Below are 143,203 nucleotides of genomic sequence, written 5' to 3'. Positions count from 1 at the left end.
ACGATTTATGATTCAACCGATTCGACAGGTCAGTTCGAACCAGTTTTCAGAACATTGGTTTATAATGTTATTTTTATAAAAATATTTACTTTTATTTATTTTTAAGGTTTTGAAATCGGTTCGAATTGATCTGTCAAATCGTTTATCAATAAAAAAACGGTTTGAACAGAAATTATAACCATCTATTTTAAAAATCGTAAATGAATCTTCGAACTGTTTAAAAATTGTCCAATAAGTAGGTAACTCAGTAACTCTAATCCCCTCCTTCCCTTACTCACTCACTCACTCACTACTAGAGTACCAGGTAGTGGCATCTTTTCCTTCGAGCTCCTCCCTCACTCTCTCCTTTGTTCTGTCCAACCACCGTCGTGTCACCGCTGCCGTTCATACTTCTCTAGCGTCATTGCAACGTTTCTGTTCAACTGCTGTTAGTTGCGCTTCCACGTCTGTTTTGTCAAACTTTTTCTTTGTTTTGCCGTGCTTCTGCCGCGCTCCAGCCATCATCTTCCAGTCTTTGCTTAGCCTCTTTTTCGCCGCAGCTCAACTCTTTGTTCAGCCATTTCCGTTGAGTTATAAAGCTCCAACTCTCTTTTTATCCTCTGTTGATTTTGAGTTATTGTTTTTGTTGTTTTAATTGTTAGGTCGATGTTCCAAACTTACAATTTTGGTTTTGTTATTAGTTTGCTGTTTTGTTAACTTATTTTGATTATTAACTTGTTTTGTTATGTTTTTGATTTGATTATTAACTGATTTTAATATGTTTTTGATGTTATTAATTTGTTAACTTGTGGTGTTGTTTTTGACCTTGTAATTGTTAGATTGTTGTATTATTCTTTGACATTTTAATTTATTAATTTGATAAATTATTTTTATTGTGGTTTGTTGTTTTTGATAGGATCAATCAATTTGATTAAATAGTAATTAATTTGATAGTCCTTATTTTTCATGAAGATGATTATGATAAATATTTATAGTTTCGTAATTATGTTAAGTTTATTGACGAATTTCGTACTTTGAATTGAAGATTTTTGTCTAGCTAAAATTTTCAAACCAATGAATTTATGCTTTGATAGTTGCCTTGAAATTATATGTTAGGAGTTGATGCTTCTGATCTCAAGTGTTATTGCATGTAATGAAAACACTTACTTCAACAACACCATTCTTCAGCTGAATTAAATAACCGTAGGATAGTCATATGATGGGTTGGCTTGATGAAATTAGTGGATACATTCAATAATCAATACTGAATAATATAAGTTTTTTTATATTTTGATAATTGATGACAAATTTTGACGTTTTAATATTTCATATTTAGTTGTTTTTTTGTTATTTGATTTTTGATTTGTAATTGAATGAAATTCTAATAGTAGTTGATATAGTCATTTTAATTTAGATGATATTTTTAAATTTATATTAGACTATAATTATATTTTAGTGTATTTATTTATATTTATTTTATTATTTTATTATAAAATAATTATTTCAATTGAATTACTATTGAATCGATTAAACTAATAAATTAATGAACTAATAATTAGAACGATTCGATCATCAATTCAATTTTTAGAATATTGTTTATTTTTAATTTGTCTTTCTTTCGGCCAAGAACATTGGATTTTTTTTATTTTGATATTATAGAGGAATATCTGAAACACACACTTCAAATAGAATAATAAAAAAAAGACTAAAAATCAGTATTTTTATTAAAATTTGATCAATACTTAATTATTAAAAAAAATAAATAATCTTTTATCATTAAAAATACTAAATAATTAATTAATGACTACAACTTATAAAATTTACTGACCTAGCATTCCTCATAAAATAATGCTTAATAAAAAGCTGATAATTGATAATACTTCACTTGCGAATTAATAATACACCTTTTGTGAATTATATTTTTATAAATAAAAGAATAATTTTTTTTATAATACGCACTCATAGATTGACAATATATTTTTTGTGGACTGTATTTTTATAAATTAAAAATATTTTCTCTTATAATAGGTTCTTTGTGAATTGTTTGTGACACAAACGCCTTCGTAAGTTTATTAAATACCAAATCACTTAATGTCTATGTGATTCACGGATACAATATATAAAAAAATTAACCGTAAATGCTAAGTAGTTAATATTTTTATAGTAAAAAACATAAATTAGGTAATATTTATTTAAATGTAAAGTTAATAGAACAAAAATGTTGGCCAATTCATACTCTATATAATAATAAAAAATATTATCAAAATTTATTATTTTTTATTATTAATTAGTTATTTATGTTTAAAAATGTGAACTAAAATATGTTATTAGATAACTGAATTAAAAAAATTGGGTTAATGGCTAAAAATAATAGTAAAAAATAATAAATTTTAATGATTTTTTAATATTTTTTAATAAAAATATCTGATTTGATTTTTTTATAAATTAATATCTATTTTTAAATGTTTATTTTGATTAAAAAATTATTAAAATATATTGAAGTTTTAAAAAAGAAATGATTAAAAATTCGATGTAAATAATTATTAAAGTTAACAATTAATTTCAAAAAAAGGGAAAATGAGGTAAAAAATTGTGTACAACTAAATTATTGATTTTCAGTTATGAATTTACAGCCCCATGTGTTAGCAAGCAGTGTGCATTTAACATTGGTTTCAATCTTCAATCTGCCAACTGTTGATTACTTAGGGGGAATGGGAGGAGGTGGTTATTTTAGAGCGGAGTGCATGAACAGAAATAAATGAGTAATAATCTAAGCAGGGTTTCATTTGAGAGTTTCAGCACATTACTAACGGCTCCTTTGAAAATTTTAGAAATAACTTTTTTTTTTAAATTTTTGACTTATAAAAAGTAATAGTATTAATGTCTAATAAAATTTTTAAAATTAAATTGTAACTTTTTAAAAAGCTATATAGGAGCTTATAGAGAAGTTAAAAAAATGATTTTTCTTATAATACTTCTACTTTTCATCATATTTCTATAAAATAAATACTTTTAGAGTTAAAAATCTAAACACAAAATAACTTATTTATAAGTTACTTTTACCAGAGTCATTTATTATTTAAGTTATTTTATCAAAAGGAGCTTAATTAAGTTGGTTACCTAAACTGGGCCTTAACAAATTAACACAATGCTTTTAGAAAAATGTTCAAACACTAGTATAATTTATTATTTTTTATTAATATTTTTAATTATTAATTTAAATTTTTTAATTTAGTAATTTAATATTATTTTTTTAATTTATATTTTTAAATATTAATAACAAATTACTGACAAAGATTAATAAAGGAGAATACTAGGTAAACAATGACTATCTTAAACAACATGAACAACCATCAATTAAATAAAAATATACTACATCTTAATTTAATATTATTAATTAAATTTACTCTTTTAATCCTATTAATTCATATTGTTTACACGTTATTCAAAAAAATTATTAATTATCTATACTTTTTCATTAATAAATTCTACTAATTTTCTAATATTTTGAGTGTTTTGAATATGCTAAAATAATGGGAAGCAGATAGTGACCTCACATGGCACCTCCTACGAAGGAAATTTTCGTGTATATGATTGGACAAGGTGTGCCAGTGGACAACTTGTTTCAATAAATTATCACATTCTCCTTCATTCTAGCCTGTTCGTGATCTTTTTCTTCAATTTCAGGCCCTGACTCTTTTGTAGATTTTCTTATTCCCAAATTCGTTTCAGCAAACATTAAATTCAAGTTATGGGAGTGAGGCACTAACTATTATTAATTAATTCATTGATTCCCTAATATTTCCTTCCATTTTTAAAGTTAGTATCTAATCACTGTCATTTAGAACTGCTTACGAATAAGATTTTCTGTGTTAATGATCTTAACTTGCTTGCAAAGACGGTACCTAACGACACAAAAAGAAAAAAAAGAGAAAAACACACATTAATAAAATTTTAAATTTTGTCCTTGCTTTAGATGTTTATATTTGATAGTAGTCATGATTTATGACTTATTGTAAAAAGGGATGAGAGATAATATTAGACGAAAATGAAAAAGCTTAAAGAATTAGTATCCTTTAACTAAGCTGTCTAACTTTTATTTGCATCAAATAATATATAGATGATACTCTATTTTGATATATCTTAGCGTTTAGTTCACAACCTTTTGAGCTCTACGTCACTTGCAGGTAAATACTAAGATCTTGTTCTTCTCCTACAGATGCACAAACAAGATGTAAGTTCACACATCAAAGTATTCCAATCAAACAGTGCTCGAGCATTGCCATCTCTTAAGTCTTAACCAACGATAATAATGCTTTATTTGTTTTGTCTATTTACTTAAAAGTGAAAACTCAAGTATACTCGATTTCATGTGAAGTTGATAATTGACAGTCGTTAGATGATTTGATTAATTTGATTAAATTTTCATCTAACAGCTTTCATCTATCAACTTCACGTGAAATTAATTGCACATGAATTTCCACCCTACTTAAAACTTTGGTAGGGTCTAAACTGAATCCATCAAAACGGTGGCATGTGATAAAAGCACTAGCTAGGATCTATCTTTATTATTATATAATGTAAAAAATCATCGAGTTTCATGCCTTTATCTGCAAGGATTGGATGCTCAATCCTTGAGAAATTGATAAACTGTTAGTATTTAGTCAATGTCATTTTCGAAATAAAAACTGACGTTACCTCCCTCTGATTTAGGTGGAATAGATTGATAGGCATATAAAGGGATGGCTTTAGTGTCCAGAAAACAAAGAAAAATCTTTTGAAGGCAATTATGAGGTGCCAATTCCTTATTGGGTAACAAAATTGTGTTGGAAACAATTCATTGGTTCCGGGCATGGGGCCGGACTTGATTGTTTTATTCCCGGTAATGATTAGGGGGGAATGCATACAAATGAAAGCCAAGACAGAAAAAAAGGAACGCATGTGGTTGTTTTCATCGCACTTTCCATCACCTGGGCCTCCGTCTTTGTCATTTTAATAAATAAACAAATAAAAGGAGGAAGCTTTGAACTCACCTCTCATACGGTGTGGCCACTGGCCAGGCTTCATCCACATTGCCCAAACCTCTCTCTGGAATGTAGTTCGGAGAATATTTTTCTGTACAGAATCCTGCATTATTCGTTCACCCTCCATTCCCACGCCTTTATTCAATCAATTGCTTCTATGTTGTGTGGTTTTGAGAAGATTGTGCTATATTAAACATTGAGCATATCAGAGATGAACAAAAATAAAAAAAAAGAAAAAGATAAATTGATTATTGACTTTTTGGTGCACGGACATTTAAATTTCTAAGAATTTAAAAGTACATTTAAGTTTTTGATCTTTTGCAAATCTGCACATATCGATCTTTGAGTTTAATTTCCAATTTTAAAAATCTCTCACATGCGTATTCATATCAACCAGGTTAGTACAATAAGAGTTACATTTGATTTTTTGTTGAATCTGAAAGACACAAGTGAATATGAGAGACCTATATATTTAAATTTAAAAAAAATCAGAATTTTTCAAATTTTGAAAATTTAAATATCTCCGGATTAAAAGATTAACGCTTTTTAATTTGAATATGGAAGGAAAGGAGGTGTTGGACTCGCATATGAGGAGGAGAAGTGCTTCACCTCGTTGTGAAATCAGAGGAACCAGAACTCGGACCCTGTGAGTTATGTTCCTGAAATCGGACGGTCTGAGCTGCGTTTTGCTCAACAAATTTAGCCAGAACAAGTAAAACAGAGGGTCCGAGTTGCGTGTTTCAGATTTCAAATTCAATCAGCTACAAATCGGACCATGCGATTTGTGAAGCAAAATTTCATTTCCAAAGAACTCGCATGGTCCGAGTTGTTCTACTTTTGGCTCTATCCCACATTTTCCATAATTCCACATTTGAAAATAGCACACCAAAATCTTCCATATCCATCAAATTGAGCCAAAGATTAAGAATTTATTTGTCATTTAAAAAAAAAAAAGAAAAAAGAGCGCCGAGACATAAATGAATAGTCGAAAATAAATCTGTTACAATAGATCAGTTTCGCATCCAACCAACCAAATGACATGGCACAGAACTTTGCCCCCTAGAAAGAGACATGCTTTACTGTTTAAGCTTTCCAAAATCCATGGGAAAACAAATACTGTTAAACTAGAATGAACTTGGTCCGGTACAATGGTTTTCGCTTTCAGTAAGGAAATAATCAAAGTCGTACGCTTTAATCATGCTAATGAGGAATAACTATGTGAATTAGACTGACATCCCTTCCTCTTTCTCGGAAACTTCACTGGCTGACAAAATACAAGTGTGAAGTGTCCCAATAGGGTGCACATGGTCACCAAATGAAACTCTTTTTGTTTATTGTTCTCTATATTGATTGCTGTCCTTGTGCACTTTTTACATTTGAATTTTCAAAGTTTTCTGGGTCGTAAATTGATCTTTACTACAAAAGGAAACAATCAGGTTTTACTTTCTTAGATTCACTCTTAACCTTAGATCCTCCTGTTGGGTTCGAAGGTTTCCAAGGCCTACAACTTGAAAATCTTTGTTAATACCAAATGGAGAAATCTGGCTCATCAATACTTTATATGTGATATTTGATGATATGTACTACTCCCTGGTTAATAACGAATTTGAATCATCAATAAAACAGTTTTGCACATCCTTTACTTCAATCCATTCTACAAAGTTAATTTGCATTCCACTTTCTTTTTATCGAATGAATTATTTTGTTATGCAATATATTGGTTAAGTATTTTTTTTCTTTTTTTTTTCATTGTTTAGTGAGATAATTTAAAGGCAACTAGTATTTAATAACGTGTGATACAAACTTCCAATTATATATATTATTCATAAAAGGAAAAGTCTAAGAAAACTAGTATAATGATGATATGAAATTGTGAATAAGCAGATTATTACTATTCAACAAGTGTGCTATCATCATGGGATTTCTCGTTAGTATAGATTATGATCAAGCTTTCACTACAAAAAATTTGGGTAAAAACGGCGGTTTTTTTGGGTAATTACGGCGGTTTGAACCGCCATTATTACCAAGTACGGCGGTTTCAAAAAACGCCGTAATTCAGAGCACCATTTTGGTTATTACGGCGGTTTTTTAAAAACCGCCACAATTTTCCGGAGTTAAAACGGCGGTTCAAACCGCCGTTATTTCCAGGTTAAAACGGCATTTTTTTACTGGGTTAAAACGGCAGTTCCAACCGCCGTTATTTCCAGGTTAAAACGGCGGTTTAAGGGTTGGTTAAAATGGCAGTTTAAACCGCCATTATTACCCTCACAGAATGACATTTTAGTCGGTTAAAATGGCATTTTTGAACCGCCGTTTTAACTCTAATAGTGACATTTCAGTCGGTTAAAACAACATTTTTGAACCGCCGTTTTTATCCTTACAGAGTGGCTTTTGGTTGGTTAAAATGTCATTTTTGAACCGCCATTTTAACCCTAACTGTGACACTTTTTTATCGTTTAAAAATGCAATTTTTACCCTCGTTTTTATCGTGTTAAACAAATAATATTTATTATTAGAAATCATAATCTATAAACAAAATATTATATAACTCATAAACAAAATATTAAACATAATATATGATTTTTTAGTATTGAAAATCAAAAGTAATAACTCTTATACAAAATATCAAACATAACATATTTTTTCAACTATAAATGTCATAACATGTAACTCTTAATACATAAAATCTCCATCATATTTCATGCTGCTCTATTGCTTGCGCCGGAAGACCTACTTCTTAACTCTTTTGGCGATGAAATCTCACTCTCTTGATTCAATTCCTACAACAAAAATATAATTTGAAAACATCATAAAAAAGAATAAAGTGCAGCACGAATAGGTGATATAGAAATTTTCATCTTTGGAGCAACAGCAGCAATGTCTAGTCCTTCAAATACATGAAGTGCAGCTTCAAAATTACCCTACTGATATTCAAAGCTTCCTAGTAAAGCCCTAGCTTCCTATGAGAAAAAGGCCATTTACTCATTTAGTTTCATCTTATAATGAAGAGACATCTCATTACCATACATTTAAAAAGCACAAATTCATTATAATAAGATAAAGCATAAATAAAATAATAAAGGTTGTGTTTTTACCTGTGAAGCTTGTTGATTAGGAACATATTATAGTCAATTGTTCCGAAATCTTATCTCCTTCTTTAGAAGCAATGTAGAAAAGTAGTGCTTGCAACTTGGACAGCACAAAATAAAAACAGCTGAATAAAGTCAGAATATTAAAATAGAAACAGCACAAATTTGGAAATTGGATTTATTTACAAGTAGACTAACCTTTGGATGAGCTCTTAAAACCAGATATAAAACTGAAGTGTATTGGCAGCATAGTTGGTACTTAGGTCTTAGGTCCCTCTTTTAAAAAAACTTGGTTGCATCCATAGAAGTTAGAACCTACTAACAAAATTGCCATCACCCCAAGTGTGACAAGTTTTGGAAGATAAGAAAATTTTGATGTTAGCGTAGGGGAGGTAAAGGAAGAATAGAATACTTCTACATCTTATGTTCTTGATGCATAACTTTTACTCGATACATTAAAGAATGAGCCCCAAAACAAATAACTTTATGAACTGCACATATAAATACAAAGAAACATACCTCCCTTAGATCTACACATGTGCATCACTTCCGCATCATGTTTCTCCACTTATCCTTCAAATTAACCATTTTCTTTTCTTCCTTCTTAGCTGCATTCCATTGGGCATGTTTTCTATTGAATCATTTCACTGCAAAGAAAAATAAATAATTAAGATGCCAATGCAAAGATATCAACAAGTACAAACTGAATGCCTAAACCAAGAAACCAAAAGAGATTGTAAACAAACTGAATGCAATATGACAAGAAATTGTAAGGCAAAATTAATTAAAAAATATGCTTTTAATTTATTTGTTTTTGCTTTTGTGAGGATCACTTGTCCCGCAAACCTCATGTCATTCTTCTGAACCTTATTATATTCTTTTTATCAAAGTTAAACAGCAAAACTTTGTCAAAAACTTTTAAAGAACAGAGAGCAAGCTAGAAGGTAGCATTAGACACAGGGTTTGAACAATCTTTTTTGTTTCACCTATAAAAGAATAAATTTATTTAGGAAGTCACCTATAAAAATAAATGTCTTGTTTTTGAAAGAATACATTCAGTGCATGAAACTTCCAAGTTAGAAGCATACTGCCAATAAAAATAAATGCAGAACTTTAATTTTTTTAATCATTAATATAGAACTGGATACGAGTGCATTGAATTATAACGAAAAATCAGAATGAGAGGAATGAAATGAAGCAACCTAGAGGGCTAAATGCTCACCAGTTATTCTAACGGAAAATGCGAAAACAAATTTTAAGAATTGTTTAGTTTTTAAGAATAAAATTTATTATATAGGATAAACAATTCTAAGAATAAATTTTATTATATAGGATAATTTAGTCTCTATTTTCAAAGAATAGCAGAGTAATTGCCTTTCTACTATTATTTGTTACTTAACTTCCACTAAGGTCATTATCTAAGGATGATAAGTGTTTCACTTCTTATCTTACAACTATATATATCCTTTGTTTTTGAATCTCCAAACTTAAAAAAGCCTATTTGAATTTCTTGGTTATATATGACAAACAGCCCATTATTTGAGACTTTATTATATTAAGACTAGATATATACTTAATACAACAATTTTATAAAGGATAGATGTAAAACGATTAATGAATGAGAGGCAGGATTAGAAGAGCAATGCGATAATTAATTATTATTATTATTTTGCATTAACCTGATTTTTGACATACCAAGGATACCATGGTATTTTAGTTGCCACCTTAAGCTGTGCAAGTGCATATCTAGTTGCTGTGACCGGCACCACTGAATCTACGTCTCCACTATCAAACATAACATATATATATATTTATGATTAATTTTTTCCTTTTTAATTAATTCATGAAATTAAAGTATATGCAAAGCAAAATTCAACTAATTAACTAACAAACCTGAACACCCAAACTCTTATTCTATTGGCCATCAATTGTCTATAAATTGGTAGCACTGATACATCTGTATCATTCCAGTTTCGATTCAAAACCTCACTGCACAAAACAATCCAGAAAACAATTCAATTAACTTGATAATTATCAATTCCTTAATTAACATTTTAAATTAAGAGGTGACATGCAAGCAGTCCACTTATAAGGAATTCCAGTAGTGTTAGCATGAAGTGCTTTCTGAACATCTGATCTATTGTAGTATATCTCTGCATACTTTTCCGTACATGGATCATACCTGGACAATTGTCTAACTTCCTGATAACAAAATAAATCATTTTCATCAATTTTCCAACAAAATTATGCCATGTGTTAAATATATAATTATTAGTGTATCTTCTGCTATCAGATTAAGTTTGAAAGAAATGAAAGTTTCAGCTGATAAGACTAGGATAATATTAGGTGTTCACTAAAATTTTTAAGAATTGTTTATCCTATATAATATTACTAAATGTTTTTAAGAATTGAATATGGTTTACTAACTCTGATTGCTTAGTTTGCATCTTATAGACAACAGCAATATATATTTATTGTTGCCTCTGTACTACTTGTGGCATTTAAATTTTAGAAAAGAGAAAGATAGTTAAAAGAAGAAGCAATTATGGCCCACATTACCTCACAGAGAAGGATAAAATAAAACCCAAAATTTAGTTATAACAGAACATTATCATTCAAGTTTAAATACCAAATTTTCAGATAGATTAAAGTTATCAAGATCCCTGCAAAAAGTAACATAAGATGATCAATTTTATGGAACTAGTGGTTAAGATTTCAGCGCAGAGGCAGATAATAAATAATCTTAGAAATAATATCCTTACTAAGACTACTAGTTAATCTTCTCATTATTTTTGTAGATAACTAGTGAAGTGAATGCCTACTAACCTCAAGTTCCTCAAATTAAGGTGACTCTATTAAATTGAAATTGACTTCAAATTGTGCTGCATTTTGGAGGTATTGCATCGTTCAGGAGAGCCAGAATGAGCAGTGACACACTCCACAGTCCTAAACCCTCTTCCTCTCTGAGTGAATGAGAACAGCAGCAGAAATAGCAAACATGCATCATGTTTAGAATAGCAAACATGCATCATGTGTTAGCAAAATGCACAAACAATACAATGAACATACACATAGGAATTCTGAACCAATAATAAAATAATAATATAAAAATTCAAGATGAACTCAACAACTTATAAGAGGAAAAACAACCACTACCAATATCTGTACTGCACCAATCTCAAGACATGTACCAACTATTGGGAAACCATAACTGAAAAATGAACGTCCAACAGCAGCAATAGTGGGGGATACAACTACAGGATTGATCAATCGGAAAGGAGATCATAAATTGAGGTTCATTATCAGCTACACAGAACAGAAAATCTAAGACACAAAAAGATTAGGAAGAGGGATTGAAGTTCTTAGGAAAGTAACAGGTCATAGCTCCATATTTTTTAGTTAAAAAATATAAAAATTAGGAAGAGTGATGCATGTAGACGGGAAGGAATCATGTGAAAAAATTAATCAGATAAGCTAAATTAATCACAGCTTGTTGATTTTGGATTAGAATATATTGTTAACCTAAGAAATCAATTATAAACCTTAATTAATGACAACCAACTATATATATGACATCAGTAAATCTAAATGTTTTTGCTTATTCTTACAGCATTCTTCTTCCCAGATTATCCTTTATGACATCACTAAATCAAATATAAGTGCAGAAAAGGAAAATCAAAAGGAAGAAGAGATGTTATGCTAACCTGTGCTGCGAAGATTCGTGAACATGCAGCATAAAACAATAATAATAAAACATTAGAAATTTCACATAATATAGAAAATCGAGCAACTATATAGAAAATCAAGTAACTTATTCTTATAGCAACGGTGAGAAGGAGCCGTCGGCGGCGACAACGAGCTCGGCGGCGTGAAGGAGCAGTTGGCAAAGCAGTGTAGCAGACCAGTGAGATTTGAGATCTGAGATCTGAGAAGAAGATCTGAGACCAGTTGGCGACAACGAGGCTGTGGCGTTCTGAGATCTGAGATGCGAAAGAATATCTGAGATCTGAGAAGATCTAACACCAGTTGGCGACAACGAGGCTGTGGCGTTCAGAGATCTGAGATGCGAAAGAAGATCTGAGATCTGAGAAGAAGACTATGGAATGAGAGCAAGCCGTCTGTTTCAATAAGCCAGGGTTATTGTAATTTTTCCTTTTATATAGGTGTGATACCGGCGGTTTAAAACCGCCCTAATCACCAAAACCGCCACCAAATATAAAGTCAATTATGGCAACAACAAAAAATGCCATAATATCCGGACATTATGGCGGTTCTTTAAAACCGCCGTAATATCAATGCCATTTTAAACCTTTTTTTTGTAGTGTTTGAATAAACCCACGATAATTGTGCTTTATACCAAACAACTAAACACATGTTAACTTAGTCAGATCCAACAGAGATGGAGAACCTTGAGAACTCTCCTAGGATTTCAACGGAGGAAGAAGAAGATCTAGTACTACGCAGTACAAAAAAAATCAAAACTCGTGGAGAGGTTGACCTTAACCAACCAAGCGATGACATGGAGAAGATCCTTCGAGAGAGTAACGAGGCCTCTAATTTGAAGCCAAAAGCATCTTTCAAAGAATCCCTTTGACACCAACTAGTCCCTCAATAAAAGACGATACAATACAAGAAAAACGTTGAATATCATCGAATTTACCATCGAAATTAGCATCGGATATTAGCGGTTAATTTACCGGCAGATTTTGAGTAGGATACAAGGTAGCTTATATTTTCTGAACTTGTTTATTGTCATATTTTGCAATCTAACGCTAATTCTGACTGTGATTAATGGCGCAAAATATTATTTTGTTGGCGCCACACTTATCGGTGGCTTTATCGGTGGTTTTCGTCGACGATAAGTGGATTTAATGAAACGCTGTGTTGCATCAATTTATCGTCGGATGCAGTAAAGTGGTATAAGATTTAAACGTGAACCATTCCTCCCTCACTTGTTCGAATTCACTCTCTCTCTTCTCTCTCCTCTGGTTCTCTCTCTCGCCGCCCATGTTCCGCTGTCAGAGAAGGGCCTGTCGGTGTCGCCGTCACCTGCCGAAACTTCTGGTGCCACTGCCGCATCACGTGGTCGCTCATGGAGCTGTTGATCCCGACTGGGGAGGTTGGAAACGCTGCTGTTGTTCTTGGTGGCCACTATCGTTGGTGTCGCCGTCACTACTGGTACTACCACCACTCTAGCATCCTGCAGCCATGATCAAAGGTAAGTTTGGCATAATTTTTAAATTTTATTAAGATTTTTACGGGAGTTTAGAAATTTTTAGTAGATAGTTTACAAAATTATTGTTTAAATTAGTGTAATAAAATTTGTGATTAGGATTTAGTATAATTTTATTTTGCTATTTTTCATATTTTTGTAACTTTAGGATTTTGTTAGGTATGTTACCAAGTTGTTGACTAAATTATGGTAATAGAGTTTGTGGTTAAGGTATGGTTTAGAATTTTTATTAGTTTTCTTAGATTTTGTTGTAAGTATAGGATTTTGTTATATATTTTATTATCAAATTATTGATTAAATAGGGTAATGCAGTTTGTGGTTAGGATTTTTTATGTTAATTTAATGTAAATAAAAATTATAATTAAGTTAATGTGTTAAGTAGGGTGAGATTAACATTGTTTGACTTTGTTTGGTTTGTTGAATTAATTAGTTTCACATAGTGAGTTTAATAAGTTTTTTTTTTCATTAGGACGGTGCTATTTCTCTGAGAATAATTGGATTTTGCTTCTTCCATATTTTGTGCATCCGTATTTCAGGTAGATTTTCTATCTCTAACTATAATCAATTATTTAAGTTTTATGCTTTACTTACTTTTCCTGGGATAATGTTTTAGGACGGAAGTGGGAGAAGGTCGCGTAGAGGCGCCTTTTCGAAACCCTTATTTGCTGGAAAATTGTGAAGTTATATAAGAGGTTGCGCACTAGAACAGCTATGATTTGATATGTTATTGAATTTGTGTTTATTCTAATACATGCATGTAGTTGTTTCCATTGTGAAAATTGTTATATTTATTTGATGGATGTCTCTGAGTTAAGAAAAAGTTCTACCAAAGTTTCGTGCGATTTGATTTAAAAATTGTTTGGTTTACAGAAGATCTAATTATAGGATATGCTATGCTGGATTATGTAAAAACTTTAATAATTTTGTCTTGTTCATCAAATTCTAGGGTGTGTGATTCAAAATGATTCCAAGTAATCATCTATAGATGTATGATAGAGATAACAGTGGATGCATGGGGGAATTGAAACATTAATTCTTTAAGGGGGTTGAAGCTTTTGTTGGGCATGTATATAGCACAAAACCGTTTAGGTCTGAAAGGGTATTTAGTTGTCCATGTGAAACGTGTCGGCTGACTAAGTGGTTAGGGCCTGCGGATACATCACTTCACCTTTATCGTAACAGGTTCAAGGATGGGTATTGAATGTGGATGGAATACGGAGAAGTAGACGAATAGAAAATTAACCGGCCTGGCTTGAATTTCAATAAGTTTGATTGTCGATCAATGAGGATTCGGGTTAAAAGAGAACTAAACATAAAAAACATGACTTGGAAGGATAACCAACAGAGATACAACGAGATGATATTTGATGCAATAGGTGTTACGGAGTAGAAAGAGGCTGAACAATAGCCTAACCCAGAGACAAAGATATTTTATCATCTGTTAGAATATGCTACGAAATTTTTGTTTGAGGGAAGCATTCATTCGGAGTTGTCTGCATGTACTAGAATAATGACTATTAAGTCGGAGTAAAATCATACTCAAGAGTCTTTTGATAAGTAAGTCATTTTTTGCAACAAACTGGTACCTGTTAGGATCTCTGGCATCCCATGAAACCACTACGAAACAAAGAAGCTAGTTTTGAAATTGGGTTTAAAGTCGTTGAAAATTGATTGTTTTTTGAATGGGTGCATGTTGTATTACAAGGGGATGCAGACCTAACTGAATACAGATTCTGTAAATCAACAAGGTTCCAAGTCGAGAGAGAATATATTGGTAAACGCAGGTTAAAGAGAGTTCTAATGAAATGGATGCACTACTTGCCATTGATCCCTAGGCTAAAACGATTGTTTGCATCGATAAGTTCGGCCCCTCATATGGTCTAACATAGTAACAACAAGAGAAATGATGAAACTATAACGCATCTGTCACACGGCGAAGCTTAGAAGCATTTTGGTCGGATCCATCCTACATTTGTGAGCGAGCCTAGAAACATTAGACTAACTTTGTGCTCTGACGGGTTCACATCAAACTCCAACTTCGGTAACGCGTACTTGTGTTGGCCTGTAGTCGTGACATCTTATAACCTGAGTTCCGAAATGTGCATGAAGAACCCATACATGTTCCTAACTTGTATCATACCTGGTCCTAGCAATCCAAAGGCTAAAATAAATGTCTTCTTGCAACTCTCGGTGGATGAGTTAAAGGAGATGTGGATTGATGATATAGAAACGTATAATATTTCGACGAAAACAAACTTTCAATTGCAGGCTGCCTTGATGTGGACCATTATCCATTAACGACTTTTCTGCATATGGCATGTTGTCAAGTTGGTCCACTCAGGGCAGAATGACATGCCCTATTTGTATGAAGGATACGAAAGCATTTTGGTTGTCGAATGATGGTAAGAATTTGTGGTTTGATTGCCATCAAAGATTTCTCGACTATAATCATCCTTTTTGGTGCAATAGGGACTCGTTAAAAAAGAATACAACTGAACACAAAGAGTCACCCGTAAAGTTGAATGATAGGCAAGTTTGGCATCATGTTAGTAGAATCCCAAGGATCGTCGCAAACGGGACATATTTGAGACCTCCGGGATATGGCAGGAACTATAATTGGACTCAACAGAGTATATTTTGGGAGTTGCCTTATTGGAGAGACAACTTGGTTCGAGATTATTTTGATGTGATAGACATTAAGAAAAATGTGTTCGATAATATCATGCACACAATAATGGACGATGAACGAACAAATGATAACGATAAGGCACGGTTAGACTTGATGGACATTTACAGATAGCCAGATCTGAACTTAATAAGGAGACTTGATAAAGGGCGGTGGGCTAAACCAAATACGGTGTTCGCTCTAACGAAAAAGCAGAGACAAAATGTTTGTAGGTGAATTAGAGAATTGAGGTTTTCTGATGGTTATGCCTCTAACTTGAGCAGGTGTGTAAATGTGTCACAAGACAGACTTGCTGGGTTGAAGAGCCATGATTGTCACGTTTTTATAGAATCTTTGCTTCCTGTCACATTTAGAGAACTTTCAACCAACATCAGAAAAACCCCTCACAGAAATAAGTGAGTTCTTTAGGGAGTTATGTGCTACCAAACTTAGCATTAATGATCCCACAGTCATGAACAGGAATATTCGCATCCTACTTTGTAAGCTAGAGAGGATATTCCTTCTATTATTTTTTGACGTTATGGAGCACTTAGCAGTACACCTACCATACGAAACAATACTGTGTGGGCCGGTACAATTTTAGTGGATGTACCCATTTGAGAGGATGATTGGTTCATTCAAGCACACCGAGAAGAACAGAGCTCGGATTGAGGGTAGCATCTGCGAAGCATTCCTAGCTAAGGGAACAGTCGCATTTTGCTCATTCTATTTTCATCCTCAGGTTGAGTCATGTGGAACAAGGATTGCAAGGAACAATGAGAGGGGACAATCATCGTCAAGTGGAACAACATACCCAATCTTTGTCCCGGAAGGAGTTGTAATCGGTACGGGCAGTCATTACTGGTTAGAGCAGAAGAAAATTGATGCTGCACATCTGCATGTGTTGTTTAACTATGACCAGATTTTACTGTACTTCATATGAGTTTATTAAGTCGTCGTAAATATTGCAATCAGTAACATTCTAACTTTTTAATGTAATCAAAACTTCTTTATGCTATTCTATCATACATGTTATTCCAAGAGGCAAATCTTGATACCTTATTGAACAACTTTTCACATTAGTTTAGAGAATACGTCAGCGTGCAGCTACGTGACATAATAGATTCGGAACTAGTTGCATTTGGTTTGGGCCCTATGAATAAGGGAACTAGCTACCCGATGCACACTGTTAATGGATATCGATTCCATACCTTACAGTGGTCGATAGGGAAGAAAACTGATAACATGAGAGTTTGGATTCGTGGGGATTCAAACGGTTTAGTGTGTTGCACAGCATAATTGAGTTACAGTATTTCTGTCGTACTACTTACAAGGTGTGTATGTTTCAATGTGAATGATATGATCTAAGTTCGTGACAAAGAATATAAAATCACAAGGACTACGATATCACTAAAGTTAATGTAACTAGAAAGTATAGGCACTACGATCCTTTTATTCTACCTCAAAATGCACGACATGTGTACTTTTTGCCTTATTCGGGTTCATGCAAGTATATTTGGGTTGTTGTGGTTAAGACTAAGCCAAGAGGCTGCATCGAGTCTGATGATAGGATAGAGGGTCAGGAACCTGACAAGATTGATTACCCAACCCCTTCGAAAATAATGGTTGATACCGGTGAGCCGATTATCCTTAGCTCTGCTGTTAGGGATGATGATATCATTGACCTTGGATTACAAGATGACACACTACCATAATAAGACGAAGATCTTAACGAAGAATACGGGGTCGATGTGGACGAAGAAGAGGAAGACGAGTTCGATGATAAAAAAAAAACTACCTCGGAAGAGGAGGATGGTGAACCAGAGAAAGAAGATGATAAAACTGAATAAGGTTAATGTAAATATAGTTCTAGGATATGTAAAATTCTTTACCAAACATTGAGAATAATGAATTGTAATTAACATTGTTTCTGATATATCAATTACCATGTATTTTTCCATACTTTTACGTTGTTCAAAGCACTGTTTTAATTTGTGTATGTCATCAGGTTACGCTTTAAATGGACGGAAAATAATTATTTTTTTAATAAAAACTTATTTTCATCGGCATTATCGTATGAATTTACCGACGGTAATAACCAATAATTTTTTAAAAAAAACCTCCAAAAAAAGTTCTGACGGAAAAATGGCGAGAATGTGTGCAAACATGGCGCCAACGTTAATCCGACAGCAACTTTCTATATATTTCGTCATTGTATCCTATATTCCGCTACTAATTTTGATGAACGTTAGTGTCAAACTACAAAATTCCAACAGTAAAAAGTTTTCGGCGAAGTTTATACCGTCAGATTTATCTAAAAAATCTGCCGGTAAATCCGACGATTTCTAGCAACTTTCTTGTAGTAATATGACATCACTTGATGATATAAATAAGGATTCACCCGATCCGGAGGATTGATGGTATAAGGATAACGAGGATTCCCCCACTGAAGAGAAACTTTTTTATCCATGTCCAACTATTAAAGTAACTCAGGAGGAGTTTGAAGAATGGTGTAAACCATGACATGCATCGCTCATCGTTAAAGTGTTAGGAAAACGAGTCAATCTTGGCTTCATGGAACAACGTCTCAAGAGAGACTAGTTAAAGAAAGATAACATTAATAATATTGGTATGGATTGTGACTATTTATTGATTCACTTTTCAGAAGAAGAAGACTATTCGCACGCGTTGATGGGAGGACCTTGGATGGTGGTGGGCCATTATCTGATTTTTCAAAGGTGCCGCCCCTTCTTTCTTGAGTATGAAAAAGCAGTAAGGAAAATAGTGGCTTGGATTCGTATTCCCAACCTTCCTATCGAGTTGTATAATCTCCGCTTTCTTTGGAGAGTGGGAGGGATGATCGGCACCATATTGAAAATTGATAGAGCCACTTCTATTCATTCTAGAGGGAGGTTTGTCAGGATCTGTGTAGAGATAGATCTAACTAAGAAACTTGTTCCCAGAATCTTGGTGCTAGGAAGTATTTTCAATATCGAGTACGAAGGTCTTCATCTTATTTGCTTCATTTGCGGTTTGTATGGACATCGCTTGGAAGACTATAGTGAACAATGGTTCATGAATAGGCTGCCGGAATGTTTCCAGCGGTAGTAGAAAAGACTAATTTTGATGAGCAAAGGATTGGTGTAATCATTGAAGACGAAAATGGGAATAGAACGAAATTCGGAGGACAAAATCAAAAGAAATTTGATCAGAATCCACCCAGGTTTGGTCTTTGGATGATGGTATTGGTGCACGGAATTGTGATCACACTTTTCACAACTCCGGTACAACTAACCAGCAAGTGCACTGGGTCATCCAAGTAATAAAATCTTACGCGAGTAAGGGTCGATCCCACGAAGATTGCCGGCTTGAAGCAAGCTATGGTCATCTTGTAAATCTTAGTCAGGCAGATTCAATTCGTTATGAGTTTTGATAATTGAAAGATAAATAAAACGCAAATTAAAATAAAGATACTTATGTAATTCATTGGTGGGAATTTTAGATAAGCGTTTGGAGATGCTTTGTTGCTTCTGAACCTCTGCTTTCCTATTGTCTTCATCCAATCATGCGTGCTCTCTTCCATGGCAAGCTGTTTGTTGGTGGATCACCGTTGTCAATGGCTACCATCCATCCTCTCAGTGAAAATGGTCCAGCTATGGTTTCTGTACGGCTAATCAACTATCGAATTTCTCGTCACGGATAAAAAATACCAGGCACAGCTACCGCACGGCTAATCATCTGTTGGTTCTCACTTGTGTCGGAATAGGATCTCTCTATCCTTTTGCACACTGTCACTGCGCCCAACATTCATGAGTTTGAAGCTCGTCACAGTCATCCCTTCCCAGATCCTTCTCGAAATACCACAGACAAGGTTTAGACTTTTCGGATCTCAGAAATGCTGCCAATTGGTTCTAGCCTATACCACGAAGGTTCTAACCTCACGGACTCAGTCCGTGGATCAGAGACCCAAGAGACTATACTCCGGTTGTCGTCCAATGACTACGTTGAACATCATGTAGATCACTTGTGGTTTTCAGGCACGCGGATCTTGGCTAAGCGAGTAACGAAGATAGTGGGTGATTCTTACGCCAGAAAAGGGTCTCTAGCTGGCGTTTAACGCCAGTTTGGGCCATCAAGTCTCGGGCAAAGTATGGACTATTATATATTACTGGAAGCCCAAGATGTTAGCTTTCCAGCCCAATTGAGATCGCGCCAATTGGACTTCTGTTGCTCCAGAAAAACACGTTTGAGTACATAGAGGTCAAAATCCAACAGCATCTGCAGTCCTTTTTCAGCCTCTGAATCAGATTTTTGCTCAAGTTCCTCAATTTCAGCCAGAAAATACCTGAAATTACAGAAAAACTCACAAACTCATAGAAAAGTCCAGAAATGTGTTTTTTGCATTAAAACTAATAAAAATATAATAAAAAGTAACTAAAACACACTAGAAACTATGTAAAAATAATGCCAAAAAGCATATAAATTATCCGCTCATCAGGTATGAAAACAATTTAGAAGAAAATCAGAGAAATATTTGGAGAGTCAGAGAAGCAATCCATATGGAAAAGAATCTTTGCCTATTAAGGAAGGAGCTCATTTTAGCATTGGTCAAGACACAAAATCCGGATCCAGATACAATGTTTTATTTGAGGAAGATTCAGAGGATATGCATGGATTGCATGAGAACTGGGGTAATGACATAAATGACCAACCCATCGTGCTACACAATGGGCTGTAACTGATCTCTAAACAAAAGAACCATCGGCTTACTACTAAAGCCCATCAAAAAGTCCTGAGGCAAGGAGCTGGGAAAAATCCACAGTGGAGCAAAAAAGTTTACATAATAAAGCTGGGGTAGTTAGGCCTTCGAATATTGAAAAAAGTCCCAAAAACGCAACAAAGAAAATTGAAAACAAAGTGCTCTCCTCGGAGCCACAATCCTCCAATATGCAACCTGGAATGTTTTCTTCCAAGTATGCCAACATAGCTTCTATGGGGCTTGAGATGGTAGAAGACATGAGGAGGATTCAAAAAGAATAGTGGAAGGCTTATGATGAATCGAAATCGAATAATAATTTCATGGATTCACATGTTGTGATTAATAGCTTCCTCACACAAGTCCCAAGGGAAACCGTCGTGGGCAGTGTTCTGGTGTAGTGACAACAGAATTGGTTGATGGAAAAACACTGGAGAAACAACCAGACGAAACTATGAAAGTCGATTCTAGCCAATCTTTTGACAGTTTTGAGGAAGCCTAGAATGAGTTTGCCAATCCTGCTTCGGGTATGAGGGATCCTGCTTGGGTTTAATTTGGAGGTCATTTTTTACCCTTTCTTCTTTTATCATGGTTATCCATGAATCTTATATCTTGGAACTATAGATGTGTGAGTGGGAAGTTGTTTTCCACCCTCATCAAGGATATAAAAAAAATAATACACTGCTAGTTTTTGCATTTTATTAGAAACCTACACTAGTGGGTCGTGTGGGAAATCAGTCTGGAGCATGATGGATTTTGATGTTTACTTTATAGAGGAGGCTAGAGATCAATCGTGTGGTATATGGTGCTTGTGGGATTCTGGTATTTGGAAAGTAGAAATCCTTTCTCACAATTCGCAAATGGAGCTATGAAAGTTAAAACTGGCGCTTCTCCCACTGGTTCCTAACAGCTATCTGTGGAAGTCCATAGAGAGCTAATAGTAGTTACTTGTGGGACAACATCCAAGCCTTGAGTAATGATGTTGATCAACGTGGTGTTTGATCGGAGACTTTAATGCCCTCTTTCATGAATTCGAACACCACGGAGGATCTACTAACATTAAGAGGGGTGCTTGCTCTGCATTTCAAGAATGCATTGCGGATTGCGGATTGTTCAACTTGGGCTATTCTGGCTGGCCGTTTACATGGAGAAGAGGTGATTTGGTAGAAAGGCTTGACCGCAGGCTCTGTAATTTGGAATGGCAGATTCAATTTTCTACTGCTTGCATTACTCATCTTCCGAATTTCAAATAAGATCACTTCCCCCTTTTGTTTGAATATGTGTAGTGAATCCCAACCTAACATGGGCAGAAGACCCTTCCAGTTCCAAGCTGCCTGGCTATCACACCCGGACTTTCCGTATATGGTTAATATGAACTAGAAGATGCGGGGCTCATTGAATTATGATATGAATGCTTTCAAAACTTCCCTCAAAAGCTGGAATCATAGGGTGTTCGATAACATTCACCAAAGAAAGAGCAAAATTATAAGCAGGTTATAAAAAATCTCAAATTCTATGAACCTTAACAGCAATTCGTTCCTACAAGAGCTCCAAACCTTGTTATGGGAAGAATATGAACATATTCTTGCTCAAGAAGAGATATTTTGGTTTCAAAAATTGAGGGATAAATGGATCCAATGCAGTGATCGAAACACAAAGTACTTCATGGTACCACTATGCAAGAAAAAGGAAGTATAGAGTTAATTCCCTCCAAGGCGATAATGGTAATTGGATATCTGATAAGCTTGCTTTAGAAAAATATGGCTACTTCTTTCCACTAATTTGTACAATGATGATATGACTGATGTGCCTTACATTTTAAATAACTCTTTCCCCACCCTCAGTCAGTATGATATTTGAAGGTTGTAGAAGGCTTAGAGAATGTGGGGAGGGGGGTTGAATCTATGGCCTTCTTTTACTTTAATGAATTAAGCCTTTACTTACAAACTTTTACTTAGAATCTGTTTGAACTGTGCAACGGAAACATTATGAGACAATTCCGTTTTGTCTCATAAATATAAAAAATCAGAACTCAGAGAAAGAGAAGAAGAATAACACAGGCATGTATCTTGGTTCAATTGCCTTGTGCAATGCAACCTACATCCAGTCTCCACCACAACAATGGTAGAATTTTCACTATAGTTAAAGTATTCCATACACCAATTTCTTAGGATTTACACAATCCTTTCTCTCTCAAGTTCTAATCTAACTTGACTTGGTTATGCTAATACCTAACTCTTTACTCTAAGTGCTAACTCAACTTAGAAAGGGGACACCTCACAGGTACAAGACACAAGACATAAGAAACAACCTAAAAAAATCTGAAATAACTCTTGGCTTTTCTCTCAAGTGTTTCATTAAGCCTTTTATCACTCATAGGCTTTTTCTTGATTCCTCTCTTTCAGCCTTTTACCTCTCAAGAAATTATAGAAAGATATACATTGAAAATAAAATACACACTGTAAAACATGAAGGAGATTGATGTAATAACAGCTTCTGTTGCTATAAGTTGAATCGGATTCAGCTGACTCTGATTGAGTTCTTCATCTTGTCGGAATGCATTTTTAATTAGAAAATACTGTTCAAAATTGATGAACTCTATAGAGAAGCTCTTCAAAACAAAACACTCATAATATGGTTCTCTCTCCTTACTCTTCAGAAAACAAAAATTTTCCTTTGGTACCTCTTCACAAGTTGCTGTTTTGGATCTTTCCTCAGTCAACTCCTTGAGTTGTGTGCTTTCCAAGCTTGTCATTTTACTTTTTTCTATTAACCCCCAAATTAGGGATTTCAAAGCTGGTCTTCTTGCTTGATCGAAGACCTCAGATCAGCAAAGAGCTTATTTCAATGGTAAACCTAAATCTGAACTCTTGAGCAAGTGCTTTGTCCCCAAGAAACAATTTTAGCCTTTGATTCACAACAGTGATTATCAGAGAACACTTTCTCCATTTATCTCAAATTGGAGTTGCAGAAATTTGGAGAAGAAGTAAAGAAAGTAAATTGCATGCAAATGGAAATAAATCACCTTTATCTTCTGACTTAGCTTAGCTTACTTTGATTTGGATGATTAGACATTAACTTTTTGTGATTTACCTTTCTCTCGCTTTCTTTTTTTATGAATGAACAAGAAGAAGAACGAAGCTCTCTCTCTTTCTTTCTGATTATGACCGAAGCAAGCATGTGAGGTGCTTTGGAAGGCTTCAGCTTGATGAAATCTCCTTGGATTTTGGTTGAATAATTTCCATTCAGCCCAGCTAACTTCTTTGCATTATTTTCTTTGGCTTTGAATGTTAGGAAGCCCACCGAAGATCTTGTTTTTGTTTTTATTCCTTTGGGCTGCTGCAACTTTGATTTTGACTTGCATCATTTAATCAAATATAATCAAAGCTAATTGGGTGTTTAACCAAATTCATCAATATTTGTCATCATCAATTAAATTAGTTAATTTTTTAACTCAACAAAATTAATATGATATAGTACAGAATGACTAATGTTGAAATTAAGGATGCTGTTTTTAAGATAGGGGGTTTGAAGGCCCCTGATTTTGATGGTATTCATGCCATTTTCTATCAAAGCCAATAGGATAAGGTTGGTATCGATTTGTGTAATTTGGTTAAAAGTATTTTCTCTAATCTGGAGCAGGTTAAAAATGTAAATGAGGCTCTCATCACACTCATCCCCAAAGTGGAGCCAGTTTTAAATCCGAAGCAAATACACCCCATCAGTTTATGTAATGTCTCCTATAAAGTGGTAACCAAGGTCATAGTTATCCGTTTGAGAAAAATTATGGAGAAGCTAATTAGACCGACCCAGTGCAGTTTTGTTTCAAGGAGACAGAGTTCGGATAATATCATTGTTGCTCAGAAAGTCATTCACTCTATGAGAAATAAAAAAAGGGGCAAAAGGGTGAATGCCTATCAAGGTTGACTTGGAAAAAGCGTATGACAGATTGAAATGAAGTTTCATTAGAGATATGTTGGTTAATATTGGTCTCCCTTCTCATGTGATTGACTTGGTCTGTTCTTGCGTCTCGACCACTAGAATGAGATTGCTTTGGAATGGGGAGGTCCTACAGGAATTCCTTCCTTTGAGAAGTATTCGTCAAGGAGACTTACTCTCGCCCTACATCTTGATTCTCTATCTAGAACATTTGTCCCATCTTATTCAAGCCGCGGTTGATAACAAGTTTTGGAAACCCATTCGCATTAATAATTAAGAAGAGTCTTGAGCTTTCACACCTCTGCTTTTCAGATGACTTGGTCCTGTTTGCCGAAGCTAACTTGGAGCAGGAAGATATTATCCACAAGGTTCTTGAATCCTTTTGTAATAGTTTCGGTCAGAGAGTTAGCAAGGAGAAAATCAGAGTATTTTTCTCACAAAATGTTGGTTACGATGCTAGAGTGGAGATCAATGAGAAACTGCAATGTGCAAGAACCGAAGATCTTGGGAAATACTTAGGGGCTCCCATTATTCATTCCAGACTCTAGAGTTACTAAAGAAACTTACAAAGAGATTGAAGGCAAGCTTAATCCAAGGCTCAACAACTGAAAAATTTCGTCGCTCTTTCTAGCCAGAAGAATCACCCTGGTGAAAATCAATTCTATCTTCTATTCCTACTTATATTAAGCAAACTACTATTTTACCTGTATCTACTTATAATTCCATTGATCGTAAATACAGGAACTTCATTTGGGGAGAATCGGAGCAATCTAAGAAGGTGCACTGGTGAATTGGAAGACCATCATTAAGCCGAAATCTGCTGGTGGCTTAGGTGTCAGACACTTAAAAGGATCTTATTCATGCGTATATGACGAAAGCTGGTTGGGGCTGATTGAGAGAAAAGATTTCTTATAGACAAGAGTCCTAAGAGCTAAATACAAGTGTGAAAGTGATATTATTCCCCAAGTGGAGAGAAGAACTGATTCAAACATGTGGAAGGGCATATGTTCAGCTTGGGAAGATGTGGAAAAGAACACCATTTGGCGAATTGGTGACGGTTCTAAGTTTAAGTTTTGGCTCATAATTAGATCCCGAATTTGGGAGCACTATGTCACCAAACATAGTAGGTAATTCAAGATGACTAATTGAATACTTCATTAATGAATTTCTTGTGTGTTTCAGCTGATTGGGACATAACTAGACTAAAAGAACAGCTGTCGGATGAAGTGGTGAACAAGATTTCTAGCCTAGCACCACCTTTTCCTTGGAAGAATGCTGGCTATAATGCGTGGACTCCCTTATTGGATGGTTCGTTCAGTTTAAAAACAGCTTATCAATCTATCCAATTAATCAAGGCTCCCATGATCGAACTTTCAAGTTAACATGGAGCTGGCGAGAACGGAAAGGATTAGATCGTTTTTATGGTGGTGGGACACAATGCTTTACTGACCAATGTGGAGCGTAGAAGGAGACACTTAACACAAGCTGCTCCATGTTCAAGATGTGATACTAATGAGGAGACTTGCCTTCAGGTGTCAAAGGGACTGTCCATTTGCTCTTTTCGTTTGGCAATATCTCAAACCACAAGACCACGTCAAGGATTTCTTCATTGTAAACATTTTGTGATTTCTGATGGTATTGGTAGAATCAAAATTCCAGATGACATCTTGATAAAAGATTGGATTAATCCAGTTGAAGCTGTTGTAACATCTACATTCAAGAACTACATTGAGGATCCAGATGACGAGAAGAATTTACAAGATAGAGCCGTCTTGGCACCAACACTTCAGACTGTAGATGAGATTAATGAATATATGATGAAGATTAATCAAAGACAGCATGTTTCTTACTTCAGTGCTGATATGGCTTGCAAGTCCGAGACACAAACAGATGTTGCTGCCGCTGTCCACACCTCTGAATTTCTCAATGGTCTCAAGTCTTCCGGTCTTCCAAACCACGAAATCAAATTGAAGGTTGGTATACCGATTTGCTTCTTAGAAACATTGATCATTCTTCGGGTTTATGCAATGGGACACGTTTGATTGTTACTCAGCTTGGGAAACGAATTATTGAAGCCAAAGTAATTACCGGTAATAATGCAGGACAAAAAGTGTTCATACCACGTATGAACCTGTCCCCTTCTGATCATAGGATCCCTTTTAAATTTAATCGAAGACAGTTTCCTATAATGGTTTCCTATGCTATGACCATAAATAAGAGTCAAGGTCAATCGTTATCTAATGTGAGCTTACTTTTAAGGAAGCCTGTTTTTAGCCACGGTCAACTGTACGTGGCTCTTTCTCGAGTAACAACTAGACAAGGTCTCAAGATACTAATTTCTAATGAAGCAGGAAAAGAGTCAACTGTGACCGATAATGTTGTCTATAATAAAGTTTTTAGAAATCTGGATTGAAGGTAATATTTCGAATGTATTTTATTCCCTTTCAAAAGTTTTATTGTGATATGAATATTTATTATGACTATTTTTTAATTTTATCACAGGAAACCTATCATGCCGGAGAAGGAAGACTTTTGTTTATAGAAAGGTGCTAATATAATCTTAGATTTGTCATTTTTTTTGTTTTAAGCATATGTTTTATTGCTTTATTGTTATTAGCAAAAGCTTCTTTTAATGACTTCTCAAGGTTGTTTCTTCTAAGATTTTTAAGGTCGAATTTATCCTATCTTTTAACTTATGATAGTTACATGTATTTTATAATCTTAGTATGATTCACAATATATGATATCTATTGATATACTTAATTCTATGAAGTTTATATCTATTTCAAAATACAAAATAACATACTCATGCAAGATTATCCACCAGAAACAAACATATTATAATTGAGATAAAGCCAAGAAATTATTTGATGTCTAAATAAATCAAGCATATCTTGACTCACTAACCTTATATGTAGATATGTATCATATCAGCATCTTGACATGCAATGCTTCCTGTTGCTCACTGTTTATTAGGAATTATCTAGCATAGACAAAATCATAGTGTTAAAACCATGTTAGTCTGAAGAAGAATAAAGCAACAAGTTTACAATTGAGTTCAGTAATAGAACAGATACTCAAAATATGCAGGATCATATTAACCATCATAACTATAGTAGCTTAACATCTCTCTACTTTGTAATATAATCTCAAGAATAATAAAATAACCAGAAGCAACTTAACATCTATCAACGGCTTAATTAATAAAAACTCATGTATGATTTAATTATAAAATTTTTTTTAGGTGGTTTAATTAAATGTGAAAACGCCAGGTAAAGTTTTTTAACTGACATTTTAAATTTGTTTCAGAAAACATGTCATAGTAGTCGTTGATTCTTTTTTTTCAATTATATAATATCTCACTGCAAAAACATGAACGAACTGTATAAAGTGTTATTAAAAAATACGACATAAAGTTGTTGAAAATTAAAAAAAAATGCCATGACAATTATGTCATCAATAGTTTAATTCAGAATAATATTTTTAATTTGTTAAGTTATAGCGTTATATTATAACACTACTTTTACCAAAAACAATTTTTTAGTAAAGTATCTACTATTTAATTGCTACTCATATAGTATTACAAATTAAGTAATTGTTGAGTTTATTATGTAAAACAATTTTTTTTATTTGAGACATTTAGAATAGTGGCTCAAAGCCAAGAAAAAAAAATCATATGCGTTGTTGAGTAGTTTATGTAAAAATGTTTTTTTTTTGAGACATTTAAAATAGTGGCTCAAAGCCCCCAAAAAATCATATGCGTGTATAAAAATAATAATAATTAGCATAAATTAACAAATTGAACGAAACAAACGATTGCTTATTAGCATTTTAATTTTTGGAGATTATCAAAAACAAGATTGCAAAAAAAGTATTTATACGAGCAATTTGAATTAAATTTATTGGTCGAAAAAAATATAATGCTTTCAGTGAAATAAAAAATTTTATTGGAGATCCATATTTGTAGTATAAAACAATTACAGAATTTTTTAAAATTAAAATGAAATCATTAAATCCAGTAACGGAGCTACGTTAATAAGAGGGCAATAGCCTCCCCAAATTAATAATTTGTAAATTCTAAGTCTCTAATTTTTTACTTGAGTCCATCTTAATTTTCAATTTTTTCTCTCTTAATTTATATTTTTCCTGTTGTCCGCTCACAAAAAATTTAAGACCTCCAACCCAAATCTTGCGCGAGTGTATATTCATAATGATGATGATCCTCAGCTTTAAAGTTAACTCATTAAAACCAAACTACAATTACAATTAAAAATTAAATAGCTCATCAGTCATAATATAAGAAGAATATACAATGGAGGACATTTTGGTGTGAGAAATGAATATAGAGATAGAGATGGAAGAAAATATACAACCATAAATTATTACACGAATTTTATATCAAAACAATTATTCGTATAACATCATTTCTAAATATATCAATGAAAAAAAGATATACAATGAAATTTAAAATTGTACAATTAACTTCTTTCACATTCAAAAAATTTATATTTGTGTTTCAGATTTAGATGGTTGTCAAAGCCAGTCACTAAAACAGATTCACTAATAATATAAATCATTTCGTGTATAAATATATTTTTGGAAAGAAAATACATATTAGGTAGGGACAACTAAATAAATTAAATAGTGATTTCTCAGTATTTGCTTTTCTCACTAATAAAGAATGAATATATAAAACTACTCTATAGCCAAAAATTAATACACCAACCAGTAATCACTAATAAATATCTTTCCATCTATAGATATATTTCTCGAAAGAAAATAAATATCAGGTAGGTACAGCTAAATAAATAAAAGTGATTTTAAGTATGAGGAAATATAGGAGGCCAGCAATTTTTATGTTTTGCGGCCAGCACTTAACCATCAAAAGAAAAGTGAGTGATCTTCTACCGTTAAATATAAGCTCACACCATAAAAAATACTATTGATGGCCAATGAATGGTTACAAAACACAAAAGTTGCTGGCCCCTAGCACTTCTCAATAAGTATTTGCTTTTCTCACGTTGAATGAATTTTTAAACTATGCTTTAAATTTCCGCAACAAAAGAATTTTGTCCGTGTGAGTTTTTTTATAGGATTATCGAAAAGGAAACTTACAGACCACTTATATGTACATTAAAAAAAACTTACAGAATCTCTTTTTTTACAAATATTTATTATTATTATTAACGACATTAGAATGTGCGTAAGATATATATATTAGTAGGAATAATGCAATACCTTTTAGTCGAGATATACAAGAGAAACTTTACCGAGGGAAACAGCAGATGCTTTCAGCCAGGTCGTGAGGAATTCAACTCGGGAGGAAGGTTCAAAAAAAAGTTAAATACAGTAAAAAAAAACAGTTAGATCCCTGAACAAGATGGGTACAGATACAGATCCCAAACAGCAAATAATGCAATTAATTCCAAACTACTTAACAAAAATATATGAAGATGTGAATATTGAAATATTTTGGAAATTGCTAGGATTATAATTTTTGTTATTCATTTTATCTACCTAGATATTCCGAAACACCTCTCATTGTTATTCCATAATTCTAAACTCAACCAACCAAGGAGAAATATAGCAATTACAATTAACAACTCAAACTTTTCAAGGAGATCTTCCGAAAATATATGTGTGGCCTTTGTGCTATGATTATTGCATTCGTAAAGCAAAATCACAAATCACTGATGTGACATACAAAAAGTTACGATCAGTTTCTTTTCACATAATCACAACAAACACGCATAACTTTTATGTTATTAACAAAATTAGAAAGTGCATAACATACATATATTACTAGAATAATTCAATATCTTTTATGTGAAGATCTGAAGGAGAAACTGAAAAATATCAATTTCAATTAAGAAATTAGTTATTTGAAAGAAGCAACAGAGTTTATTATCGATTTAAAATTAATCAATCAAGCAATTACTAATCAATTCTATCCATCTATTAACAGTTATCAATCAATTCTAATAGAAAATATTATTTAATTCTAATCATATGGTCACATTCACAATCAATATTTTTCAATTGGCTACGATGCCTAATTAGGCAATCAATAATCGTATTGTAACGACCGAGTATATTAACAATTAACAATCAATTAGAACCACTCAACAATCAATTCAAACAATGGTGATTTCCAGTGCCCTCTAAATCAAATTTGAAAATAAGGTACATGTTTATTATTTGTATTAGCACTTTAGCATAATCATTATATCATAACAACGAAGTAAAATTAAATAACTAGATACCAATCACCAAACATTTTCTTTCGCAATTCAAAATTAGCCAACCAACACAAAATCTGATATCTGCAGAATAACTTTGGTAATTATCAAATCTCCCATACAACAAATTCACAAATTCAACTCTCACGGCAAAAAGATTAAGTAACCTTCGGTGGTCTGCCAACGGGCAGAGACAAACGACAAAATCCATGACGCAGGTCAGCGTGCAGCAGCAACATCCAAAGATGAGAGACGAGCAGCAACAACCCCCTACAGAGGCGGAGGGAGGCGCGATACACGAGAAGCCGAGAAGAGAAGGAGGACTGAGGCAGGGCGTTAGGTGCAGTGATGGCGAGGATGGGCGACAACAAGATCTGACGAGGAAGAAGCAGGAAAGCACAGCCACGAGAGTAGAAGAAAGCCGCGGCGGCGACGGTTAGCATGCGTTGGCGGCGATGTCAAGGTGAGATCCAGCGCCCAGATCTGTGGTCTGTGTGTGGCTATGTGCCGTTAGGAATTAGGAATAGAGAGAAGTCAGTGAGTCGGAGAGGCTTTTTTGGTGAGGTGGGCTCCAGAGTTCAGACTAGGGTTTTTTATATTTGCTTTAAAAAACAATTAAAATATCGAATTGGTCCGGGTTTTTCAAACACACCGGTTCACAACTTTTTATCAAACCTGTGCGGTTCACCATCATTTGCTAATGGCGAAAACATGAGGTTGTCATTTTCATGGGATGAAAATTTTTATAATTATTTATTATGTCAATATTAAATTCCTAAATAAACATGTGTATAAAATATTGGTTAGCTACTTTTTATAAAATAAATTTATAAATATATACAAGCAATTAACGAAAGTTATGTATATCCTATAATTATGGTTAAATATTTTTTCTCAATTTTTTTTTCTATTTAAATGTGACAGTTAGTCTTTTTTAAACAATTAGTAAATATGACAGTTAAAAAAATTGTTTCCAATAAAAAAATTTATATAACCAAACTTTGTATAATGTATAAATAAAAGACTACATTAAATTTTTTTAAAATTAAAAGAAAATTTATAAGAATGGATTATTAACAAATTCATATTATTTGGTTTAGTTGATGTATAATCTCTATTTTTTTAACAGTTATTACCGCGCAACGCGCGGGCAATTGGACTAGTTCAAGATGAATGATTTAATAGTTACGTGATATTTTTCACCAATATTAGTGAAATTCTTAAGAAACGGCGAGATATTTCTTATATGCAATCTTAATGGTATTTATTGGATTAAGTTATTTAAAAAAAGTTTAATTATTCTGTTGGTCTTTATAGTTTCATAAAATTTTTAATTAGGTTTCTATATTTTTTTTTTTAATTGGGTCCCTGTACCAATTTTTTTTCAATTAAATTTCTATTGGCAATAATTGGTTTAATTGTATAGGGACCAAACTAAAAAAAATTTGGTGTAAGAACTCAAATAAAAAGAAAAAAAGTGTAGGGGACCCAATTAAAAAAACAAATTGGTGCAATGACTCGATTAAAAGGAAAAGAAGTATAAAGACCTAATTAAAAATTTCGCAAAACTATAAGAACTAATAGAATAATTAAACCTCAAAAAAATATTTCTTTTATTTTGAAATTGTCTAGATTTTCAAAATGACCCCAAAAAATTGTTATATATATTTAAAACTTTCAATTTCTGATTCTTGAAACAGAATTGTCTAGATTTTTTAAAATTCTATTTTTTAACTTTAATTTTTTAAATGCTATTTTTTTTAAGGAAAAGTTCTTTGCACCTCCGACGAATTTTATATTTTTTTTATAGAGTTTGCTTAACTCCGACGAACTTCATCTCAATTTTCTCCAAAACCAACGAAACTCAAATTTAGATAACAAACATGGCTTCCTTAACAATGCTAGCGGCAATCGCAACTATTATCATCGTTTCTAAAAATACGTAGATATACGAAAATAAGGCATATTTAACAAGGATTTTTTTCTATTAAAAATTTTTAAAAAATCATTATTTTCTCAATAAAAATATGACTTATTCTTGTGTATTCCTATATACTCTGGAGACGATGATAATGGTTGCCATTGTCCATTGTAAAGTTTAAGAATTTGAGTTAGCTATTCTTTTTAGAATTTGAAGTGAAGTTAGTGTGGTTGTAAAAATTATAGAGTTTGTCGGAGTACAGCAAATTTACCCTAAATAAAAATAAAATCGTATTTGAAAAATTAAAGTTAAAAAATAAGGTTTGAAAAAAATAATTTTTTTATTTTATTTTAGAAAAAAAGCTCAATATTTTTTCTAATAGTTTATTGTATTTGTATAAAGCATTACTTTTATGTATTTATTTTAGTATAAACTTCAAAAATATTGTGGTTGATTTACATGAAACTAAAAAAAATTGATTTGGATTATATATTACAATTAGTAAATATTTTGGGTCCTGGGCTAGGTCAAACACAGACCCAACCCAAAATGCAACCATTCCCGCTTGACGCCAGTGCGTCACTGCATCTAGTATGCGCTCCATGCTCCCAGAATTCTGCTATCTTTGCCGTTGACTCAGGTGCGATATTGAAGAACTCCTGTGTTCTGGCTTCGTGGCCCTCGCGCTTCTGCTGCCATCCAATGCTTCCGACTTTGTTTGATTGATGACCTGCTGCGCGCTTCTCAGCCATCAAACCAAGTTTCTGCGTCAACCTCTCCCCAATTTCTATGGCCGCCATCCTCTCTGTCCTCCAGCACTCATCCTCCCGGGTTGCTGGCTTATCTTTATTTTCATAGTTCATACTCCTTTCTTTTTTCTTTCTTTCTTTTTATTAATCGGGATTACTCCATTCATCATCATTCACCATTACGAATTAATTCTTTATTCATAAATATCAACAAAAATAATTGATTTAAGAAATTATAATAGTATCATTATTCATAAATATCAACAAAAATAATGTTACAATCTAAAAACCCAATGTTTTGGAAGGAGAAAAATTTTTTTTTACGGAGCACTACTTCAAAATAATTATAAACTAAAACGAAAGAAAATTGATTCAAGAAATTATAATAGCATCAGTTTATCTCCCATGTATAAGCATTTTGGCTCTCGTCCCAACAATCATCATGTGTTGGCATCTCATTCTCTCCAATAAATTCACAATCGTCATCTTCATGTTCATCAACAATGGATGTGGTGACACGAAGGTTCACATCAAATGGCCAAATTCCTACGTAGCGGTCACATTTAGACATTTTCATGATCTCCTTAGCGAATTCGCATATGGAAGGCATAATTTTATTTAATAGCTCAAGTGATAAGAATGTTGAAGAAAGGGTTTCTTGCAAGTATTTAAATTTCTCTTTGTCATCATCAGTGGCAGGTTGCAAATAACTAGGAATTTTATACCAAGGAACCAAGAAGGTTTGGTTGACAGTAGTAGAAGTAAAGGAAGAGGATTCATCATCAATATATGACTTAGAAGTTGATTTCGTGACGAGTTTTCTATGTTGGATTATTTGATTGGTACAACAAAAATTGATACGGAACTGATTATAAAATAAATTTCCTTCCGTTATAGGCCATAAACATGGTTTTTTAGAACATGTGAGTTCTATTGAATAGGAGGTTGATTTCTTTGCCATGAAAGCTTACTATTAATTAACAAACTAAGTTGAGGTGAAAAATTTTGCAGGTTTAGGATCTTTTATTTTTACTCTAATATTATGGTTATATATATATATATAATGATTTTATACAACAAAATCATAAGCATTTATCTTATCTTATCTTATTAGATTATTTTAAATTTAAAATTTTTTTACTAAGTTAAATACGGAAAGATTCAGAATCTAGAATTGATTTAAAAAAAAATCAGGTTTTACTTTCATGGGTTTGCTCTTAACCTTCGATCCTCCTGTTGGGTTCGAGGTTTTCGAAGGCCTGCAACTTGAAAATCTTTGTTAATCTCAAATGGAGAAATCTGACTCATCAATACTTTATATTATTATACATGTGATTTTTCTATTTGATGATATGTACCAGTACCACTCCCTGGTTAATAACAAATTTGAATAATCAATAAATACACAGTTTTGCACCTCCTTTCCTTCTATCCATACTCTACAAAGTTAATTTGCATTCCACTTTCTTTTTATCGAATGGATTATTTTTTTATGCAATACTAGTGTATGTTTCCGTATAAAATAATACATAAAATTATATTAAAAATTTTATTAAAAAATTAAATAATATATATAGTAATTATTATTATAAATATTTTATAAAATTATAATTAAAATCAAATTCTCAAAATTTTTAATATTAAAATGTTAAAATAATTAGTATTTGTCTTAATTAATTTGAATTTGTTAAGTGATCATCTCACTCGTCCGCTTAAACAACTATTAGGAGTTAGAATCTCGCCTTATGTATATAGCAATGCATTGGCTAACGTTAAACTCTTAATAAATGGAGTATCAATACTTGGTTAGACTTGGCAGGAGTTTCCGAATACGCGGGTACCCGACCCGTCTATACCCGGATGAAAAGGGTAATAACTTGACCAAAGTCGGGACATATTTTGCTCAAGACAGGGTATATGGTCGGGTTTAGGATGTACCCGCCTCGAATATATACATATAAACACTTTTTAGGAATTAGGATTTGCCTCACATCACAGATGATTCATAATTTCAGTCTATATTCTATAGCCATGCAAGATAAACTCAGTGATCCTCACCCAAAATTTTCTTCTTTTCGGCTTCTTCACAAAAAACCGTATAGCTCGCGTCATGTTGTTGCTGAGTCCATCGCCGCTTACATATTCACAACTTCCATCTTCCTTCACGACCAGGGACGGACCCACGTTTAATATAGAGGGGGCATTTGCCCCCACAAAATTTTTTTAAAAAAATTAATACTTATATACATATATACCACTTATTATATTATATTTGTCTCAAAATAAAATATAAATAGTTCTTTTGTATTTTATGTTAAAAATATTTTGTTAAACTTAACACATAATAATTATATTGTTAAATTTAATTTAATATGAAAAATAAATAAATACACTAAAAAAGTGATAATTAATTATATTATATTAGTTAATTAATTAATAATTAAATTAAAACTTAGTTTTCTAATTAAATACAACTTAAATTATTAGTGATTTTTTTAAAATTGTTTAAGATAAAAAATATATTATCTATGTATTAATATACTGTAATTATTTTGGTTAAAAAATTTATTTATACTATAAAAATAATAATAAGTAGATTTGACAATTAAATATGAGATAATAAAAAGTAAAATAATTGTTTAAAAATATATATAAAAAATAATATTTAGTCATGTTAAAAATAAAAAAAGTTCTTATAAATATTTTTTTATTTTAAATATTATACTATGTGTATGAAATTATATTTTTATTATTTTAAATATTATAATAATGATTGTGTGTATATTTCTAGTTCTTATCAATATGTATTAAATAGTTATTTTTTTAAATAGTTAAATATTATATCTCAATCATACTCTCGAATAAAAAGACGCTTCTACGCTCTTAGTTATATTTTTTAATGAGTTAACATGAATGATCTTAAGGTTGAGAAATTCTAAAATTTTCATCTAAAATAAAAATTTTATTTAATCAAATGATAATAAATAATTTTATTGAATTAAATTATATTAATGTGATCATTGGATGATAAAGAATGCTAGAAAAATAAATAAATAATATTTTAAGAGTATAAAAATATTAAATTGTCATTTCAATTTACTTTTTTAGTCAACGATAATAAATATCTTAGATTAATTAAATTTTTACAAAAATTATACACCTAAAACTATTTCATTTTTTCAAAAATCTTTTGATAATACAATGGTTAAATGAGAGGTTGACTATTGAGAATTGAGTATAATATTTTTAAATTCGTATTTTCAATAAAAAATATACTTAGTTCTATCCATCCTAAATAATTCTTTATTCACTATTATTTATCCATCTAAATAATTCTAACATTGATAGAATATTATTTTTAAATGTAAAAAATTTAAAATATATTTATTCTATTTCAAAAATTAATATTCATATTTAACTTAGAATTCTAACAAATATGACAAAAAATATTATATTTTTTAGTTAAAAAATTAAAATAAAATATCTATAAATATATTTTTGTACTTTAGCTTTAGATTTTTCAAAAAATTTGCTAAGTTAATGGAATCAAATCATATATTTGTATTTATTTAAAAATTTAATTCATTATATTAGTAAATTAATTAAGTAATATAAATTATTTTAGATATTAATCATATATTTGTATTTATTTAAAATTTTTTAATATAATTAGCTTTAGAAATATTATATAAATTATTTTTATATTTATTTTTCTGTGCGTATATAATATTTAATTAACACATTAAGATATATATAATATTTTGTTAATACATATATAATATAAAGTGATTTACAAATTATTTTATTGAATATTATAAATTAGAGTAATTTATAAATTATTATTAATTCGTATATAATGTATAATTAAATTTAATAAATTCAATTAGAATAAACAACAAATCTATTCTTTTGATTTCAGACTTTATAAATAAATAAATTAATTAACTAATATAACAAATTACAATTAATGTAGTAAAATTAATTAAGTAATATATATTATAATAAATTATATTAATATTTAAATATCTAATCAAATCAATTAACTGATATAATTAAGTCACGGTAATAAATTATATTGAATGAGTTAAAATAATTAAATCGAAAAATACTCTCTGGAGCATGCCACGTCAGTTCCATCATTAAGTGTAGATATCCGATTTTTATATAATAAAATAGATATTGGTCAAGTGTTTTTCCTTTTTTTTTTTTCCTTGTTTAATAGGTCAATTTAAAGGCAACTTTAATAGGTCAATTTAAAGGCAACTAGTATTTAGTTTTTCCTTTTTTTTTTTCGTTGTTTAATAGGTCAATTTAAAGGCAACTTTAATAGGTCAATGGCAACTAGTATTTAGTAACAATATATAATGAGGAGTGACCAGCAATTTTTGTGATTTATAACCATCAAATAGTTATTAATGATGATTTTAATGGTGTAAGATTGATGTGAAATTTTATCCAATGGCTCATGATGAGTTTAAAAAACTCCAAATTAATATAATGATGATCAAACATTATTAATATTATTTAAGAAATTATTAATTTGATTTCAGCTTCAAATTAATTGATTAATAATTTTTATTTTTGTATGCAGAATTTTGGTCATTGGGTTTAAGCAACAAAAAAGCCCAATATAATGATAATATTCAACTTTGTCCAAATTTGCTATATAATATGAAGCTGAATTATTTTATTAACATGAATTGGGCCAAGAAAGTTTGGTGCAGCCCAAAATCATTGTGATTAAAAGACCAACATTATGGTCCAAATTAAAAGAAAGAAGAAAACAAATGCTGCATGCTTCCCACGGACACCAACTCACTCCATAGTTGGAATTCAAATTTTGAATTAAATGGATTTAATGAATGTCTTGGTATATGGAAAGAGAAAATATGATTTGATGGCATTTAATGAGTTATGCACGTTACAAGGCAAAAGCATGGAAAGTGGGTTTTAATTCATTTTAATTGATTTTAATCAATATCACTCATTACTTTCATAGCTTTTCTTTTTACTACTCTCTCTTCTCTCTCTTTTTATTCGGTCACCTCACTGTCAGAAAAGAAGATGGTAGAAGCAAATAACCAGAAGAAGGAAGCAGAAGCTAGGCATGGGTAATGTAATCACAACTCATTTTTATTTTCTTCTTTAATTACATTGCAAGCTTTTCTCTGTTCTCTTTCCTCTCTCTTTCGGTCTTGTCTAGCAGGTAAGGAGGGATGAAGCAAGCTATCAGAGAAGTTAGTTACAAGGAAGAGGCCATTGTGATGATGGCATCAAGAAAAAAAAAAATCTGAAGTATGTAGTGGCTAAGATCTTTACCACAAAAGGTAAGATGTGGTGAAGTAATCTTAAGTTCTCCATAACCAAAAATGGTGGAGATCCATTCGGTCAGAGAAAGAAGATCCTTGGAGGGATGACTTGTCTCAGCTTTTGATCAACCACCACAGGAGGTAGCTACTGTAGCTACGTGGGGGAAGAGACAGAAGTTAGAGCAGAAGAAGCTGTCATCATCAAGAACTCATCAAGGGCTAGGAATTCTTCTTGGAGTGCAAGTCAAGATGGAAGGCCCGGATTGATGAAGATTGGTGACAAGGGAAAGACACAAAGGTAATTGCATGTTGGATTTTACATTCGGTTACCTCTCCTTTCTCTCTGGCCGAACTAGTTTTTGGTTTGAAGAAGAAGAAAATTAGCTCGGTTCAACAGTTTCACCCTTGGAGGCTTCCCCTTCTATAAATAAGGGAGAACAGTTAGGGATTGAAGTAAGGAGTGAGAGCACACATTCAGGTTCTCATAGCTCTTGGAGCTGTTTATTCTTCTCCTTCATAGCTTTCATTGAATATTTGTTTTTCTCAGTGAGTCTGTCTGTGTTTCATTGGTAAAAGGCAAAATATGAGATTTTGTAAGAAAAAGCCAATGAGTGGAAAAAGGCAGAGAGTTAAAGAAAAAACCATTATTATCTCAGAAATTTTTTGTATGTATTTCTGTTTTGTTGTGATGATCCTGAGGGAATTCCCTTACAAGTTGGGTTAACACTTTGCGGTTGAAAGCTAGATTGAGGTCTAGTTAAGTTCAGGATTGGGGATAGATTCTAGACTTGTCCCGGATAGGAAGGGTAGTTCCTAGGGAGAATTGATGTCTGTAATCTGCTGATTATAGTGAAATTCCATCATTGTTGTGATGGAGACTGGATGTAGGCTGCACTACACTTAGCAGCTGAATCAGGATACTTTTGGGTGTGATTCTCTCTTTCTACTCTATTCAAATTCTAATTCTATTCGTAGGAGACACAATTGAAAAATATCTCCTCATTGGTCACGAGACAAAAAAAAGTCTCTTGACTAGTGACGAGACAAAAAGCAAAAATATCTCCTGAAATGCTTTTAAAAGGACAGCAAGATTTATTCACCAAAAAAGGGGTTAAGATTCAACCCCCTTTCTCTTAGCCACTGATGACATCAGCTCACTTTTTTTTGCTGGTTATATGCTGACCAGAATTTAATAAAATTGTTGGTCCCTAAACTTTTTCATATATAATATATTATATAACGTGTGATACAAACTACCAATTATATATATTATTACTAGAATAGTCAACTCAAAAAATTTATAACTAGTAAATATGGTTATAAATTTAAAGAGACAAGTTAGAAGAGTCGGAGTTTCTATATCCTCTCAACTAGTAATATAGTATGATGATGATATGAAATTATGAACAGATTATTACTATTCAACAAGCGTGCCATCATCATGGGATCTCTCGTCAGTAAAGATTATGATCAAGACATCAAGTTTTGAATAAACCCACGATCATCGTGCTTTATACCAAACAACTAGACATATGCTAACTTAGCCAAAGCCCAGAGATTTAAATTCGGATATAATGGAACTAACGCGTTTGACCATCTTTATTTCCATGTTTTACTAAACAAAGCTGATTCTACTTACCATACACTAATAATTTGCTTTGCTAGCAACGTAGGGGACCTGATCTGCTTTGCTTCAACTACGAATAAACAATATACCTCACGTCCAATTACTGAAACCCAACCAATCATAATATGAACAAAACATAACTGTGCACGAGCGTCTTCATTGATATATAATAGCGATCACGTGCTGATATATTATAATATATTGATATATAACATGAAAAATAAGAGAGAAAAAAAGTTATTTAAAATGGCTATACAACGAAATACAGTGTAATAGAAGCAGGAAAGACAGAAATAAAAAAGAAAACCTTGATTTTGTGTGAAGAAAGCTCATGACCCCTCAACTCTCGAGCATTTGATTGTTATATATTTTAAGGCAAAAAATGAGCGCGAGATAGTGTGTGCTAAATTAACCTGGATTAAGGAGTCACGGGGCAACCGAGGGCAGTAAGAAGTTGTTGGGAGTTTTGGGCTTCACAAGATGAGCAAGAGTGACGTCTGCCTTGTTAGCGCTAGGAACTCCCTCTCGGAAGGGAATCTCAAACAGCAAAGATTGGTACAAACATACTTCATCTTCCTTGCAATAGTAAACCTGAAAAATTAATATATATTATTTCTCATCGAAGATCAATCAGATTGTCCATCACCACAGAAGTTATATGAGGTGATGGATTTATAGTTCTAGCACTAAAATACACAAACAAGCTGCCATTGCTTCTACCAATATTTCTGGAATTAACATACATGTTCTTGCTTTAAGGAGGCATACCTTGCAATTAATTCTACCCATGGAAGCCGAGTTAGATAACCTCTTAAAGCGAAGCGTTGCTGATCCTTCTGAACTAAGGAATCCGTCCAAAGGATCAATGTTTACAGCATCCGCAGGTTCGGTATCAGCACTAAATCTACTGCGTGCTTCCTGCAATGGAATTTTAGGGGCAGTTGTCAATGACATATCTAACATCTAACGCCTAATGTACGCAAATAGTTGGATTAGTGTTTGAAAGAGAGAAAACTGACGAGCACCTTTGAGAAATGATACTCATTTGGTAATGCAATATCAATATACAAGTTTCCCTCATTTGATGAAATAGGATCAATCATAATAGTCATTGTGTCAGCTGATGGTCGTCTTCTGAGGCGTTTCAAAGATCTTGATTTCGGTTTAGGAGGCTGAAATCCTTTAAGCTCTAAAGTATGAAGCAAAAATTCATCACTTATCAAATCCAGATATCGGATTAAGCTGTTATTTGTATCTGCAATAAATAATCGCCCTGAAAATGAAAACCAAAAATATTTTATACACAAGTGAGCATTTTATACCGATTCATTCTAGACAAGAGTAGGTGCACATCCCCAAATTTCATGAGCAAGATATGTACTACAAGTAGCGAATATATAATGCCATAGCATGCATGATGAGATGGCAAATATGTACATTACAATTAATGACAACCATTGCCAGGAACAATAATCCAGCAATACTCTGTCACAACAACTAAATAACAGGTCAAGCTATTTCCCATAAAGTAAAAGCATTGTCTTTGTGAAAGATGAGGAAAGAAAATCTTGATTCTTCAATATCACATGAATGATCAGTAATCAGGATCAAGAGAAAGTTAGCAAAAGGCTACATTCCATCTGCTAATCCTAACCGTACTTGAATAATTCGTAATTAAGATTTGATCTCTTCATATATCTACATACACATATGAAGGGCATAATAATAAAGAGTTGGATTAATTGCACCAAAAATCACATTACCATTCCCTTCAACAATCCCTGCTGGTTCAGATAGCTGCAAGAACAGTGATAAATGTATTAACATAGATTGCGAGCTATTATGTACGGAAGAATTCATTAATTTTTCATGATTCTGCTCATGCTTGTTTGCACGGACATCCAAATTGGGAACATGAAAAACATCTTGATATATCTTGAAAGAGTTATGAGAAGGTTTGTGTAAGTATAAGAAAACAGAACCATGCAAGTATGTGGATGCTATATATAGTTATATCATAAAACATATATGAATTAATAAGACTAGCACAGTTTATTATGATATTATCTTAGACATCATAGCTTTTACCATTTTCCTCCTTCAGAAAAAAGGCAGGAAATAAGATAACATCCTCAAAGAAATGAAGAGAAAAGAAAAACTACAGTAAACCACATAAACAGGATAGAATAAATAACCCAAAACCTGTCTCATAATTTCACTAAGGCATTACTATAACTAAACAACATCAATACCTTCGTAGACTGTGGTGACTCTAAATGTCTATGGTCATTAAACAGCTTAAAGAACAATTAAAAGAATGAGTGCATTTGATATTTTATGGTTGAATGCTGCTTTTCACAAAATTTAATTTATAGTGCTTGAACTGTGATCATACAACCTATGTGCTACATAAGAGTCTACAATATAATTTAAATGATTCTGTTGTTGCCAAAAAACCAAATAGTTAGTTCCACTCTTAGGATGTACATGGATGCGCTGATGTGAAAGAGAAAAGGATCTAGCAGTGTATCCAGCATTACAACCATTATAAAAGAGGAAATAAATTGTAATTTGTCTGCTTACAACTCGGGGGCTATTTCATAGACAAAAGGCATAGAATATTTTACCAACCTGAGACGTCAAAGCTGTTCCATCCCTGAAACCAGCTTTTCCTGTTCCTGCAATGCTGCTAACTCTTTTACTAGTTGGATCATACTTCTTGATCTGAAATATTGAAAGAAAACAGAGAGAAAGGAAAATAGGAAATTCTGTTATTGAGTATTTCTCAAATGCCAGGCCAACCTATTATTGAACTCATGTTTTTTATGTGAGTTATAACATTTATGCTTCGAAACCTTCAATAGTAACTGTAACCACATAGGAAGGTTACTGTAGTTTCTGACAATTGAAAAGCTTAAAATATTGATTCCTAATACCAACATGCATTGAGCGGTCAACAAAAATAATACATCAACAGCGAGAAAAGGGTAAGTATTAAACTTCAGCAAGAACTAGGATAAAATAAGAAAATGTTGAAATATATATTAAAATGTTGCTGTTTCCTCTAAGATATAAGCATGCTAAAACCAGACAGAATTATCTACCTTGTGATTGTAGCTATCGGCAATATAAACTTCACCATCTTTTGCACATGTAACCCCCAATGGATGTTGAAGGAGTACTTCAGAGCCTATTCCATCTTGATCACCAAACTGCAAAAGTTTGAGGCATAAAGGTAGGTTACCAGGAGAAAGGAATTCTAAAAAAGGTTAAAAGGTTAAACTTTTGTGCAGCTGTGCATAAAGATGAAGAACACACGTATCATAAAAAGCCTAAGCTCATCTACAGGAATGTTTTTTTACCTTCTAATAGGCAAATTTAATTTAAGAAGAACAAACTGGGGGACCAATTTAAGTAATGAATATTAAGGCATGTAATTGGCTTATGGAATCACATAAACTACCTTAAACAAATTATCTGGGAAGATTGGGTCACCACCAGCTATCAGACGAGATCCTCCTGTTTTCAGATCAACAACTCGGATAGAACTACTCTCACTATCAGCAACGTAGATCTCCGTTAGATCTTATCAAACAAATTCATGGAGAAGAACTGTTATTATGAATGGCATTTGATGTAAATTTAAGTTCAAGAAAATTTCTCTGCAACATCTTACCTTGAGAGAATGAAAGACCAGAAGGTTGTGCAAATGACGAACTTGTAGGACTATCTCAATCCAAAAAATAAAAATAAAAGAATTAGAAGTTGTTCAGTGCTTCTAGAAGAAAGACCACCAAACAGAATTCATGAAAATAAACTGCACTAAATACTTTCAAAACCACAATCTAAGGAATCATAAATATAATACCTGTCTTGGCAAAGAGTGAAAAACTAATAATAAAGTCAACACTGACGTTAACATCAGTTAGGTATCCCTTGAAATCCTGACGATGAAAATTTCAGTGATGAGTTTTTCGCATAAAGCTTCTCACCAAAATTTTCACCTCAGTTTTTAAAGGGGGATGAAACTGACCCTTCAATTGTAAATTTTGAGAAAGAAAATCTAAAATTGAGTTTACTTTGTCAATAAATTTTCAGCAAGCCATCACTCACAGCTATGTTCAAGATTTGCAACAATTATTTCTTAGAGTAGCAATTTCAACTCGAAAGTTATAAAAAGTGCTCCGTGGAAAAGGGTACACTATCCCCAACATACTACACAAAAATCAAACCAAATTCTGAGGATAAATAAATTATGACATCATATAGATAGCATAGATAAACATAACACATACTCTAGTTCATTCAATCCAAACAATTGATAATGATGGAAAGATCAAATAATCACAGTCAAGATGTTGAATCCACGTTCATAGTTAAAGTACAGATGCATTATTGAAGCAGTCAAAGTCAATATACAATTAGATGGAATTCAGCGAGAGATATCAAATTTGAACAGTTTAATTGTGGAACATCCTAGTATAGCATCAATATATGCATAACAGCTGCATAGTAGTATCTTATATCCTGAGCATCATGCTAGAAGTGATACCTTGATCCATTTAGATTTCTTTCATAACCATCGCCACTAAAGACTTTCGTAATTCCGTCCAATATATTGTGCTCCCAAATCTGATGTTGGCCAGCCATTGCAATATAAATTTTCTCTTCAACTGGATGAAAGCAGACATCCCAAGGGGAATTGAGAAGCTGAGAAAAGTGGGCAAAAGTGAGGAATCTAACCTTGTGGTCTGGTCCATTTTAGATTCTTTCTATCAATAAGTAAATGTCACTCATTCTCAAAATTTATTAATTAATTTGTATTACCTGAGTGTCTCCTTTTCCTCCTCCAATATAATCAGAGCCCTTGGTCCCATTTCCAGCAAGAGTACGCACTTTCTCATTAATGAAATCAATTTCCCTTTAAAACAGATCTAACATATGTTAGACCCAACATTGAAAAAATCTGTTGTTGTAATTGAAAGTAATAAATTGATCCACTACTTCTGTTAACACCTAAAACTATGATTCAAAATGAGTGCTTCTCTAAAATGCATTTGTGGGATTAAAAAAAATTGTAATTTTTTTAGGTCACTAAAGTTCATGAATCTTTTGAGAATGAAACCATGTGTATATTATTAATTTCAAGATTTTGAATCAGATATGACATATAGACATATAGTTCACAAAGCAAGAGTTCCTCTACTGTTGTCTATGACTAAATTCACCATTTTAACACCAACGATTGCTGTAACATAGATCATGAAGATTACTTTCAGACTATTACTATTCTGATTCTATCACATACCTCAAAGCATGGTTTTCAGTATCTGCAACATAAACGATATTTTTCTTTGCATTATAAGCAAGGCCCTAGAAACAAGAGCAGAAAAAGTAATATATCACTGTTGAGACTGAGGAAACTGTAGAGTAATCACCAATCTCAGTTCGCCATAACGATGGCACAACCACTCTAAATCTAAATAACACTTTATCTTGATTTTTATTCCCCCCCCCCCTCCCCCCCAAATTCCATACCTGAGGTCGGTTAAAGGTGGCATCATCAAATGAACCATCCTGCAGACCTTGCTCCCAACTGCTACCAATTTGTACAATGAAGTTCCCATCAAGGTCGGTAACCACCTGAATACATTTTGGGATTTGAGGTTTAATTTGAAGTTGAGAGAGAGAGAGAGAGAGAGAGAGCACCCACTATACGGTTATGGTTGCTGTCAGAAATAAAAAGCCTGTTGTTGAGGATATCAATTGCTAGCTTTCCAGGGAACTTCAATGGAGATGCTGAAAGCCGAGGATCATTATCTTTCTCCAAATTCAACGTAATTGGTGTATTATCCAACAAATTACGTTTTCCATAAAACATCAGTGCTGCCTCCACAAAATCATCAAGATCCTTTCCAAAACAGGAGCAATGCAAAACTTTTTTAAATCACCACACTGTAATAAGCTTAATAGCTATAACAAGAATGACTACAAGTATCATTATATCTCAATATTATATTTCACTAATTCAACATATCAATTTGAATCAGTACCTTCTTGTGACCTTCTCCAGCAAGTTGTGCTAGGAGCTTACCATTGGGGCCAACGACAGCAAATGTTGGCCATGAATTTATGCCTAACTTGCGCCAAAGATACATGTCATTATCATTCACAACCTACAAATGAGTCAAAATAGAAATTCGATAGAACAAGTTTTGTTAATCATGTGTTCAGGAGTACTAAAGCATTAAAATTAACAGTAGTGCAACAATAAAACAAAATAGCAGCAGAATAACCATGATATATCAGTTCTTCATAAGCAGAAGAGGATAAAGACCTGATAATATTTAAAAATGTTAAATTTCAAGTAAAAGAATATGGACTTTGAAATACTAATTGAATTCCAACTTTTGTCGTACCGGATGAGTGATATCATAGCGTAGAACTGCATTACGAATGGCTTCAGAATCTTTCTCATTATCGAACTTCGCAGAATGAACACCCACAACAATGAACTGGATATATAAAGCATACATAAAATTATAACTTCATGTTTTCAATGTCAATAATGACTGGCCACCTTCATACAGAAGAAAACTGAACAAACAGAGAAAATTTTAAGCTCATCATGAAGTGCTTTTAAATTGGTCTAGAAAAATTTTATAAAGCAGAAACGCAAATGCAACATTTTATATCCAAAATATAGAAAAATGAAATTTAAAATAAAATTACCGGCATATCTTTGAATTTCTTCTCCAAAAACTCTAGGTCTGGTAAGACATGCATACAGTTTATACAACAATAAGTCCAGAAATCCAGGACAACAACTTTTCCTTTCAGATCCTGTCAAAAGATAGAATCACAATCCAATGAGTTATTGCAAATCTTTTATTTGGATTATAACACAAGCTGAAGAAAGGTACCCTGCGAAATTGTAGTGGAGCTGTATTCAGCCAATCAAGTTTCGATGGAAATTCTGGAACAATCTGAGTGTTTCCCCTTGAACAGTAAAAAGAAATTAACGACAAATATCAAATTAGAACTTCTCATTTACAAGCCACAGTTGCTCACTCATGGGCTAAATGCCAAAACTTCAACATTCAATCTCCACTTCTTTTTCCAAATAAGGAGATTTAAACATTATCTGTGATTAATTGGGATCATATTCTGTATATTCTAAATCAGCAGAAATTGAAAATATAGAGATCCTTATATGCTCTAACTACCTGCTCTCTAGATCAGTTATGTAATTCACAAATTGCTGGACCCTATCATCTCTTGAATCACCTGAGAGCAAAAAGCAATAACTATTCCTCTTAATTCATTTTCAGTATTGATCCAAAAAACACAAAGATTGGGGTTACCAATAAAATGAGCCAATGCCAACATTTTGACCAAGGATTTAATTTATGCAATAAGTTCTGAGGCTGACTAGTTCTTTGACACGACCATAAAGCTTTGCACTTATGAATGAAAGGTACATTTGAAACTCATTAGAGATGAGATATTTTACCCTTATCAAACATGTTAAAGTTTTGAACTGGGTAGCCTTTTAAGATTTTATAACTATACATAGTGACATCATGCTCTAAGATGCAAAAATAGATAAACTGGTGAAAGTCTGTGACATCATCAAATATTCATTTCAAGGCATACATTACCTTCTTTCTGTTCCATGGATGGTTGGGTGACTCCAAACAACAGATTCCATATTGCTTTGGGTGAAGCATATTGCATTGCCTGTGGTATAGCGGTTAAACAGCTAGACATGATTGACTTCCATATCAATTGTATTGTATGTATACCATGTATACTGCTACTCAGTTTAATTGTACCTTCCAGTTACTAATTGTGAAAACAAGGCAAGAGATAGCAATACCAAGACTCCCGAATCTCATTATATCGCGCCGAGAACCCTGTAACCTGCTCATAAATTATTTCTGCACCCTCATGATAATAAATCAACAAAAACTCAGGTTGCTGTACGAAAAAATGAAAATAATTTCATGGTATAAAATTACATATACAGAAAGCCACGGTTCTTCATATAGGAGAACATCACCAATGATGCTAATTATGCTTATCATACAAACTTATTTTTGAAGAAAATATTTAGTTTTCAGAACATATGAATGGGAAGAAAAACCACACAACATAAAACTATATTACCCTTCAGTTGGGAATATTCCCTTGTCACTACCACTGATAGTTTTTCTAGCTCTATCATCTTTTTCAACAGCAAGCATAGCAGAGGAAGATTGTGCAGAATCATTTGATGTTTCAGATCCCTGAACCCTCTTATCTGCAATGGCATGTCTACATAAGACCTCACACAACATAATATCTACACTCTTGAGCAGTATCCAAGAACAATTGTTAGAAAACAGCTAATCCTGAGATGTACTTTGATAAAGCAACAACTATAATATATTAAGTGATTCAACCAGTAATAAACAAAGCATCCTGCAATAAGAGATATTTCTCATACAAGGAGCACTCATTCGACGATCACAGTTCTTAAGTTATAGGACAAATGTGGTTTTACCTTTCTACAGCAAAGATGATAATAAGAAATTAAAGGGATAACAAGTTTTACAACAAACTCCCAAGACTACATACTATATCCAACAGAGCCTCCACTGAGAATGTCATCAAGTGAAATATTTCCTATGTCATCTCGGATGAGTGATGGACCAACAGATTCCAAAGCCTCATCTGACAACGTAGTTCTAACAGCTATGCATCTGCAAACAATAAACATGACAATATATATAAATTTCACTTCTTAAAAAGAATATAACCATAACAGTGATTTTGAAGTCTAGAAATTAGTTTGACTTGATAGGTTCACATCTTCATGCAGCAATTAAAAAAAATACATTGATCAGTACATACCTCATTTGTGCAGTTTTAGCAGCCTGAACTCCAGCTAGTGCATCTTCTATAACTATACACTGGGAAAAGGTTTAAGCATATCAACTAATTCTATATTGATAAAACCTTTCAGTAAAGCTTAATTGATGTATACAGTCAGTACTCATGAGACTCGGTGAACTAAAATGACAGGCTACCTATTACCTACTTAGGTATTCCAGATGCATTTCCACAGACCCTAATAATAGTTCTAGGGTTATGCTTGTCAATTGTTATCTATATATTTTCGGTATCCTAATTTACAACAATAAAACAAAGCCACCCTGCAAAATCTATGAACAAACAAATATGCAGCATGAATATCTAATGACAAGCTCAATTAATCTAGTAATGTTAGTAGCAAATACCTCACTGGGAGGCACATCCAATATTTTTGATGCAGCTAAGAAAATATCAGGAGCAGGTTTCAAATTCTCAAAAGCATCTGCAGACACAATTGCATCAAACCTGAAAGAATAAATACTGGTTTTCAGTAAGGGCATCATGGATATGGAAGTACATGTTAATATTGAAGTCACGTTGATGAAGCCTATCATGAAATCAGACGAAAATGTAGGCAGTTTGTACTTCGTTTAAATTAAACACAGAATTTGGCATATAATATCCTATGGACTTGCGTTGTATCTCAGATTATTATGGTTTGATGCTTCAGTGCATAAAAAATTGATGAAATTAAGAACAAATTTTGAAAAAGAAAAAATATTCCATACTTTTGATTATTAATAACAATTAAAGGGTAATATCTGCAAAGGTATTCATCAAGTTGTTTGGAATTTTGACTTACAATGACAATGGCAAACCAGCAGCAGCTAGATTAGCATCAACTTTTATGCGATCAGCACTAGATGCAACAGCCACCTTAATGCCTTTGCTTTTACACTGTTATATGTCCGTGTGTCCTTTCTTAGTTGATTGATGAATCAGCAACGCAATAAAACATGGTGATCGTGATTTGTTTTACATACCTGAGAAATAAGTTCACTGGCACCAGGAAATCCTATTCCGGAATCTGGTTTGGCATACTGAGATAAGTACAAGACTTTAGGCAATAACAACATTAACATGTAGAGTAAAAGAAATGAAAAGCTGCATCTAGTGAGATATAAATGGTTTACCTTATCCAAATATATTTCAAAGAATCTCTTTTTTGCAGCTTCGGTATCAAATCCTTTAACTCCCTTAACAGAGGCAACACCTCCCAGAAAGTTTGCTTCTCCTTTCATGTTCAAAGAAGTCATGAATAATACAAATGATTAGAATTCAAATAACCAACTCATTTTCAACAAATGGTGTCTGACAGATAACATCATTATATGTCTGCATGTATTCATTTCAATCTTTATGCCTTTTTAAGGTGTAAGCAAGAAAGAACCACAACAAACCGAAATACAAAGAGTAACTTAAACCGCATTAGCATGAATGAAGATTGGTAATTCCCGTGGAGACAAAGAATATGCATTAAATTAGCTAGTCAACATCCATGCTTAGCTAATCACTACTGAGTCCCATATTCTCATCGTTAAGCACGTTTATATGATACAAATTGACTGTCCTATCAAACACAGTAGCTCGGAATGAAGTCACCAAATGATCTCAATGCAGCCAGAAACTGAATCACATACTAAGAAGTTTCAAAAAAAAATTAAAAAACAAAAAAAAAAGATGAAAAATCTAGACACTAATCCAAATTATTATAAGCAGTTATAGCAAATTAGGAACCATTCCCAGCCTGAGAGCACATGTTCTACCGGAAAGCGGAGATTGAGCCAGAGGGTTTAAATCAACAGAAAACAGAATTAGGAAGAGTACCTGTTCCCATGAATGGGACGAAGTCATCGACGGTGACTTGGACGCCCATCTCGGCGAAGACATCAACAGCGGCTCTTCTAGAAGGTTCCTCGCTGTTGCAGAGCACACCGTCCATGTCAAACAACACCGCAGAGACCTTTCCCCACTCTCCTCCTTCAGCTCCACTAGTCGCGGCAACATCCTTCTCTTCGACCTTGACGCAAGCTTTCACAGCAAAAGTAAACCGTGGAGTCAAAAGAAGGCAGTTGGAATTCGATCGGCAACGGAGGACTCGAGAATAGAAGGAAGACGAAGAAGAAGGTGTGAGTGGTCTGATAGTAGAGTTGGAGAAGACGACGTTGGTTGTGGCGGTTGGTGTGCGAGATAGAGAGTAGGCAACTGTTTCGAATAATGCCATCGCAATAGAATTCAGTTACGGCTGGAAGAGTTTGTTGGGAATGTCATGCAATGAAGAGTGGGTGATCGGATGGTGTGGTGCAGTGTTGGGAAATTGCGAGTGTCAGGTAACAGAATTTTCGCGGGTACCTTATCCACTTCTTGACCACAATATTTTGTTTCTCTTTTTCTAATTTTTTTTTTTTTTTTTTTTTTTTGGGTGGAAGTTTTGTGTCCATGGATGCATGCTCCTGTTGCTCCATTAGCTGCGTGTCTGAAATCTAAAGTCAAGACCGGTCCACAAGGAAAGGAGCCAAATACATGTATGAATCATCGATAGGAAGATGGCAAAAACAACCTTTTTTTTAGTTATTTATTTGTTCATAATGAAAAAATATATTTTAAAAAATATATATTATTAATAAAAGTATAAATTATAAATAAAATTAAAGATAAGAAAAGAAATACTTATATTAATAATTTTAATTAATAATAATTTAAATAGCATTGAATTTTTTACATTTATATAAAATAATTTTGAGTAATACCCCAAATAGGTCTCCAAAAAATTTACTATCCGACAGTTTTGTCCCCCACAAAATTTAACTAAGATTTCGACCCTGAGGTTCTCAGATATCCCCCAAATACGTCCCCAAAACTGTTTGATCCGGTTAATGTGGTGACGTGTCAGGTTAACTGTGACATGTCACCTTTAGGACATTTTGGTCCCCATCCACGCTGGACAAAACGACGTCGTATTGGAACCAGGGGCAAAACGACGTCGTTTTGGAGAGGACAAATTCGTCCCCACTTAGACAGAAAATGCAAACGGCGTCGTTTTCATGTGGGGAACCTATTTGTCTTATAATAGTATCTTAGGGGACCTATTTGACCTATAATTCGTGATGTTAAAAGAATCTATATTTACTTCAACACAAACCTTAAAAACACATTGACATTGGTCTGTTCATTTATCAAAATGGTAACATAAACCTAAGAATGCAAATATGTTAACCACACAAATATTTGGCTTCAATAGCAACACAAACCAAATCAAGTCAAAAGAAGGTTTATTTTCTTCAACATAAACTAAACGAAATCATTCTAAACAACATAACGTCTTCTTCCTCCAACATAACAAAAGGTAGTAACATAACTAAGATAACAACTTTCACATTAATTCTTAGAAGCATCATTTCTTGAAAGACTGGTTCAACCCTCGTGTTGGAATGAATTTGAAAAACTTAGATACTGTGCCACTGGTTGCAGCTAATATTGTCTCAGCAGTAACACCCTCCGAATTCTTGGCCCTAATTACTGTCTCCTTTGGACGTCTAAAAGAAAGCTGAGCTTGGCCCTAAATACTATTTATTCCAAGCTCAGCTTTCTTTTAGACGTCTAAAAGAGACAGTAATTAGGGCCAAAAATTCGGAGAGTGTTAGTGCTGAGACAATATCAGCTGCAACCAGTGGCACAGTATCTAAGTTGTTCAAATTCATTCCAACACGAGAGTTGAACCAGTCTTTCAAGAAATGATACTCCTAAGAATTAATGTGAATAACAATACTGTTTATTCCAAACTCAGCTTTCTTTTAGACATCTAAAGGAGACAGTAATTACGGCCAAGAATTCGGGGAGTGTTAGTGCTGAGACAATATCAGCTGCAACCAGTGCCACAGTAACTAAGTTGTTCAAATTCATTCCAACACGAGGGTTGAACCAGTCTTTCAAGAAATGATGCTTCTAAGAATTAATGTGAAAGTTGTTGTCTTAGTTATGTTACCACCTTTTGTTATGTTGGAGGAAGAAGACGTTATGTTATTTAGAATGGTTTCGTTTAGTTTATGTTGAAGAAAATAAACCTTCTTTTGACTTGATTTGGTTTGTGTTGCTATTGAAGCCAAATATTTGTGTGGTTAATATGTTTGGGTTCTCAGGTTTATATTACCATTTTGATGAATGAACAGACCAATGTCAATGTATTTTTAAAGTTTGCATTGAAGTAAATATAACTTCTTTTAACATCACGAATTATAGGTCAAATAGGTCCCCTAAGATACTATTATAAGACAAATAGGTCCCCCACATGAAAACGGCGCCGTTTGCATTCTCTGTCTAAGTGGGGACGAATTTGTCCTCCCCAAAACGACGGCGTTTTACCCCTAGTTCTAATACGACGTCGTTTTGTCCAGCGTGGATGGGGACCAAAATGTCCTAAAGGTGACATGTCACAGTTAACCTGACACGTCACCACATTAACCGGATCAAACGGTTTTGGGGACGTATTTGGGGGATATCTGAGAACCTCAGGGTCAAAATCTTAGTTAAATTTTGTGGGGGACAAAACTGTCGGATAGTAAATTTCTTGGGGACCTATTTGGGGTATTACTCAATAATTTTTTTAAAATCTCAATTTTGAAATAAGTTTTATTCAAAAAAATTTAAAAATAAATAAAAAATACTAATTAGCCATAAGAATCAGTATATTAAAATATAAATCTTTAAAAATTAGAGAAAAATATTAAAAAAATTAAAAAATTATAAAAAAAACTCAACTCGTAAAAATTATTAAATTCACAAAATAAAAATATCAAAAGAATAATAAATAAAAGCAAAAAAATAATATTATAACATTTATAAAAAATAATAAAATAAAATAATCTTCTAATAAAATTTGTGTTAAAAATTTAAATTTTAAACAAATTAAGAAATTGGTATTTCGAATGTTGGTGATCTATCGAGCTTATAGCAACTCCTAATACCGATGAGTTACTTGATTGGAAGAGTTATATGTTGACTTGAGTTGAATATCATGTGTGGGAACACCTACAAAAAATGCTTCATATTTAAATCAAAAGCGAATCTTAATAATATGATAAGAAAAAGTAAAAAATAAGTAAAAAACAGATAATCCTCCTGTGTGTTATTTTAGTTGTTTATATAGAGTGAGAGTCCATTGTGGTATTTTTGAATTACGCTGAGATCCTCAGTGAGTTCCGTGCATATCGCTATGTAAATTATTTTTATTGAGTTATAATTGTTATTTAACTTGAAACTTATTATGTGTCCAAGCCTATCATTTCTATTGCGAAGGTATGATGTACATATGAATTGTCTGTGTGTCAACGGCTTTGCCTCTGTTCTAATTGTTTTTTGTTTGGTTTTTGTGATTTTGCCTGGATCTTTTGTTATCTTTTTAGTAGCTTTCATGTTGTTTCAGCTACCTCCTCTTCGTAGCCTTCTTTATGTTTCTTCTATATCTAAACTTGTTTTCCTTTCTTGCTTATTTTCCATTTGTATTGCTAGGCCCTACTCCATCCTTTCTAAGCCTTCTTTGTCTTTGAATAATTATCCAAGACACAAAATTGTCCTCTTGAATCATGATTTGTTTGCAAAGATCTTTTGCTATTGCTGTAGCTTCCTTTCTTCTTTATGTTTTTCCAGCACCTTTTTGAGTGTCCTTTTCTTCATTTCAAGTTGTATCTTCTCTGGTGCCTTCATCTTTGTTGGTAGTTTTTAGCTTTTCTTTTTAGATTAGGCAGTGTTTTTGTTCGTGATTAATTCTTCCACACAAATTTAGTGAATACCATCATATTTATAATACTCTACCACAAAAAACTTTACGTTATAATTGTAAATTAGAAGTAGTGAAGTATTACGACTCCTAAAGACAAATACATACTTAATACTTGGAGGATAATAATATAATTAGGAGTTTGTGAAGGAAAGATAAACAAAAACGACAAACATTATCAAACACAAAACGTTAAAATAAGAAGCGTCGAATACAAGAGCTATATATATATATATATATATATATATATATATATATATATATATATATTCCGCAATAGAATACATAAAAGTCACTAGTCTCGACCCACCAAAAAGGGCCGGCTAGAATATTACAAACCAAAAAATATATAAAATACAATTTTGTTTCTCCAAATTAAAAACCTCTAAGAGGAATATACAATAATATTTTTAAAAGTGAAAAAAATGCTAAACACAAAATAAGTATCATCAAAAGCTTTTTTTACTTTGCCAAAAGAATCTTGCACACTCAATGAAGTGTGTCACGCCCTATATCTGAAAAACTAAAAATCTACGACGGGTGAGAATTCATAGGATTTTAATAGGGTAATAGTTTTAAATAAAGACTATATAAAGAGAGATGAACCTATTAGACAATCCTAACCTGCAGATTCAAAAAAGTTCCAACCTAGGGTTTAAACTAATCCAAATAGGGTTAATATACTAAGTTTCGGTTCTATCAATTTTCTCTAGCTTCAATCATTTCAATATATCATCATTTTTATCCTCTGTGCTATATTTTCTCAGTGCAATATTCAGTTTAATATCCAATTCAATAGTAATTATTTTAAATACAAGGCAAAATGCAAGAACCACAATTAAAGCACAATTAAGCAAGTAATACATCTAACAATTAAGCAGGATATACAATTAGGCAAACCAAAGACAATTAGGCACACTCATACAATGGCAAATAAATGCACATAATGCATGCATGTCCTACTGGTCATTAGCTCAAGTGTCGGTTATTATGCCAAACCCGACACAAAATTCAGCTGGCAACTCCCGAATCGGTCTCTCCGTGCGCATCCCAAAAGGAATTAAATCATGGTACCATTATCTCAACGGATAGTATCGTCTTACATTTTTCTGGAGGTATAAACCGTGCCAAAAATAACGAAGAATGTCATCTCACCTTGCAACCCGAGAGAATGTGGGCAGGATAAAACTATCATCCCCACATCATACCGCAACCATGAACAAGTGGGATGGAACTACTGCCCTTGCCCGGTGCATGTGACAAATCAATACGCAAACGGGACAAAATCCACTATTTTACCACGCAAACGAGACAAACCCACGACCTTGCCACATAAGCGGGACAAACCTTCGACCTTGCCAATTCTTCCATCAAAATCATTAACTCAAATCAATTTCATAAGTTATCGTCTTCATTAACCCTAATTCTTTATCAATATATCAACTTCGTTATCTCGTGAGCAGAATAGTACCACTGTCCTTACCGTGGGTAGGATGAACCATCATCCCCACAATATTTTCATCCGGTTAACCAAGTATTTATCCGAAAATTCATCATTTTAATTCTTTAGATTTACCCACACTCTATTTAGAGTTTAAAATTTGGTTATCGGGTGTCATATGGGGGTTATAGGAGGTACAAGTTTTTGCAAAGGCTAAACAATAAAAAAATATATTTTTTACAGAAAACAGGACATGTGCGCATACACAGACTAGCAAACATCCCAGATTGGTGCGTACGCACCACCCTGTACGTGCGCACAAGCTTGCAAACATTCTTTGTCTCTGCGCACGTCCCTATGAGCCTGCACACTAGCAATTTTTCTGGTTTGCTGCGAAATTTGAAATTTTTAATTTTTGATACCAATTTTTAAATTTCTATAATTTTTGCTACAAAATTTTTTTTTCTTCGTTCTTAGAATATTTTAAAGTACTCGTCACCAATTTTATTCAAGAGAAGTTTCACTCAAATTTAAACTCTAAACGCTAAGTTATGACCCATTGAAATTGGCTAAAAAAAAATTTTTACCAAAATTTTCTACATAACTCAAATTCACCATTTCTCAATTCCACCTCTTTTTAACACCAACATTAACCAATTTTTTAGACATCATCTACACTCACTCATTAATCCCAACCCACATCCTAGCCATTCAAGACCCAATCAACCAATTCCAATTCAATTTCATAGTTCCTTACTATTATTCATTCACAATAATAACCACAATACAATTTAATCTTTTCAATATCTCAATTGAGACTTATAAAAAATGTACCTCACCTAATCATAGCTTCCAACCCAAATTTTCATATTAATAGCCATAATAGTCAACAAACCACAATTTATATCTAAATTTAATCATACATATATATATATATTGCTCATTAAGACTCAAATTCTCAAAATCATGTCGCAACACATCATCACTCAACCATCAACCAACATTAATTATTCACACTAAATCATCAATATTAACCACATCAATTTTTTCCAATTCATTACTAACCTATTGTCATCTAGTCTAAGGTTTCACATAATGTTATATAATGTTTATCTGAAACTAAGACCCATACATTCGTTGACGGCGGTTTCCAAATCCTTTAAATCTCCTCTCGGATCACACCTAAACTTTAATCAACGCAACCAAACCTCACCGGATCCTCTTCCAATCAAGTGCGCACCCTAATCCGCACCAAAACTATCAAGCAACTCTACTTAATCTAATTAAACAATTTTTCACACTTTTAAGCTAGGGTTTCACACATTAGGGAAAAATAAAGGAAAAGAGTTCTTTTACCTTGTACCACGTAATCTTAGGTTAAAACTCTGCTAGACTCGAGATTAAGCTTTTCCTAAACGTCAAAATCACAAATTTTCAATATCTCAAACTCCAAACTCGAAAATAGAGATAAATGGAGAAATAAGATAAGATTCTTAAGATTTGTAAAAAAAGTGAATTTGTACGGTGAAGTGAATAGTGCTAGGGTTCTATCTTCTCTTCTCTCTATGTCTCGAGCTCTCCTCTCTCTGTGAAATTTATGATTTTTGTGAAGGGGATGAGTCATGCCCTTATCCTTTAAGTGAATGGACAATTTCATAATTTTTGTCCTTTGACTCCACTTAGAACTTAAATCTTTAAAATAAGTGTTTCAATTTTTATTCTAAATATTTTCTGATCAATCATACATTTTTACTTTTATCATACACAGTACCGGACAAATTTAAACTTATACAATTAATTATAACGATAGTACGCATTTTTTCATAATCACTTATATTTTCACACTCTAATTAATTTTCTAAGTTAAATTTTTACTGATAAATTTTTAAATTATAATTTTAATTTTTTTTAATTCTTTTAACTCATTTTAAATTGATTAATTATTTATTATTATTTGAGTTTTACAATATTTTACTTGGTAAAGCTTTTCATTTATCATGTATCGTCCTAGCACAGGCTTTGTTACATCAACTTCAACGCAAAGCCTAGCAAACTTCGTTCTACATAGGTGTGATATGTTGTAGTCAATTTTGCATATTTTGCCTACCAAATCTCCTATTTTCCTTGAGATTCTTTCGTTATACAGCTCGGGAGTGCTGGTAATCTGATCCATGCTTTAATTTTGTCAATGGAAGTAAGAAGCGGATTGAAATCTGATTTCTATAACCTGACAGCTAGGTAGTGATCATAGATTTTCTATGGGCCATCAAGGAGGGCATGGTTCATATCATAATATCTATTCCTCCAAATCTGCCCCATATTGTTTTCAGTCTTCTCTTCAATCATAATATCAGATTGTTTGTCTTGTTTACTTTCTCTGTCAGTTTCTGTTTCAGGTACTTCATCTGCGTTGCTCATATTCTCTTCTTCCTTTGCATTCTCGGAAACATCCTTGGAGGCTGATGCTCCACATGTGACCATACCTGCTCCGTTTTCGGGATTCATCTAGTCTTCTTCTCGAGGAACAAGGCCAGCTGATTCTGTTCCTGAAAAGCCTTCTTTACCTTTTTGATGCTTCTCTGGATCCGGCCTTCCACTACTGGAAAATTCTCGCTGGAAACGTCTAATAGTACCGAGAGAAAAAACTTCGACGACTATTTTTTAGAATGATAACTAAGGCTTTCAACTAAATCGGTCACCATAATCGTTCATTATCAACATTTCTTTTAAAACACCATTATCAACTTCAAAATCTTGAATAGTCTCCGTGTTTCAAGCACGTATAAATCGTGATCGGCCTAGACCAATATATACACCTCGTAGTGCTAAGGCCCAAACTCTTCACTTCCGACTGGGAGAATAAATTTCATACTTTTTTTTTTGTAGTGGATTTCAAATAATTTTTTGAAAACAAAAAGTTAAAAGACTAATAGAATTTATTTTTTTAATTAATATTTTTAGTTGTCAGTCTAATTTTTTTAATTTAATAATTTATTTTTAATTCATATTTTTAAATATTGTGGTTAACTGCTAATAAAAAATATTTTTTAATTATCAATTACGTATAAAAAATATTTTTATATAAAGAGCTATCGAAATTTAATCTAGAAGTAAAAATTATTTTGTGGACTAAAAACCAAATGGCATTAAAAATAAATAAAATCAAATTTTTTCTTATGTTCAAAATTAAGTCCACTGAGAAAAAAAAATCCAGACCTCCACGAATTATTAAATATTCACTCTAGTTTTTTAAAATCTAAGCATGCAAGTTACCCAAAAGAAAAATACTTGCAATGGCAGTGTACAATGTGTCGTCTACAATAGCATTAATATGGTTGGTCGTTGTAGAAGGAAAAAAAAGGTTTGTTTAATTGGTTTCACTAGAGCCATGGTTGCTGTTTGTTGGCACAGTGATTTGGACTTGAAAGCACCCATCTTTTCATGTCTTACTGATATTGATATTTGACAGTTGATACATCATTTGGCTTGTTAATGTCCCTCTTTGAAAATCTCTTCTTTTTTTTTTTTCTCAATCTTTATCACATTACCACTGTTTCTTCATCTTTGTCATATGTCAAGCACTGTGCTCAAGCAATCCAATACAACAAAGTTTTTAAATTATAAAACCAGTAACCACACTCTCAAGATGCATAGAACGTTGGGCTCTTTGGTAGCTGAAGTTGCAGGGAAGATGAAAGCAATGTGGTTATGTCCAAAGGTTTCGGGTTTTGATCCTTCTGAAAGATGGGGTCACTCTGCTTGCTTCTTCAATGGCCTTATGTATGTCTTTGGGGTATGACTAAAATCAAAACTCCCTTTTGTTGAAAACAAAAATATAATTCAAATTAATAAATAAGCTTTTTAGTTACATGTAATGGTGTTTTGACTAATTTGGAGCTCTGTTTTCTATTAACCTGGACATGTTTTTTGACTAATTTTGTTGGTTGCAGTGTACTCGTTGAATTTCATGAGTTCTTAGTACTTCTCTCTCAAATTCCCTGTGTTATTTGCTATCTATGGCTAGGAACCAAAGCACTTTCTTCTCTGAATTTTAGTATTTCCCTTAAATCTTTCTTACCACGTGGTTTTTTCCCCTAGAGAGAATAAACTGAATTAATTTTACATTTCTGCAATTAGTTGAACAATACATGCTCAGATGTAATTACCATCACTTTTCTTCTTTCTTAATATAGTAATTAAAATTTTAAATTCTCATCTTCTCCCTGCCTTACAAAACATACACTTAACAAAGAAAATAACATTTTTCCCCTTCTTGAACTTGTTAAGAACAACCATAATAAAGAGATAATGATAATATCACTAAATATTATAAGATGTTTTGTGTCCAAATTTCAGGGCTGTTGTGGAGGGATGCATTTCAGTGATGTTCTCACTTTGGACCTTGATAAAATGGTTTGGAGGAAGGTCGCAACCACAGGCGAAAATCCAGGTCCTAGGGACAGCCATAGTGCTGTTATTGTAGGCCATAAGATGATAGTGTTTGGTGGCAGCAATGGATTCAAGAAGGTGAATCATATTCATATTCTTGATCTTGTCACCAAAGTTTGGGTTAGTCCTGAATGCAAAGGGACACCTCCTTCGCCCCGGGAGAGCCACACGGCCGTGCTCGTTGGCGGCTATAGACTAGTGATCTTTGGTGGTAGTGGGGAAGGCAGAGCAAACTATTTGAATGATTTGCACATTCTTGAACTAGGAACCATGAGATGGACTTGCCCTGAGTTGAAAGGTGAATTTCCTGTCCCTAGGGACAGTCATAGTACCATTGCCATTGGGAACAAGCTTATTGTATATGGTGGAGATTCAGGTTATCAGTACCATGGAAACATTGATATTCTTGATATGGAAACAATGACTTGGTCCAAAGTATGTATAGTTCTTAACTTTTATGTTGGAATTGCTAATAATTTTTTCGAAATTCGAACAATTAAAGATCAAATTTCATATGACAGTTGAGAATTCAAGGTTCTTCACCTGGAGTCAGGGCAGGTCATGCTGCAGTAAACATTGGAACCAAGGCAGATTTCCATTAATTGCATGATATTGATTTTCATTTTGTGGAACTCTTTATAGTTTAATTTGTCATGGATTTTTCTAAACTCTCCATGATATTCAGGTCTATATCATTGGAGGGGTTGGAGAAAAACGTTACTATAATGACATTTGGATCTTTGATATATGCACTTGTTCATGGACTCAACTCTATATAACTGGTCAAAAACCACAAGGGCGATTTTCTCATACTGCTGTTGTTATAGACATGGATATTGTCATCTATGGCGGGTGAATTTCTCTTCTCTCCATTGCGAAAATGTTGGTCTCTTTGTCGATTTCAATTCACGGCTTAACCTTGTCTGATTACAGGTGTGGTGAAGATGAAAATCCTCTCAATGAATTGTTAGTTTTGCAGCATGAAGCAGAGCCAAATCCACGTTACAACGCGGTACATATAGAAGTTTTTTTTTTTTTTTTTAACCAAAGATAGGAGACTTGAACCCGCAACCTCTTAATTGAGTATGGGGGAGACTATGCCATTTGAGCTATTACTCATTGACCGGTACATATAGAAGTTAATGTAGCAATTATTGGCATAATGTGAAAGAACTAACAATGTGTTTTGTTTTGCATCAGAAAACTATGTTGATGGGGTCTAATGTGAAAGAAGGAGGAGCTTATGACTTTGATTCAGGTACTTCACAACAGAAGAGGAGGAGAGTTTCTACTACGAAGGTTTGGGATGTTGATTCTGAACAAGAAGAACACTCTCTTTCACTATCACAGCATTCATCACCATCTCAATCTGATCAAGAACAGACTCTTGGTCAAAGATCAAATGCTTCTGTCACCGATTCGCAGCAGCGTCTTCTGTTCAAACAGATGAATCAAACACCAACCAATTGTCCATACACCAATGACTTGAGTAACAAGAAATCTATGAAGGATATCACTCAGGGAAATCCACAAAATCTTCCTTCTCTAGTTAATCAGCCAAAGCAAGAACAGTGCCACCTGGTGAATTATTTTCTAATTTCGCTTCATGTAGACTATTTATCTGTAACCAAAATCAACTACTGAAATCAGTCACCAATATAAAATAAATATTAAAATACAAATACACATTTAAAATATATTAAATCACACATATATTTATACATAAATCTATTGGTATCTAATTTTAATAATTAATTTTGATGTACAAATAATATTTTTAATTTAGCTAACATGTGTTTTAAGTTATCTATTAAGATTATTTAATTAAAAATTTTTAATTTTTTATTTTAATAAATATATAACAAATATATTAAAAAAATTTTAACTGATATATAATCTTAACGTAATAAAAAAACGAATATTAACTAAAAAGAAGTGTTAGGGCCAACAATTTTTGTGTTTTGATCAATAGTATTTTTAATGGTATGAAATTACATCCAATGATAAGAAATGATTCACTTTCTTTTGATGGTTAAGTACTGGCCACAAAACGAATTTTTTATTTTTAATATTGGAGTGGTAGTGGTGTTTTTCTTAAATGTGGATTATTGGAGTGTTATATTTAAATGTGGGATCGTTTAACTAGAGAAGCAGAAATCGGTGTCAGGGATTTGTGAGATGTACACAAATCGGTGCCAGGGATTTGTGAAAGGTACACAAATCTGTGCCAATGATTTGTGTAGGTATACAAATCGGTGCCAGGGATTTGTGATTGGTACACAAATCGGTGCCAGGGATTTGTGTTAAAAAAAATTAAAAAATTTTAAATATAGAAATCCGTGCCAGGGATTTGTGTATTTTCACGGTTTTAAAAAATACCAAAAATTATCATATTAAAGTATATCACCATTTTTACTTCCATAACAAAAAAAAATTAGCCCCACAAAACACAAAAATTGGTGGCCTAGACTTTCTCTTAACTAAATTCTTTTTTAATTTATAGTTACTTATTATTTATTTATTTATTTTTCACGATGGGTTCAAATTACAAGATTGGTGCTGAAGTTCGAGGTAAAATAGATGGAGCCTTTGACTCAGGGTTACTCATGACTGCATCCGTGAATGGAGAGATTTTCAGAGGGGTCTTATTTGCTCCGGTATGCTTCCATAATATTAGTCTCTGTCACCTTTTGATTTCAGATTTTTCTTAATAATTTAAACAAATGGAATAATAGAAAAAGTAAAGTGATCATGTAATGAATGTTAGATGCAGCAGGCAGTAAAGGTGGTTGAAACAAATTGCTCTCTAACTACTCAAACTCAACCACCATTTGTGAACTCCAACTCAGATCATTCCCCACAAATCAGGCGAGGCGCTCGTTCGTCGATACTATTCAAGGAGCATAGAGCAAGTCAGAGTGATCTTGAAGGGTTGCTTTTGACACTTGGAGGACCTGCTAGCGCAAATAATCCTGAGGAGGTAGATTATTTAGGAAGCAAATAAATAAGCTTTGATTTGTGTGTTTTTGATTTGCATCAGTTGTCAGTATAATCTGTTTCCCAATTAACCAAACTGTGATGCTTATGAATAAGATAGTTAAGGAGGATTATTATTGCACAGTGGTGATTTTTATGGCGTGGTTATGTTGAATTAAAATGATAAATCTTAAACCCTAAATGACCAAGTATATGTGTAGGTATGTAAGGGTGCAAATGAATTAACTGGAACTAAAAAAAAATGATAAAATGAACCGAAACTGTGAGATGCTGTGATGTATATTATATGGTGCAATGATAAGTGGTACGGTGGTTGTTGCGTCAAACTTGGTATCCGTCAAATATGGAGCTACACAGTAGTAACGTGGATTATTATATTAAAAAAATAGTTGCATGGTGGTCTCTGCTTGCCTAACCTATTATAAGGAAGAAGATGGAACAGTGTCAAGCCTGAAAAGGCACTTATAATGGCACAAAAGTAGAGAGGTCAAAACACATACTACATGCTTAGCTTATATTGCACATGCATGTCCTGTGTGGCACAGTCATTGATTCTCTTCTGTAGTTCTGTTTTTGAGTCACTCGTACCAGTGTTCTAAGTTCTAACCATACTATCAATAATATTTGTTAGTAATTTTATAACCAATAATAAGGGTTTCTAAAAGAAGATTTTATTATCTTTTGTGAAATACAAAAATTCCTATTTTTTAATATTTAAAAATGAATGAATTATTTATTTTATTATTTTTTTATTTTTTTTAATTATTATAAAATGATAAGGATTATACTGAATAAGGTTTACCGAAACTAGGTAGAATAGGTCAGTAGGATGTTAGAAAAAAATAGAAAAAATGGTTCCGTGTATTGCGCGGGACGCTGTGATGTGAGAGTAAAGAAGGGGGTCTGGATAGTGGATAGTAGTAAAGACAGACGACAAAAACATAACCCATGGACAGTACAAATTTAAATGAAAAGACTGATTGGATTGATTGAGTGAATGTGTGTTATTAAAAGATTGACCATTGAGTGGAGCGGGGCCATGTGCTGATGTGCTTCACCATTGGCCCCTGAAATGATAACACACCTGCAATCAATCAATCATACACTAGCTATGTTCCTCTCTCTCTCCACTAGCGTGGGCCGATTGCTCTGCATGGGTATGGGTATCATGGGCCTCAGCCCAACCGCTTCATGTCAGTTCCAGTTTAGAACGAGTTTGACGCTGACAAAAAAAATAAAAAAACGAGTTTCACGATTCAGTTCATGACTTCATGCATGAAGTTGTAGCATGCAGCTGGGACACTTTTTCCCTTGGTATCGAGTTTTTTTTTTTTTGGTGACTCCTTGGTATCGAGTTTACGAACATATAAATCGTAATTAAATATACGAAAATGTTTGATAACTAAGTTAAATTTATTTTATTTAGTATTTATTAATTATTGTAATATTAATCAATGAATATTATAATAATTAATGAATATTAAATAAAATAAATTTTAATTATTTTTTATTTTTTTAAAATTATCGTTCAATATAAAGCTAATGACTATATTATGGAAAGGGTAATACTAGAGTACAATACTTGTATTAAAATAAAATATTCGTATTGATTCAAATTAAATGAAAGACAAATTAATAAAAAAATATTGACAATCTAAAATGAGGTATTTTCTACCATACTTAATTTTATAATTATATAATATAGATATAAAATATAAAATCCACTTTTTTTTCCCCTAAGGTTTTAGACAAATTAAGCATAAGTTTGTTAGGCAGCATAAAATTTTTCCTAAAATTATTTATTAACAAAAAATGTATGCTCGTTCGTCTTTCATCGTTGTTCATGACTCAGACTGACTAGCAAGTTACGAAAATCTATTGCCATGACATTTTGACGATCGATAGGCTACTGATCTATAGGAACTTGCCAGAAATAGCTATCTGCACGACAAAGTTATATTGTATATGTAAGCTAACTCTTCCTTCAGGTGAAGTTTGTCGCATACAAATGAATTAAACGTCCAGAATGTTTGTTGGTAAAGACCTAAAGGGTAGTAGCATATAAGATATAACTAAGAATGATAGAGAACTAACTTACTCTTGGACTTCCGTTTCCAGTAACTGGAAACAATATATAATAATACTTCAATCTCAAGCACCTACTACATGCATGCCTTCAATTCCATATCCAACCTTAATTACTCCAATAATGATAATGTTTGATGATGTATGGCTTTCATTATGTCAAAAATAACATAATGTTAAATTGTTAATTGTACATTAAATCAGTCCCTATTAAAATTAATTTTTTTTTACTAAAAATAGAAAGACTCTAACTCCACTCTTACGTGAATATGGAGAGATTATACGATTTGAGTTATAACTCATTGCGACTATTAAAATTAGTTATTAGTATAAAATATACATTAAAAATAAATTAAATTACATATATTTATATAAAAATATAAAATGATTAATTTTAGTAATTGATTTTAGTGGATAAATAATATTTTTGAAATTTATATTAGTTATATGAATTACACTTAATAAAATGAATACATAAACTTTTTAATTTAATTAATTTAGTGAGCATATGAAGTAGATTATCTACCTTCCGATCTTGGGAATAAATTTGATTCAAATGAAGTAAGATTAGCATTAAAGTATGATGAATTAAGTAGGGCCAATGGTACCACATACACAACCACAATATATATATGAGCCAAAATATTTCTTCGACTCTAATTAATCTTAGCACGAACTGGAGGTATTCGTTATCAGGAACATGACCGAAGACCAAAGTGCGTAGGTGCTACGGTAGAGTTCATACACAGATATACGCTCTACCTAGCTTCTTCGTAGTACATTCATCATTTCTTGGACCGACCTTAGGGGATGATGCGTATTCAGTTCACATGTCAAATCTCTTGGCCCACGCTCTATCCACGTCTATCAATCAATTACAAGATTATTCATATCATACTAGGCCTGTTTAATGAGCCCTACTGTAATGCAGTAAAGATCACAGATATGAGATATGTTCAAATTTATTTTCTCGCTCAAATGGCCAAATCTGATTAATGCATGTATGTTAACATTACTGTTGGGAATAATGGAAAACATTGAGAAAGATGATAAATGATTGTACTGTTTGGTGATGAAAATTCAGGTGAAAATGACTTCACATGAAGTTGATACCTTAGATTTATTAGATAAAAATTTAATTAAATCAGTCAAATTATCTAACGACTCTCAGATTGAAATCGACTGCAAGAGTTTCCACCCTGTTTGGTATGGCTGCATTACTACATTACTATATTATATAATTTATTTTTTTTACCATCATTTAATTATTAATTTAATTTTTTTAGTTTAATTTTTTTAATCTAGTCATTCAATTCTATATACTTTATTTTATATTTTTAAATATTAATAATTAACTAATAACAAAAATAATAAATTTTAATAATACTCTAACATTTCTCTAATATTATGATATTTACATACATACGAAGTTTTATGATAGTTCCATTGAATTGAATAAAGAAATATGAGTATCTTAAAGGTTGCAAATTAAAGCATTAGGTGATTTCAATATCAGAAGAATAAAATAAAAGGAAGTGCTCTGGGGGTTAATAGTTAAAAGACCTAGTTATTTTTGTGCATAACCTAATTATAAATAGTTATCACACCGAGTCGATTGTATAATTGAATTTATTAGGCTTTTGAGTAATATATATGTTTTGTTTACCGTTTAAGATTTAGAATTTATAAAATATTTAATTATATTTATTTTTTATAATTATTCACATAATTAATATAAAAAATAATTATATTTGTTATGTAATTAAATGTAATTGTAAATTATAATGCATCAAAATTTAATTATATGCCTTATTTTCAGTTCTATGTGAAATTTTATGTGAGTCACTTGAGTATATATCATTATGTGAGAATTTCTTTGATGTAATTTGTACTCCACTTTTTATGACTTATGAATAATTGATAGTTTAGGCGATCAATAAATTATGAAGGAAAAAAAAATATAATTTAATTACTTCAACTATGATGTCAAATTCGGTTGAAATGAAATGTGGTGTGTAAAGATAGATCGAACAAATGTTTTAGATTTGTTATTACTTGAGCCACATGGTAAGTTGGTAACTCCAAGCCAAGTAGTTTTCAACTTTTATTTTTTCCTGATATAATTTATTAATAATAAGGAAATTTAACAAATCACCCTTATCACTGTCATTCTTTTTATTGCTTTAAAGAAAGGCAGGTCAAGTGTCTTATTCTGGCGTCTCGGGTGTGAAATTTATCTCTTGCTGCAAGAAATATTAGTCACCAACTAAGTTACATAATAATCCTATGGCAGTAAATATTTGAACTCCATCGTTATGATTTCTGACATGATTGTATGGTTATCATGAACATAATTATAATGAGCATATCTAAAAGGAGGATAATTAAATGTAAAGCAGTAAATTAAAGCGCTGGATATGGGTTTATTACACAGCATTGATTAAAATTAAACTAGATTTTCATTAGAAAATGTAGTATGTGTTTTATTACTTAGGTTATATATAAGAGTTGAAATATTATTTCCTATCATGTATTTGTTTGGTAATGCATACTTAGACAACATGATTAACATATAAAAAGAAGGTACTTAATTGATTTTAACTCGTGTAGAAGAAGTCTTTGGTCAAATAGTTAGCTCTCACATATAAGAAGTCACTATAGGAGAATGTTATATGGATTGTGAAAATGATTGATCAGATCAAAAGGAGGATTTAGCCAATTAAATTGACTTTTACAACACTCCAATTAGTGTTATTGTTAGTAAACTGGGCCAGTAGCCACATTGTTGAGACATATAGTTACCTAATCAACCAAACACTATTTTGTGTCTATATAAATTGGAGGCTGTTGCCTCTAACAATGCAACCCACTTCAAGTTTTTTAGTAATTATAAGTGCCATAGTAAGAGTTGAAAAAAATTACATTTGAAATGGGTGCTTTAATTTTTCATCCAGCTGCAATATTTGGAGCTTTGGTGGTGGCTATAAGCTCAATTGGTTTCTTCCCTAGTGTTGTGATTGCATATCCTGGACCCATTACAAGGCACTACACATTTGATGTATGTATAATAAGTGCTCCAATAATAGTTAAATTTTTTCTTTCTTTCACAAGCATTAAATTTTTTTTTCTATGTTTGATTTGATTTTCACAGGTAAGGTTGCAAAATGTGACAAGGTTGTGCCACACAAAGGCCATGGTGACAGTTAATGGAAGTTTCCCGGGGCCTCCCATCTATGCTAGAGAGGGAGATCGATTAGTAATTAAAGTGATCAATAATGTGAAGAATAATGTCAGCCTTCACTGGTATAAAGAAATGCATTGCAAGAAATAATTATAAGAAAGTGAAAATTTCTCTTATATATATTAAGCTAACAAGATTAGTGAATGTTGGATATTGATGATAGGCATGGAATTAGACAAGTTCAAAGCCAGTGGGCAGATGGACCAGCATAGATAACTCAGTGTCCGATCCAAAGAGGGCAGAGTTATGTTTACAACTTCACTTTAAATGGGCAAAGAGGGACATTCTTTTGGCATGCTCACATTACGTGGCTAAGAGCTACCCTTTATGGACCCCTTATCATCCTTCCCAAGCATAATGTTCCCTACCCTTTTGCCAAACCATACAAGGAAATTCCAATCATGTTTGGTACAAACAATCATACATAAACCCTACTCTATTACTACTCCCTTTCATCAATTCCTTATTTGCTAATAATGGGTCTCTGTTAGGTGAGTGGTGGAATTCTGATTCTGAGGCAGTAATCAACCAAGCTCTTCAGAATGGGGGTGGTCCAAATGTTTCTGATGCCTACACTCTTAATGGTTTCCCCGGCCCATTATACAACTGTTCTCAAAAACAAAATGGTAATGCATGGTCACACTTTCATAATATTTATAATATTCTTTAAGAAAAAGCTTACCACAGCAATTTTATTAAATTCTGATTTAACTCGTAAAAGAAAAGTGAGTAATCTTATACTATTAGATGAAATTTCATACCATTAAAAACATCATCGATGACTACATAACTACAAAAAATTGCTGGTCATAGCACTCCTTGTTTTTTAATAAGAATATTTATCAAAGATTTGAAGACTAAAGAGTGTGTATGTACCTTTATTATAGAAACTTTGAAGCTAAAGGTGAAGGCAGGAAAAACATATATGCTGCGACTAATCAATGCTGCACTCAATGACGAACTGTTCTTCAGCATAGCAAACCACAGCGTGACAGTTGTTGAAGCCGATGCACTTTATGTCAAACCATTCAAAACCAACATTGTAGTAATAGCACCGGGTCAAACCACAAACATTCTCCTCAAAACAAAACCACACCCTCCACACTCACGTTTTCTAATGGCAGCAAGGCCTTATTTCACCGGCACCGGAACCTTCGACAACACCACCACTGCCGGTATTCTTGAGTATTACACAACTACTACTACTACTTCAAAAGACCATAATGCCCCTGTAATAAGACCTACCCTCCCTCCCATCAATGACACTGCTTATGTTGCCAACTTCACTTCCAAATTCCGCAGTTTGGCAAATGAAAAGTTTCCAATCACAGTCCCTCAAACTGTGGACAGAAGCTTCTTCTTCACCGTAGGCCTTGGAACCAACCCGTGCCCTAAAAACCAGACCTGCCAGGGTCCTAACGGTACCAAGTTCGCGGCTTCTATGAACAACGTTTCCTTTGTACTGCCTAATACTTCGATGCTTCAGTCCTATTTCTTCAAGAAATCAAATGGGGTTTTCACTGCTGATTTCCCAACCAGTCCGTTGATCAAGTTCAATTACACAGGCACCCCACCAAACAACACCATGGTCATGGATGGAACTAAGGTGGCGGTTCTTCCGTTCAACGCTAGCGTGGAGGTGGTGCTGCAAGACACAAGCATCCTTGGAGCTGAGAGTCACCCTCTTCATCTTCATGGATACAACTTTTTCGTGGTTGGGCAAGGTTTTGGTAACTTTGATCCCAAGAAAGACCCTGCCAAGTATAACCTTGTAGATCCACAAGAAAGGAACACTATGGGAGTGCCATCTGGAGGCTGGGTAGCAATTCGTTTCTTTGCGGATAATCCAGGTAAATAAAACTCTTTTTTTTTAATATACATAAAAAAAAAAGAGAAAAGTGATAAACTATTTGTTTCATGTTCTGATATTATAGATTATATGATGTGAATAGGTGTGTGGTTTATGCACTGCCACTTTGAAGTGCACTTGAGCTGGGGTTTGAAGATGGCATGGATTGTGGAAGATGGGAAGCTCCCTAATCAAAGGTTACCTCCTCCACCGGCGGATCTTCCCAAGTGTTGATGGATATAATACTTCACGTTATTATTTTCAGCTTGCAAGATTGGATTATTCCCCACCAAATAATAGTGACTTGGGTTTTTCACTTTCTTCTTTTTTTTTTAAACTTTCTGGAAGAGATTGTTTTGGAACGGAAAGTTTTGCTTTGTATTGAGTTTGAATGCTTCGTTGAGAAGCTTCTTTCGGTTGTAATCATCTAACATTGTGCATGAGAAAATAAATCTTTCATCGATATGCTTGTCTTTCCATTCACTATTATTTAGGGAAAAGTATATTATCTCAATATATTATTTGTCAATTTATTGTTAACAATAATTAATATTAAAGATATTTCTTTTAAAAAACACATATATAAAGAGATATATTTATGAGATATATTTATAAAGACACTTTTATTATTATATACAATCATAAAAAAATATTTTTATTAAATATATTTACAAAAATACTTTTATTAAATACAGATAGAACCAAAAAATATTTTTATTAGATATATTTCATGTACTTCTTGTTCTTTTGAATTAAAACATTTTTCATTTAAGAGAGGTGAAGGATTAATGGATTTTATTCATAACTTTAAGACATAGTTAAACACTAATGATCATGAAATAAAGACATAAAACATAGATAAACACAACATAAAAACCGAAAAGCAGAAAGAAATAAGAACAAAGAATGAATCCACCTTTAGTGGCGTCTTCTTCTTGAAGGACCAACAATGTCCTTAAGCTCTTCTATGTCCCTTCCTTGCTTTTTGATCTTCTCTTATTTCATGGAGAATGATGGAGTGCTCATGATGTTCCACCCTTAATTGTTCCACATTGTAGCTCAAATCTTCTAAGGAAGTGTTGAGTTGTTCCTAATATTTGTTGGGAGGAAAGTGCAACCCTTGAGGTATCTCAGGGATTTCTTGATGATGAGCTTCCTCATGCATCTCTTGAGAACCGTGAAGGGTTTCTCTTGCTTGCTCAATCCTCTTCTTGGTGATGGGCTTATCCTCTTCAATGGAGATGTCTCCTTCTATGATAACTCCAGCTGAGTAACATAGATGGCAAATAAGGTGAGGAAAGGCTAGCCTTGTCATGGTGGAGGGCTTGTCGGCTATTTTGTAGATTTCATTGGAGATGACTTCATGAACTTCTACTTCCTCTCCAATCATGATGCTATGAATCATGATGGCCCGATCCACAGTAACTTCAGATCGGTTGCTAGTGGGAATGATGGAGCGTTGAATGAACTCCAGCCATCGTCTAGCCACAGGCTTGAGGTCCAGTCTTCTTAGTTGAACTGGCTTGCCTTTGGAGTCTCTCTTCCATTGAGCTCCTTCCACACATATGTCCGTAAGGACTTGGTCCAACCTTTGATTAAAGTTGACCCTTCTAGTGTAGGGGCGTTCATCTTCTTGCATCATGGGCAAATGGAATGCCAACCTTACATATTTCGGACTAAAAATTGGTAAAAATTACTTAGCGAAATTAATGATTTATTTATTTATTTATAGTATTTTCCAACCCAACAATACTACCATTAATCCGTTATTGGTTATTTATCTATTTGGTCAGAAGTTGGCTTTTTATTTTTTACTTTTTTTTTGTTTTTAGTGATTAACTTATAGTTTACTGTTCAATAATTCTTTTTATTTTATGTTTTTGGTAAACCAATGAGGCTAAGGCCCAGAAAAGGGAAAACACTAGATATTAGTTTTCTATTTTAATTTTTACCCTATTTTATTTTGGTTGGACTTTAAGCCTTATAGAGGAAAAAAACTTCTGTGAGGTCCATTTCATTTTTTGTTGATTGAGGCCCAATAGTTACAGATTTTCCGCCCCGCAATTTTACCAAAAAAAAAGGTATTTTTTTATTAAAAAAATTGCATGTGATCTCATTCTTACCGTATTAAATACGGATTAGTAAGTTTCCTACCAAAAAAGAGAGCGAAAAAGACGGATTAGTAACTGTCATGAGTCGGCAAGCTACGGATTCAAAACCAATAAACAACAGATGATGTGAAAAGCGAAATACATTTGAAGATGACTACAATTATAATCCAATCTAAAAAACGGTAACTTCTACCAAACGCTATTTCATAAAAATGGTTAAAAAAAAGATAAATTAACGACTAAGGTCCAAATTTTGGAGTCAAATTAAAGGGTAAAAATGGGAAAGAAGGGTGCAAAAGTTAAAGACGACAAGAGAGCTTCAACATCATTTCCTAACATAACGTCAAGGCATAGAAAACAACCAAACAGATTTTCGATTGTGGGGATGGTTGCACTCAAAAGTCAAGTAGCAGAATTTTGAAACCAAGCTCACTTTTAATGGTTGAGGAAGTTGAATTACACTACACTACTCTAGTGTACTACTACACAACACTGACACAGTCACGTGATCTATATAGCTAATACTGTCTGTCTCTCTTTAAGCTTTGCTTTAACTTGATTCAACCAACGCGCCAATTTTTTTCAATGCTTATGTTATCGCTTCCTGTTTCTTCTTCTTCTTCTTCGCTTTCTATTTTCACACTTGCTAGATCTGCTTCATAAGGACTAGGTACAGTTATATATATGCTTTTTCTGTTTCACACTTTTATCCGTTATTTTCGGTTGGCTTTTCTTTCCTCAGATTCTCAGAAACCTCGTCACCCTCCCCTACCATGTCTGCCTTTTTTGCTTTTTTCAACTTTAGCACTTTCTCATGCATTGTGCTTCGAGCTTTTTGCTTTTTTTTTTCTTTTTAAATATACTTGGGTTTGAATTTCGATGATGTGATGTGTTTTTGACCGAATATTGGTTTGATATATTGTGTGGGTTTTGAGAATTTGCAGGGGAATGGGGTTCATCTCAAGGAAGATCTTCCCAGCGTGTTGCAGAATGTGTGTTTGCTGTCCTGCATTGAGGTCAAGTTCACGCCAGCCAGTCAAACGTTACAGAAAACTCCTTGCTGACATCTTCCCCAAATCCCCTGTATGAACTACTATCCTCGTTCTGTTCTTGTGTTTGCCACTGTTGTAGATGATGCCTCTTTTCTAAACCAATGTTGCTGTCAACTGTCACCTAGTCCTTGCTGATGCTCATGTTGGTTTCTTGTAGAAAATTATCTCTTTGCTCATGTTGAACCTCCTTGTTAATTACTCTTGATTGTAGCGCACAATGGTATACGTATATATATAGGCTTGAAGAGATATGATTCTAATTCTAACAAACTAATAAATCAAACAATTTTGTTGAGTGGATTTTTTTTTTTACACTTTACCATTCAATTATACAAGTGATGGAGCCCAAACACTCATGTTTTATGATGTCTCTCAGGATGAGCTCCCAAGTGAAAGGAAGATTGCCAAATTGTGTGAATATGCTGCAAAAAATCCTTTTCGGATTCCAAAGGTATCTTCTCTTTCATTTCATTCATATAGAAGTTTGAGAAAGGGGGAAGGAGAATAATATGAATATCCTTCAATTAATTGAAACTATTGCTGAAGTTCATGAAATCTACTTTTCCTGCTAGATAGCAAAATATCTTGAAGAAAGATGCTACAAGGAGCTCCGATCTGAGCACATCAAACTTGTGAATATTGTAGCTGAAGCTTTCAACAAGTTGATTTCTCATTGTAAGGTGCAAATGTAAGTTTTTCATGATTAATTAGCCTTTTTTTTTTGTGCATTATGTATGCGATTGACTGGTATTGAACTATTGATATCTCATGCATTGCATTCTTTCTAATTTATATAAAGGAGCCTGTTATGATGATTTCCATGTCTTCCCTACATTGCAGAGCATACTTTGCTGTTGATGTGCTTAATGTGGTTTCTGAGCTTTTGGGCTATTCCAAGCATGATGCTATTCAAATACTTGGGTGCCAAACTCTAACAAGTTTCATCTACAGTCAGGTAATTGCTAAAATTCAAGAAGATTAAGATGACTTTCGGTTGTTTGCTCATGTGACTTGTGTACGTGATGAATATTTTTACTCAGAATAAAATGTCTATGTATCAGACCAGAATTGAGAGTATACTTTAATATAGTAATATTAATCACAAGCAATCTAGTCAAATAAAAAAATAAGTTAAGCATCTCTACGATATTTCAGATACCTTCTGTCATTCTGAATAATGATGTTTTTTTCTCTTCCTCATACTACTAATACATTGTATGAAGTAGCTGATGCTATTTTGTCTCCGGTGTTCATGATTTTACCCAATGAAAGAACAGGTGGATGCCACTTATGCTCGTAGCATTGAAAAGTTAGTAAGAAAGGTATGCATGCTATCGAGGGAGCATGGTAAAACCCATGAGAATCGCTGCTTGAGGGCATCAAGCTTGCAATGCCTTTCAGCAATGGTAATTTATACTCCATTTGTCATTTGATTTTGTTTGTGTTTCTGCTTTTTGCATAATTCCGTTCATTGAGGTGTGATTTTGTGTATGGTTTCTAATACTTGTTTTTATTAAAAATTTTCATGGTTGTAGTGAGGTTTTGATGTTTATCATAAGTTCCCATAGTAATAAGTACAACAACAAAGTTAATTTGTCTGCCTTTTCCATGGCAGGTTTGGTTCATGGCTGAGTTTTCACACATTTTTGTTGATTTTGATGAGGTAAGTTATTGAGTTATCCCACTGAGTAGTCTTATAATGAAGCTTATATTGCATCTACAATTCCAAGTTGATGGGAGAGAAAATGAGTGTCTGCATATCCCCACTTTGGGAGAGAAAATGTCATGAAATTTTGTATGGCTGCATTATCTAAGGAATATGTTGTTTCTTCTTTTCATCAAATTGATTTTCATAAGAAAACCAACTGATGCTTTAAGGTTGAAAAGTTGTATGATTGAGTTCTCATCATTGATGAAAATGTCTATTTTTGTGTAAATATTACTCTGCAAGAAATGGAGATTAAGGCTTAAATGAATTGAAAGCTCTTTGATGTTAACTTGCTGATCAGGGAGTTTAGTTAATCGCTGTGTTTGACCTCTTATACTTGGTAAAACTCTTCACATTGACTCTGAGAAGCTCACAAGGTGTGGGGGAAAAAGAAAATGAAAAAAAAAATTCTTAAAATGAATGATTTGAAGCAAATTTTCTTAGCTAAATGCTCCTAATTTGATTTCTAATAATTAATTGTCATAAAGGTTTGCAGGTTTCCTAAATAGCACTCAAACCAAATGACTTTTTATGGCCCTTTCGCTAAGGTTTTAGAGTTTCAGATATGTACCATCCCTGATCTGTTGGTTTCATTCTTAATGCAGATCATTCGCACCACTTTAGATAATTATATGCAAAAGGACAGGCAGAGTGAAGATGCTGATCTTAGAGCAGGGCCTCATCATAATTGGGTAGATGAAGTTGTGCAGTGTGAAGGCCGGGGTGGTTTAGTTGTTGGTAATGACACTCGCTCTAGGTGCTTGATCATCTGGCAGCAGCTAGAAATAAAGGATCCTTCCCTGTTGACAGGGTAATAGTTCTTCTTATTAATAGCTTGTAAAAGAATTTAGATCATTTATTGGTTGTTATACTTCCATTTTCTGATTTGTTAGTGTCATTGTTATAGAGAAGAAATGGGAAAACCTGAAATATGGGCTCAGATATGCATTCAGAGACTGGTTGAATTAGCCAAGGAAAGTACAACGATGCGTCGTGTATTGGATCCAATGTTTGTTTACTTTGATTCCGGACGACATTGGTCTCCTCCAAAAGGGTTAGCAATAATGGTTTTGTCTAGCATGGCCTATTTCATGGAGAATTCAGGTATTGTTCTCTTCAGCATTTCTCAGTCAAATCTTTGTCTGAAATCAAACCCAATAATATGGTGGATGTGTTGTACTGTTGTTTGGTTCCACTTCGTAACTTTGAATATTCATGGATTTTAAGATTCAAAACAGCTATTAAACAATGCCATATAAGATTCTTATGCAAAATCTTGTACTCTTGTCCCATGAATTTGCCATTTTTTTCCACCTTGTTTTCCAGGCAATCAGCAGTTGATTCTAGCTTCTGTCATACGTCATCTGGACCACAAAAATGTCTTACATGATCCCCACCTTAAAGCTAGCATTATTCAAGTTGCCACATCTTTGGCTGTGCAAATTAGAACTGGGAGAGGGTTGGTAGAATTTGGTTTTGTTGATGACCTTTGCAGGCATCTTAGAAAAAGCCTTCAAGCCTCTGGGGAATTTGTTGGAGAGCAAGAGCTGAACTCAAATATCTTGCTCCAAATCTCCATTGAGGAATGCTTACTAGAATTTTCCAAGCGAGTAGGTTCATGAATGTGCATTCTTTGGCCTAGAAAATCATTTTACAATTAGTTAGATCTCTCTGCTTCCAACAACTAAACTGCTTCATTTTCTATAATTAGGTCTCTGATGTACAGCCACTGCTCGACTTAATGGCTATAACCTTAGAAAATTTGCCGTCTGGTGTTCTTGCTAGAGCAAGCATTGGATCACTTATAATCCTTGCTCGAGTGGTCACTGTAGTATTGCCATCTTTGCATTCACAGCAGGTGAAAGGAGTTCATTGTATGCATGTTTCAATTTGAAGCTTAGTGATCATTATGTATGATTTTCATATTGATTGAATTGTTAGTAACAGGAAACCTGTTGTTTTTTTCCTGGAATATATCCATTAACAAAGTTTTATGCTTCCTTCTAGGCATTTCCAGAAGTGCTTCTTATGCAACTCATAAAAGCAATGCTGCATTCAGATCTGGAGACTTCAGTTGGAGCACACCAGATTTTTGCTTTAATTCTTTTTCCAAATTCTTTCCATTCACATTTAGTGCCTTCACGGTCTAGATCTCTGCACAATAAAAGGCCTTCCCACAGTACATCTGCATCTGCATCAATTTCAGCTTTAATGGAAAAGCTTCGCAGTGGCAGAGACAGCGCCAACCTAGAGAATCATGGCGACATTGTTGATGATGGATGCAGAGAAAGAGGCACTGTGGAAGAAGACCGGAACCAGCAGGGCCGTGGCTCTAAGATTTCTCCCAACTTTTACAAGCTTAAATCTGTCATTGATAGCACTAGTTTGACTGAGTCTGTGAGTAATTGAACAGGTTTATGCTACTATGTTGTTATTCATGATTATTTCTGGAAATAAATTATTATTTATCAAGTTTGGTTATTGAACTGGCCAGGAACCATATATTATGGAGCTAAGTGAAGATCAAATGGCACAGTTACTTTCTGCCTTTTGGATTCAAGCCAATCTTCCTGACAATTTGCCTTCAAAGTTTGAAGCTATAGCTCACTCTTTCATGTTAACACTAACTGTTTTACGCATAAAGGTATACTTATGTATTCACCTATGCCTATTGCTTTCCAGTATGTCCATACGCATAAAGACTTCGTACTATTTTGAAACGAATTTGAACTAGAATCCTGCTCTTAACATAGTTCTGTTCAGAAATTTTCTACAATTATTCTGATTGAGAAAATCTTTCTAAATGTAATGCTGCAGAACCTTAAAGATAATCTGTTGGTCCGCTTCTTCCAACTTCCACTTTCTCTCTGGAGTATGTTGTTGGACCCAGGTAACAGTACGACCTATATAGATTATTCTTATGAAACATTTTTACTCTCAAGCAAATAACTGATTAATAAAAGAAAATAAATTTGGCGTTCCCATGATCTTGCAGGAATGTTGCCCCCAGCATGTCAGAGGTCTATCTTTGTATTCTCTGCAGGCATGTTGATGTTTGCCTGCAAATTATATCAGATTCATGATCTGCATGATATGTTCACATCATTAGCAATATCTGAAGTAAGTGATATGAGATGAGTATACTATTTTTTAGCCTCTAGTGTCCACTAGAGGACTGTCCTGTTTCCTGTTAGAATAAAAGCTCCATTGTATTTAACAAATCAGGTTGATCCATTCATGGGAATCAGTGATTATCTTCAAGTATGTGCTAAGATGGATGTAGATGTGAAAGGATATGGCACTGCTGTTGATAATCAGATGGCAATATCGGTATTATCTGTGTTACGGAACAAAATACCAGAATATCTCCAGACTACAAAAAATGTTTTGGTTCAGAAGTTGACTAGCATCACTGAGGTGTTACATTTTATACATTTGACTATGGTTTTTCCAAAATCAACCACTTTCACTTTTTGATTTTATTGTTTCTTCTTTAGCTGGATGCAGATCACCTGGACACCCTACTGTCAGAGGCATTCAGGCCTGATGAAGAATTCATGTTTGGTCCACAATGGGTTCTTGAGAACAATCAAATGATTTTGCATTCCAAGGAGTCAATGTCACTAGATGGGGTATGTTGTCCCTTAGCATTTGTTACTTCTTAATGGGTGATTAGTGCCATCCTAGTGAGTTTTGTAACTTCAGTTTGTCTCCAGAAATACTTTAATTTTGATTATCTTGGTGGTTCAGGATGTTCTATCAAGTTCAGCAGTTGAAGATGACTCAATAAGTGAAGCATCTGTTTCCGAATTCTCTCGATCTATTCCAAAGATGCCTGCGTCACCTTCACTACTTCGTGTTATCAGCGTTGGACGGCTTATGGAATCGGTACACTTTTCTCTTTACTCTTTAGTACATGCATGTAAAATATGAGAAGAATAGGTTGCTAAAGCAGGGTGCCGTGTCCATTCCACTGACCATATAAAATTCTAATTAAGAGGTTGAGGTAACCAAGTAATTTGAAATTTGTTGATGCAATCAGATTCCCTTCTTTTGCATCCTTGCATCAGAAAAATATCAAGCATAATTAATCTAGTCCAAATCTGCCTGTCTCAATCTACAGATGAGAATACCAAGTTACTGTCAGAGATTATATTATTGGTGAACACTCATTGTTATATTCAATGTTTCTAGGCTCTAGAGGTAGCTGGTCAAGTTGCAGGGACTGTTGTCTCGGCTTCTCCTCTCCCATACAGCGCCATGGCTAACCAGTGCGAGGCCATTGGTACTGGCACAAGGAAGAAGCTCTCAAGTTGGCTGGCCTATGATTATAGTCAAGCAGCTGATAAATCACTGCTCAAAGTTTCTGATAGTAGTAATAGGGATTCCTTGGTCATGAAGCTACCTCCAGCCAGCCCCTTTGACAATTTCCTCATTGCTGCTGGGCGTTAAGGCTAGATCATGCAAAAGTCATATGCTATGTTCATATTTGTATAGCTATTATTCCTTAGTCATCAATTCAATTCAAGGACCAGTCACAAACTTGATCTATATAGCTTATGCTAAAGTTGTTGGAAACTAGTTTGTAAACCATTTTTTCCATATAATTTATATTAACTGTTATGTTTTTTATATGTCGATAGAGCTACTAAAAGCTAGATCTTATGAACGAAAGTTGGATAATTTAACTTAATTCGGCAGAAGTTCTATAAAGGAAGTAAGGGGTATTAACTGTATTTTAGAAACACCAATAATTATCTGCTTTTTTCCTGTTAGGTCTGATTTTTTCTTGTTCTTTTTTTTTGTCAGTGCTTTTGGTTTGATATATATATATATATATATATATATATATATATATATATATATATATATATATTCAAGAATCCACTCAGCTGACGTAGGCGCAAGTAGATGACAATGTTGTAAAACTTTGTATGGTGGTAGATTCTAATTCTAGTGATTAATAGACCAAATCGATAGAAGGAGCCAAGTTAACAAGAATATATCTTATCATTGCCTTTTGGCCAACTCAAAAGGCATAATATAAGTGATCACGCTAACCAACAAAAATTCAGTCCTACCATTTTATTTGGACAATTTTTCGAGGAATAATGTTAGGTAACTAAATTTTAAATTATTTTGCTTATCTTAAATTTTAGACTTTAAATCATAAATATTTAATTTTACATTCTAAATTATAAATTCTAAATTTTAAAATTGGTTAATGTTAGTTAACTAAAAGTTAGTTGAAAATTTTCTTTTTTGGCTTCCTCTTCAATTTCCCTTTATATTGGCATCTTTTTTAAGGAAGATATGCCTCACCATTAATGATCAAGTATACAGTGAGGAGAAGATATGCCTCTCATCATCATCATCATCATCATCACCATCATCAGTTATTTTCTCAGGTCAAATTGGAATCTCAAAATATCATCCACATACTTTATGCACCAAAGACAAACATTATTGGATCTTCAAGTACAGCAGTGGCAAATAAAAAGAAGATAAGTATGCATCATTTAAAGCACAATAATATTTGATTTGATGGGCATTGTTGGCTATTGTATCAAAAGAAGACAGGCCCGGACGTGGATTTTCTCTTTTTGGTTCCATTAAAAAACCAACTAGGAGTAAAGCCAACTCTATAAACTATATGTATATATGATAATATTAAAAAAACAAAAAATAATCAGTCTAAATAATTTAAATTTATTTTATTAATATTTATTTAGAAAAGTGTTAGGGTCAGCAACTTTTGTGTTTTGTAACCATCAATTGGCCATTAATAGTATTTTTAATGATGTGAGATTACATTCAATGGTGGGAGATCACCCACTTTTCTTTTGATGGTTAAGTGCTGGCTACAAAATATAAAAGTTGCTGGCCTCTAGACTTTCTCATTTATTTTATTATAAGATGCATTAAATAAAACTAAAAGTAATAAGTTTTAGTAATTTTTTATTAATATTTTTAATTATTAAATATTTTCGATGTATATTGACATAAAAGGAATGGTCATAAAATTAACAGTTTCTATTTATAGGATTCTCACTAAACTAAAGTGCCAAATTAATCACAATACCATAACCACCTATCCGATCCGTATCAACGTTTTGACTCGTTAGTTATATATATGCTTTAGCTTTCAATCACTTTCGAATTTCAATCACTGGAAAAGGAGAAGGAATCACCAAAACGGACCATAGTAGAAAGCACAATGTGTAAATAAAAAATAAAGATGAATAAAAGTACACGAAACTGGAATAAATATGCCTTATTTATTAAATTGAACAAATATTATAGTGTTAAGTACAAGAATAACCTCCTTGGATTGATAATGGCTTTTATTATTGTAGATGGATTTCAATAAATAAATTAAAGATGATTTTTTCAGAATTACGTTATATGAAAGAGTAAAAAAAACAACTAACAAACTACATTATTAAAAATAATAAAATATGAAATTATTAACTTAAAAGGTTATTGGGAGTCACTTAGATAAAGATGTCAAAAATATCTTTTTTTAAAGATGTTTTTTAAAAATTAAAATTTAACATATATAATCAATTAAATTGTATTATTTTTATTAAAATTAGAATGGACTAATCAGTTTAGTAAAAAAATTAATAAATAAATTTTAAATCAGTATAAATTAAGATTTTTTATAAAAAATTACTACAATATCCTTATTATAAAACACAACTAAAATATTCCTATTATATATATATATATATATATATATATATATATATATATATATATATATATTAATTTTGAAAACTTTAAATTCTAACCCTATAACAATAGAGAAGAAAAAGACTAAAATTTAGAATTTTTAAAATTAATATATATAATAAGAGTATTTTAGTCATTTTATTTAATAGGGGTATTGTAGTCATTTTTTATAAAAAATAATATTAATTTAGACAGATTCAAAATTTGATTCACTATTTTTCGGTCAAATTAATTTAATTTTGTCTAACCTAATTTTGACAAAATAACATAATTTAAGTGATTATATGTATTAAATTTTAATTATTAAAAAATATCTTAAAAAAAAAAGACATTTTCTGCGTCTTTATGGGATCATCCCCTAAAGTTATTACTAGGGCTGGAAGTGAACCGAACTGAGCCGAGCTAGACCAAGCTCAAGCTCGGCTCACAAAAATTGACCTTGGCTCACGGCTCGACTCATTAACAATCGAGCCTATTTCTTAAACTCAAACTCGGTTCATCGAAAGCTCATGAGCTGACTCGAGTTCACAAACTAGCTCAAATAATAAAAACATAAATACATGATCTATAATTCTATATCAATAAATTATAACTTATATATTTTAAAAAATATTTAAAAATATCAATTTTATATATTGTTATCTATCAATAAATTATAAATTTTTTATTTATGTCCTACATCAGAATTATATGTAAAAAATAAATATAAAATTTTAAATAATTAAGTCATTTATATATATATATTACTATTTCATATATATGTATATAATATTAAAAGTATAGATTAAATGCATATAGGATATGTGTTTTAACATATAATCGAGTCAGCTCACGAGCTAATGAGCTGAGCTTATCCAAGCTCAAACTCGGCTCATTTAATTTATGAGCTCAATTCCAAGCTCAAGATTGGCTCACTAGCTCACGAGCTTAACTTATCGAGCTATTAACGAGTCGAGCTCGAGCTAGCTCGACTCACTTTCAGCCCTAGTTATTACCCTAAATTCTTTATGGAAAAGTCTAAGCGACTAGCAATTTTTGTGTTTTGTGGGCGGCACTTAACCATAAAAAAAAATGAGTAATCTCCCTATGTTAGATGTAATCTCACACCAAACACTATTGATAGCCAATTGATGGTTACAAAATACAAAAATTGCTGCCTTAGCACTCATTATTTATTTTTCATTCATCTTATCACTTTAGAGATATCTGTTGAACTCACCTTGTGAATATGGTTTGCTCGGAAGAGTTGTCCAAAGACTCAACAATCCAAAAAGCGCACACACATTTGCAATAGTATCTTGTATATTTATTGAAAATTTAAGATCAGCAGTAACATTATGAAAAGATATGTAATAATTCTAGCAAGATGATGGATGAGATGCAAGCACAAGTGGAAATTAAATATAGACTAATTAAGCTACTAGAACATGGCCCCCAAATTCAATTGGTAAAGATAAAGAAAATATCTAAAATCTGAAGAGATCATCAGAGTTGATCGTCAAGGGTTAATTCCTCAATGATGATGTTGCCATGATTGAGAGGGTGGTTGAAGGCTTGAATCTCATCAGAGCACTTATTGGGTAGTATCATAGAACCAAGTCCTTGTTGTTGGTCAACAACAGAAAGAGGGTATTTTCTGGCTATGAGAACAGAATTGATAACCTCATCAGTAGGGTGGAACACAGAGAGAACCTCAAAGCCTCTAAGGTCACAGGGCTCAACAACAGGGTACAGAAAAGCACGAGCGCCATGAGCACTCCTCAGCATAAGAACAGCACCAGGTGCCATGTACTTTGACAAGTGATCAATCACTCTGTTCTTTTCTTCCTTGTCCATTCCCACAAGCGCCGCCAAGTAAACAACGTCAAACTCTTCCAAACAACTCACATCCAATATATCATTGGTGTGAAACGCCATGCGCTTGGACAAGTCAGGATCTCCTGAGACCAAGCGCATGGCGCTCGAGTTGGCGGAAGAGTCGATGTCATAGTTGTGGAAAGTGGTTGAAGGGAGGTGGTTGGATGCGAGAACAATGGAAGTTAGAGGAAGAGGGCCGGAGCCAACAAAGGCGATCTTGTTGGGGAGTTGTGGGCCGCAGTGTTGGGAGAGGATTGTGAATTCAAGAAGACCGAGTTTGAGGTAGTTTTTATAGTAAGGGAAGATGTGGAGATGGTGGAGAGGGTTATCGTAGGAGCCAAGGATGGCGGAGTAGTGGTGCTCCAAATGACCCTCGGCTATGCTACAGAGCCTGATGAGGTTGGATCTTATCTCTTGAAGGTTCTTTGAGAGCTTTGTGACATCGATGGGGCTTGGTGGTATGCATGTCAGGACAAGCTCTGTGAATAGGGTGTCCACATTCTTGCACGGTTTCAGACTCTCTAGACTCGCTATTTCTGAATACAGCTCGCATACTTTTGAGATCAACACTTCTTCTTGGCACACCATTATGTCGACACTCTTTGTGCTTTCTTCTTTTCTATATGCATCTATGCTCCACTCTCCTCTCAGATCAGGTCATTATTTATGCTCAACTGTGGGCTCCACATACTCTCAAACCGAATAATACTGTCATAAACTATGTTGCTTAGCTTATCTTTAATTTGATTTAACACAACTTTAGGTGTTAATTTGAGTGAAAATTTATATATAGTTATCTTGATGTAAAATTGATAATATTTAAAAAATATTAATAGTTTAATAAATTGGACTAAATTATATCGAATAATTTTTAACTATTAATTTTATATTAAAATAAGTGCATATGAATCTTTATCATTAATTTAATATGATATCATGATTAGATATCATCAAAACTACTTTGTGGGTGATATATACTAATGCTACTAATAATCTCTATGTCAAACATTGTGCTGTTCAACATAAGAATATAGTTAATAATAAAGATAGTGCCGCAAATAACAATGATCTTGGAGAAGTAAATTAATTAAACATATAATCGGAACCAAACAAGAACAAGAGTTTCATCTCTATACTCGCCTCATATCCCATGCTTAACATAAAATTAGGGTTTCTGTGGACTTGCAAGTTGTAATACAAGTTGCTGTTAACATACGATGACACGAGTATCAACATGCAGCAGAAAACAGAAAACAGTTGTTAATCAGTAATAAAAAGAAAAAGATGAAAAATTGACGATACAAACAGAGTAATAATAACATGGCAACATCTCAGAGCACATCATCATCATGATATTTTATCCGTTATTATCAAATACATCTGAAAGACAATAAAAAATAGTGTAAAATAACTCTAAATTATAATTTATTTTATTTTTTAAAATTATATTAAAATATTTTTTTTAAGACAAGAAAAATATTTTATTTATTAAAAAAATAAAATCTAAAATTCAAGACATAAAAAACAAAAAAAATAAAGAACTCTCAAATTTTAATACAAGAATACAAAGAGTACGTACTCTTTTGGAGATGTGAAGATAAAGTAAAAAAATTGAAGTATGAGTAAAGTATAGAAATACTGAAATAATTGAATAATATTAAATATAATAAATATATAATTATGTATCTTATATACATAAAATTATAAATATTAACTTAAATAAAATAACTTTAGTTATATTATCTTCTAATATTATCATATTAAATATATAATAGCTAAACATTTAAAAAAATTAAATAAGCCTTTATTTTAAATTTTAAAAGATTTATTTATTACAAAATAGTACATTATGACTATTCAAATATTAATTTCGTTTGATACAAATAAATTTTCCTTTTTTGTTTCTTTAAATTTGAGTAAAGAATTGATAAAGTGCACAATATTAAAAAATAACCATTTTAATTTTATTCAGTAAAATTCACACAAATTAAAAATTATTAATTAATTAATGTGATAACTATTTTTGTCTTTTATCTCAATTATATTTGATATTTATTTTGTTTATATATTTTTTAAATTTTCTTCTCACTGGCGGGAGCTAAGTCCCTTACGAAAGTTTTATTATTGTCTTTAGCCACGTACTATCAGCATCATTTAATTAGAGTAGTTCACACAAGATTGGCACTTTAAATAAGAAAAATTTGTCTTTACCACCTTCTTTATATACAACTATATACAACGACAAAAACACATCTTAATGCATATAAATGTTGATAATGATTATACCTTCATTTGTTTATTAATTTTGTTCTTGATACAGGACGAAACATAATTCTTTTAATACATTAATTTAAAAATTATTAAATAATTTGATTAAATTATTATACAAATTTTAATTATTAATTTTATAAAAAAAATAATTGTATAAAAATTTATAAAAGTGAGTAGGGATGTGAATCTGAAAATGTTGACATTCAACATCAGAAAAATAATTCCCTTTGTCTGGTGCAAACAATTTTTCCTTAATCGCTTTGCCTTATACTGTTCTAGATTTAATCTCTATTCAACTTCTTGTTCTAAAGTTGGAAAAAATTTAGGTCATCCTTTCTTTTTTATTATAAGTCTACTTTTTAAGTTGAATAAAAATTTAGTTTTCTTCAATTAGTAAGACAACTATTATCTTCAAAGCATTTTTTTAATGAGGCCTATTTACAGAATTTTTACAAATTGTCTACTAAAAAATTGTCTTTATTACAGTGATAACACATAGATTCAAACCCTTATTATTATATGATATTATTTTATAGATTTTTAACAAATTTAAATAGTTCGATATCAAACGATTTGAGAGCGAAATTTAGTCCTATCAATTTTTAAAAGTGTATCAAAATGTTCTTTTAATTGAATAAAACAATAAAAGAAAATCTAAAAAAAGCAAAATAAATTTAAAAATAAAATGACTGGAATTAAAAAGAATAACATTCAATTTAAGTAAACAGTAAACTGCTTTTGACAAAATAAAAGGACTTTAAAATAAAAAACATAAGTGCTAAGTTTTAAAAGAAAACATAAAGAATAAATTTGTTTAAAAGCTAAATTTGCAATAAAATAAAGATTACATTAAATAAAATTTAAAAGACACGAAAGAAATTCTACAAAAAAACTCTTTGCAGATTTAGAAAATCGCTGGAGATATAAGTGTGAAAAAATGTTTTTTGAAAACGAATTTTAACACTCTTTTCTTCAAACCTTCACCTATTTATAAGAATCTTCAATAAATCAAATTCAAATATAACTCTCAAGTGCATTAATCTATAAACCGTTTCCGCTCTTTTGCATAATGTGAGTAATTGTTATTAGAGTCTTAGCTTCACTTATCAACTTCTTTATTTTTTCTGAATGAGTCTTTATCTATCGAAATTTACTCCCTTGTCAATATGTCATTTTTGATAAACCCATGAAACAAATTTCTACTTCAAAACTTATAACTTATTTATTTTTGACTGACAGATGTATTTAATTTTTTATTCAAAAATAAATTATTATTTTTATTCCTAAAATTTTAAAATCTTAGATAAAATGAGTACGTTGGGACATTTTGTTGCAAAAAATAATTTTTTATGTGATGTAAAACGATACATGATACGTCGATACACCAATTTTAAAATTTAATAAGACACAAAGATATATATATATATATATATATATATATATATATATAATATAAAGTATTTTTCAGATAAATTATAATGATATTTTGATATTTTATTGATATTAAAATATAAATTAATATTTAATTATTTTTAATATTTTATTTTAATTATATAAAATATTTAAAATATTATTATTTTAATAAATAATAATATGTACTATTTCTAAATTTATTTCAAAAATACATATTAAATATAAAGTTAGATACATTGAAACGTGATAAAATTTAAATATATTCAAATATGTCTGAAAAATAATTTTTATTAAGCATAGTTAACAAATACGTCTAACATACGAACACACAACTCAACAAAACGTCTGCTTTTCATAATTCATAATAAACTTTTCAGCAATTTCAATCCTTCAATTATATTTTACTTTTTATTAAATCTATCTAATTAATTACCTCGGTGGACTTGCATCATTTCCCATCATATATAATGGATATAAAAACAGTGAATTTAGTATAAGCGAAAGGGCCGATAAACTAGGTCCCTACAACATTATTCGAGCCAGGTTTAATACAGAATTAGTAGATAGCAATGGTCAAGTGGATGGGATCATCACCCTAATGTTTCCTCCAACAAACGTCCACAGAATTGGGGCCTCCTCTTACTGTAGATTGAATAGGAGGTCTCACTGAAACAAAATAGACATCAGATTAGATGTTTGGGGCGGAAAAATAGTTTGTATATGTCCACTAATAATGCAACAATAATATTATATGATTATTTTTTATGTGCCTTAGCTTAATGCTACTTCTGTTCTTTCTACCCTGACCCCTTGTCTATACGGTTAATGCTCCCTGAATACATAATTTCATGTGAAGATAGTAGGTATAGTAGGTATTGTGAATAGTTAGATTATTCGATTAAATACGTTAAAAAATTTAATAGTTTGTAATATCATTTTTATGCGTAAATATTTATAATATACAGAAAATGATACATATAGAATACGAGATACACGGACAATAAATTTAAAATTTTTATAAAATATTGAGACATAATATATATAAAATATAAAGTATTTTTAAATAAATTATAATAATATTTTAATATATTATTAATATTAAAATATAAATTAAAATTTTAATTATTTTAATAATTAATAATATATATTATTTTTAAACTCATTTCAAAAATAAATATTAAAAATAAGATACACTAACACATGATGGTATTTAGGTGTGTCTAAACCTGAAAGAAGAAAAAAAAGCAACCAGCAAAAAAAAGAAAGAGATGAATAAACAAAAGAACCCACCATGATAAAGTTTCTTCATACGTTCATGAGATCTGTCGCGTCGCGGATAATGACGCTGGGACGGTGAACGCAGTGGACTGTGGGGGAGGCTGCACGGCGGGTGGGCAGCGTGAAAGAGGCTTTTGGGGCTGGTGCGCTGCGATCGAACGTTCGTAGAGAGGCTGGCGGTGGCGGGCTGTCCGGGGCTGGTGCTGCGCAATCGGCCGTCCGCGGAGAGGCTGGGCGGCGTCAGCTAAAGGCTGGACGGCGGCAGCTGGAGTCTGGACAGCGTCGGACCGAAGAACGGGAAAGTGAAACGGCAGCTGGATTACTCTGCAAACCGGAGTTCGCGAATGAAAAACAGAAGTTAGCGTGATATTGAGTGTAACTGTTTGGTTCAATTTGAAATATTTATTTTTTAAATTTCAAAATTTAAAATTATTAATAATTAATTAATCATCTAATTTATAATTTTAATTTTATTTTATCCTTTTTATTCTATTATTCAGATTGATTATTATTCTCTATACTTTTTCATAAACAAATATCCGTATTTGATAGGTAGACATCTTTACGACAGTATCCAACTATCTGAATTATATTCTGATGTCTATTTTTGGGCAATTTGGCCACTCCAATTGCAAGATGGCAGTAACAGTAGCAACCAAATGCGATTACTCGACGCTGAAACAAATCAAATTAAAAGGGAATAGTCAATATAATAGTGCAAACCAATAACATAAAGCACTTTTACAACAAGGTGCGTGTAGGGTAGGGGTATCTGAGAGAAAAAAGAAGATACCATACAACTACAAGAGATGAAGATATACGGCTATATTAAAGATATGGGGCATCACGTAGCTAGCTAGCTTAGCTTTCGGTTGTACCATTCCAATTTTATTGCAGTGCATAAGACAAAGATTGCATAAAATAATAATAATGAAAAGTTGAATAATGCTGATTGAGCATATTGGTGGGTTATGGTTGAAGTCAAAAATACTTTTATTATTTATTTGATTGATGCAAATGGGAGTATGGCAACCACACGACGCCGGAACCACATAACAGATAGATAACTCAACATTGTCTCTTCCATGAATGATGCTTCCTCCGTTACTCCATCACTCTCAAAGAGGTGTATGGCCACCACACGACACACCACGCCGTGTACCTAACGGAAACCACATATAATAATAATACGTATTCCTCTGAATCATGCTTAGCTTTCCCCTTATATCTTCTATCCTAACCTTCACAAGAATTTAAAAGAGGAATGACACAAAGTAGTGAAATGAAATCTGTTTTTGTATTATAAGTTAGAAACTAAAAAGAATAATAAATAAATGGTGACCAGTTTTTTGTATAGAAAAAGTCTAGGAGCAAGTAGTTTTATTAAAATTTGGCCAACATTTAACTAGTAAAAATAAAGTGAGTAATCTCACATCATTAAAATCACCAATAATAACTAATTGATGATTACAAATCACAAAACTTGTTGGTCTCCTAGCACTCTTCTTTTGTATAAAAGATGATAATTCATACGAAGATGATATCTATATCATCTTTACATGAAGATAATTTTATATGAGTAATCACTTGAATAAGGAAATTTTGGGTGTCTAAAGCATTTGTATGGAATTTGTCTAAAAGGTGAAAAATAAAAAAGTAAAGACCTTATATTTTGTATCTTAATTATAGGCATGATAGAAGAAACTCCTAAGTAAATGTATAAATGGTATCTGTAAATGTTGATATTTTATAGTGAAACTAATTGTTTAAAATATGATAGTTTCAGTTCCTAAGATTGATCAAGAAATGGATTGCATTAAGAATATCATAGAGCATTAGGCCAATTCTACCACCAAACCAACTTCCCATTTGGCTACCCACTAGAAAACCAAGTCTGCCAAGCCTTTGTTCCCCAAAGAAGCCACCAAGATATGAACCAAACAAAGTGCCGCTTCCCCTGATTGCACCCTCTGCATCACTCCCACCATAGTACACTGCCTCAAAGAAGTCCCATCCAGAAGATATCATGGGACCTATCACGCGCTGAGCCTTGTGCGAAGCCAACTTCGCCGCCTTTGCGCCTTCTTTCTCAGCATGCTTCTCTGCTAATGACTGTGCCATGCCCTGTGACTTTGCATCAGTCAGTGCAGATTTCATTGCTTGGTTCTTGGCTTTCTCAATATGTGCAGCTCTTAAGTTGTGGAAATACAGCTTCGTACTTTCCTTAACACCGCATGCTAGACTTCCGTATCCCATGTCCAAGCAATTCCACACTGTAAACTTTCCACTCTTGGATGTTGCATGATCCGGAACAAGCTTCCTGCATTTCTCAGCTTGGAAAATAAAATGAAATTAAAAACCATTATTTGAGATTGTTAGAAACAAGAACGTTTCATTGTTGGGAAAGCACTCCAAGTTAATATAATTAATGATGCTAATGCAAATAACAACAGGGTTGAACTTATGACAGATCCAAATGTGTTTTCTTATATTGTTTCTCCCTTATATATATGTTCATAATCGACAATACAATGAATATATGATGATATTTCTCAATTATTATTATATATAACATGCATCAAATTAATGTTATAGCGATCTGTCAAAAATAAATTAATAACATTGAATTGAGATTGAGAGTGGGGTGGAAGGTAATTAGGTACCTGCCATGCTAAGAACAATGATGAAGGCGACAAATACCAGCAACCGGACGCGTTTCTTGTGGAAATCCATGTCATCGGAACAACAGTAACGGTATATGGGAAACCGAATCCAATTAATGTTTATTTGATACAAACAAACAAAAATTAATGAAGCTTGGAGGAAAGGCAAGATGCAGAGTTAGATTGAGTAGATTCTAACTATGGTTTCATGTTCATATTCAGTTATTTTTTTAATTTCTGTTTAGACTGTGTGAAGTGGACCATCCTTGTCATGGATCCCAATGTTTCTTTCTACAAAATGGGCTCTTGCTCCATCAAATTGGGACATAGCTCGGATTTGGTTTTTTCCACCTCTGGAAAACATTATTATAAAAGGCTTGGTTTCGGTATCACAAAATGAAATTCATTTTGATCAGTACAGAAAGTCAGAAACATCCAACATATGTTTAGCTACTAGACCATATAGGCTGCCTTTGTTTAAAGAGACATGATACTGAGACACTGAATTAGTGTATTTGAATTAGTGTATTTTGTGTCCATCCTGACAGAAAAGACACAGAAACACTAACAAGGGAACATAAAATTTTGTGTTTCTGTCCATCAATATCCTGCCCTGTTCTCAGTGTGTCTCTATCCTGTGCAGCCATATGACATTTTGGATGAGCTCGTATATACTATATTTTACAAAACCACCTTAATCTCAAATATTAATTATGAAATTCATTTCACTTGGTTAATTATAAATTCATTTTGTTTCTGGATGAACTAGTTTAAAAACTTATAAGTAACTTCATCTCATAACTTGAAAGAAAAACGTTGCACGCCTTATTTTCTTTGTAATTTTGAACATATACCAATATTTGGTACTTTATTCGTATAAAATAATGTATCAGATTTCGAAGATGAGGCTAAGAAGCTGATTTAGCGTAATTGTTTTAAAAAATAGCAGTCTAATAAAATTTTCATGTATTTTTGTCTTGTATTTTACTGTCACACGGGGAAATGTATCAGATTTCGAAGATAAGAAGGCTAACAAGCTGATTTAGCGTGATTGTTTTAAAAAATAGCAGTCTAATAAAATTTTCATGTATTTTGTTTTGTATTTTACTGTCCAACGGGGGCATCAAACGGAAACTCTAAACAAGCTCAATTAAAACAGTTGGACAAACAAGTCAACCGTCAAGAAGTACAATAGAGTTCGGAATTTCAAAACACAGACAAAAACAGAAGGCTTGGGCAGCCATAGCAATCTTCAAAGCCTTCTTCCCCTTCTACCGCTCTTTCTACGAGTGCTATCTGAAGGAATCGGAGTCACATCCTCTGAAGAAAACAAAAACATGATTAACAATTGTAAAAATTAGTCAAGCATCAAGTTTATCGCAGCATCTCATAAATGCATATACCTATGCGGCCAATTTTCATTCCAGAGCGAGCCAAGGCACGGAGAGCAGACTGAGCACCAGGGCCAGGTGTTTTTGTCTTGTTTCCTCCGGTGGCACGGAGCTTGATATGAAGAGCAGTTATGCCCAGCTCCTGCTTCCAAATAGAATCAAGTCAGTGAACTTTGAACACTATACAGAGATGTGATCACAAGTTGGAATAATCATGTAGCAGACTAACAGGAATAGAAATGGAAAAATATTGAAAAACATAAACACCGACTATTATTGATATGAACAATATAAAATTACTAAATCAACAGTATGAACAACACGAGATTCACATGTATTATATAGTCATGAAAGTCTATATGAGGATAATCATAAAGACCTTGCATCTAGCAGCAACATCTTGTGCTGCAAGCATAGCAGCATATGGGGATGATTCATCTCTGTCAGCTTTAACCTTCATTCCACCTGATTATAAGAAACAAAATACATAAGATACATATGGATTTATTCCGAGACTTATCAGGAATTCCTGGAAAGCTAAAACAGTTACTTTGGTGCTACATAAAGTAGAAAGTAAAATTTTGCAGTTTGAGAATGTAATAGTCATTAAAATATTGGCTAGTTTACATTATTATAAAATAAGGCATATGTTTAGTATTACTTGAAAGTTGAAACAGTTTCATAAAACATAATCTTGGAAAAAGTGAAAAAATATACGGCAGGAGTTTCAAATACCTCAAAAAAACATTGAAATTGGCTATAGAACTGTTATAGAATAAAGTATCCATGTAATAAGAATCTTTGTTTATAGCTTAAGGCAATGTGAAGAGAAACACACTTACCAGTGATGCGGACAAGGGTTTCCCTTCCAGACAAATCAGTCACATGCTGCAATGAGAAATCACCCAATCAAAACCATCGATTCAGCAAATTCAAATAAAATAAAGAACAAGGAGAAAAAAGATGAACATAGTGTACTCACAATAAAGGTGTCATTGAATGATGCAAAAATGCGAGCAACACCAAAAACATGTTCACCCTCTCTAACAGCAGGGCCAAGAGTGACGGTTTCCTCCTTGGGCTCTCTAACCTTTCTCCTCGACTGCAAAAGAATCAACACCACACACAGTCTTAAAACTGAATATTCTCATAACATTCCCAATTGCACAACTAATTCCCAACGCAACTAACATAACAAGTTCTAATAATGAAAAAATAGCATCTAATTATTGCTTCCTTCTAATTAACAGAACAATGAGAGCTTCCCACCATTCCCTTCAATCCTGTTTTTAGCTGCTACTGAAGGGTTCAGCTAATTAAGTAAAGATTAAAAAGATGCATACAAAGAATCAGATCATAACGAAAATACAGGTAGCTAGGGGAAAAGAAAAAGAGATTTTATTTAAAAGGAAAATCAACGTCTAGCTGAATCTCCTAATACACTACAATCAGACTTCTTCATTGATTATCACAGATCAAACAAAATGACGTGGACTAATAATTAAGAATAAGAATGGAAGACTAAGCAACAGAAATTGGTGAAACGAAATCTAACAGAAAGAGAGAGACATACCATGGTTGGTGCTCGAAGGTTGCGCAGTGAGAATCAGCTTTCACTTACCCTAGGTTTGTGATATATACCCAGACAGTGGAATGCGTTAGGGTTTTAAATTTTGTAGAGAACTACGTAATACTGGAGTTGGACTTGGGCCTCATAGAAGCCCAGAAACAAAACTAATCAAACAACCCAAAGAAAATAAATTTTAAATTCAAACAGCATCATCTCAGATAGATGTAGCACTCTCCCAGATCCCAAAAAAAAAAGATGTAGCACTCTGAATTTTTCTTGACCCAAAAAACATAAAAAATAATAAATTATGAAGCACTCTAAAAAAAAAGAAAGAATATTAATATTAATATTAAAATAAAATACACTTTTTGTCTCTAATATTTTACTCATAAAAAATTATATCATAAAATATTTTATAGTATAACATAATGATATAATATATATAATGAAAATTAATTCTAACAATATATATATATATATATAGATATATATATATTTTGAAGTATTTACTTAAGTAGAATTTTTTGTAAAGTATAGAGAAGAGAATCAATTTTTTGTCTATTTAATTTTGATAAATTAGATTTAAACAAAAAATAACATATAAATACAAAAATAATATATTGGCACTCAAACAAAGTTTGACTCATAAATTTTATTTCAAAAAATATTTTTTTTGTCAAATAAAATTTTACAATCATTTATATAAGTTAAAGAAAAAATTAGAATAAATTCAAATATTTGTAACAATTCTTCTAAAATAATAATTTAATATCTAAAATTAAATAATCTAAAGAAAGATATAATATATAAGTTATTTGATTTATACCATAAAATATATCAAAATAGAATAATATTTTAATAAATATAGTTGATTGGAATTTTCTTGAGCACACTCTTGAATCTTTTGGCTTTCCTTCTCTAATTATTCGGCTTGTAATGAATTATGTTCAGATCTCAAATCTTTCAATCTTTTGGAATGGGAATAGATTGGATAGCTTCCAACCTCGCAGAGGACTCAGGCAAGGAGATTTAATTTCTCCTTATTTATTTGTTTTGTGCATGGAGAGATTGGCGTGCTTCATTTCTAAATAAGTTGACGAGGGTATTTGGAATGGTGTGGCTGTTTTTAGATAGGGACTTAAAGTTTCTCACTTGATGTTTGCAGATGACCTCCTCCTTTTTTTTGTAAAGCGGAAAAAAATTAAGTTTAGAATGTCGTGCACACCTTTGAGTTGTTCTGCAAAGCTTTAGATATGAAGGTTAACATTGAAAAATCCAAAACTATTTGTTCTAGAAAAATCTTTAATAGAAGGAAGAAAATGTTGTCTGGTGTTTCTCATATTCCTTTTACTATTGACTTAGGCAAATACTTGGGGATGAACCTTAATCATCCTCGAGCTACTAGGTCTGTTTTCTTGGACTCTTTGACTAAAACCCCAAAGTGGTCCCTGAGATTGGGCGAGTTACTCATAGTTGTCCCTGACTTTCAAAATTACCTAAAAATGTCCCTCACATTAAGCTTCGGGACCCATAGTTGCCCTGCACCCCTTTCCGGCGCACAGTCAGCAAACGGAGGGATGAGCTGGCACCTCCCTTGCCATGCTGGAGCTTTCTGAAACGACGCAGTATGGATTTGGCGCCCAATGAAGAAGTAAACGACGTCGTTCATACAGAAGGAGCCCTTGAAAACGGTTTGCCTTCAGCATATTTGTTTGAACACTATCAGACTTCGTCTCCTCTCCTTCACGCTCAGTCTTCGTCTTCCCGTTCTCTCATCAATGGCAGCGAGTTAGGTTCATCTTCTCCGTCTCCTCAACTGCCACAGGTCATTTGAATAGTTTGGTGTTCCTTTGGAGGCAAGTGGTTTGTCTGTCTTCTTCGCCGTTGAAGGTATGTGTTGGTTGAAAAAAAAATTTAATTTATTTCATCAATCATAAATGATCAAGGTGTATGATTGCGTAGTTACTGTGTTGGGTTGTCTTATAGTTTTATGGTTGCATTACCTTAAAGGATTGTATTGAGGGATTTTAGTTAGGGCAAAGGGTTTGGTGTGTGTATGCTCTGTTTTTTGGCAATGAAATAGAGATATTTTTAACATTGGGTTAATGCATGGTGGTGATTCAATGGTATTGATTTGTTGGTGCAGATGGATGTGTTATTGGATATCATGTTTCATCATGGAGGAAATTTTGAGAAAGATGATGAAGGAAATTTGAGGTATACCCCTGACAACGTAACTTGCCTAGGTGATCTAGATGAGGATACCTTGGACGTTTTCTTCATAAGGAATTATTACAGGGAGTTAGGCTATGACAAGATCCTTCAGTGTTGGTGGCTAGTCCCCGGGAGGAAGTTAGAAACTGGATTAAGGAATCTAAAGAGTGACGACGAGCTTAGGGAGATGTGTTTCCTTGCTCAGAAGAATAATGGTCTGATGGATGTGTATTTCGAACATGGGGTGTCATCTCCAGATTATTTAGAAGATCAGCAGGAAAAGGCGGGCATGGACAATACAGGAGTGGTTCTTGCAGAAGAAGAAGGGGCTGTGCCTAATGACAAAGAGAGGAACCTCAGCACTGAATCTCCCCAAAACAAGCCAATACCTGTCAACACAGTTGACACTCCGATTCATCCAACTCCTCCTATTAATCCAACACCTCCAACTATGCCAGAATTTCTGACGAATCCAAACTCTCCAAGTCAGGAGATACCTCTTGCCAATTCGAATGATCAATCTCAGGCAAAGCCTCCTACTAATGAAAAGCCAAAACCTTTCACTAATCCACAGCCGAAGCCTCGCACTAATCAAAAGGCAAAACCCCCCACTCCTCCACAACCGAAGCCTCCCACTAATCAAAAGCCAAAACTTTCCACTAATCCACAGCCGAAACCTCCTACTAATCAAAATCCAAAACCTCCTACTAATTCAAGGCCTTGTACGAGGAGTGTTGCTAAGGGAAAGGCAGTGTTGCAAGCACGACAAAAGGGAGGTGATGCACTATCCTCTGATTCATATGATAGTGACGAAGATAGTTTGTATAAGCCAAGGGCCGAAGAAAGTTCTTCTTCTGATGATGGTTATTATGATAATGATGTTTGTAAGGCTAAGACTGTGGAAAAAGACATTAGATTTAAACATGCTCCTGCTGCTGCGTTTAGTAAGCATAAAGACCAAGTTACTATTGAGGATGATGCATATGTTGAGGAGGTCTCAGATGGGGATGTGGACCTAGGCTTTGTAGGAGGAACGGGGGATGATGCATATAATGCATATGATCCAGGGGCTGACTCAGACAGCGCAAACTCATGGCATTCTGAAGAAATGAAGACTCCCCCAAATTCAGAGGATGAGTGGACAGATGAGGAGTCCTCTGATGTTTGTCCTGTGTTTAGAGAAGGTATAAGGTTTGGGGAACTGCAACTGGAAGTTGGCATGAAATTCAACACAAAATGGGACTTTAAGGAGGCTGTTAGGGAGTTCACAATCCAAGAGGGCAGAAGGATTAGGTTCAGGAAGAATGACAATGTGAGGATGAGGGCTACATGTCAGGTGAAAGGATGTCCATGGGTGGTGTATGCATCCAGGGATCATGAAGATACTTGTTGGCAAATAAAGACATTTGTTAATGATCATACATGCCCAAGGGAAGACAAGAACAAGGCAGCTAACAGAAATTGGGTGGCCAGTAAACTAGTGAAGAAGGTTAGGAAGTACCCAAATTTCAAGCATTGTGATGCTGCCACTTACTTCAAGTCAAGGTTTGACTTGACATTGAACAAGAACTCAATTTCAAGGGCCCTGTTTGATGCAAGAAATGCTGTGTTCGGGGATGAAAAGGAACAATACAAAATGCTGAGGGATTATGGTCTTACACTTCTCAAGACTAATCCTGGATCAACAGTTGAAATTTGTTGCACTCCCCAACCAGAATCTGATCCAGTATTTGATAAAATGTATGTGTGCTTGAATGGATGCAAGAATGGTTTCAAAGCCGGATGCTGACCGTTGATTGGACTCGACGGTGCTTTCTTGAAAACTCAATTTGGTGGCCAAATTCTTTCGGCAGTGGGTCAGGATGCCAATCACCATATCTACATCATAGCGTGGGCAATTGTTGGCGTAGAAAACAAAGAGAATTGGAAGTGGTTTCTTGAGTTGCTTCACCAGGACCTTGGAGACTATAGGCAACATGGATGGTGCTTTATCTCTGACATGCAGAAGGTATTTTCTAATTCATTAGTATGTTATAAAAAGGTTCATTGTTATTAATGAGTAGAGATGAAAATTGTTGTTGAAGTTCTATGCTGTTTATCCACTAAGGAATTGTATGCATTCTCATTGGTGTATGTGTAGTAATCGTGGTCTATTATGTGTAATTTGTTATTAATGAGTAGAGATAAAAATTGTTGTTGAAGTTCTATGCTGTTTATTCACTAGGGAATTGTATGCATTCTTGTTGGTGTATGTGTAGTAATCGTGGTCTATTATGTGTAATTTGTTATTAATGAGTAGAGATAAAAATTGTTGTTGAAGTTCTATGTTGTTTATTCACTAGGGAATTGTATGCATTCTTGTTGGTGTATGTGTAGTAATCGTGGACTGTTATGTGTAATTTGTCAAAAGTAAGGGACTATTATGTGTAATTTGTCAAAAGTAAGGGACTATTATAGTGAGTGTGAATTATGGTCATGGGACTGTTATGCTGATATGGTATCTGATTTGGTACTCAGGGTTTGTTGCCAGCAATGGAAGAGGTGATGCCACGGGTCCATCACCGCTTTTGTGTTTGGCACTTATGGCAGAATTTTAACAAGCAATGGAAGGATTTACAACTAAGATCCTTGTTGTGGGAGTGTGCACGAGCCACCATGTATCAAGAGTTCAGAGACAACATGGACAAAATCAAGCGCATCAACCAGGATGCATGGGCATATCTATCACAGTGGGGAGGGGAACACTGGACCAGGAGTCAATTCAGTCACAGGCCTAAATTAGATAGCATATGTAATAATGCGTGTGAGGTATTCAACTCCAAAATTAAAGAGGCCAGGGTCAAGCCAATTATTACTTTACTTGAAGGTGTGAGAATGTTTGTCATGAGAACAATAGCGAAGAATAAGGTTAAATTAGCTAATCATGTGGGTAAGTTGCCGCCAGTAATTCACAGTCGTTTGGAGAAAGTGAGAAAAGAGTCAAGATATTGGCACCCAATATGGACAGGTGATACAGGTTATGAGAAATTTGAGGTGCATGGTTACCCAGCCAACCATGTTGTTGATCTAGGAAAGTACCTTTGCACATGTCAATTTTGGATGCTGACAGGTAGATTTTATTATTTGGAAAGTAGCGTTTATTCATACATTACTACCATACAATAAGCACTTACTTGATTCCTTCATGTTTTCAATTTAGGAATACCCTGTGTGCATGCCTGTGCTGCACTAGCTAGGGTAAACAAAAATCCAGAAGATTTTTGCCACAAACTAGTTACTATGGAATCATATAGGGAGACATATCAGCATCATATCAATCCCATTCCTGGGCAGACCTTCTGGGAGGTTTCAGAATCTCTTAAGCCCCAACCTCCAAACGTTAAGAGGGGACCAGGTAAGTTACAACAAAAAAGGCGGATGGACACAGATGAAGCTAAAAGTGGCCACAAGAAATCCAAACCCACTTCCACCAAGGACAGCACAAATCTAAAGAGGCAGCTTGCACCATTCACATGCAGCTACTGTGGGGAGAAAGGCCACACCAAAAGGGGTTGTAAAAAGAAAAAAGTTGCAGACGCTCTTGCTGCTGAAGCTGAAGCTGCTGCAAAAGCAAAAGCTGCTGCTAAGAAAACAGGTGGATCTGAAGTCAATGTTGTTGAAGATGGTTCGAATGCTGTTGATCCTGACCCCACTCCTCAACCTGATCAGAATGTTGCTAATGAAGCCAACGTTGGTAAAGATGCTCCAGCTGACTCTATAAACACTAATGTCCAACCAGTTGAAGTTGAGCTTTCTCAACCAATTTACTCTGAACCAGAGGAGTCTCAGCAGGTAATCAATTTATCTTTTCCACTCCTCAACCGTTTAGTCTTATGTAATTATAAGGCATCCTCTCATATACTACAATTCTTGTAGGCTGCTGAAGTATGTACTATCACTAACTCAAGACCGGATAAGCTGCCACCAAAGAGAAAATCATCTATTTCACCAACTTCTGCCAATGTGCCAATTAATCCCATGCAAGGTGCTAGCTCAGGAACAGCTACAAGACTTGGCAGTATCCTGAAGTTCATTCCAACTCCGGGATTTAAGGCACCTAGGAAGAAAGATTGAAGACTTTTCTATAATATGCTTCTTGTATTGGGAGTTATTTTGTATAAGACAATGTGAAAGTAATTTGGTTTAACATGCTGTTCGGTTAGGTTCACTTTGTGTTTCATGAGTATTTTGTTACCAAACATATGGTTGTGTTTATCTTGTTAGCAGTACCTTGCTTATGGCTTTGTAAGGCAGTCAAAACTTATGACTCATGACTTTGTTGATTTAAAATGATGAATATATTTTGCTATTGCTAAACATTCAGATTAACTTTAGTGGTACAAAAAGTAGTTAATATCTCTAACAGGTTGGCTAACACAGTTACATGTTCAGCAACTTTTTTTCATTCATGCAAATATTACACATATGAACTCAATCACATCATCACTCAACCTTGATAGCAAAGTTTCCAAAACACCACTACTAACAACAACAGCATAACAGAAACAACCAGAAACAATAATTTGATCATAAACTTTTGACTCCTAACATCCGATTCTAATTTCTCCAGCCTCCAATCTTCTGTCATCTTCTGTTCATCATTATAGTTAACACTTTCTGATTTTGCAGGCACAGCCTCTTGCCCAACATCTGCCCAAACAAACAAACCACACCATCTTTTACCATTTGTCTGCAATCAACAAATGTTTCAATAACCAAATTAGAACTTGGGGAAGGAATGAAAAATTAGGAAATTTCAACAATTACAACTAACATTATAATTTGGGCACCCAAAAAATGGCTTATTTGGGTTGGAATTTGTCCCCGACCACCGGAGCACAGGTCGGCAGCCGCAACCACACCGTTCTGGTACACGCGTAGGCCTGCTACGATTTTGGGTCTTCGCCCTGTATCCATTGCTTATTGACCGTATCGAGCTCCTACTAGCTTGCCCTTCACCTCCAAACATTGCTTCAGAGCTTCAGTAGAATCTCCGTTAAATGACAATGGTGGACCAGATCTATGGGACGAAGGAAAGGGGAAGAAGAGAAACTAATTATAATAATGATTCTTAGCTTTTAGGGTTTTAATGGCCTGAGGACCACATTGGGTACAAAATTACGATTTGCCACATCAGCTAGCCGTTGCTGGCTCCAGCATGGCAAGGGAGGTGCCAGCTCATCCCTCCGTTTGCTGACTGTGCGCCGGAAAGGGGTGCAGGGCAACTATGGGTCCCGGAGCTTAATGTGAGGGACATTTTTAGGTAATTTTGAAAGTCAGGGACAACTATGAGTAACTCGCCCAATCTCAGGGACCACTTTGGGGTTTTAGTCTGGACTCTTTAGAAAAGATCAGGAATAGGTTGGCCAGTTGGAAAGGTCGACTCCTTAATAGAGCAGGCAGGCTTTGCTTAATTAAATCTATTGCTTCTTCTCTTTCTATTTACCAGATGCAAGTGACTCTTTTTTCTATTTCGATTTGTCAAAAGACTGATTATGTGCTTAGACAATTCTTGTGGAAGGAAAAAGTGGGGGAGCGTTCCTTAAGCTTGGTAAAGTAGAGCAAATTTGTCATTTCAAGAAAATATTGAGGTTTGGGAATTAGAGATACTCAATGTGTGAATTTTGCTTTATTAAGAAAGCTTGTTTGGCAATTACTGCATAATAAAGATAAGCTTTGGGTAAGGATTATGTTGGCAAAATATTTATCTGGGGTTCTTGCTTTTGACCCAATTTTTCTAATAATGTTTTAAGTACTTGGCGAGTAATTTATAAGACAATAGAAAAGTTTCGTGATGATTTTGAATGGTGTATAGGTAGGATGTCTCAATCCTTTTTGTATCATGCTTGGCGACATCTGGAATGCTAGCTCCTTTATTTCCTTTTGTGCACATTTCTGATTCTCTCTTGAAATTAGAAGATGTCTGGTACCATGAACATTGGCGGTGGGATATTCTTTGCACAATGATTTCGGATGAAATTAAACTTGATTTGATGTTCTTTGATCCTATCAAGCAAGCAGGAGATAAAACAGGTTGGTTTTGGACAAACTCAAATACTCTCACCTACTCGACTAAAAGCGGGTATGAGTGGCTATTGAAGAAGAAATTTGGCCGGAATAATAATAAAAATTGGCTTTGGCGCTTGAGAATACCGGAAAAGATAAAGTGTCTGCTTTAGCTTTGTCTCAACAACGGAGTTTCCACAGCCAGCTACCGATTTTAAAGAGGTTTTACTACTTCTGATTTTTGTCAGAGATGTTATCTTACTCTAGAAGATATTAACCATTGTTTTAGGACTTGCTAAAAAGCTCGTCAGATTTGGATTAGCTTAAACTTGGAAATGACCGCTGTCGATTTTGGTTTGGATTTTGTGTCTTGGATTTGTTCTAACCTCAACAAAAATGAGTTCCTCTTTGCAACGGCCTTTTGGTGGATTTGGAGGGATAGGAACAATGACATCTTTCATCAAGATTATCCATGGAGTAGGGAGAAAATTGTTCACTTGACTAAACATGCTATTCGAGATTTCTCCAATGTCATTACCACCCAAAAATATATTACTCCTTTCTCTTTGCAATATAATTAGGAACCACCTCCGATAAATGTCCGTAAAGTGAACTGCGATGCAAACGTTTTTGAAAATGAGCAATTAGCTGGTTTTGGGTGTATTATTAGAGACAGCATGAAAATTTGGATAAAAAGTTGTTCTGCCAGTATATCTCTTTCTAGTGTTTTCTGCTGTGAGTTTCATGTTATTTGGAGAGGGCTTGTTATGGCTGGAGATTGCGAGTGCAAAGAGGTCATATGTAAAACTGACAATCTTGATACATTTCTTTTTGTTTTGCGAGACACAACTAGCATGATTAGGACTTACTTTGTTCTGCTTGACAAAATCAAAGAGATGCTTTAGCGTAATTAAACAGTTACGGTAGTACTCATTCAGCGCACAACAAACAGAGCAACCGATTTAATGACTAAGACTGTTGCTTTTAACAAACAGGTGTATTTGGAGGGATTGCTGCTCCCTAATAGTTTAGACATTATTATTAGAGAAGAGTCTTACTCTTTCTCTTAAGCCCCTTTTTCTTTGTGTTATTTTCAGTCCAAAAAAAAGTTAATAATAAAGAAATGGAATAGTTTTTCTTACAAAATAATTTAATAGTGATATTAAATTTATTAATTAAAAGATAATGCTAATGAAGGTTATTGATTAAATTCATTATTAATATTAATTAGACACTAATATTAGTGGAGACTCTTGAATGAATAGAGACCATTAAAAAAAATTTAAAAATCTAAAAAAGTTACAATATAAAAAAAAAACTTATATGACAATAAAGTAATAAATGAAATGTTAACTTTTAGTTGTAATACAATTTGGGTATCAACTTTTATATAGTTAAAATAGATTTTTTTTTTAGGTAAACGCAATGCATTTGGAAATTGGAAAAAGGTAAGAAGGATAACATTTATTAAAAATTAATGTTATTAAAAATAAAAAATAAAATAAAATACAAAAGCTAAATCTTAAATCTTAAATTTTAAATTCTAAATTTAAACTATTAATATAAAATATAATAATAATAACTAAAAATTGTTTAATTAACAAAAAATATCACATGAGAGTTTTAAGAATGAGCTTTTTTATATGTATCTAAAAATGATAATACTTACAATAAAAACTTTATCGTTAATTGCAAAGTTTAGAAGATTATGTTATTGTTTGTAGATACATTAGTATTAGTATAATAATAATATTCAAAAGCATAACAAAATAAGAGCTTAACTAGTCTCAGCAATTTTCATCAGGCAGATAACTGAAGTTCTCAAAAAGCTTTTTTTTTTTTAATACAAAATTTCTTCATACATATAATGCATTGTACAACTTTGGCAAGCCTTGCCATGATTTGCATATCTTTTTAATCCAAATCTATAATTTTACCACGACCTCTTCTCATGAACCTTATAGGTTATACATGTAACAAATAAGCAAATAAAAAAAAGGGGGGGGGGGGGTGGTAGATTTATCGTGCCCTGCATCATTGGTTCGAGCTTATAATCAAGCTTTCGAACTTTGTACTTCTATATTCAATTGTAAATTTGCGTGTATTCATTCATTACTGCAAATACCAATAGGCAGCCAACAGTTACGTTTCCTCGTACCAGGAGGCCTCGACGAGGAATGATGGTGCTCGAGGATAACTGAATTTGCCTCATGCTAAAAACGCACCCAAAAAAACACCCCATTTCAGCACCAAATATGAAATTAGCCACCCCATTAAAAATGAGATTTTAATTGGTTCAAGCATCACTGTCTTCTTTATCCAAAGTAGCTGATAGATAGCTCAAGATGAAGCCGTCTATATCTCCCTCAAGGACAGAGTCAGGGTCTGAAACCTCATAATTAGTTCTAAGATCTTTCACCATTCGATAAGGCTGCATCGTAAATTAATTAAAATAAAAAAGGTTATGCAATTGCTCATATCATCAAAACCTGACTGAAAAAGGAAGGGGGAGTATAGAATTTCAAACCATACATGGAGCACATAACTGCGTATCTGACTGCCCCAAGTTATGTCCGTGAGAGATTGTGTATGTTGTGAATTCATCTGAGCCTGGCGTGCCATCTCCAGTTGGTCTAATCTCGACTTGAGCACAGCCATCGCAGAAGCCTTATTCTGATGTTGGGATCTATTTCCAAATCACAAGCAAACACAAAATTAGTGAATGCAGCACAATCTATGAATGACCTCCCCAAACCAACACAAAATCCCCAAATTTATTTCTTACCTTTCATTCTGACAAGTTGCAGTAATTCCTGTAGGAATATGAATTATTCTTATTGCACTTTCAGTTGTATTAGCATGCTGGCCACCGGGACCGCCAGAACGAAACCGTTCAATTCGTAGATCAGATTCATTAATTTGTACACGACTAGATCCATCACCAAGGATTGGAATCACAGCTACTGCAGCAAATGAAGTATGCCGGCGCTTATTACTGTCAAAAGGTGATATTCTCACAAGTCTGTGGACTCCTACTTCTGCTTTTGCATATCCAAATGCAAACTCACCATCTACTTTAATTGTAGCTCGCTGAAAATGAAAAAAAGTAATCTGAATTCATAAACTAGCAATTCTTCCCTTCAAAGAAAAGTCTAGTCTCTGGAAAAGTCCATGAGTACTGCAGACCTAAAATATGTTAAACTAAATCCTCATGAAAATCTTGCTTGAAACTTAAATGCTCATTATACAAGTACTTGAAAATCAGAAACCATAGCTACACAAAACACATTGGTCCTGAATCCAAGATTCCAAGCACACAAGAAATCTGTAGAAATGTAAAATAACTTAAAAAAGGACTCAGGAAGGATGGTGAGAAGGAGAACCTTGATTCCTGCAATCTCACCAGGCATTTCATCTATTACAGTTACATTATACCCACGTCGGTGGGCCCATGATTTATACATCTGCATAACCATTGCAGCCCAGTCCATGCTCTCAGTACCCCCGGCCCCAGCCTGAACCTACATTAAATAATAAAACAAGCAGTTTCAAATTTCAATAGTTAAGCACAGCTTAATTTTACTGTTCTACTGATGTTGGACAAGGGAAAGGATACACGTTGCAGCAGATTCTTGTGCAGCATGCTAACACCAAGAGCCATAGTGACAACTGGGAACTTAAAAAGAATGCTTTTAAAGATTTGAAAAATATAAAATAATCAACAATACTAGCAATTTATGTTAATCCATTGTAACAACCTCGATGAAGCAAGAACAAGAATCCTGCTCCCCAGCTAGCAGTGCCTCTAGCTCTTTTTCCTTTGCGTTTTTTCTCATGTCACGCAAAGCTTTCAATGATTCCTGAAAAGGAAAAGAATTGTGAAATGAAAATAAATTGACATCTAATATAAGAAAGGATCTAATTAACACTTCAAACATCAGAGAGTTTAGACTATCAATGCTTGTTTCAACTACAAATTTTATCTTAAAACATAAAGCTCACTGATCTATTTGAATTGTCTAGATAGATGCTCTTGCTCCTAACAACAAATAAACCCACCATGTCCAAATCAACTTGATTAATCAGTTGTATCGTTCTAAACTTGTTGGCATACATTGTAAGCCTTATGAAACAGTGATACTCATAAAATCAATAACAAAAGAGTGACATGCCTAGGTGATGAGGAAGTGAGTGCCGCACGCACCGATTCCAATTCTGAGTCATTCTCATCACGAGCAAGCTTAATCATGTCAATATGCTCGAGTAACTCTTGCTCAAGCGCATTCACCTCTTTCACCTTTCCCATTAGGGTTCCATGCTCTCTGCTAATGTTACCAGCGTGCACAGGGTCATCCCAAAGATCTGCCTTATTCAGCTGCACAGATAACATATCCAACCTTACCTTCAATTTCTTCCACTGTCACAACACACCACACCATGGAATTATTAATCAGCAAGCAAGTAATTCTTGAAACAGAAGGAGGTTGACGTAGGTACCTGCAAGCGGCGTTTGATGAGATGAATAGATTGCGCAACAGCAGAGACATGGCTCTTCCAATCGCTTTCGTTATCGTCTAGAATGTTCCAATTGTTGGCGAGAATTCCCTCCACCGTGAGGCCATCGGAGGTTGAGCGTTGGGCGGCGGTGGCGGCGGCTTCAGAAGCGAAGAACCGACGGCATGTGGATTGGTGGTGTTGGCGATGCGAATAACCATAACCGTAGCAGTGATTTTCAGTTAAAAAGGAAGTTGAGCGAAAGCAAACGGAGTGAAAGAGGTTATCTGAGAAGTGGCGGCGATGGTTGATGGTTTGGGAAGAATCAAAGTAGTTAGTGAGAAACAATTTAAAATTGTTGGAGCTCAATAAACGACTCCTCAGTGATCTTCGTAGAAAAATGGACATGCTCAACGCTATTCTTATTCTATTCTCCTTCCTTTGAAGCTTCAACAACCAACGTACTCGATCCTATTCAAGAACACTTCTCCAACTTCAACTCACCAAAGAAGAATATGCTCCTGCTGCTGCTTCGAGGTTTTTTTTTTTTGTTATGTCTTGGTAAATGGGCTTGACCCTGATTATAAATATGGGCTTTCCAAGCCCAATTTGAAGCAAAAGAAATAATTCGGGTCCAGGTAGGATTTTAGCCCGCTTAATTATCTGCCAATGAGCCTTAGCTCACATGGCATATTTCCCCCTCCCTACTTCAAAGGTCTAGGGTTCAAATCTTAAGATTGCAATTGAGGAAAAAATGTGGTAAAAGTATAAGAAGTGTGTGAGTGTATTGTGTACTTAGAATTGAAGGTTGTCGATACCTAAGATTGAGAGTTGTCCAATCTACTCATCAAAAAAAATTTAATAATCTCTAATCTCTAATTCGCCGTTCTCGCAGGATGAGCTTTAAAAAGCATAGCAATGTGACACTCTAGGGTGTTTCTAAACATAGCGTCTTGACTAAAAATCCCACCATTTCTCCCCTTTCTAAATTGCCTTTCTCAATGTAGGATTATCTTTATATCCAAGCAAATTTTGTTGAAGTCTTTTCCTTACTTCAATTGAAGTGGTGATCATCTAGCTCATTAGTTTGCCGGTGGACTTCCTTTTGTAACTTGCAGAATGTTCAAAAAATCAAATTCAGGGAAATTTTTTTATGAAGTTAGTTTAGGCCCTAACGAGTCAAACAATACATATTGGTGTTCAAATTAAATTCTATAAAATTGAACGATATACAAGAAACGAAAAAACAAGATTTATTAATAAAGAAATCACTTGAATTATTAACAACTACTTTCATAAATAAAATCAGCAACGTGGACATAATACCAATTGTTATTCTCCTCAGTGTGGGGAGCCATGCCCCCCGAATATTTGATAAAAAAGATTATTTACTACGTACTTTGTTTAAGGAGTAAATTGGTTTAGTTGATTATGTCTTGCACTAAATATTTAGTTATCGCAGGTTCAATTCTAGTCTCTCACATTGGTTTAATGTGCTTCATTGTTAAGATATACCAAAGCAACACAAATCCAAGGGTAGTAAACTAGTTAGCAAATCTAAACATAGTGTTTTTAACCTTCAATACTCTGTCTCTTCACGTGAAAACAAGAAAATAACTAGCCATTTTTAGGTGAATTTACGTGAGTTTATCCCATAGAAAAAAGAGAACCTATGTATTTGTCCTAGAAATACCAATGATTAATCCCCGAGGCATCACAACATGGATTCCCGAAGAAGCAGGTATGGTCAAGGAGCAACAAGTACACATACCTAAGAGATACATAAGCGACAAAATCGATGTATATACAACAGAAATTATGAAAATAACGACCACTTATTCCGATTGATATGTTTGATCTCGAGCATCAGCAATTGATTTTGGCTTCTTGACTATGAGAACTGGGCACTTAACGTTCTGTGCGCAGTGACTACTCACACTTCCAAGAAAAGTCCTATAATTCAGTTCCAACCCCAAAACACAACCCACTATTACACAAATTACAATATATATTAAAAAAAATTAACTAACTTGTATTTTAAGATGCATTTTAAAAATATAAAAATATATATTTTTTAATACTTTTGATGGATTAAATGCATTCAATACATTAAAAATATAAAAGAATTAATTTTTACAATAAATTTTTATAATGTATTAATAACTTCTGTCTTTAAAACACAAGTTAGCAAAACAAAACAAAAAAATATTTTATCATGTTTATGTTATGGTGTTTATAGTATTTTAAAAAATATTATTAAATTAAAATTTTTTATTATTAAACATTTTTCAACAAATATTACTAAAATATAAAAAATATGTGATTTTAATTTTAATAACACTTATATACTCAAATAATTACAAGCGTACTAGAATCTTTTTTTAAAAATAATTATTTAAATCAATTCTCCACACTTTTAAAATTAGAGATTTCAAAATACATAAAACAATGAGCAAATGACGCATATAAACCAACTAGAGGCTGGTTTTACACAATTCCACCAAAGATAAAAACGTTACAAGGTTCTACTCATAGTACTTTTCTATATAGTTCGAATTAGAGCCACTCGAATTCCACATACCATAGTAATTCGAGTCACTATAATTCGAATTATGCCACTCATCATAGTAATTCAAATGAAACTGATTCGAATTACACACACTAATTCGAATCACCCTGATTCGAATTATACACACTAACATATACTAATTTGAATTAGCATCATTCGAACCAACCCACAATTTTGTGCCCATAGTAATTCGAAACAGCCTATTTCGAATTACATGGCCCTTGCCTATATAAAGAGTTCAAATAACCTCGTTCGAACCACTATTCTAAATCCATGCCCCACCAAATCCCAGAGAAAAGGACTCCGTACGATTCCAACAAAGGCTTGAGCAGAAATATTTAGCCGATGGGGACAATCCGGACCAACTTTATCTTTTGGATGGAGTAGCCCATATAGTTGGTGTTATCAATGAAGAGGTTAGTGCGAACATCATCCACTATATGGATCGGGTGTTATCAATATTTAGCCTATCATGGATCGGGTGGATGATGTTTGCACTAACCTCTTCATTGATAACACCAACTATATGGGCTACTCCATCCAAACGATAAAGTCGGTCCGGATTATCCCCCATCGACTAAATATTCTACTCAAGCCTTTGTTGGAATCGTACGGGGGTCCTTTTCTCTTGGATTTGGTGGGACATGGATTTAGAATAGTGGTTCGAATGAAGTTACTTCGAACTCTTTATATAGGCAAGGGTCATATAATTCGAATGAGTAGGATTCGAATCACCAACGGCAGCCAAAACAGGGAGTAATTTGAAACAGGCTGTTTCGAATTACTATGGGCACGAAATTGTGGGCTAGTTCAAATGATGCTATTTCGAATTAGTATGTGTTAGTATGTGTAATTCAAATCAGGATGATTCAAATTAGTGCGAGTTAGTGTGTGTAATTCAAACCAGTTTCATTCAAATTACTATGATGAGTACATGCAGGCATAATTCGAATTATAGTGATTTGAATTACTATGATATGTGTAATTCGAGTTGCTCTAATTCGAGCTACATAAAAAAGTGCTCTTGGTAGAACCTTGTAACGTTTTTATCTTTGGTGGAATTGTATAAAACCAGCCTCTAGTTGATTTATATGCGTCATTTGCCCTAAAACAATTTCTAACATTTATTTTTGTACTTTTCCATTTAATCTAAAGAATAAAGTAAAAAATATCTTCGAAAATTTTTAAATATCACAAAACAACCCTAAAATCCTTTTAAAATTTCTAAACTAATTATTTTGATTAAAAGAATAAAATTAGGGCAACAGAGATAAATGTTAAGGACTTTTTATATATTTTAAAATTTAAAAAATTAAAGCATAGAAATTAAAAATATCGATAATTGATTTGAGTAATAAATAAAAAAAAAACGAGTGATAGAAGGGGAGGGAGTACCTCTTGATAAGACCATAACCGTGGCTTCCCATAACAAGAACATGAGCACCCAACTTTTCAGCCATCTCACAAATCACGTCCCTTGGATCGCCATCCTCTACTTTCGTCTCCACCTTAACCTATTATTCACCATTCCAATATTAATTATTAATTATTTATACTTACATACATAGATAAGCTTCACCTTCACATGGAAAGAAAGTGACGTGTAACAAAGCACTGATTAATTAATTAAACAAACAGTGAACAAAGTAATATATGACAAATGTACGGACACCATTATCATCAGAAGAACAAATCCAACAAAATACGACAAATATTGAAGGGAACGAGACATACGTGTTGGAGATCTTTACACAATTTCTTGGCTTTCGCTAACACGCAATCTGCCACTTCTTGGCTATATCTTTCCATGGCTGCCGTTATTTCCGGCGAATACAGATTTGCTGATGAAAAGTGAAAACCAAACACAAAACAAAATAGCTAGTAATTTCGATTAGCAAGTTTAGTTTTAATTATTGAAGGTAGTAAAGAAAAACAAATAAGATACCTGGATGAATTTCAGGATCATCTAGTGCGGCTGCGGTTTCAAAGGGCATATAATCGCCACGTGGTGGGTTTACATAGAGAAGGATAAGGGTATTTTTGGAAAAGACGAGGTTGTTGAGGCACCATGAGAGGGCATACATGCTCTCATCGCCTTCGTCCACTGCTACCAGAACCCTCCGTTCGTTCTCTGCCTCTTCTGCCATTACTGCTTCGTGCTTGATTTAGGAAAGATTGGGAGTGACACCGTTAATTTCACTTCTCTTGTGTTTTGACTAATTATGTTGAAGCTACTACTATCAGCTGACTCTAGTGAAATTATTATTTTCTAATTAGTGTATAAACGCTTTTTTATATTATTGGACGATGAACCATGGAGAGGTGTGTGTTATCCAAACTCCAAAGTGTACGCACTAGAATGAATTTGACCAAAATATGAGTTATTCAGTAGAATCTGTTGGCGGTTTGGCTTCCTGGTTTTCATATTTGACGGTATTACCACATGTCCAATAGGACAATATATTTAGGGTAAATCACATATAAAACAATTGTGTTGTTTGGAGGCTCATTAATTTAAATATGGAAAATATTTTGGTGTATTGGATGAAAATGGATTTACTGTGTGTATTATAAATAGATGGACGTGTCAGATGAAGGAGTAATACGCAGGGGGCGTGGTGCCTTCAACACGTAGGGGGCGTGGAGGCTAGGTGGCATGTTGTGGTTGAGCCACGTAAGCAGCACGCAGGGGGCGTGCTGAGTCAGCACGCAGGGGGCGTGCTGACGTGGCAGGGGCATGGTGAGTCAGCACGTGGGGGGCGTGCTGACGTGGCAACGAGTGATTGGCCAGGAGGTGCAGCACGTGGGGAGCGTGATGAGTCAGCACGCAGGGGTGTTCTGACACGTGTCAAAGCGTGATTGGTTGAGACAGGCAGCACGTGGGGGCGTGTTAAGTGCACTGCTCTATATAAGGAAGAGCTCGAGAGTGTTTTCCATAGTGAGTGAGATTTGAGTGTGTTGTGAGGATTCTTTTAGGCTGTTGTTGGTGTAATAATGGAGGGAACTGCAAATTTGGTGGTGCATCGCAACGGTGAAATAATACGTAATACTCATGAGGGAGTGAGGTTTGTGTCCCAGAATCCGTTTTTGTTTGTGGTTCCATGTACGATGACACTAATGGAGCTGCAGAACGGCCTCTGTCAAAGCATGGAGAATGGTACGTTAATGAGAGTGAGCAGAATTCTGTACCGAAATTCGGTTGTGGTTTTTGGTGGTCTAATACAGTTTGATGCCATGTCAATCACTGATGAAGCGAGTATGCAGAAGATGTTTCAAATTCACCAGCAGACTCAGATGCGACACCCACAGATTGAGGTGTACGTTGATTTTGAAACTGTAAAGGCAGTGGCGGTTCAGAATGATATAGATATACATGATGATAGAGCTGCAGTGTACCAAGGAATGAATAGTGATAGCGAAGATGACTTCGAAGCCACTTATGAGGCCGGCGACGAAGATGAGGATGGTAATGTGGGAGTTGAGGCAGCAGCAGAGAATGTAGTGGTGGGTCCGTCGAGCAGTCAACCGATGGACGTTCCACCTTTTATGCGTGAGTTGGATCTCGAGGCCATGCATGCCCCCAAGTTTCCGGAATATACAAATATAGGTACGTGGTGACTAAATGTTAGTAAAGATATGTATTTTAAATTTTAAGTTGAATTTTTTTTTACTATTTTTTAATTTTGTTGACATAGGCGTTGCCGATGGTGAGGACGGGGAGTTCCGGATTGGAATGGAATACAGTTCTAGAAAGTCGGTCGTCGCAGCAATTAGAAGTTTCACTATTGCTAAAGGAGTTGACTATGAGGTGTATGAGTCTGAGTCACAGACATTCTATGCAAAATGCAAGATGTACGGGCGGGAATGTGACTGGCTTATGAGTCTGAGTCACAGACATTCTATGCAAAATGCAAGATGTACGGGCGGGAATGTGACTGGCTTATCCGAGCTAGCTTGATACGGAAAAAAAGGTTGTTGGGAGATACGAAGATACAACGGTAGCCACACGTGCACGATCGGAACAATTTCACAAGATCATTCCAAGTTGGACTCAGATACAGTTGCTGATGCTATAAGGCCATTGGTCGAGACGGACCCGTCCATCAAGGTGAAATCTATAATTGCGGAAGTCCAGTCAAGGTTCAACTATACCATTAGTTACCAAAAGGCTTGGTTGGCAAAGCAGAAGTCCATAGCCAACGTTTTCGGTGGTTGGGAGGATTCTTACCAAGCCTTGCCATGGTGGCTATCGGTCATGGTGCAGAAGATGCCTGGTTCAGTTGTCCAAATAGAAATACGACCACTGTACAACGGGAATGAGGAGGCGCAAGGTGTAAAAATACTTCATCGTGTATTTTGGAGTTTCGATCCATGCATTAGGGCATTCAGGCATTGTAAGCCCCTGGTTCAGGTTGACGGCACACACCTATACGGAAAATACAAAGGTACACTTCTAGTCGTTGTTGCACAAGATAGGAACCAGAACATTGTGCCTATCGCCTTTGCCTTGGTGGAAGGGGAGACAGCTGATGCGTGGCACTTCTTTCTCAGGAATCTGCGAATGTATGTTGTTAGAAAAGATGGTGTGGGTATGATCTCAGACCGACATGAGTCAATACGGGCAGCAGTAAATCGTTCCGGTGGCGACTGACAACCTCCAAGAGCATGGTGGATGTTTTGTATAAGACACATCGGCAGTAACTTCTTAAGGGCATTCAAAGTCCCTCACTTGCAAAAGCTTGTTGTCAACATAGGGTATTCAATAACGGTGGAGGAGTACAATATCAACTATAAGAGGTTGGAAAAGCGAGGCGAGGCATATGCCAGGTGGTGCAATGCCATTGGACTCAGACATTGGGTATTGGCATTCGACGAGGGACATCAATGGGGCCATATGACAACGAACCTTGTCGAGTGCATTAACTCAGTCTTGAAGGGTGCCCGTAATCTACCTGTGTTGGCGCTGGTCTGAGCAACATATTATAGGTTAAATGAACTTTTTACGCGGAAGAGTGTCGAGACTCACAAACGCAAGCGTGCTGGATATACGTACTCCGCATTTGCGCAACAGCGGATAGAAGCAAGTATGCAACAGGCTTGGAATATAGTTGTGCACCACTTTGATAGACGAAATGAGGTATTTGAGGTGCGCCAAATGACTACTGGAAAGGTGCTAGTTGTTGATCTTACGCGACGGACGTGTGATTGTGGGCACTTTCAGGTTGAACGAATACCATGTCGCCATGTTATTGCTTGCTGTGCTAACCAGCGTCTCGATTGGCAGTTGTATGTGCATCATGTGTACAAGATGACAGAGGTTCGTAAGGTATATAAGTTTGAGTTCACACCATTAGGTGATCCCGATACATGGCCCCCTTATGAGGGACCCACATTGGTTGCTAATCCCGCGCAGAGGCGAACGTCTAAAGGCAGGCCCAAACTGACCCGATACTTGAATGAAATGGACTCATGCGACATACGTGGTCCTCGGATATGCCGTCTCTGTGGTGCTCAGGGTCATAGTCGGAGTAGGTGTCCTCAACGTGTTGGACCGAGTGGTGCTGCTTCGTAGTTTAATATTGTCATTGTTGTATTCTTTATTTCTATTTTGTTAGTCGATGATTTTGAAGTTAGACGTGTTTGTATTTTTTAATTGAAGTTTATCCATTGATATTAAAATAGTCGCTTAACAGTGTCATTAACTGATTACATAAGTTAATTAAACAAACATTAAACACGATTTACATATGTTAACAAAACAAACATTAACTGATTACATAAGTTAATTAAACAAACATTAAACACGATTTACATTAAGTTAACAACCATAGCTCACTTCTTTCCAACGAACCAGTGCAGTCCCTTACGCATAATGCCCGTCCCTAACCGCGATGGAATATCCTATCAGGTAGATTTCGCTCCGTCCGTAGGTCATATGGGTGACCTCGAACTGATTCATCCACCCCCAGAGCTCCCGAACCGCCAGCCTCTGTAGGAGCGACTGACCCACTTGCATCTGTCGGAGCGGCCGACCCGCCAGCCTCTGTCGGAGCGGCCGACCCGCCTGCCTCAGCTGGTGCAGATGGACCAGGGTTGAACGTGTCAACAACTGCGTATCCCCGCTGACGCTGAGTAAAACCACTATCACATGGGCATATGCAGTTGACTTGTCTGTGAATAAAGTCGACCCTAGCAAACAGAAGATATGACATCTGACGTATCTCCTGATAGACTCGTCAGTGTCCAACAGCTCTGCGTCTCTAATACGTCGAACCCATCCAAGCTTTACATAAGACTTCGCATTACCACTGACTGATGGCTCACGACCGAATATCGCTATGCCCTGACTTTGAACGAACTCGCCACTACTATCTGTCCATCCACTGATAGCCTCTCCATCAATGGGTAGTCCGAATATATGCGCGACATCCTCTAATGTCACTGTAACCTCACCGATCGACAATACAAATGTGTGAGTTTCAGGCCTCCACCTTTCAACCAGAGTAGCTAACATGGGGTGAAATCCTCTTATGACTCCAATTCTAGAGACATGGTAGAATCCCGTGGCGCGTAAGTAGTTCTCCACTATCGGATTCCACGTCTGTGGCGGATCCAGTTTACGCACCAACAAATTCCGGTTAGGCTGCATCAACAAAGATATCTGTTACATTATTTAAATAATAATCCTATAAATATATTGATAAACATTCACATATTTATTTTAATATCTTATTTATTAAAATATTCAACATAGCTTATCTATTTATTTATTAAAAATTTAAATTCTTTATTTATTATAATATTTATTTTGTAAATATATTTTATAAGCCTTACTTATTTAATTTATTATAATATTATTTATTTATTAACATACGCATATTTATGTTAAAAAATTCAAAATATTTACTATTTAAAAAATTTATGCATATATTTATTAGTATACAAACCGTATATATATGTATATATTATATTATATTGTTATTATTTGTATATTATTATTATTATTATTATTATTATTATTATTATTATTATTAAATTGATATAAATGAGCGATTTTTTTTTTACTCATGCATGAAAAACTAATATTTTTCTACTTTTTTGCAACATACATTTTTTGTTTATTAACAGAATATATATTTATTTTACTATAGCATTTTTATATTTTATTATAAAATTTTTATTACATCATATAATATACATTTTATTATATTGTAGTCCTTTTATAACATAAAATTAATCTCAAAATAACAAAAAAATAAATATACTATACTATGTTAAATAACAAAAAATAACAGAAAATTAAAACACAATAAAAATATAATGTACCAACTTATATAAATTGGATGATCCAAATAATTTATAATATGTTCTTTCGGAGCACAATAATTACGAACTATCTTTTAAAATAAATACAAAAAAAATTTGTTCTCCTATTTTCTAATCTTCCTCTTTTTTCCACTGCAACATTCCTTCTCCTCTTTGTTGAGCACTAATCTCCCTTGTAGTTAGAACACACTTAGCAACCCTTCTTCTACTCTCCAAAACATTACACACTACTACTATTGTCCATAAAATGACCGAGAGACTCCTTATATAGAGCCCCTATTCTCTGCTTGCTGCTTCTTGGAGTGGAGGATTGTCTCCTGCATGGAAGCACAGTCAACACGCCCCCCGTGGTGAAGACCGCCTTGGGAATCTGCGCTGCCACCTCCACCACGCCCCCCATGGTGTCAGAATTCTGTATGGCTGCCACGTCACCACGCCCCCGGCATGGTGCTTTCCCGATGACACGCGGCCTCACCACGCCCCTTGCGTGGTGCTTGGACGATGACACGCGGCTTAGCTGCTTGGTCAACACGTCCCCTGCGTGGTGCTTCGGTGATGACACGCGGTTTGGCTGCTTCGACAGCATGCCTCCTGCGTGGTGGCTGCTACCTCCATTCCCTGGTAAATCACCCCACTTCCCAATAATCTCCCAAAACACCAACCACCTCTCCATATGAAAAATAATTTCTGTTGTTTGGATGGGAATAGAATTGCACAAATAAATTGTTTTTTTAATTATTTAAAAATAACATTATATATATATATATATATAAATTTTTTAAAATTAAGTTCATCTTAATAATATAGATTATGATAAAAAAATTATAGTATTAAATTATTTTTATAAAAAAATTATAATGGACAAAGTTTTTGTTGATTAAAAAAATTAGAATTTCTGTAGATAAAAAAAATTAAATAATAAATTTTTAGTTATTATTTTGATATAAAAGAGTTTAGTTTTTATTAATAATTAATTTTAATATTTATTATCTAAAATTTGAAAGAATATTAACGTATATATTTTTATATTTAATTAGGTGTTAAGTCTGTTACACAAATAAAAATAATTAATTTTTTTTTATTATTTAAAAAAAATATTTTTTCTCTTTATATATAAAAATATAATTAGATATTAGTATAAAAAATATTTATATTGATAGTGTTATAAAATTAACTCAATTTGTTTTAATACAATTGAATCTTGATTCTAACTTTTAATCACAATATTAATTTTTTTTATCTAAATTATATGTAATAAATATTTGAAGGAAAAGAAGTGAATATATAGATTAAAAAGATAAGCACTAAAAATTTAAAACTAAATAAAAAAATATGCATATAATAATATTTTTTATTTAAATTATATTATATTGTTAATTTTATTTTTTATAGAACAGAAAAGTAGAAAAAAATAAAAAATGAGAGAAAAGAGAGAAATATAAAGAAGAAGAACGAGAGACGGAGTTTGTTAATTTTGGAAGCTAAAGAAAAATTTATTTTAATTATAATAAAAAAATATCTGGTGACACGTTTTGATTTGTCAAGTTACCAAGCTAATATAAAATATAAATTATAAATTATATTTAGAGTGAGAATGATAAACAAAAATAGAAAAAAAAGAGAAGTGGATAAGAGAATGTAAGAAGAATGTTTACTAATTTTTGAGAAAAATATTTTTTTTCTAAACTTTAATAAGAGAGTGTCATGTTAAATTAGTTAGTAATATATAAATATAAGTTATAATATAATTATATTTTCATTTTAATTTTAATTTAATTTTGATAAAATTAGATAATGTCATGTTGTATATTTTAATTGTTAAATTTGTAATTAGTTATTGATAATGATATATAAGAGAGGTAGAGCGAGTGAAGGAATGAAAGAGATAGAGAAAAGAACAGAGAGGAGGGGAGAATTCCTTAATTTTGGAGGAAAAGATTTGATTTCAGTTGCAATGAGAGAGTGACATATGACATATTTTAGTTGTAAAATAGATAAATATTTTCAGCAATTAAGATGCACATTGGACCATTCATACTTTAACTAAATCGTTCTATATTACAATATTTTGTGTCTATAACTACAATTTTTTTTGTCACGGTAAAATACCGTGATAAAAAAATCTAAGGTCACAGTTTTTTAAAAAAGAATGACCATAAAGTATCTATGACCACATTTTTATAAAAAAGATGGCCTAAAAAGATTTATAGTCACAATTTTAGAGGGTGACTTAAAGGAATTTATAGTCACAGTTTTAGGAAATGACATAAAAGAGTCTATAGTCACAGTTTTAAAAAAATGGTGACTTAAAAGAATCTATGGTCACAGTTTTGAGGGATAACCTAAAGAGATCTATGATCACCATTTTAGGGGTAACCTAAAAAGGTATATAGTCACAATTTTTTGAAAAAGGGTGACATAAAAGGATCTATAGTCATGGTTTTGACGGGTGACCTAAAGAAGCTGGCCTATGGTCACGGTTTTGAAGACTGGCCTAAAAGGATCTATGATGACGATTTTGGGGGTGACATAAAGGTATCTATGGTCACGATTTGAGGGGTGGCTTAAAAGGGTATATGGTCACGATTTTACGAAATGGTGACCTAAAAAGTGTCTATGGTCACGGTTTTGGAAAGTGACCTAAAGGTATCTATGGTCACGGTTTTGGAGGTGACCTAAAAAGGTCTATGGTCACGGTTTTATGAAAGGATGACCTAAAAGGGTTTATGATTACGATTTTGGAGAGTGACCTAAAATATATATGGTCATGATTTTGAGAAGTGGCTTAAAAGGGCCTATAGTTACGGTTTTTCAAAAAGAATTACCTAAAAAAAGTTTATAGTCATCGTTTTGGAGGTGGCCTAAAGTGGTCTATAATCACAGTTTTTCGATTTTTTTTAAACCCCTAAACGGCGTCGTCTTAAGAAAGAAAAAATAACCTTAACCTATCTCCCTCCCCAACCCCCCTCACTCGATCGAGTCTCTCACGCACACAGCAGTGCAGCCACTAATCACTAACACTTACATCATTGCCAACAATCGGCCACCGTCATGGTCACTGTCGAAGGTCTCCGTCTGACGAAGGTCTCCGTCTGACGAAGGTCTCTTCGAGTACGTGGTGTCGCTATCTCTTTGAACTCTCTTCGATCATCGTCTCCTCTTCGAAGTCATTTTCTCCCTCTTTTCGCTCTCTATTTGAGTCCATTTTCCATTCTATATCGCCATCTCTTCTCATTCCTCTGTCACCGTGACTTTCTTTCCTTTTTTTTTGTCATTGGTAAGCACTACTGGTCCAATATTAATTATGGAGCAAAAATGTTTTAGTCATGCAATTTTACTAACATTAAAATTGATGATCTGACCTTTTTTATTGGCAATCTAATATATACATTCTCTTTCGATTGTTTTTGGTATTGAAACTACAAAATGAATTTGAGTTGGTGCTGTTGACATTATACAATTATCTATTACTGATATATTTTTTATTCGTCAGATACTTTGATATTTATTTTGCATTTGAAATTTTTTTTCGTTTTAATGTACATTGTACTCTCTCTGCATTACCTCGTGCTTGGGTCACTTTGGAATACTCTCTGTAAATTACTATCCGTTTTTTCTAGCTAAATTTATTAGTTCTTTTGGCTCTAGTAAAGAAAAAAATCTTGCTGAGGTCCTCAATTTATTTTGTTTGGATGTATCTAAATAAAAAGGAACTCTAGAACTTTTAATCAATTTCTTTGATAATATAGATTTTATTTGACATATATTATCTTTAAGAATTGGTTTAGTTTTCTACTTTTGGTGTGTTAAATGGTATATTTTTTATCTATCATATAAGGGTTATGTTATGTGTATACTAAAATCAGTCATTAAAGTTAGTTATCAGTATAAAATATATATTGAAAATAAATTAAACAACACATATATTTATACACAAATACATTAATAGTTAATTTTAGTGACTAATTTTAGTGTATAAATAACATTTTACAACATAAAAATAGATTGGCATGCGATATTGTATAGTCCATCCATTTATGATCTAGCAATTAATTTTTTACAAGTATTTTGCTATTGCAGATTGACTTGTTAATATAATCCTTTCTAATGTTAATTGAGTTATTAAATATGTGTCACATATTTATTATTCAATTGTACTACCTCATTAAAAATATTTTAGTTTCATTCTAATGTTTATTTTTTTTGCTAGCAGGAAGACACGATATGAAGAAAATATTATTTTTCATAGAAATATGAGATGAGATGGATCTCATATATATCTTAGTTATCTAAATATAATATTTTCATGTATTTTCTACTTTTTTAAAGAGACTTTATCTGGTATTACATATAATGGATAAATTATACCCTATTTTAATTTGTGTTGTTTGGATTAAAAGCATATCTAACTTATCATGTAAATTTTATAATTTAGATTTCTTGAATTTCTCTTTTTTAGACTTATTTTGTAATTATCATAATTTTGGGATGTAATTATACTTTAAAAAAATAAATTTAAAAAAACAGAATAAGCTATGGTCACGATTTTAAAATAGGATAACCATAGATAAGCTATAATCAGGCTAAAACTGTGACTATAGATAAGATTACGGTCACGGTTTTTTAAAAAAGTGACCATTGAATAAGCTATGATCATAGTTTTAAAATAAAGTAACCATAGATAAGCTATAGTCACGCTAGAATTGTGATCATAGATTAGACTATGGTTATACAAAAGGGTGATCATAGAGCAAGGTATGATCACGATTTTTACGCGTGGCCATAAAATAACCTATAATTACGTTAAAAAATATAGTCTACAATATCAAATTTTAAACATTGTAACTGACTATAAATAAAAATACTGTAACTATAAATCTATAGTCACACTAAAATAGGCTACGATAAAAAATTCGTGACTGTAAATCAAAAATTATAACTATAGACTTATAATTACCCTTTTCACTATTTATGATCATAATTTTTCATTATGACCACAGACTTTTTTTTTTTGGTACAACAAATTATTATGGCTTAAAAAGTGATAAATCTACGTAACTTACAACAATTTTTTAATGCCAAGAGGCAACAAAATTTTGGTCAACTCGATTTTTTTTATACCAATTTTAATTTTTACAGTAATTGAATTAATTTAAATTAAAATTTATATTAGATATAATATTTAAAATAATACTAATATCAGCAAAGAGATATTGCATTATTTAAAAAAATATTAATAAAATACTGTTATTTTTATATCTAATAAATTTATTAAATAAATATTATAATTTTATTATGTAATGCTGTAAATTAAAATTAAAATAAAATTGAATATTAGAATGACGAATTTTATATTGAATTTTAAATTAATTTTTATGATATATAATTTCATAAATACTTATATAATATTGTATGAAATCTAAAGTGAAATAAAACTAAAACTAAGTATTAAAGATGCTCTTATTTTTTTCTTTTTCATTATCTAGAGGGAAAATTTAGAAAATCGAAAACCACAATCAACAAAGAGTGCTCGTTATGGATAGACCAGATCGTTTATGTTACGGCCTGGCCCAAAGCGGCATGGGCCAACCCGACCCATGGGCCCTCCGATCCGGACGGTCGGTGGAAAACCTTCAAAGTCTGACCCGAACACGCGTCCTGGACAGGTCCTCATCACAGTTGTCTAAGGAAGCTTAGAGGAAGGTGGGCTCTGCCCTTGCGGGGCCCACCCCTGATACGATATATATGGGGGGTCCAACTCTTCCCCGAGGTACGTCACACATTCCACCTGTCTATTTCTCGCCTGCACACTAACTGACTAGAGCGTCGGAGTGTCTTTGCAGGTGACACCCTTCTCTCCAAAACAAGAGCTCGGCAGCCCGGTTGGCCCGATCCGATCACAACAAGGCGTCCCCACCATCTCAAACCTCCACCCGAATCGTCAGGTAACCAACCAACCTAACATTGGCGCCGTCTGTGGAGACTGCCTAAATGGACGTCGTGCCGGGCACCGGAGACCAAGGCCGAACAGCCGGTGCAGAGGGGGCAGCCTCTGTCGCCTCACCGGGAGGGCGACGAAGGTCCTCCCGGCAGCGCAATGAACCACGCACAAGAACGCGAGAGACACGCCCCTTCGGAGGAACTGGCGGCGACAGCGCCAGGATAATGCAGGAGCTACGCCATAGGGTCCAGAAGCTGGAACGACAACCAGCCGATCAGGAGCATAATCGACGAACAACTGACCCTAGCTACTCCCCGTCTCCTGAAAGCCGAGAGAGAGATTCCCACCGGAGTCGCTCCCGGCACGCCTCCGCTTCCAGAACGGAAGCGGAAAGCACCCGAGAAGATTCGCCTATCCCGAGAAGACAAAACGACACAATCATCTACTCCTGAGGTAAGGAAACGCGCCTCACGGGACAAGATCGTGAGGACGGGAAAGAGAGGCCTGTGAAGACACGGCGACCTGTGATAATGGGCGCCACCCCATTCCACCGATCCATCCTCGAAGTCCAGTTGCCGAAGCACTTCGACAAACCAACGGATATGAGGTATGATGAAACCTAAGACCCTCTGAAACACCTCACAGACTTTGAGGCCAGAATGAATCTGGAGGGAGTAGGAGACGAGGTGAGGTGTCGGGCCTTCCCGGTCACCCTGGCAGGGCCTGATACCCGGTGGTTTAATGGCCTCCCACAGGGATCCATCTACGAGTTTTCGGACATTAGTCGTGCCTTCTTAGCCCAATTCACAACACGAATAGCAAAGGCTAAGCACCCGATCAACCTACTTGGGATAACCCAAAGGCCCGGGGAGCCGACTAGAAAATACCTGGACCGGTTCAACGACGAATGCTTAGAAATTGACGGCTTAACCGACTCGGTGGCCAGCCTCTGTCTGATGAACGGCCTCCTCAACAAGGACTTCTGAAAACACCTCACCACGAAACCGGTTTGGACGATGCATGAGATCCAAACTGTAGCTAAGGAATAGATAAATGACGAGGAAGTCAGCCAAGTCGTGGCTGCCAATAAAGGGCACTCCTTCTACAATCCACCTAGGCAACAAGGTAACAGAGAAAGACAGAAGGAGCAAGCCAGAGATGGAGGGCCGAGCAAGGCACCCAAACCGTTTCCCCGGATCGGAAAATTCACCAACTACACTCCACTCACTCTTCCCATCATGAAAGTTTATCAATAAATAGCCGAGAAAGGAATCTTGTCGAAGCCCTGACCACTCAAGGATCGTACTGGGGGAAACAAGAGCCTCTACTGTGACTACCACAAGGGCTATGGGCACCAAACACATGACTGCTTTGACCTGAAGGACGCACTAGAACAAGCGATAAGGGATGGTAAACTAACAGAATTCTCCCATCTTATAAGGGAGCCGAGGAGACGACATCGCAACCAAGACGAGGAGGGCAAGACCCGGTCGGCGAAACAGCGACAAGAGCCAGAAGACAAAGACCACGGCCTCACCGTGATAAACGTAGTAACCGCCAAAAATACCACGCCAAGGTCGAGATCGGCGCACAAGAAAGACACCAAGGTCCTGGCGGTCTCCTCCCCGCTGGTGCGAAGCTCTAAGAAGTCCCCATCCATCTCTTTCGGCCCGGAAGACCAATGGTTCGACGAGGCCCCTGAAACCCACCCATGGCCATCACGTCCAGAGTGGGAACCGGCCTCGTCAAACGAATCCTTGTCGACACGGGGGCAGACTCGAACATTATGTTCCGCAACGTGTTCGACGAACTGGGATTAAGGGACGCCGACCTATCGACTCACCAGCACGGGGTAATCGGGTTAGGTGACCACTTCATCAAGCCAGACAGAGTGATATCTCTGCCGATTTCCATGGGACAGGCCCAAGGCCGAAGATCGGCAATGGCTGAGTTCGTGGTTCTCCGAGACTCCACAGCCTACAACATTATCTTGGGAAGAAAGACGATTAATGATGTTGAGGCAATAATCAACACAAACCTACTAGTCATGAAATTTGTTACCGACGACGGATCTATAGGTCCGTAAGGGGAGATCTAGAAACGGCGGTCGCTTGCGACAATGCCAACCTCTCCCTAAGGAAGAAATCTAAGGAGGCGTCGGGGGTGTTCCTGGCCGACCTGGACACCAGAGTTGACGACAAGCCCAGACCGGAACCAGAGGGGGACCTGGAGAAGTTCAGGGTCGGTGACACGGAGGAAAAGTTCACGTTTGTCAATAGAAACCTTCCACATGAATTGAAGGAGCCTTTGGTAGAAATGATCAGGGCCAATGGGAATTTGTTCGCCTGGACACCGGCCGACATGCCAGGCATAGACCCCAAAGTCATGTCGCACCACCTAGCCGTCAAATCGAAAGCCCGCCCGGTAGCCCAGAGGAGGAGAAAGATGTCGCGAGAGAGGGCAGAAGAGGTGGCCAGGCAGACGGTTAGCCTCCTAGAAGCGGGCTTCATACGGGAACTAGACTACTCGACCTGACTTTCGAATGTAGTTCTAGTAAAAAAGCACAGCGGCAAATGGAGAATGTGCGTAGACTACTCCGACCTCAACAAGGCATGCCCTAAAGATTATTTCTCCCTCCCCAACATAGATGCACTCGTCGACGCGGCGGCGGGTTACCGATATCTGAGCCTCATTCCGACTACAATCAGATACCGATGCACCGACCCGACGAGGACAAGACAGCATTTATAACGCCTGGGGGGACCTACTGCTACAGGGTGATGACATTCGGCCTAAAAAACACAGGGGCAACATACCAAAGACTGATGAACAAAATATTTGGCGATCTCATAGGCAAGACAGTGGAAGTCTATGTGGACGACATCCTCGCGAAGACTACGCGGCCCGACGACCTCCTTAATAACTTGGGAAATGTATTCGTATCTCTCCGACAACACGGTATGAGGCTCAATCCCCTCAAATATGCCTTCGCCATGGAAGCTGGAAAGTTCCTAGGATTCATGATAACCCAAAGGGGGGTAGAAGCCAACCCTGAGAAATGCCAAGCGATACTCCAGATGAAGAGTCCAGGCTGTGTCAAGGACGTCCAGAGATTGGCCGGTTGACTCACCTCGTTATCCCGTTTCCTCGGAGCTTCGGCAACAAAAGCCCTACCCTTCTTTAACCTCATGAGGAAAGGGATAGTATTTGAATGGACGCCCGCGTGCGAGGAAGCTTTCAGACATTTCAAGGAAATCCTAGCAACACCCCATGTGCTCGGGAAGCCAAAGGTCGGAGAGCCGTTATACCTGTACCTCGCCATAACGGGAGAAGCCCTGGCCACGGTTTTGATACGAGAAGAAGGAAGGGTTCAACAACCAGTCTATTTCGTGAGTAGAGCCCTACAAGGGGCGGAACTAAGGTACAGCAAACTAGAAAAACTAGCTCTGGCGCTCTTGACCTCTTCTCGGAGGTTAAAACAATACTTCCAAGGTCACCAGATTGTCGTAAGAACGGACCAAGGAATCCGACAAGTACTCCAGAAACCCGATTTGGCGGGAAGGATGATGACTTGGTCCATTGAACTCTCCCAATATGACATACGGTACGAACCCCGGCAAGCAATCAAGACGCAAGCAATGGCAGACTTCCTGGTAGAAGTGACGGGAGATCCAACCGAAGAGACGGGCACACGGTGGAGGCTCCACGTGGACGGGGCCTCCAATCAGATGTCTGGGGGCACCGGGATCATCCTAGAGAGCCCAGCTGGGGTCGTATACGAGCAGTCGATCAAGTTCGAGTTGCCTGTCTCGAACAATCAAGCAGAATACGAAGCCCTCATAGGGGACTTAGCCCTAGCAAAGAAAGTTAGAGCGGCGAGGTTGGAAATATGCAGCGATTCACAAGTCGTCACCTCCCAAGTGAACGGGAGCTACCAAGCCAAAGACTCGCTACTACAAAAGTACTTGGAGAAAATCAAGGATTTGAGCCAGAAATTTGAGGAGGTCACGATCCACCACATTCCAAGAGAAAGGAACACACGGGCAGATCTACTATCAAAACTAGCCAGCACAAAACTGGGAGAAGGCAACCAATCTCTCACACAGGGTATGATGAGGGAGCCGGCAGTCACTCTGCACCTGGTAAGGCTAAGACCCTCATGGTTAGATTCCATCACCAGCTTCTTAGAAAACGGCAAACTCCCCGACGATGAAAAAGATGCTAAGAAATTGAGAAGGGAAGCAGCCAAGTACGCGATCATCCAGGGTCAGTTGTTCTGAAAAGGACTCAACCAACCCCTACTGAAATGCCTATACCCCGACCAAACGGACTACATTCTCAGGAAAGTCCATGAAGGGTGTTGCGGCCATCACATAGGGGGCAAAGCCCTAGCAAAAAAATTAATCCGAGCTGGATACTGCTGGCCATCAATGATGGCAGACTCTAAAGAATTCGTTAGAAAGTGTGTCAAGTGTCAAGAAAACGCCAATTTTCACAGAGCACCAGCTTCTGAGCTAAGCTTGTTAACATCCTCCCGACCATTCTCACAATGGGGAGTCGATCTCTTGGGGCCCTTCCCGGTTGGTCCGGGACAAGTCAAATACCTCATAGTCGTCATTGACTACTACACCAAATGGATAGAGGCCGAGCCGCTGGCCAGCATATCCTCATCCAATTGCAGGAAGTTCATGTGGAGGCAAGTGATAACACGATTTGGTATCCCGGAGGTCGTCATCTCGGACAACGGGACACAATTTACCGACAAGAAGTTCACGGAGTTCCTCACCGGCCTGGGCATAAGACAGAAGTTCTCCTCAGTAGAACACCCCCAGACAAACGGATAGGTCGAGTTCGCAAACAAGATCATCCTGTTAGGACTTAAGAAGCGGCTGGATAATAAAAAAGGCGCTTGGGCCGACGAGCTCGCCTCGGTCCTCTGGTCCTACCGTACAACCTAGCAGTCATCCACTGGGGAGACCCCCTTCTGACTAACATACGAGCTAGACGCGGTAATACCTATGGAAATCGGGGAACCAAGCCCACGATTACTTCTGAAGGGAGTGGGGCAAGCTGTGGAGAAGGACCTAATAGATGAAGCCAGAGAGATGGCCCACTTGACGGAAACAGCGCTAAAGCAAAGAATGGCCCTGCGCTACAACACCAAAGTACTCAAGAGAGAGTTTGAACCAAACGACCTCGTTCTAAGGCGATATGATATTGGTCTACCGACCCCGGGAGAAGGCAAACTGGCGGCGAACTGGGAAGGTCCCTACAAAGTTAAAGAGGTGATTGGTAAAGGCGCCTTCAAGTTGGAAAGGCTCGATGGCAAAGAAATCCAAAGAACGTGGAACGCAAGCAACTTGAGAAGGTTTTACTCTTAGCACGCGCGCGGCGATTTAGCGACCAAACGAGCTAAGTAGTCAATTCATGAGATTGTACTTTTTAATATGGCTTATAGACCTTTTGTGCAATTACCGACTAAAATATATTGCCAAAAGTTTTGTTTCTTTTGTTTACTTTTCTCGGACAACCCATTGCGCAAATGAATCCCACGCAATGCGCACCGAACAACACAATAATATGCGGCCCCGGGACTGATCACCTCAGGAGACCTTCAGCTACCACGACGGCAAACGGCTACATTAAAAAGCCACGACCTGGCTCAGCCAGAATACCATCAATACGGTAGAACGAGTGCGAACAACAAACCAATAACGGTGAATATAACGAGAACACAACCAGACAAACGGGAAAGTATTAACTACAATAAACTGGGCAGACGACCCAAAAATCCATTGTTCACAAGACTAAATAAAACCACTCAAAGATTTCATGAAGTTATACAAGACATAAGAAGTCATTTTCTGGGCATGTCGACAATCTTACCGTCTTTGATCATCTTGAAGACACCGATTGCCGACGTGTCGAAGTCAGGGGCAACGATTTGGACCTGAGCCTTAAGGGCCTCCTCAGTCGCCAATATTGCACCTTTTTCCTGCTTAACGACTTCCTTGTACTTTGTTTTCCACCCCGCAAGCTCAGTCTCGATAGCTTCCTTCGCCGAAACGGCCGCGTCGCGCTCTTTCTCTAGCGCGGTCACCCGCCCCTGAGCCACGCTGACTTGACCCTCTAAAGTCATTTCCCGCTCGACAAGTTGCGAAACGGTGGCATCAGACTCCTCCAGTTTTTTACTAGCAGCGGAGGCCTTGTTCTCGGCAGCCTGGAGCTTCTCATTAGATTGTTCAAGTTGCTCCCGAAGAGTTTCAACTTCCCGTTTAAGATCATTATTAGCTTTCCCAGCAGATTCCAACCTCCTACGGAGGGATTCCATCCCGGACAGCTCAAACTCGGCCTTCCAAGCTATCACTGCGCCGCGTAAGAGGGTACGATACATCCACCTCGCTTGCCCGGCCAGAGATGACTCATGGAAGTGCTCTTCAGTGCCAGGAATCAACTGAGCGTCTATGAAATTCCCAGCGTCAAAATTTTTCTCCATCACGGTGAAGACCCCCTCAGGACTGCTGGACGTTTTCCTCCTTTTGAGATTGGGCACCTTTTCCACGTCGTCGTCGGTCACTGGATTAGACGTCGAACCCCTAGTACCGACCACTTCGGGAAAAGGGGAAACACGCACCTCTTTGTCCCCATGAGCTAAAGCACCCTGAACCGAAGTGCCAACCTCATCAGCCACAACTCCCAGCTCGGAAGAAGCCTTACTCTTATCCTCTGGGGGGCAGTCGACTTCTCGTTGGCCGCTTCGTCGTCACTCGCACATAGAAAGGTCTGGAACAAGTCATGGAGACCCGTCACCTTGGCAGACATCCCCACTGTAACAGGAAAAGGAGATTGTTAGTCGCAATGGAATACTAAAAAAAAGAAAGGGGCAAGAAACAAAAAGAAAAGCTCAAGTTAAAACTGCTCACAAATATAGTTCCGACCGACTTCCCGATCACCCATGAGGAGGTGAGGATTCACATGATTCCTCCCGAAGACTGCCCATAACACATCGACAATCTTCTTGTCCACAGCGGACATACCCCTATAGGTTACTTTAATAAAGGCATTAGACCCCGCCCCGAAGCTCCAATACGTCGGGATGAGGCGTTGCCCTTCTAACAACAGCCAAAAAGGATGATGACCTTTGACCGGGCACACCTTGAAATACTTATCTTTGAACCCGTGGTAGGAGTCCTCAAACAAACCAAAAATCCTCCGACCTTGGGCAGATCGGAAAGACATGAACCCCTTCCTCGCTTTCCCTTCCTTCGAAGGGTTTGTAAGGCTGAAAAAGAAAAAGAAGACATCCACGAACACTGGCAGCTCGAGATATTCACAAACCATCTCGAAATAGCGGATTGAAGCCCAACTGTTCGGATGCAGCTGCGACGGCGCCACGAAAATCCGGCCAAGGAGCGCCATTTGGAAGGAGGAGAAAGAAATACGAACCCCCACTTGCGTAAACATGGATTTATAAAACCAAATCCAGTCGGCAACTCGGGGAGCACTGAAGTTGATCTCGTACAATCGCTCGTGGGGAGCCGGGACGAAGACGTCATAGTTAGACTCTTCGTCGGTTCCGTCGCATAAGTGCCCGTTTTGACGGAACTCGGTGAGCTCCTCCTCGCCCATTTGATTGGGGGGAGTCCTTCAGATCGGAAACCACCCAGGCGTAGGGGTCGTACGCCGCGGGAGAAGGGGAAGCTCAGGAGGCGATGCGAGCCATACCTACATGGGGGTACCACCCGGTTAGTCTAAGAGGTCGGGTGCTCGGAGTGAACGCAGAAACTAAACTCAACCTATTCTGCAACTAAAACTAAACACGGCTAAAAGGTAAAACCCAAACAAAATCCACCTTAGAATGGCAACCTCCCCCTAACGCACCCACTTAAAGCCAAGGATCAACCATCATGCAAAGTTAAACAAACAGCATGCATAAAAAGGAAGCAACGGCAGAAGCAAAAGAACAACAAAAAGAGGGTAAAATGGATGCATAATTACCTGTATTGATTGCAAAGATCTGAAAGGAAGACAAGAACAACACCCTGAATTGCTGAGGGAGAAGAAGATAGGGATAGCTAGATTGGAAACGAAAAGATAAACGCCAAATGAACACCAAAGGCATCACAAAACTGTTTTAAAACTACCACCAAAAGGAGCGCGAAAGCCTAGGGGTATATTAGTCTTTGCACGAAGGGTTTGAAACCCATTATGAGCATTTAATGCACTGCGCGAGGAACGAGGCGACAGAAGGTCACCTCAGCAATGAACAGACACGCGCGCAAAGATCGCGTCCTCTCCACGGATGGCCGATCTGACGACAACACGCGAAGAAGGAATAACATGCCAACAACAGACCACATGGCTGTTAATGGCGCGTTGGGGGCACTGTTACGGCCTGACCCAAAGCGGCATGGGCCAACCCGACCCATGGGCCCTCCGACCCGGACGGTCGGTGGAAAACCTTCGAAGTCTGACCCGAACACGCGTCCTGGGCAGCTCCTCATCACAGCTGTCTAAGGAAGCTTCGAGGAAGGTAGGCTCTGCCCTTGTGGGGCCCACCCCTGATACGATATATATGGGGGGGTCCAGCTCTTCCCCGAGGTACGTCACACATTCCACCTGTCTATTTCTCGCCTGCACACTAACTGACTAGAGTGTCGGAGTGTCTTTGCAGGTGACACCCCTCTCTCCACAACAAGAGCTCGGCAGCCCGGTTGGCCTGATCCGATCACAACCGATCAGAACAAGGCGTCCCTACCATCTCAACCTCCACCCGAATCGTCCGATAACCAACCAACCAAACAGTTTATGCCAATTAAATCATATTTTTCATATTGTTTAATATATCAATAAAAATATTAGTGCATAAATTTTTTAGTATTTTGTTGATTTCATATTATATTAAAAAAATGTTGATTTTGAAATAGTTTTAGAATGATAGTGATAATATTGATTAGATTTAATTATCATACGCATTTTAATATCATATATTTGTGATTTATTTAAAGATAAATGATTATAATAATAGAAAAAAATATTTAGTAAAATAAGGCGAAATTTTATTATCGTGTTTTGATTGCTTAATTGATGCAAGAAAAGTAAATTAAAAAAATTTAAAATCATTTTATAACAAAATATTAATATATAAGTAAAAAAATTTGCATGTTTTAAGTAATTTTAAAAATAAATCTAAATTAAACTCTACAATTTAATTATCAAAATAAATTCAAATTCTATTTGAATTATTTATTTGATTAAATTAAACTCTATAGTTTAATTATCAAAATTAGATAATAATTTAGTAAATATTAAAATACTTGTTAGTGTGTGAGTTTATACATTCAACATTAAACGGTTCGTAAATAATAAGTTATACTAGGGCTTAGTTTGGTAAAATTTTTATCTTTTAAAAATAATTTATAAAAGTTAATTTTTAAAAGATAGTTTTTTAAAAAATATATATAGCATTTATGTTTGATAAATCAAATAAAAAATGACTTTTAATAAATATAAGTAACAACAATTACGTTTGATAAAATAGTTTTTAAAATTTAAACTATAAAAGACATAAATTTAAACGTTAAATTTGAAAATTAGTTAATATATGAGGTTATATTAGACTTTTAAATTTTGAAAAGTATAGACCAACTTTAAAAAGTTTTATCTTAGTTACTTTTAAAAGTATCCCGATATTTTAAAAGCTACAAATACAAGTACATAATCTTTTTAATTTACCAAACACAAAATAAAAAATTTGTGCTTTTAAAAAGTACAAACACCTTTTTAAAAAATTTTACTAAACCAAACTTAAATAATTTAATATTGGTTGTTTCTCCAGTGCTATGATTTATGCAAAAATATTATGTACACAAAAAAATTAATTATTAAATTAGTCTATATATATATATATATATTTTTAATGTATATTTTATACTTTAATATTTATATTTTATATAAGCAGTTAATTTTTAATATATACATAATATGGTTAAATGGTTAATGACCTATATGACTCTGTTAAACTTTTCAAAATATTAACTTATAGCTATTTATTTATTATATTAACTTATATAATTTATTTAAGATATTGTCTCTATATATATCCACTGAAAATTAATTTCCATTTTTTTTGTACACAAAGAGGGCTAACACCCCAAAAGAGAAGAAACAAGAGATTACAACTCAGAAACTTAATGGGGACTATTTATGGGCCAGTATTTGTAAAGTGATTTTTTTAATGATATTTTTTAGTTTGACAAATTAATAATTAATTTATCGTAAATTTGAGTTTTATTTAAAGATCTGACACTGACTAATTAATTATTGTATATATAAAGTAAGATGTAATGAATTGTTGTATGTATAAAGTAAAATTCAAACATGCATCACTTACTTAAACAGACAAATAAACTGATTACTTAATCTATTCAAATTGATTTATAAAATGATGTTTTTATCATAAGATGTTAACCACGAACCATTACCGTTCTTTTTGAGTTGGTCTTTTATAACAAATCAACTCTATAAGTAGAGTTATTTTTATCATTTTCACTCTCACTACAAGACCAATAACTATTTGGCAAACTTTTGGTACGTGAAATATCATATTCTAATTTTCTCAGCGGAATGTGTAATAATTTTCCATATATATTTGGACAACCCTCATTTGCGGCGGGTAAGACGGACATATATTTTATGCTGGTTGGCAGCATGGAATGTTGAAATAAATTGATTGAGGAGCGAAGTAACTAACATCCCCAAACAACGGCAAGAAGGGTGTTTGGTCTAGTGGTATGATTCTCGCTTCGGGTGCGAGAGGTCCCGAGTTCGATTCTCGGAACACCCCATAGATCTATTAATTTTCAATTAAGTAATCAGTGTACCTGAAACACCAATGTTTCAGTTATTTTACTCATCCAAAAAACTCTTCCACTAATACCAAGTATACACTCTCTTACATGAATGGTATAGATTTGAAATAATGAGTGCCAAGATGAGCATTGATTTTATATCTAGCGACTCAACAACATCAATCTAATAATAATAATAATCACTTATCAAAGCGATGGTGTTAATTATTGTTAAATGATGAATGTAACGCCACAATAATTTTACAATAACGAAAACCAAGACAAATTCCGGAGACTCGATCAGCTTTTGGATCCTGGAGTGCACATCACATTCATGATGGCCCTCGTAGCGATAATAATGGGTCTCTTCTTGTTTCAGTCGTCTTTTGCGGAAGAAGACGACGCCTTTGTGCTCACACAGGACAACTTCGAAAACGAGGTTGGCCATGATCGCGGCGTTCTCATCAAGTTCTACGCTCCCTGGTACGCTCTTCTACGTTACGTTCTTCCCTTAGTTAATATTAAATCAAGATTTGATTGAGTGCATGCAACGCTTTATCATTCTTCACTCGTTAATTATTTTTCCAATGCATGTTGTTAGGTGTGGCCACTGTAAAAAGCTTGTACCGGAGTATGAAAAGCTCGCAGCAACTTTCAAGAAAAGCAAGTCCGTTTTGATCGCCAAAGTTAGTAGTCTCAAAAATACTATGTACACTAGTTCATTTTATATTTTAATACGTATTTTATATAATTAATTTTGGTAGTTGATTTTAGTATACACCTAACATGTGTGCGCACAGGTAGATTGTGATGCAGATAAAAGCATTTGCTCTAAATATGGGGTTTCTGTTTACCCTACAATTAAGTGGTTTCCTCAGGGTTCTTTAGAACCTATGTTGTAAGCTCGCACCTGAACCCCTTTCCTTAATTCACTTCTAGATTATCAGTCACATATATATGAACGAATTGGTTTGATTTGCTTGAATGTGGTGTAAGTAGATATGAAGGTGCAAAAACCGCAGAAGCCCTTGTTGGATTTGTGAACATGAAAGGAGGTATTATCAATCTAAATTTTCTTCTGCATCTGCATTGTCACTGTGATGAAACAAATATGTGTTGTTAATATAGGTACCAATGTAAAGATAGCAACAACTCCATCTGATGTGGTGCCTCTCACCTTATTTAACTTTGATAAGATTGTCTTGGATAAAACAAAACATGTTCTTGTTGAGTTCTATGCACCCTGGTAAGTACAGATTTTTACCATCTTAAATTCTTCATTTTGAATTTTTCTGATTAAAAAAAATTTCTTGCAGGTGCAAACATTGCAAGGCCTTTGCCCCTGTAAGGATGTTATTATCTGTCCTAATTATAGCTTATAGTCATAGCTTAATGACTTAATCCTTCTGTTCGTTGTTTCTATAGACTTATGAAAAGGTTGCTACAGCATTTAAACTAGAAGAAGATGTAGTTATAGCTAGTATTGATGGTGACATGTACAAGGATGTAACTACAAAGTAAGTTCATACCATGTGTGTTATATTGAATGTTAAATTATATATAATTCTAATTAAGATACACACATGTGCATTAATTGAATGTTAAATTCTGCCAGTACAGATATGAAATTACTAGTTATCCCAAACTGAAATTGTTCAGAAAGAGCAATAAAGCTGGTGAAGTTTATGAAGGTGCTCGTAATTTGGATGATATTGTATCTTACATCAATGAGAAATGTGGCACAAATCGCGATGGACAAGGAAGACTTACTTCTAAAGTTGGTACCTCTTTTGATACCATTTTTTTTTTCAATTTGTAACTCATTCTCCGTGTTTTAAATCTCTAAAAGGCTTAATTAATTGTTCTTGGAACAGGCTGGTATAGTAGCATCCCTGGATAAGTTGGTGAAGAAATTTGTGAATGCAGGTGACAATGACAAAAAGGCCATCTATTCACAACTTGAAGAGGAAGTTGAGGATCTTGAAGGATCTGATGCAAGGTTTGAACAAGTTCGTGGTTATATTATTATTGTATATATAGTCCTAAGTATTTGGTTACAACTCTGTCTTTTATGGTTTGTTTGATTCAATTTCTCGTAACTGTTATGTTTTTCTCTCTAAAAAGATTTTGAAATGTTGTTTTGATTTGATTTTTCCCAGATATGGCAAATTGTACTTAAAACTTGCTAAGAACTGTATGGAAAAGGGTAAAGAGTATGCAAAAAACGAGGTTCAACGGCTTGAGAGAATGCTCGAAAAGGTAATTTTGTTAAGTTTGGATCTTAAAGAACTATTATCAAAGGTAGAAGCTCAAGTGTAGTTAAATTTGTATAAAGTTAATAGTTTAGAGCTGTTGAATAATAATTTAGTCAAATCTATTATTTAACGACTCTCATTTATCAACTTCATTAAAAAAGACCATAAATATGGATGCATGACTTGGCTGCACATGTTAATTGGTTTTTCTATGTTTTGGTGCAGTCAATAAACCCAACCAAGACAGATGAATTCACTCTCAAGAAGAACATCTTATCTTTATTTGCTTAATCATTAAGGTGGTGAAATAAAGGGTAATTAATGGCATTCAGATGCTGCATGTAATTCCTTAGTTTCTTTATGTCACCTAAATATGTACTACTAGTCTATTAGGCTTATTTTTGCAATGTAGGCTTTAAAATTAAAACGAAAGATACTTCAATCAGCTGGTAGTATAATTGTTCATTTGCTCTGTATTTTAATAGTTCCAAACATGTATGTATTTATAAATACTGATCTCGGTCCAAAGAAGAGTGAAAACCTTTATACCCTTTAATTTATCATGTAATGTATTAATTATTACTACATCAAACTTTTTTTTTTTTATTATGAGATACGGACTAGGAATAACAATGAAGATCCGTAAGGAAGATAGGAATAAGAATAAGAATGAGGGCAAAAATAATCTTGCGAGAACGGGGATAGAAATAAAAAAGTTTTATGTGGAGAATTTTAAAATGGGGATGGGAATTTTATCCCCCAACCTGTGTGGGAACTTCTGTCTCGAAAAAATCATATATATTAATTTAATTTAATGTATATATATATTAAACTAAAATAATAAAAAAAGATAAAGTATTATATTGGTCTCCAAAATTAGGACTAAATTCTAATTTAATTTCTAATGATTTAAATGCTCTATTTCAGTCTAAAAAAATTTCAAATGAATTTAATGTTGTCCTAAAGTTAAATTTAACATGAATAATTAGCATATTTAAAAGTCAATATAACATTTGATTTTAATGGATAAGTAAAATTAATCCATCAATTATTGCTCATGTAAAAATTTTTTGGTTAATTAATCAAATTGAATTTAAAGGTATAACAATATTAAATCCGTTTAAAATCTTTTAGGATAAAAATAGGACATTTAAAATATTAAGAGTTAAAAGAATTTAGGTCGAATATTAGGATCAAAATAATATTTTATCCTAAAAAAGTCATCAAACTATAAAAATACTATGATAAAAATACTAATGTTTGAAGATTAGAAAACACTTTAAATTTGAATTATTTAAAATCTACAATATATTTTTTTAAAAATTTATATCGTATATTTTATTTAAGATTTAAATATTTGATTAATTATTTTTATTAATGATATAATAATTATAAAATATTAGATATATTTTATCTTAAATTATAGTAGAATAATATTTTTTATTAAAATAAATAATCTCCACAACCACAATCAAGAATCCATAGTCCATAAGACTATATTTTTCTGCAAAGAATGAGGATGGAGAGAAATATTATCCTGTCGTGAAAAATAAGAATGGGTGAAATTTCAAGATGTGGAATGAAGGTAGAAGATCCGTCCCTATTCCTCTATATTGTCATTCCTAATTTCACCACTTTTAAATTGTAGTCATAAACAACAATCAAAAGGTCAATAATTGTTGAAAACTTAAGCTCCAATATCATTACTAAATATTTCAAAAAAATTGCATTAAAAAGCTAACTATTAAGATTTAAAAGAAAAGAAACACTCTTTTTAAACATAATATTAAGCGTCCTATATTATTCGATATTGTATGTTAGATATTATAGAATACCTAGCTCTAACATAATATATATGTTAAAAATATGGAAATTGATATGATCATTATCTCATAATGGTCGTCATTATTATACGTTATAACTCGGCCCCATAACCATTAAGCAATATATGATGTACCTCGTTATTTTCCGTTACTATTTGGAATTATGAGCAATAACTCGGCGACAATAATGTCTTCATCATAACCGATGCTCCAACGACAAAATGAGATCAGTTACACTCAGTTAAACGGTAATACCGAGAACATAACGGACAAATAACTCGTCATATATAAAAGGGAAGTAGACTATTTCTAAAGACCTAAGTTTTTCCTGAGAAAACTAGAATACGCACTGACTTAAATTTCGGAGTGCCTTTGCAGGTACACTCCCCTCTTTTGGCATTGCTCGTGTTCTCACATTCACGACGAACATAAGGAATTCGGATTCCAAGGGACGGACGTTCAACTTTGCAGCACATAGCTCGGCTAGTCTCGAGGAGTTGAGGCCGATCTATTTCCCAGGCAAGATCAATTGGCGTCCACCGTGGGGCCGAGAAAATCATATTTTTTCTTTTGGTCCCATCGCTTCCATCTGCATCCATGGTTGACGTACCGCCTCCTTCACTGTCCGAACTCATGCGAATGGTAGTTGAGCTGCAACAAGCTAATCAACGAATGGCTGACGAGAACCAAATAATGGCTGCTCAAATTGCCGAACTAAATCATGTTCGGATTGAACACAACGATGCTCGTCAGGCAGAAGACGAGGAGCATCAATCCCAACCGACGCATGTTTCAGAAACCGCTCGACACGAAGAGCAGCAGCCCGAAGACGAGAAAGAAGAGTCCGAGGACCCTGTAGGCCCTTTTACAGAAGAAGTAATGAACTTCGAACTACCAAAGAGGTTCACCCTGCCGTTGACCCTCACGCCTTATGATGGACTCGGTGACCCGAGGAAGTTCATAAAGAAATTCCGATCAATAATGATCGTCAATGGTGCATCAGATACAGTTTTATGTCGTTGTTTTCCGAATTATTTAGACGGTCCTGTACTTTATTGGTTGTGTGCTTTGCCTGCAGGTTCCATTTCGCGCTTTCATCAGTTGGCAAAGTTATTTGAAGAACATTTCGCCGGATCCGCAATATACTTGCACGACTCCGATTACCTGAACACTATCAAGCAAGGGCCAAACGAAAGCTTAAAGGACTATCTGACTCGCTTCACCAAGGTCGCAATCAACATACCAGATCTCCACCCCGAGGTCCATCTGCACGCAATTAAAAGCGGCCTCCGACCTGGGAAGTTCCAAGAGACGATCGCAGTAGCAAAGCCGAAGACTCTAGCAGAATTTCGAGAGAAAGCAAAAGGACAAATTGACATCGAGGAGCTCAGACAAGCTCGGAAGTCTGACAAGTCACACTTTCGTGAAGAAGATAAGAGCTCATCCCTTAAGAAAAGTTTTAAACTAACACCTCGATTCGATTCTTATACGCAATTTAACACCAAGAGGGAAGACATAATCAAGGAAATCTTGAACTCCAAACTAATCAAGCCACCGAGAAAAGCCGGCACATACCAAGATGCAAAGAACGTGGACAAATCAAAATATTGCACTTTCCACCAGAAACACGGCCATAATACCGATGATTGTGTGGTCGCCAAAGATCTTTTAGAACGACTAGCAAGACAAGGACACCTTGACAAATACATTGGTGGTCACATCTAAAAGCGCGGCCCTAGTTCCACAACAAACGACCTCTCTGAACAACACTGAGGAAAGGAGAAGGCATCTTCAAGCCAATATAAAAGACCACGAGGTATAATCAATTGTATTTCAGGAGGATACGCAAGTGGAGGATACTCAAACTCGGCAAGGAAAAGATCATTCAGAGCAATAGGCTCGGTAGACGGACCGAAACAAGATATAACAACCACTAATCCACAACCAGAAGTCACTTTCACACATGCCGACTTCAACTCCAACATACAAAATTTGGACGACCCTGTGGTAATCACCCTTCAGCTAGGAGATCTATTAGTGAAAAAAGTACTCTTAGATCCCGGGAGCAGTGCCGACGTTCTGTTTTACTCCACATTTCAAAAGATGAAGCTAAGCGACAACATGCTACAATCCACAGGAGGAGACTTGGTCGGCTTCTCAGGAGAACGGGTTCCAGTACTCGGGTCAGTGTGGTTACAAACCACACTGGGTGAGCAACCTCTTTCAAAAACTAATGATATTCAATATTTAGTAGTCGATTGTTTCAGTCCATATAACCTTATCCTCGCCCGACCTTTTTTAAATAAGTTCGGCGCCATTGTATCTACAGTTCATCTCTGTGTAAAGTTTCCACTGCAGGACCACCAGGTTGTCACAATCCATGGCGACCATAAAGAGGCACGACAATGTTACAACATCAGCATGAAATTCCAAAATCGCACAACGCAACAAGTCAACAACGTCGGCCTAAACCAAAAGGAGGACACGCTAGCCGAACTTGACCCAAGAGCTGATTTCCTCGAACGCCCAAAACCCTCCGATGACCTACAAAAAGTGTATTTCAACAATGACTCTAATAAATTCACATATGTAGGTACCTCACTCAATGCATCTGAGTTGCAGGCCATAACAACCTTCCTACAAGAACACGCCGACCTTTTTGCATGGACACCATCAGACATGCCCGGAATCGACCCATAGATCATCAGTCATAGACTGGCAATAAACTCGGCAATCCGACCAGTGCAACAGAAGAAACGCAAACTCGGCGACGAAAAAAAGAGAGCGTCGCTGGAAGAAACACAAAAGCTCATCAACACCGAATTTATCAAAGAGATCAGATTCACCACCTGGTTAGCCAATGTAGTAATGGTAAGAAAACAAAACGGTAAGTGGCGCATGTGCGTCGACTTCACTGATTCAAACAAAGCATGCCCAAAAGATTCTTATCCTCTGCCATCCATAGACTCTTTAGTAGACAATGCATCAGGCTACGCTACTCTAAGTTTTATGGATGCATATTCAGGGTATAATCAAATAATGATGCACTCCTCTGATCAAAATAAAACAGCTTTTATCACTGATTTCGGTAACTATTGTTATAAAGTTATGCCATTTGGATTAAAGAACGCATGTGCAACTTACCAACGCCTTATGGATAAGGTGTTCGCCAAACAAATCGGCAGGAATATCGAAGTTTATGTCGATGATATGGTCGCCAAAACAAAAATCGGAGATAACCACATCAGCGACCTTACAGAAATATTCGGCCAGATCCGCCAGTACAACATGCGTCTCAACCCCGAGAAATGTGCATTCGCAGTTCAAGGGGGTAAGTTTTTGGGTTTTTTGCTAACATGCAGGGGAATAGAGGCAAATCCAGACAAATGCCGAGCAGTGTTGGACATGGCCAGTCCTAAAACAGTAAAAGAAGTTCAGCGCCTCACAGGACGACTCGCTGCCCTTTCCAAATTTGTTCCTTGCCTCGCCTCAACCTCTATTCCTTTTTTCCAAACAATTAAAAAGAAAAATAAATTCGAATGGAACGACGATTGTGAGAAGGCATTTTCAAAATTAAAAACAACAATCTCACAACCGCCGATTTTACAAAAATCCCTACAAGGGGAGGATTTATTTCTATATCTGTCAGTTACTGATTGGGCGATAAGCTCGGCCCTTGTTACAGAGAGAAACAAAGTTCAGCATCCAGTATACTTTGTCAGTAAGACCCTCCAGCATGCCAAACTCAACTATCGAAGGATTGAGAAGCTCGTACTTGCACTGATATTCTCGGTGCGACGCCTCCGACCTTACTTCCAGAGCCACGTTATCCACGTCAGAACCGATCACCCACTAAGACAAGTGTTACACAAACCAGAAATTGCAGGTCGACTCATAAAATGGGCAGTCGAACTATCTGAATTCGACATCAGATACCAATCCCGAGGACCGATCAAGTCATAATTCCTGGCGGATTTCATCGCCGAGCTTACAATACCATCCGAAGAGGATCATGCAAAACAGTGGATCTTGTATGTGGACGGCTCTTCAAATAACGGAGGCTGTGGTGCAGGAATTCGTCTGGAGGCCGACGATGGATTCATATTGGAACACTCAATACACTTCGCTTTCAAAGCGAGCAACAACCAATCTGAGTATGAAGCACTACTCGCCGGACTCCGACTCTGTTTAGATTTTCAAATCTCGACGATCAAGGTATGCTGTGATTCATTGTTAGTCGTACAGCAGGTAAATGACCTTTTTCAGGTAAAAGATCCCCTACTCTCTAAATACTTGCTATTAGTAAAGAAGTTAACAAAAAAAATTTTCAAATTTGAAATAGAACATATACCA

The 143,203-nt window shown here is 34.7% G+C and overlaps 13 protein-coding genes, 1 long non-coding RNA gene and 1 other non-coding gene across 44 annotated transcripts; 8 read left to right on the top strand and 7 right to left on the bottom strand.

Moving 5' to 3' along the window:
* Positions 1 to 7,566: 7,566 nt before the first annotated feature.
* Positions 7,567 to 12,225, bottom strand: LOC112695588 (uncharacterized). 27 transcript variants are annotated; one of them, XR_011862831.1, is made up of 10 exons: positions 11,904 to 12,225; positions 11,249 to 11,346; positions 10,919 to 11,055; positions 10,164 to 10,755; positions 9,986 to 10,081; positions 9,788 to 9,877; positions 8,612 to 8,739; positions 8,291 to 8,407; positions 8,099 to 8,192; positions 7,567 to 7,783 (listed from the first exon to the last, which is right to left on the bottom strand). It is a non-coding gene; the product is annotated as an uncharacterized lncRNA (long non-coding RNA). The 27 variants fall into 27 exon arrangements; XR_011862811.1 differs by having other exon boundaries at positions 10,164 to 10,294; XR_011862825.1 differs by having other exon boundaries at positions 9,772 to 9,877; positions 10,179 to 10,294.
* Positions 12,226 to 26,106: 13,881 nt separating this feature from the next.
* LOC140173576 (uncharacterized) lies at positions 26,107 to 27,098 on the top strand. Its single transcript, XM_072198056.1, has 2 exons — positions 26,107 to 26,658; positions 26,739 to 27,098. Exons 1-2 carry the CDS (start codon positions 26,107 to 26,109, stop codon positions 27,096 to 27,098), a joined length of 912 nt encoding a protein of 303 aa, XP_072054157.1.
* A 13,558-nt stretch (positions 27,099 to 40,656) lies between these two features.
* LOC112695587 (protein SUPPRESSOR OF QUENCHING 1, chloroplastic) lies at positions 40,657 to 51,994 on the bottom strand. Its single transcript, XM_025747986.3, has 28 exons — positions 51,274 to 51,994; positions 50,580 to 50,680; positions 50,430 to 50,486; positions 50,249 to 50,343; positions 49,812 to 49,911; positions 49,426 to 49,484; positions 49,150 to 49,274; positions 48,700 to 48,832; positions 48,366 to 48,453; positions 48,192 to 48,270; positions 47,757 to 47,817; positions 47,454 to 47,529; positions 47,263 to 47,373; positions 46,950 to 47,045; positions 46,584 to 46,706; positions 46,244 to 46,441; positions 46,069 to 46,173; positions 45,839 to 45,903; positions 45,358 to 45,451; positions 45,083 to 45,240; positions 44,207 to 44,256; positions 43,994 to 44,115; positions 43,635 to 43,742; positions 43,162 to 43,254; positions 42,294 to 42,327; positions 41,556 to 41,803; positions 41,299 to 41,448; positions 40,657 to 41,121 (listed from the first exon to the last, which is right to left on the bottom strand). The coding sequence occupies exons 1-28, from the start codon at positions 51,668 to 51,670 to the stop codon at positions 40,957 to 40,959; spliced, it is 3,291 nt and encodes a 1,096-aa protein (XP_025603771.1). The 5' UTR covers positions 51,671 to 51,994; the 3' UTR covers positions 40,657 to 40,956.
* An 8,152-nt stretch (positions 51,995 to 60,146) lies between these two features.
* Positions 60,147 to 64,266, top strand: LOC112695586 (uncharacterized). Of its 2 annotated transcripts, none has more exons than XM_025747985.3 (8): positions 60,147 to 60,456; positions 61,020 to 61,547; positions 61,634 to 61,699; positions 61,798 to 61,964; positions 62,046 to 62,124; positions 62,313 to 62,693; positions 63,665 to 63,769; positions 63,889 to 64,266. In XM_025747985.3, the coding sequence occupies exons 1-8, from the start codon at positions 60,235 to 60,237 to the stop codon at positions 64,114 to 64,116; spliced, it is 1,776 nt and encodes a 591-aa protein (XP_025603770.1). In that variant the 5' UTR covers positions 60,147 to 60,234; the 3' UTR covers positions 64,117 to 64,266. The 2 variants fall into 2 exon arrangements, with proteins under 2 accessions (XP_025603770.1, XP_025603769.1); XM_025747984.3 differs by having other exon boundaries at positions 60,184 to 60,456; positions 63,880 to 64,266.
* Positions 64,267 to 69,024: 4,758 nt separating this feature from the next.
* On the top strand, positions 69,025 to 71,747 carry LOC112695585 (laccase-12). Its single transcript, XM_025747983.3, has 6 exons — positions 69,025 to 69,252; positions 69,346 to 69,497; positions 69,599 to 69,843; positions 69,927 to 70,061; positions 70,323 to 71,285; positions 71,388 to 71,747. Exons 3-6 carry the CDS (start codon positions 69,837 to 69,839, stop codon positions 71,516 to 71,518), a joined length of 1,236 nt encoding a protein of 411 aa, XP_025603768.1. The 5' UTR covers positions 69,025 to 69,252; positions 69,346 to 69,497; positions 69,599 to 69,836; the 3' UTR covers positions 71,519 to 71,747.
* Positions 71,748 to 73,698: 1,951 nt separating this feature from the next.
* LOC112695584 (protein SEMI-ROLLED LEAF 2) lies at positions 73,699 to 80,789 on the top strand. 3 transcript variants are annotated; one of them, XM_025747981.2, is made up of 19 exons: positions 73,699 to 73,921; positions 74,340 to 74,478; positions 74,824 to 74,898; positions 75,020 to 75,135; positions 75,288 to 75,402; positions 75,725 to 75,853; positions 76,063 to 76,110; positions 76,761 to 76,966; positions 77,063 to 77,259; positions 77,482 to 77,765; positions 77,867 to 78,013; positions 78,163 to 78,552; positions 78,650 to 78,799; positions 78,973 to 79,045; positions 79,151 to 79,275; positions 79,381 to 79,572; positions 79,653 to 79,787; positions 79,906 to 80,043; positions 80,350 to 80,789. In XM_025747981.2, exons 2-19 carry the CDS (start codon positions 74,344 to 74,346, stop codon positions 80,605 to 80,607), a joined length of 2,913 nt encoding a protein of 970 aa, XP_025603766.1. In that variant the 5' UTR covers positions 73,699 to 73,921; positions 74,340 to 74,343; the 3' UTR covers positions 80,608 to 80,789. The 3 variants fall into 3 exon arrangements, with proteins under 3 accessions (XP_025603766.1, XP_025603764.1, XP_072054019.1); XM_025747979.3 differs by having other exon boundaries at positions 73,741 to 74,065; XM_072197918.1 differs by having other exon boundaries at positions 73,859 to 74,065; positions 75,024 to 75,135.
* A 3,385-nt stretch (positions 80,790 to 84,174) lies between these two features.
* On the bottom strand, positions 84,175 to 85,551 carry LOC112695583 (nicotianamine synthase). The gene has a single exon (XM_025747977.3). The coding sequence runs from the start codon at positions 85,333 to 85,335 to the stop codon at positions 84,376 to 84,378; it is 960 nt and encodes a 319-aa protein (XP_025603762.1). The 5' UTR covers positions 85,336 to 85,551; the 3' UTR covers positions 84,175 to 84,375.
* A 3,345-nt stretch (positions 85,552 to 88,896) lies between these two features.
* LOC112698062 (uncharacterized) lies at positions 88,897 to 92,824 on the bottom strand. Its single transcript, XM_025751480.3, has 3 exons — positions 92,373 to 92,824; positions 89,722 to 92,042; positions 88,897 to 89,097 (listed from the first exon to the last, which is right to left on the bottom strand). Exons 1-2 carry the CDS (start codon positions 92,440 to 92,442, stop codon positions 91,492 to 91,494), a joined length of 621 nt encoding a protein of 206 aa, XP_025607265.1. The 5' UTR covers positions 92,443 to 92,824; the 3' UTR covers positions 88,897 to 89,097; positions 89,722 to 91,491.
* Positions 92,825 to 93,444: 620 nt separating this feature from the next.
* Positions 93,445 to 95,468, bottom strand: LOC112695581 (small ribosomal subunit protein uS11). Its single transcript, XM_025747976.3, has 6 exons — positions 95,337 to 95,468; positions 94,746 to 94,865; positions 94,606 to 94,651; positions 94,143 to 94,228; positions 93,776 to 93,905; positions 93,445 to 93,692 (listed from the first exon to the last, which is right to left on the bottom strand). Exons 1-6 carry the CDS (start codon positions 95,337 to 95,339, stop codon positions 93,625 to 93,627), a joined length of 453 nt encoding a protein of 150 aa, XP_025603761.1. The 5' UTR covers positions 95,340 to 95,468; the 3' UTR covers positions 93,445 to 93,624.
* A 9,937-nt stretch (positions 95,469 to 105,405) lies between these two features.
* LOC112695580 (peptide chain release factor PrfB2, chloroplastic) lies at positions 105,406 to 108,634 on the bottom strand. The gene is made up of 7 exons (XM_025747975.2): positions 108,090 to 108,634; positions 107,797 to 108,009; positions 107,351 to 107,452; positions 106,976 to 107,113; positions 106,378 to 106,682; positions 106,125 to 106,278; positions 105,406 to 106,023 (listed from the first exon to the last, which is right to left on the bottom strand). Exons 1-7 carry the CDS (start codon positions 108,492 to 108,494, stop codon positions 105,889 to 105,891), a joined length of 1,452 nt encoding a protein of 483 aa, XP_025603760.1. The 5' UTR covers positions 108,495 to 108,634; the 3' UTR covers positions 105,406 to 105,888.
* Positions 108,635 to 109,680: 1,046 nt separating this feature from the next.
* Positions 109,681 to 113,198, bottom strand: LOC112805212 (universal stress protein PHOS32). The gene is made up of 4 exons (XM_072197917.1): positions 112,601 to 113,198; positions 112,390 to 112,496; positions 112,051 to 112,169; positions 109,681 to 110,039 (listed from the first exon to the last, which is right to left on the bottom strand). The coding sequence occupies exons 1-4, from the start codon at positions 112,800 to 112,802 to the stop codon at positions 109,922 to 109,924; spliced, it is 546 nt and encodes a 181-aa protein (XP_072054018.1). The 5' UTR covers positions 112,803 to 113,198; the 3' UTR covers positions 109,681 to 109,921.
* A 2,129-nt stretch (positions 113,199 to 115,327) lies between these two features.
* Positions 115,328 to 116,227, top strand: LOC112805210 (uncharacterized). The gene is made up of 2 exons (XM_025847616.1): positions 115,328 to 115,621; positions 115,667 to 116,227. Exons 1-2 carry the CDS (start codon positions 115,328 to 115,330, stop codon positions 116,225 to 116,227), a joined length of 855 nt encoding a protein of 284 aa, XP_025703401.1.
* An 18,469-nt stretch (positions 116,228 to 134,696) lies between these two features.
* Positions 134,697 to 134,768, top strand: TRNAP-CGG (transfer RNA proline (anticodon CGG)). Its single transcript has one exon. It is a non-coding gene; the product is annotated as a tRNA-Pro (tRNA).
* Positions 134,769 to 135,130: 362 nt separating this feature from the next.
* On the top strand, positions 135,131 to 137,318 carry LOC112698061 (probable protein disulfide-isomerase A6). The gene is made up of 11 exons (XM_025751479.2): positions 135,131 to 135,255; positions 135,374 to 135,458; positions 135,573 to 135,667; positions 135,769 to 135,827; positions 135,901 to 136,018; positions 136,089 to 136,116; positions 136,198 to 136,289; positions 136,393 to 136,549; positions 136,647 to 136,771; positions 136,932 to 137,031; positions 137,253 to 137,318. The coding sequence occupies exons 1-11, from the start codon at positions 135,131 to 135,133 to the stop codon at positions 137,316 to 137,318; spliced, it is 1,050 nt and encodes a 349-aa protein (XP_025607264.2).
* A 2,129-nt stretch (positions 137,319 to 139,447) lies between these two features.
* Positions 139,448 to 140,575, top strand: LOC112805209 (uncharacterized). Its single transcript, XM_025847615.1, has one exon. It carries the CDS (start codon positions 139,448 to 139,450, stop codon positions 140,573 to 140,575), a length of 1,128 nt encoding a protein of 375 aa, XP_025703400.1.
* The last annotated feature ends 2,628 nt before the right edge of the window (positions 140,576 to 143,203 follow it).

The sequence above is a fragment of the Arachis hypogaea genome, chromosome 6 (genome assembly GCF_003086295.3).
Source record: "Arachis hypogaea cultivar Tifrunner chromosome 6, arahy.Tifrunner.gnm2.J5K5, whole genome shotgun sequence".
In the NCBI taxonomy this organism is placed as follows: Eukaryota; Viridiplantae; Streptophyta; class Magnoliopsida; order Fabales; family Fabaceae; genus Arachis; species Arachis hypogaea.
Note: the sequence above shows the minus strand (reverse complement) of the source record. Positions and strands in the feature narration are given on the sequence as shown.

Excerpts from the sequence above, each read along its gene's own strand:
- LOC112695584 (XM_025747981.2), top strand. The coding sequence starts at position 74,344 with ATGGGGTTCATCTCAAGGAAGATCTTCCCAGCGTGTTGCAGAATGTGT. Across the intron at positions 74,479-74,823 it reads ACATCTTCCCCAAATCCCCT|GATGAGCTCCCAAGTGAAAG; the intron begins GTATGAACTACT and ends GATGTCTCTCAG. Across the intron at positions 79,573-79,652 it reads AGTTGACTAGCATCACTGAG|CTGGATGCAGATCACCTGGA; the intron begins GTGTTACATTTT and ends TTTCTTCTTTAG.
- LOC112698062 (XM_025751480.3), bottom strand. The coding sequence starts at position 92,442 with ATGGATTTCCACAAGAAACGCGTCCGGTTGCTGGTATTTGTCGCCTTC. Across the intron at positions 92,043-92,372 it reads CATTGTTCTTAGCATGGCAG|CTGAGAAATGCAGGAAGCTT; the intron begins GTACCTAATTAC and ends TTATTTTCCAAG.
- LOC112695581 (XM_025747976.3), bottom strand. Across the intron at positions 94,229-94,605 it reads AACCCTTGTCCGCATCACTG|GTGGAATGAAGGTTAAAGCT; the intron begins GTAAGTGTGTTT and ends TCTTATAATCAG. Across the intron at positions 93,693-93,775 it reads AATGAAAATTGGCCGCATAG|AGGATGTGACTCCGATTCCT; the intron begins GTATATGCATTT and ends TGTTTTCTTCAG.
- LOC112805210 (XM_025847616.1), top strand. The coding sequence starts at position 115,328 with ATGTTTTGTATAAGACACATCGGCAGTAACTTCTTAAGGGCATTCAAA. Across the intron at positions 115,622-115,666 it reads ATCTACCTGTGTTGGCGCTG|AGTGTCGAGACTCACAAACG; the intron begins GTCTGAGCAACA and ends TTTACGCGGAAG.
- LOC112805209 (XM_025847615.1), top strand. The coding sequence starts at position 139,448 with ATGGTTGACGTACCGCCTCCTTCACTGTCCGAACTCATGCGAATGGTA.
- LOC140173576 (XM_072198056.1), top strand. The coding sequence starts at position 26,107 with ATGGTGGTGGGACACAATGCTTTACTGACCAATGTGGAGCGTAGAAGG. Across the intron at positions 26,659-26,738 it reads ACCACGAAATCAAATTGAAG|CTTGGGAAACGAATTATTGA; the intron begins GTTGGTATACCG and ends ATTGTTACTCAG.
- LOC112698061 (XM_025751479.2), top strand. The coding sequence starts at position 135,131 with ATGGGTCTCTTCTTGTTTCAGTCGTCTTTTGCGGAAGAAGACGACGCC. Across the intron at positions 136,290-136,392 it reads TACAAGGATGTAACTACAAA|ATATGAAATTACTAGTTATC; the intron begins GTAAGTTCATAC and ends CTGCCAGTACAG. Across the intron at positions 136,772-136,931 it reads CTTGAAGGATCTGATGCAAG|ATATGGCAAATTGTACTTAA; the intron begins GTTTGAACAAGT and ends GATTTTTCCCAG.
- LOC112695583 (XM_025747977.3), bottom strand. The coding sequence starts at position 85,335 with ATGGTGTGCCAAGAAGAAGTGTTGATCTCAAAAGTATGCGAGCTGTAT.
- LOC112695580 (XM_025747975.2), bottom strand. The coding sequence starts at position 108,494 with ATGTCCATTTTTCTACGAAGATCACTGAGGAGTCGTTTATTGAGCTCC. Across the intron at positions 108,010-108,089 it reads TCATCAAACGCCGCTTGCAG|TGGAAGAAATTGAAGGTAAG; the intron begins GTACCTACGTCA and ends GTGTTGTGACAG. Across the intron at positions 106,024-106,124 it reads TACGCAGTTATGTGCTCCAT|CCTTATCGAATGGTGAAAGA; the intron begins GTATGGTTTGAA and ends TTTACGATGCAG.
- LOC112805212 (XM_072197917.1), bottom strand. The coding sequence starts at position 112,802 with ATGGCAGAAGAGGCAGAGAACGAACGGAGGGTTCTGGTAGCAGTGGAC. Across the intron at positions 112,170-112,389 it reads TGTGTAAAGATCTCCAACAC|GTTAAGGTGGAGACGAAAGT; the intron begins GTATGTCTCGTT and ends GGTGAATAATAG. Across the intron at positions 110,040-112,050 it reads GGTTATGGTCTTATCAAGAG|GACTTTTCTTGGAAGTGTGA; the intron begins GTACTCCCTCCC and ends ACTGAATTATAG.
- LOC112695585 (XM_025747983.3), top strand. Across the intron at positions 70,062-70,322 it reads CTGTTCTCAAAAACAAAATG|AAACTTTGAAGCTAAAGGTG; the intron begins GTAATGCATGGT and ends CCTTTATTATAG. Across the intron at positions 71,286-71,387 it reads TTTCTTTGCGGATAATCCAG|GTGTGTGGTTTATGCACTGC; the intron begins GTAAATAAAACT and ends TGATGTGAATAG.
- LOC112695587 (XM_025747986.3), bottom strand. The coding sequence starts at position 51,670 with ATGGCATTATTCGAAACAGTTGCCTACTCTCTATCTCGCACACCAACC. Across the intron at positions 50,344-50,429 it reads CCAGTGAACTTATTTCTCAG|TGTAAAAGCAAAGGCATTAA; the intron begins GTATGTAAAACA and ends GACATATAACAG. Across the intron at positions 48,271-48,365 it reads TCACAATTAGTAACTGGAAG|GCAATGCAATATGCTTCACC; the intron begins GTACAATTAAAC and ends GCTATACCACAG.
- LOC112695586 (XM_025747984.3), top strand. The coding sequence starts at position 60,235 with ATGTCAAGCACTGTGCTCAAGCAATCCAATACAACAAAGTTTTTAAAT. Across the intron at positions 60,457-61,019 it reads GCCTTATGTATGTCTTTGGG|GGCTGTTGTGGAGGGATGCA; the intron begins GTATGACTAAAA and ends TCCAAATTTCAG. Across the intron at positions 61,700-61,797 it reads CAGTAAACATTGGAACCAAG|GTCTATATCATTGGAGGGGT; the intron begins GCAGATTTCCAT and ends CATGATATTCAG.